The 144,179-nt window shown below is 35.0% G+C and overlaps 8 protein-coding genes across 8 annotated transcripts; 5 read left to right on the top strand and 3 right to left on the bottom strand.

The window, feature by feature from the left end:
* The first annotated feature begins 58,347 nt into the window (after nucleotides 1-58,347).
* Nucleotides 58,348-62,575, top strand: LOC133321827 (myb-like protein K). Its single transcript, XM_061530897.1, has 5 exons — nucleotides 58,348-58,971; nucleotides 59,044-60,055; nucleotides 60,155-60,468; nucleotides 62,014-62,242; nucleotides 62,525-62,575. The coding sequence occupies exons 1-5, from the start codon at nucleotides 58,348-58,350 to the stop codon at nucleotides 62,563-62,565; spliced, it is 2,220 nt and encodes a 739-aa protein (XP_061386881.1). The 3' UTR covers nucleotides 62,566-62,575.
* Nucleotides 62,576-65,367: 2,792 nt separating this feature from the next.
* On the top strand, nucleotides 65,368-67,148 carry LOC133321826 (esterase-5B-like). The gene is made up of 3 exons (XM_061530896.1): nucleotides 65,368-66,766; nucleotides 66,835-66,958; nucleotides 67,034-67,148. The coding sequence occupies exons 1-3, from the start codon at nucleotides 65,368-65,370 to the stop codon at nucleotides 67,146-67,148; spliced, it is 1,638 nt and encodes a 545-aa protein (XP_061386880.1).
* Nucleotides 67,149-69,291: 2,143 nt separating this feature from the next.
* On the top strand, nucleotides 69,292-71,140 carry LOC133321823 (esterase P-like). The gene is made up of 3 exons (XM_061530895.1): nucleotides 69,292-70,543; nucleotides 70,833-70,956; nucleotides 71,026-71,140. The coding sequence occupies exons 1-3, from the start codon at nucleotides 69,292-69,294 to the stop codon at nucleotides 71,138-71,140; spliced, it is 1,491 nt and encodes a 496-aa protein (XP_061386879.1).
* Nucleotides 71,141-79,989: 8,849 nt separating this feature from the next.
* On the top strand, nucleotides 79,990-82,188 carry LOC133321822 (esterase-5A). The gene is made up of 3 exons (XM_061530894.1): nucleotides 79,990-81,373; nucleotides 81,884-82,007; nucleotides 82,083-82,188. Exons 1-3 carry the CDS (start codon nucleotides 79,990-79,992, stop codon nucleotides 82,186-82,188), a joined length of 1,614 nt encoding a protein of 537 aa, XP_061386878.1.
* A 2,612-nt stretch (nucleotides 82,189-84,800) lies between these two features.
* On the bottom strand, nucleotides 84,801-85,935 carry LOC133321821 (THO complex subunit 6). Its single transcript, XM_061530893.1, has 2 exons — nucleotides 85,793-85,935; nucleotides 84,801-85,728 (listed from the first exon to the last, which is right to left on the bottom strand). Exons 1-2 carry the CDS (start codon nucleotides 85,933-85,935, stop codon nucleotides 84,801-84,803), a joined length of 1,071 nt encoding a protein of 356 aa, XP_061386877.1.
* Nucleotides 85,936-87,149: 1,214 nt separating this feature from the next.
* LOC133321820 (probable serine/threonine-protein kinase DDB_G0282963) lies at nucleotides 87,150-92,268 on the top strand. The gene is made up of 9 exons (XM_061530892.1): nucleotides 87,150-87,161; nucleotides 87,228-87,350; nucleotides 87,411-87,611; nucleotides 87,679-88,894; nucleotides 88,957-90,333; nucleotides 90,654-90,916; nucleotides 91,250-91,373; nucleotides 91,441-91,767; nucleotides 92,017-92,268. The coding sequence occupies exons 1-9, from the start codon at nucleotides 87,150-87,152 to the stop codon at nucleotides 92,232-92,234; spliced, it is 3,861 nt and encodes a 1,286-aa protein (XP_061386876.1). The 3' UTR covers nucleotides 92,235-92,268.
* Nucleotides 92,269-95,237: 2,969 nt separating this feature from the next.
* Nucleotides 95,238-97,315, bottom strand: LOC133321819 (mitochondrial import receptor subunit TOM22 homolog; the record flags this gene model as incomplete). The annotated part of the gene is made up of 3 exons (XM_061530891.1): nucleotides 95,238-95,574; nucleotides 97,009-97,047; nucleotides 97,148-97,315. Coding segments are annotated over 3 exons (516 nt in total), but the record flags the coding sequence as incomplete, so codon positions are not given.
* An 11,030-nt stretch (nucleotides 97,316-108,345) lies between these two features.
* Nucleotides 108,346-125,893, bottom strand: LOC133321818 (calcium-binding protein E63-1-like). The gene is made up of 3 exons (XM_061530890.1): nucleotides 125,697-125,893; nucleotides 122,628-122,776; nucleotides 108,346-108,375 (listed from the first exon to the last, which is right to left on the bottom strand). The coding sequence occupies exons 1-3, from the start codon at nucleotides 125,891-125,893 to the stop codon at nucleotides 108,353-108,355; spliced, it is 369 nt and encodes a 122-aa protein (XP_061386874.1). The 3' UTR covers nucleotides 108,346-108,352.
* Between the last annotated feature and the right edge of the window lie 18,286 nt (nucleotides 125,894-144,179).

The following is a 144,179-nucleotide window of genomic DNA, read 5'->3' as shown; positions in this document are numbered from 1 at the left end:
TTTTTCGAGTCGATGTATAGGCCACAATTATAAGCCGAACATCACAACACAACCCACGGTGAAGGGACAACGCCTATAATTTTCGGTGATGATCAAATAATAATTTTGGGATGAAATGGACTGAAAACACAATTTTTGTGTTTGTTTTTTTCTAGTCGATCTATAGGCCACAATTATAAGCCGAGCATCACAACACATCACACGGTGAAGGGAATATGGACATGTAGTTAGAAGGACCGTAATGAATATTAGTAATATTCGGAAAATATAAGTGTAAGGAAGAGGTGCTGTTGGCCTCTTATCGGGAAGGAGGGTGCAACTACGTCTTGGCTTCACCTAAACAAATATTTAACCCTTGAAAATATTCTTTAAAATATTCACGCCTTGGCTAGACCCTTGACCCCAGGCTCGGAATAAAACTTCGCAGAAAGTTAGAGTTCCGTGGTAGTTGTGTAGGGGTTTGTGTGGTCGTCCCCGTCCGGCTATACTGCTCCGCTCAGTGGTTTAAAGAATGTTTTTCTATGGTCTAGCCAAGGTGTGCATTTTTAAGCATGTTTTTCTACGGTCTACTCAAAACAATATTTTTTTAGGGACAATCTATGGTCTAACCAAGGCCTGTATTTTTTAAAGAATATTTTTCTAGGGTCTAGCCAAGGCGTGGATTTTTTAAAGAATATTTTTCTAGGGTCTAGCCAAGGCGTGGATTTTTTAAAGAATATTTTTAAGGGTCTAGCCAAGGCGTGGATATTTTAAAGAATATTTTCAAGGGTCTAGCCAAGGCATGGATTTTTTAAAGAATATTTTCAAGGGTCTTGCCAAGGCGTGGATATTTTAAAGTATATTTTCAAGGGTCTAGCCAAGGCGTGGATATTTTAAAGAATTTTTTCAAGGGTCTAGCCAAGGCGTGGATAATTTAAAGAATATTTTTTGCAAGGGTCTAGCCAAGGAGTGGATATTTTAAAGATATATTTTTTCTTACATAAAACTTGGTCAAATAATTTTCCTAACTAAATTCAAACATGTTCTCCATCTTTTGTTATTTCAGTTTTATTTAACAACATAACGAGATTCCTACTTGTTCTATAACATTTTTGCAGCAAAACTTTTTACAACACACAAAATCTAATTATTTTTTTTTTAAATAACACTGTGCAGCACTAAAATCTTGAACCAATCGAGACCCCCAAAATCTTGAAGCTTGTGATGGTGGAAGAAAATCCCTAGCTGGGTTTTGCATTATTAGCTAAGGTTTTCTTTGAAATTAATTTTTAAAATATTCGACTGGAGGTGGATTTTAACACAATTTTCGAATAATACGTACTTTCTATTGAGTCTATATCTCGTGAACTATTCGAAATATAGCTCTTCTCTCTTAAGCAAAATTCTTCATCTTAATTAGAACTAAAAATTTGTTCGTGAGATTAAATCAATAAAACATCACCATCATACTGAAAATAGCACAAATGCAAAAAAAAAATTAAAATTTCGACATACTTTTTCCATGTTTTTTCACACTTATTTCAGAATCTGCTACTGACTCGACCAAACAATATATGACAAGAAGATAGCCAATAGCAAATCAAACAACTCTTCTTAAAACCCCGATTTCATTGGTTGACTCCTTCACATAGTTATAGCCTCACAAAATCATCAAAATGAACAAAAAAACTCACTCCCAATTGTATGTTTATAGAAATAAAAATGCTATGCTTTTTTAATAAATAGGTACACAATTAAAGTAAAAATTAAAATGTTTGGGACCTTTGCTTTTTTCGAAGACATGACGCTGCCATATATGCACAGGGTAATATGCAGCGGTGGCAACAATATGTCACTTATATTTATACCCTTCACCACACTATGGTACAGGGTATTATGTCTTTGTGCATATGTTTGTAACAGGCAAAAGGAAACGAGATAGACACATGGTTCCTTTTTAGAATATGCATAGAATCACTTTCTAAGTCGATTTATGCATGTCCGTCCGTCTGTCGGTCTGTCTGTCCATGTTAAATTGTAAACAAAGTACAGGTCGCATCTATGATCCGAATTGGATGAAATTTGGCACTGCTAGTCTATTTGGCGCAAGGACGAACCCTATGAAATTGGGAAAACACGGTTCCGATTTAGACATAGCTACCATATATATTTTCGTCCGATTTCATGTAAATGGTGTACCAAAATCCCTATATATCTTCCAATTTACACGAAATTTGGCACAGCGTACTGAATTGGATCTAGAATGATGTGTGCCAAGTTTGGTGAAAATCGGTTCAGATTTGGATATAGCTCCCATATATATTTTCGTCCGATTTAAGGTAAATGGTGCACCAGAGTCTGTATTTATCTTTCGATTTGCTCGAAATTTGGCACAGCACAATGGATTAGGTCTAGAATGATGTGTGTTAATTTTCCTGAATTCGGATCAGATTTAGATATAGCTTCTATATCCGACCAAATGAAAAATTTAGTATCGGTTGCAGAACGACATGTTTATGGATCCAATTAAATTTTACTGGTCCTTCAAAAACGTCTGTTAGGGTTCATCTGTTGAATATACCCAAAGTGGTGAAGGGTATCATGTCATGTATTGTTTGGTCGAGTCAGTAGCAGTTTCTGAAATAAGTGTGAAAAAAACATGGAAAAAGTATGTCGAAATTTTAATTTTTTTGCAGTTGTGCTATTTTCAGTATGATGGTGATGTTTTATTGATTTTATCTCAAGAAAAAATTGTTAGATCTAATTAAGAGGAAGAATTTTGCTTAAGAGAGAAAAGCTATATTTCGAATAGTTCACGAGATATAGACTCAATAATAAGTACGTATTATTCGAAAATTGTGTTAAAATCCACATCCAGTCGAATATTTTAAAAATTAATTTAAAAGAAAACCTTAGTTAATAATGCAAAACCCAGCTAGGGATTTTCTTCCACCATCACAAGCTTCAAGATTTTGGGGGTCTCGATTGGTTCAAGATTTTAAAGTTGAAAAATGTGTCACTGTGTAATGGCTAAGATGTAGTTCTACTTGTGGTTTTGGTTAACAATAGCTAAAGCTCATGAATAACCATGGCAATAATATTGTTTATTACAAGTTGTTACAGGATATTCGATAAAAAAAAACACAGCAACATATGCAGGTGGAATAATACACCTACCCACACACACACACACACACAAGGGCTCACATGTATAGATTCATATTGTATTAATTGTTATGTATGCAGGTTACCGTGTGATATGAATATCAAATGTCATTGTGAGTGGGGTAAGGAAATACCTTTGACATATTCATTTAATACGTGATTACATGCCGGTATCCTTAAGGTGAATATTTGTGGTGGATATAAAGGTCAGAGGAGAAAAATATCTTGAAAATTTTTTCTTTTAAAATATTCTCACATAAATTATCTAGCTTCGACCCTGAAAAAATATTATTTAAAAAATCTACGCCTTGGCTAGACCCTGAAAAAATATTATTTGAAAAATCTACGCCTTGGCTAGAAAAATATTATTTGGCTAGAAAAATATTATTTGAAAAATCTACGCCTTGGCTAGACCCTGAAAAAATATTATTTGAAAAATCTACGCCTTGGCTAGAAAAATATTATTTGAAAAATCTACGCCTTGGCTAGAAAAATATTATTTGAAAAATCTACGCCTTGGCTAGAAAAATATTATTTGAAAAATCTACGCCTTGGCTAGAAAAATATTATTTGAAAAATCTACGCCTTGGCTAGAAAAATATTATTTGAAAAATCTACGCCTTGGCTAGAAAAATATTATTTGAAAAATCTACGCCTTGGCTAGAAAAATATTATTTGAAAAATCTACGCCTTGGCTAGAAAAATATTATTTAAAAAATCTACGCCTTGGCTAGAAAAATATTATTTGAAAAATTCACGCCTTGTATCGACCCTGAAAATATATTCTTGTATAAATGCCCGTCTCTTGTAGTCTACTTTGAACAAAAATAATCTCTAGATACTCCACACCTTTTATAGTCCCTGAAAGTGTTTTCTTTCAATGAATCTACATATTGTATAACCCTGAAAAATATTCTATAAAAAATCAACGTTTGTGGTTGTTATGATCCTTGTAGGACTTCCTTAGACTCACAACCTTACGTCTTTTCTAATTTATTTCCAAAAATACACAATCTTTAATTAATATGTCATTTAATTGGCAATTATTTTTTTGAACTTATACCGTCCGGAAATTAAAATCAATTATTGAATTTTCAAGAATTTTCAATAATTGATTAAATTCCATTTAATTTGACATTTTTCTTGAAACTCAACAAATATTGGCAATCCAATCAATTGGTCAAATTGGCATTTCTTAATAACTGTATTTATATTTGTGAAATGAAGAGTAAGAAACCATTAAATCTCAGTTGCTTTAAAATCGTTTATTCAGGGAGGGGTTTATTGTTAACAATTTTACTTTTCCTTTTTCTCTACAAAAAAATATAAAATTTTCAACTTGTTCGGCAACAACAATATTTTGTAATAAATTTTTCCTCCGATCTCTGTGTTATTATTTAAATGCTAATTAACGCAATGAAGACCAACAGTTTTGCAGGTTTTTTTGTTATGCCTGTTGTTATTATTCAGTTATGACTGGTCCCTGGTCCACATTATACCTTTAATTGGCTTCTTTTGTTTCGCCACAATAATTACATTTCTTTGCGAACAATGCAAAAAATGAGGTTAACCAAATAATATTTAGTTTTGTTTTTTTCCTTCATTCCTTCCTTTTTTCGTTTCTCCTCCTTTTCCATCCATAGACAGTGGAAGGAAAAACAACTGTTAAGGATAACAAAAGGACACAACCGCAAAGTTTACCAGGACTTAAAGTTATTGCACTCTATAGATGGAGCTTCCTTTTGCTTGCCTTGATTTTTAAACAATATTTTTTTCAGCGGGGTCTAGCCAAGGCATGAATTTTTAAAGAATATTTTTTTCAGGGTATATCCAAGGCGCGGGGCTAGCCATGGCGTGGATTTTTTTTAAGAATATTTTTCAGGGTCTAGCCAAGGCGTGGATTTGTTAAAGAATATTTTTTAGGGTCTAGCCACAGCTTGGATTTTTTAAAGAATATTTGTTTAGGGTCTAGAAAAGGCGTGGATTTTTTAAAGAACAAAAAAAATAAAAACCAGTAAGGAAAGTAGTAAAGTCGGACTGGGCCGACTATATGATACCCTTCACCACTGTGGGTATATTCTACATATGTATCCTCACAATTGCATGTCAATGTTCCTCGAAGGAACTTGCTCATGTCTTTCTGCTAACTATGATAAATTTAATTTCATTCGGACAGATTTAGAGTAGTCTGCGTACCATGGGACCAATTTATGGCAAACGATTTATAGCAAAATTAATACACGCTATTCAGAACGCCGCACTGTTAAATCAGACACCCGTTCGAAATACATATGAAAGCTTTGGCTGCCTCGGCGCCAATTTCAACGAAACCAATAACGTCATTCAAGTCTCAATTTGATACATTGTGCAAAATTTCGTGTTAATCGAACAAACATTTTTTATACCCTTCACCACACTGTACCACAGTGTGGTGAAGGGTATAAAAAAATATTTTTGTTAGGTCCCATGGCGTGAGATTTTTTACATAATTTTATTTTTATTTTTATTTTTTTTTTTTGTAGACAACGCGTTGAAGCTAGAATCTTGAAATTTTGGGTGAGGGTCACTCTTGGTCCAAATGTGGCAGATAAGGCTGGGTTTTTGGAAATTCATACCAGAATGATACGAAAAGTACTAAAAAGTACTAAATGTAATACCATTTGTATTTGACGAACCGGTGGAGCTAGAACTCTGAAATTTGGTTTGGTGGTCGCTGATGGAGTGTAGGATAGATGTAGCAAAGGATTTTTGGAAATTCGAACTATAACTATCTGAAAAGTACGAAAAAGTACCAAATTTGGTACAATTCTGTAGCATGTGAACGGATAGCGTTAAAAACTTGAAATTTGGAGTGTGAATTAAGGTTGAGAAGTAGGGTCCATTTAAGGAGATTGTTTTGAAAGCGTGTACTCATGTGTATGAAAAGTACTATATGGTACTATATTTGGTACAAATTTAATCTATACTAATAAAAGAATAAAGTGACTGATTTAACGATTCATCAACGCCCAGACCAAACGGCTGAAGCTAGAATCTTGAAATTTTGGGTGAGTGTCACTCTTGGTCCAAAGGTGACAGATAAGGCTGGTTTTTGGAAATTCTTACTAGAACCGTACGAAAAGTACTAAATGTGGTATCATTTGTATTTGGGGAACCAGTAGAGCTAGAAATCTGGATTGAGGGTCACTGATGGAGTGTAGAATAGATGTTTTGGAAATTCGAACTATAAGTATCGCAAACGTACTGAAATGTACTAAATTTGGTACAATTTCGTAGCATGTGAATGGATTGAGCTTAAAACTTGAAATCTGGAATGCAAATTAAGTTTGAGAATTAGGGTCGATATGAGGAGAGTTTGGAAAGCGTGAACTCATGTGTACGAAAAGTACTATATGGTACTATATTTGGTACACATTCAATTTGGAGATACAAATCGAGCTGGAATCCTCGAATTTGAAATTAAAATTACCGTCGGAGTGTAGGATTGGGATATGAACGTTTAGTTTTGGAAATGTGTTTCTTATGTATACGAAAAGTACTAAATCGTACTATAATCGATACAGTTTGGATTTAGGTGAACCGATAGAGCGGGAACATTGAAAGTTTGGAGTCCGGATCACTGTAGGGGTTTGGGATTGCGGTCAGGATTCAGTTGAAGAAAATAATACGTATGGGTACTAAATGGTACTATATTTGGTACAAATTGAATTTTAGGTGAACCAATAAAGCTAGAATCATGAAATTTGGAGTCAGTATCACTGTTGAGGTATAAGTTTGAGATATGTAGAAAGTTTTAGAAATTCGTACTACTGTGTAGTAAATTTGGTACAATTTGAATTGTGGGTGAACCGATAGGGTGAACCTGAAACTTGGATTAAGGATTACTGTGAGGGTGTAGGTTTGAGTTAAGTATGAAGTTTTGGAAATTCGTACTACTGTGTACTATATTTAGTACAATTTGAATCCTGTAATTAGGAATTAAGATTGGGGTATGTGGGAAGTGTTGGAAATCCCTACTTATGTTTATTAAAGTACGTAGTTGTGGAAATTTATATTAATGGGAACTAACTGATACTCAATTTGGATTTGGGTGAAGCTATATTTGATTTTTTTGTTTTTTCTAAATAAGTATTACAAGAGTACAAAACGTAAAAATGAAACCAAATTTAGTATAGAGGTAGATTTCTGTTGCGGTTGGAATGGGTGTGTAGGGTTGAGATATTCAGGTAGATTTGAAAAACGTATTATAGGAGAACAGATGTACTAAATGATTTTTAAAATTTTAATAATGATTGATATAGGGTTTTAAATACATCCCACATTCGCTAACGAAGTAGCGGGTATATGTTAGTTTAAAGAATATTTTTCAAAAGCTATGGATTACTTAAAGAATATGTTGTTCAACTACTTTACCGTATTATTTTTTTCTCTCTATCCTTTCATTCATAGTTCTGTGTAAACAAAACCATGACTGACACTTACTGATTGTAACTTAATATAACTTCTATTGTTTATAATTTTTTTCTCTGTGGTCGATTTGTTGTTGTAGTTTTATTTATGCTACTGTAGCAGTCCAAATCAAAACACAATTGAAATGCAATTCAATGGTCGTTTCCAAAGTCCTAATAACAACTGACTGGAGCAGAGCATTGAACAATGCCGACACATGTCCTGCAGTTGTTGTTGTTGTTAAATGTAGCCAATTGTTTCAAGAAATTTCCAGAGCTCCATGTTATTCTTTGGTTATCTTTAATCCTTGATAGTTTCGGTTGATTGGGGGACATGATGAGGAAAGCGAGACAAAACGGGGAAGTTCTACTTTACACTTTTGCCATAGTAAGTTGTTATATCCTGGAATATGTGTGCATGTATTGTTTTTTTGTTTTAGTTTTAGTTCTTTCATGTCTTGTATTCTCTTCATTCATTGCCAACAATTTCAGTTCAGTGGCTACAACCAAGTTCTGAAGTAGGAAGACTTTATGTATTGTTATTCCATGTGTGGTGTTTTTTCCAGTTTGCATTCAGTAACCAGATATGTGGTGTAAATAAATGTTCACTGCACAGACATAGAGACATAACACATCATGAATGACATGTTTTACACAATGTGGGAAAAACAACTCCATTGCAAAGTGTATTGTCGGATTTTGTTTCTGTTGTTTTCGGCTTCCATTTATCATTCGGTTGGTTATGATGCACTTTCTGTTTTCAAAGTTTCAATACCCTACATAAAGCTAGGACACACGGTTCTAATTGACAAAAATATATATATTTAAAGAAATTCAAGCCTTTCTGAGACACCAAAAATAATTTTTTTTAAAACACCAACCCCTTGGCTAGACCTGAAAAAAATCTTTAAAAAACTCCAAAACTTTTTGGAACCCCAAAAAATATTCTTTGAAAATACAGGCCTTTTTGGGAGCCCCACAAAATGTTCTTTAAATAATCCAAACCTTATTAAGTACTCGGTTGGCGTAGGGGATGATAGATACCAAGCAACGGCTTTGATTGGCTTTATCATGGCAAAGTCCTGGCTTATCTTAGTCCCACGTTCATCTCAATTGTGGACACTGACCTCCCCGAGGTATCAAGCAACGGCTTTGATTGGCTTTAACATGACAAAAATCCAGGCTTATCTTGGTCCCTCTTTCATCTCAATTGTGGACACTGACCTCCCCGAGGTATCACCTGTGGACCTATTTTCATCACCCGATGAAATAGTGAGCTAATATGTGCCGCGAGCTCGCCCATAAAAACTATAAAAAGTGGGTTGAGGCGTCCGATTAGTTGCCCACTCTCGGAAAACCCAACCTACTATGAAAAAAACAAAGAAAATATTCTTTAAAAAATCTACGCCTTGGCTAGACCTTAAAAAATATTCTTTAAAAAATCCAGGCATTGACTAGACCTTAAAAAATATTCTTTAAAAAATCCACGCCTTGGCTAGACCTTAAAGAAATATTCTTTAAAAAATCCACGCCTTGGCTAGACCTTAAAAAAATATTCTTTAAAAAAATCAACGCCTTGGCTAGACCCAGAAAAAGATTTTTTTGACCATGAAAAAATATATATCACTAAACCATGAAAAAATATTCATTAAAAAATTAAGGTTATTATGGGATATGAAAAGTTTTTTTTTAAATCTACTTGTAAAAATATTCTTTATAAAATCGACCCATTGGCTAGACCCTGAAAAAAAATTTCCTTAAAAAGTCAACACCCACACCTCTTGTGGGCCCTGTTAAAAGTAGGGTATCCAATATTCACTCCGCCACTTATATTTTGTAGTTTTCTCCCCGAATGAAAAAAATCCTTTTTTTCCATGTGGCTGAGTTTAGTTAGCACTTTGTGGTGTAGATTTTTGGTTTCTTCATTATGTTCCGATTGTTTACAGAAGTTTTTCTTGTTCGTCTTGCTGGGTTGTGCTTTTTCCCATTCATATTTGTTTTCCATTTTCTAACAAAGATCTTGTTAAGTTTCCAAGAAAAGTAGTTGGAAAACAAACTATGAATGGGAGGATATTTTTGTGCTGTTATTTTGAATGCTATGGATTTTGAACCACACATACACACACACACACACTTAGACATTTGCTGGCCAATTTAAAAATGGTTATTTAAAAACCAGACTTTATTTGCTTTTATGCATACGTTTGTGTGTGTGCGTATTGGGAAAATATTAAAAAAAAATGATAGGAAGATTTGATTTTAAATAGGATTATTTAAAAAAATAATGACAAACAATTTACAATTGATTTTTTTTAAATTGGATCTGATAATCAAATTTTTGAAAGGGATACTTTTAATTGGTCTCAACAAAATCAAATGACTCTTTGATTTCTAGGAACACAGCTGTATGAAAGTGAGTGCAAAATTTTGCAATTACGTTTATCAGAAAAAAAAATAATAATTCTAATATTAAATTACTCCCTACATGAAATTACTAAATACACGTGTTTACCTCTAAAATTATCCTCAAGGTTTTTCCCCAACATATTGACATTGTAGCACATATACCTACATATGCATTTTAAAATGACTGGAATATAACCCAGCCCGGCAACCTCTGCTTAAAAACAAAATGCCACATTCACTTCCCTTACACACAAAAAATAATGTTATGCCTAAAAGTATGCTCTAATAATAAAAATAAAATCACAACATCACTTTTTAACAACTCATACACGCATACATAATTATGCTTAGAAATTAATTTTTATGACCTCCGATTTATTTTCCATTTTTTTTAATGACATTAGAAAAGTCAATATTTGTCTGACATTAGCATATTTTAGTCTACCTCCATTATCCGCTCGTTTTTTCTCCCTTTCACTTCGAATCAACATTCATGACAATGACGACATTTTGTTGGCATACCTTGACGCCAAAGCTTTTAAACGGATAACCATTAGCCATGAATAGATGGATATTGGTTGGTAAAAATTGTTCAAACACAGAGATCCATACATAGCTAGGAAAACACACTCACACACGTATATATATGGGTGAAACATACGTGTGGTATTTACATAGGGGAACTTCAAATTAAAAAAATATAGTCTTTAAAAATCCACGCCTTGGCTAGACCCAGAAAAATATAGTCTTTAAAAATCCACGCCTTGGCTAGACCCAGAAAAATATAGTCTTTAAAAATCCACGCCTTGGCTAGACCCAGAAAAATATAGTCTTTAAAAATCCACGCCTTGGCTAGACCCAGAAAAATATAGTCTTTAAAAATCCACGCCTTGGCTAGACCCAGAAAAATATAGTCTTTAAAAATCCACGCCTTGGCTAGACCCAGAAAAATATAGTCTTTAAAAATCCATAATCTTTAAAAAATCCACGCCTTTTATAGACCCTGAACAAATATTCTTTAAACCAGTGAACGAAGCAGTATAGTCAGACGGGGCCGAACATACGATACCCTACACAACTATCACGGAACTCTAACTTTCTGCGGATGTTTCTTACTAGCCTGGGAAATTTTTCCTGATATTTCCATCCTCTTGCCTGATTAGAGGTCAACTGACATATATTCCGAATATTACTAATATTCAGTATAGCTCTCCTAATTACTTGTCCAGATTCCCTTCACCATGAGTTGTGTTGTGATGTTCGGCTTATAATTGTGGCCTATAGATAGACCCAAAAAAATGCACAAGAAATTAGGTTTTCGATCCACTTCATCCCAAAATTATTACCTGATCATCACCGAAAATTATAGGCATTGTCCTTGACCATAAGTGGGATCTCATGGAAAATGTCAAAGCGATCAGCGTTATATTTCCGCCATCTAGTGTGGTCATGGACTACTAAATAATATCTGAGTACGTAAGCACCTGTAATTGTAAGTCCCACATCTGAATACATACGACCGTATAATTGGTATCAATTTAAAGGCCAACCGCTCCTCTTGGATATACTATCAACTTCCCGGGTCTATTTCCTTCGGGGGAAAATATCTACGTCATAGAATACACATTTTTTAATTTTTCACACAAAACTCAGATTCCATTCGACCCGCTAAATGTTGACCGATCTTTATCAAAACAGCCATGATTATTCTTTAGCCCGATCCTGTTCTCCATGTAAAATTTCGCGATGTTCGAGCCATAATTGCGGCCTGTGGAGCGACCACAAAAATCGACAAAAAGTTAGTATTTGTTTCATTTCATCCCCTAAATATTACCCGATCTTTGCCAAAAACAAAAGGAGTTAACCGATCAAATTTCGTAAAGATTGGTCCATAAACGTGGCCTGTATCGTGTTTACAAATTATAATGGACAGACGGACGGACGAACACACATGTCTAGATCGACTCAGCTAGTCGAGATATGACGATTGGTATACTTAAAGGTGGGTCCAGGACCAATATTTCTCAGCGTTACAAACTCTTGGGTTTGCACAAAGGTATAATACCCTGAGTTGTGTAGGGTATAAAAATCCAGTCAAAGCGTGGATTTTTATACCCTACACAGTGAAAAAATATACCTTAAAATGAATATACCTTACACCTGACTAAATACCAAAAAAAAAGATTCTTTAAAAATCCACGCCTTGGCTAGACCCTAAACAAAATTCTTTAAAAATCCACGCCTTGGCTAGACCCTAAAAAAAATTCTTTAAAAATCCACGCCTTGGCTAGACCCTAAAAAAAATTCTTTAAAAATCCACGCCTTGGCTAGACCCTAAAAAAAATCTTTATAGAATCCACGCCTCGTATGGACCCTGAAAAAATATATTTTTTAAAAAATCCACGCCTTGGCTAGACCCTGAAAAATATATTCTTTAAGAAGAACCCACACCCCCACATCGCCATAGTCATGCATAACATAATTCACGTCCTTTTGTTTGTTTGTTGTAGATAGAAATATCAACGACAACAACAAAAACAAACGATGTTAGGAATTCCTGACATTGTCATGTTCGTGAACGAAAAAGAAAAAAAACCGAATATCTACATCCACGATGTGGGACAGACACACACATTCATCCATCTTCAATATGTATGTTGTTTTGTTTTGAGATAAACATTTCCCAAATGAAAACAATTCCGCATGGCAAAAGTTCGGAGGGAGGGAGTATATTGCAGCATTCTGCTGCAGTTTACAATTCTATTTAGAGATTTTCTTGTTAATTGAATGTTAGTATTTTTTTTTAAATCCTTGTTCGAGAGGTCTTAAATTAAATTATGCTATGCTATCGAGAACTGGCGTAATTTCGTAATAGAAGAGAGAATAACAATAATCAGCTTTAAATAGTAGAGCTATCATCAATCATTTATTGGCAATATTGTCAAATAGCTATAAATAATAATCATAAAAATAACAAAGGTATTGTTCGGCAGTGTGGCAGAATGCGTGGGCCTCTACTGTATTTATTGATGCAATATTAAACCAGTAAGGAAAGTAGTAAAGTCGGACGGGGCCGACTATATGATACCCTTCACCACTTTGGGTATATTGAACAGATGGAATCCTAAGAGACGTCGCATTTTTGAAGGACCATTAACATGAAATTCAAAACATGTCATTCTGAAATGCCAATATTTTGAGGCCATATTTTGAGTTCTTCATTTACCGATAAATCCAAATTTCGTGCAAAATATCGAAATATATACCGATTTCATCCACCATTTACATAAAATCGGACGAAAATATATATGGGAGCTATATCTAAATCTGAACCGATTTTCATGAAATTTAACACACATCGTTCTAGATTTTATTCAGTACGCTGTGCCAAATTTCGTGCAAATCGAAGGATATATAGGGGATTTGGTGCACCATGTACCTAAAATCGGACGAAACAATATATATGGGAGCTACATTTAGATCTGAACCGATTTTCACAAAATTTAACACACACCTTTCTAGACTTCACTACGCTGTGCCAAATTTCGTGCAAATGAAGGATATATAGAGGCTTTAACACACGCACCATGTACCTAAAAATATATATGGGACGAAAATATATATGGGAGCTATATATAAATCTGAACCGATTTTCTCAAAACTTGGCACACGTCATTCTAGACTCAATTCAGTACACTATGCAAAATTTCGTGCAAATCGAAAGGTATATAAGGACTTTGGTGCACCATTTACATAATATCGGAAAAAAGTATATATGAGAGCTATTTCTAAATCTGAACCGATTTTCCAGAAACTTAGCACACAACACTCTGGATCTAATACAGTACTCTATGCCAAATTTCGTGCAAATGGAATGATATATTGGGGCTTTGGTGCACCATTCACCTTTAATCGGACGAAAATATATATGGGAGCTATATCTAAATCTGAACCGATTTTCTTGAAACTTAGCACACAACATGTTGGACATAATTCAGTAATCTTTGCAATATTTCGTGCAAATCGAAAGATATATAGGGACTTTGGTGCACCATTTACCTTAAATCGGACGAAAATATATATGGGAGCTATATCTAAATCTGAACCGATTTTCTTGAAACTTAGCACACATTATTCGGGACCTAATTCAGTTGTCTACGCCAAATTTCGTGCAAATCAAAAGATATATAGGGACTTTGGTGCCCCTTTTACCTTATATCGGACGAAAATATATATGGGAGCTATATCTAAATCTGAACCGATTTTCTCGAAACTGAGCACACAACTTACTGGACCAAATTCAGTACTCTATGCGAAATTTCGTGCAAATCGAATGAAATATAGGGAGTTTGGTGTCCCATTTACCTTAAATCGGACGAAAATATATATGGGAGCTATATCTAAATCTGAACCGATTTTTCCCAATTTCAATAGGGCTCGTCCTTGGGCCAAATAAGTGACCTATGCCAATGTTCATTCAATTCGGATTATAAATGCGACCTGTACTTTGTTTACAATTTAACATAAACAGACGGACGGACGGATGGACTCAGAATGTAATCCTATGCATATTTTCAAAAGGAACCATTGTCTATCTCGTTTCCTTTTGCCTGTTCCAAACATATGCACAAAGACATAATACCCTGTACCACAGTATGGTGAAGGGTATTAAAATATTGAAAAATATTTTAAAGAAATCTACGGCTGTGTTGAGACCTTGGAAAATGTTTTTATACCCTACACAACTATGTTGTCAGGGTATTATAGCTTTGTGCAGCCCCAAATGTTTGTAACGCCTCGAAATATTGGTCCTAGACCCACCTTTAATTATACCGATCGTCATATCTCGACTAGCTGAGTCGATCTACACATGTGTGTCCGTCCGTCCGTCTGTCTGTCCGTCCATTATAATTTGTAAACACGATACAGGCCACAGTTATGGACCAATCTTCACGAAATTGTGCATGTAGAATGGGTTCCGGCCAATGAAGACCCCTATTGTTTTTGGAAAATATCGGTTAATATTTAAGGGATGAAATGGACCAAAAACTTTATTTTTGACGGTTTTTCTGGTCGCTCCTGAGGCCGCAATTATGGCCCAAACACCGCGAATTTTTGCATAGAGAAGGGGATCGGGTCAAAGAATAAGCATGCCTGTTTTGATTAAGATCGGTCAATATTTAGCCGGTCAAATGAACCCTGACTTTTGTGTGAAAAATGAAAAAATTTGTATTCTATAGCGTATATATTTGCCCTGAAGGGGCCTTGGTCCTTCAAAGACAAGAAGTTTATAGTGTTTTCAAGAGGAGTGGTTGACCTTTAAATTGATACCAATTATATGGTCGTATGTACTCAGATGTGGGAGTTACACGTAAATATTTACAGGTGCTTGCGTATTCAGACATTATTTAGTAACCCAATACCACACTAGAGGGCGGACATATAGCGGTGATCGCTTTGAAAATTTCCATGAGATTCCAGTTATGGCCTGTTCCAAACATATGTACAAAGATATAATACCCTGTACCACAATGTAGTGAAGGGTATAAAAATATTAAAATTTTTTTTGAAGAAATCCACGCCTGTGTTGAGACCTTGAAAATTTTTTTCTAAAAAATTCACGACTTCAAAAAATTGCTCCAATGAAATTTACCGGCATATTGTTATTGGAAATTGGTTCTCTTTTTGTATAACAATTGGTTCTCTTTTTGTATAACAGTTTGATAAAACATTTTAAAGAGAACTTTTCTCTTCGATTTTTGGTAGCCACAATTTCCCTCATAAAGCCGGCATGCGCCTAACAAGTGTTTTCTTAACAACAATTTTGGCGCCAATTGTTTACCATCCACAATGAGAAAAAATAAACAAAGAAAAGTCCTGTCGGAAGGAAACCCATTGTTGGGTATTTGTTTACGTTTCGTTTTTTTTTCATTTCTTGGTTCAAATTTAAAAAGAGAGCATATTGTTGGGTAGTTTGAATGCGGAAAGGTGGCAAGGAAAAAAATGTTAATAAGGATACAATTACATACAAATATGCTGTGTGTGAGTATGTAAAATTGTATGTATGAGTTGATGTGTGTGACTCATTTGCATTGACATTGGCCTTCAATAATAAATACAAAAGGTAATAAAGGTCTGTAAACGGAAATGGATAATGTAATTGGAATTCGCAAAAAAATATAAAAAAAATCAAGTTCATAATCCCGATTTTTTTAATATCAGAAAAACGTCACGTTGAATATTTTTTTTAAAAATTAGTTTTAAAGGCCAATCATGGCATGATTTTTTTCAATTTTTTTTCAGCATCAGAAATAAAGAATTACAAAAAATAATGATGGACCTACTACAGGTGTAAAGTTTATTTCTACAAAAAATATTTTTATTTTCTAAAAATATTTCACCATTTTCTAAAAATATTTCTAAATATTTTCTAAAAATATTTCTAAATATTTTCTAAAAATATTTCTAAATATTTTCTAAAAATATTTTTTAGGGAACCCCTACAAACTTGGATCAATGATCAACCTCCATTAAAAGATAATTATCATTATAACTCAAATCAAATTCTAGTCTACCCTCCCCCCATCAAAGTTTGGAAAAATAAGTTTTTGGCATCATCAGTCAATTATTTTCCCTCATAAAATGAAATAAGTTTTTGCACAAACATTCACCAAAAAAATATATATTTATTTCATTCTCTCATCAACATGTTGCCGCCGAATGATGTTTGGCGAAATTTACCAGACACATGCTGTGGAAGATATTCAATTAACTGGCCCCCGCTCCAGCATTCAACACGACCAAATGCCACCAGTATTATTATGGCATTTATTTGCCATCACTCAACAGTCAAATCATCATCATTTTCGATGTCGTGTGGCAGTATCAATCATGATGGACCCAAGAAAAAACTAACTTACTTCTTTGTGGGAGGGAGTGATATGGAAAGAACCAGAAAAAAAACGAACTTAACAAACAACAGCTGACTAAATTCGAAATGTGTCGCACAGTGCCAGCCATGCATTCAGTAGCAGTGTCACGTGGAAAACATTTATTATGGAAATAAAACAAACTTGGAGAAAAAATATTATTTCAAGGTCTCGATACAGGCATGGTTTTTTTGAATATTTTTTAGGTTTTAACCAGTAAGGAAATTGGTAAGGTCTGTGCCGTCTATATGATACCCTTCCCCACTTTGGGTATATTCTACATGTATACACTAACAGACGTCGCCTTTTTGAAGGAACATTGACACGAAATTGAAAGAACTTAAATATGTGATCTTTATGTATATCTAAACCGACTAAACATCAATCACTGCACATGTCATTCTGCAACCTATGCTAAATTTTGTATATCGATTTAATGCAAACTTGACACACGCTATTATTTGCTATGCTGCAGAGTTTAAAATTTAATCTCCATCAGACATGCATTGATTACTTGGTGTACAATTAACATGAATAGGTTGAAATTATATATGGAAGCTATGCTATGTCTATATCTGAACCGATTTCAAGGAAACTTGTCAGAGATTAGTTTATATTAACTTCGGTACGTATTATCATTAGGCCTAGCTATGGATCTTTAGTGCACCATTTACTTAAAATCGGACGGAAATATATATGGGAGCTATATCTAAATCTGAACCCATTTTCATGAAACTTCGCTCACATAACTATAGGCACACTTCAATAAGCTATGCCAAATTTCGTGCAAATTGAAAGATACATAGGGACTTTAGTGCTCCATTTATATAAAATCGGACGAAAATATATATAAGAGCTATATTTAAATCTGAATCGATTTTAAAGAAAATTTGCACACATTATTCTAGACCTAATTTAGTATGCTATGCCAAAATTCGTGCAAATCAAAATATTTGTAGGGACTTTAGGGCACCATTTACCTAAAATCGAGAGAAACTATATATGGGAGCTATATCTAAATCTGGACCGATTTTCAAGAAACTTAGCACACATCATTCTAGATTTAATTCAGTAGGCTATAACAAAATTCGTGCAAATCTAATGATTCTTAGGGGCGTTGGTGTATCATTTATCTACAATCGGGCGAAAATATATATTGAAGCTATATATAAATCTCCACCGATCTTTACGAAACTTAGCACAAATCATTCTAGACTTAATTGAGTAGGCTATACCAAAATTCGCATAAATCCGACGAAAATATATATGGGAGCTTTATATATAAATCTGAACCGATTTTTCCCCAATTCAATAGGGTTCGTCCTTGGTCCAAATGAATGAGCTGTGCCAAATTACACCCGATTCGGATTATAAATGCGACCTGTACTTTGTTTGCAATTTAACATAAACAGACGGACGGACATGCATAAATCAGCTCAGAATATGATTCTATGCATATTCTCAAAAGTAACCATGGGTCTATATCGATTCCTTTGGCCTGTTACAAACATATACACAAAAACATAATACCCTGTACAACAGTGTGTTGAAGGATATACACATATTTTTTAAGGTCTCAACACTGGCGTTGATTTTTATACCCTACACAACTATGTTGTCAGGGTATTATAGCTTTGTGCAGCCTCAAGAGCTTGTAAGGCCGCGATATATTGGTTCTAGACCCACCTTTAAGTATTCCGAACGTCATATCTCGACTAGCTGAGTCGATCTAGACAGGTGTGTCCGTCTGTCCGGCTGCCCATTATAATTTGTAAACACGATACAAGCCACAGTTATGGATCAATCTTCATGAAATTTTGCATGTAGGACGGGTTGTGGCCAATGAAGACCCCTATTGTTTTTGGTAAAATTCGGTTAATATTTAGGGGATGAAATGAACCAAAACCTTTATTTTTGTTATTTGTTAATATGATCCAAACATCGCGAATTTCTACATGGAGAAGGGGATCGGGCCAAAAAATAACCATGTCTTTGTTGATAAAGATCGGCCAATATTTAGCGGGTCAAATGTACCCTGACTTTTGTGTGAAAAATGACAAAATTTGTATTCTATAGCATATATAATTAATCCTGTAGGACATAGACCCAAGAAGTTGATAGTATATCCAAAATAAGTGGTTGGCCTTTAAATTTATAGCAATAATATTGTTGTATGTACTCGGATGCGGAAGTTATACTTAAATATTCACAGGTGCTTACGTATTCATATATTATGTATTTAGTAACCCATTACCACACTGGAGTTTGTAACGCCGCAAAATATTGGTCCTAGACCCACCTTTAAGTATACCGATAGTCATATACAGGCCACAGTTATGGACCAATCTTCACGAAATTTTGCATGTAGGGTGGGTTCTGAACAATGAAGACCCATATTGTTTTTGGTAAAGTTCGGGGATGATAGTTTTTGGTCCATTAGGGGATGAAATGGACCAAATACTTAATTTTTGTCAGATTTTCTGGTGGCTCCAGAGGCCGCAAACTTCGCGATTTTTAACATTGAAAACGGGATTGGGCCAAAGAATAAGCATACCTATTTTGATAAAGATTGGTCAATATTTAGCGGGTAAAATGACACTGACCGCTTTGAAATTTGCCATGAGGATCCAGGTATGGTCAAGGACAACTCCTTTAATTTTCGGTGATGATCAGATAATAATATTGGGATGAGGTGGACCGTGAACATAATTTTTTGTTTTTTTTTTCTAATCGATCTATAGGCCACAGTTGAAAGCCGAACATCACAACACGACCCATGCTGAAGGGAATCTGGAAAAGGGCTGTACTGAATATTAATAAGAGGGTGCAAATATCGCAAAATATTGCCCAAGCTCAGAATATAGAACTACAGAAAGTTATATTTTCGTGGAAGTTGGGTAGGGTATCATATGGTCGGCCCCGTCCGACTATTCTGCTACGCTCACTGGTTTAAAAATATTTTTCAAGGCCTGTATTTTTAAAATATTTTTTCAATGCCTGGATTTTTTTTAAATATTTTTTCAAGGCCTGGATTTTTTAAAATACTGTTTTAGGCGTGATTTTTTATTACGACAATGTCGGTATTTTATTTCTTTAATTATTCTTCCCCTCCCTGCCATAAAAGTCACATATCACACATGTGTTTATGGCAAAGTGCAAGGCAGTGATACTGGCGAACGATGTTATTTATCAAGTTAAGGACTATTTAAACCGTTCGCCCTCAGTTTGTGGCAGTGGGTGCCGGTTAAACACACACATACCCACATCGCATATCTCTGAAATTACCCATTTGGGGATTGTTGGGATGGAGTACAAAGTGGAAGTTTTTATTTTTTGTTATCTACAATCATCGACTCGTTATGGCAAATTTTCTTTACAAGATTATTGTTGGCGATTACATTTTGTCATTTATAATGGGTGGGTGGTGGTGCAGGAGGTTTGATACTCCAAATACTCTGGATAACATTTATGGGCTATAATGTTATGCCCCATCCCCAAACAATTCTCCCCAGGGAGAAAAGGGATACAATTTTTGGAGTTGATAAATAAAAATAAATTGCTTTCTTGTTGACACCAGAGATGACAACGAAGATGATTATGATGATCCCGACGACGACGAAGGGCTGTTTTTGAAGTTGTAGTTTTTTTTTTTTTTTTTTGGAAAGTTTTGCTTAATTCTTCTTTTGACAATTACAAATTATTGTCAATCATTTTATGAACATCAGTTAGACAAGGATATACAGCAGACGTTTAGTAAGTAAAGTTGGTAATTATTTATAGCCAGGAAACTATCAGGAACTATTTATGTTCCTCGTAGAAAGTTAATTATTAGCATGTCAGATATTTAGCAAAGAAGATAAAATCAGTTTCGTAATTTTCTAAGAGTTTCCAGTGAATAGTGGAAACTTAAAGTTTCTCAAAGATTCCAGTGAATTGTGGAACACTACCATCATGAAGAAATTTTAGTTATTGAAATGACATCCACACACTTTTTCCTGCCTCACCCTCCCAATACAGTCTTTAAACTACGAAGAAATTTCCCTACCTCTCCAATAATCTATACTAATAAAAGAGTAAAGTGATTGACTGACTGACTGATTGACTGACTGACTGACTGATTTAACGATTCATCAACGCCCAGACGAAACGGCTGAAGCTAGAATCTTGAAATTTTGGGTGAGGGTCACTCTTGGCCCAAATGTGACAGATAAGGCTGGGTTTTTGGAAATTCGTACTAGAAGGGTACGAAAAGTACTAAAAAGTACTAAATATGATATCATTTGTATTTGGCGAACCAGTAGAGCTAGAACTCTGAAATTTGGATTGAGGGTCACTGATGGAGTGTAGGATAGATGTACCAAAGGGTTTTTGGAAATTCGAACTACAACTATCCGAAATGTACGAAAATGTACTAAATTTGGTACAATTCTGTAGCATGAGAACGGATAGAGCTAAAAACTTGAAATTTGGAATGCGAATTAGGGTTGGGAAGTAGGGTCGATATAAGGAGATGGTTTTGAAACCGTGTACTCATGTGTACGAAAAGTACTATATGGTACTATATTTGGTACAAATTTGATTTGGAGGTACAAATGGAGCTAGAATCCTGAAAATTGAAAGTAACATTACCGTCGGAGTATAGGATTGTGATATGTACGTAGTTTTGGAAATTTGTTACTTATGTGTACGAAAAGTACTAAATCGTACTATAATTGGTACAATTTGGATTTGGGTGAACCGATAGAGCGGGAACAATAAAATTTGGAGTCAGGATCACTGTAGGGGTGTAGGATTGGGGCCAGGACTCAGTTTAAGACATTATTACTTATGGGTACTAAATGGTACTAAATTTGGTACAATTTGAATTTTAGGTGAACAAATTGAGCTAGAATTATGAAATTTGGAGACAGGATCATTGTTGAGGTGTAAGATTGAGATATGTAGGGAGTTCTAAAAATGTGTACTAATGTGTACTAAATTTGGTACAATTTTAATTGTGGGTGAACCGATGGAATTGGAATCCTGAAACTTGGATTTAGGATCACTGTGGGGGTGTTGGTTTGAGTTAAGGAAGTTTTGGAAATTCGTACCACTGTGTACTAAATTTGGTACAATTTGAATTGGTGGTTAACCGATAGAGTTGGAATCCTGAAATTTAGATTTTAGAGCACTGTGGGGGTGTTGGTTTCGGTTAAGTTGGAAGTTTTTGAAATTCGTACTAAATGGTACTAAATTTGGTACAATTTGATTTTAGGTGAACCAATTGAGCTAGAATCATGAAATTTGGAGTCAGGATCATTGTTGAGGTTTAAAATTGAAATATGTAGGGAGCTTTAAAAATTTGTACTAATGTGTACTAAATTTGGTACAATTTGAATTGTGAGTGAACTGATAGAGTTTGAATCCTAAAACATGGATTTAGCATCACTGTGGGGGTGTAGGACCGGGGTATGTAGGAAGTGTTGAAATTTTGTATTACTTTGTACTAAATTTTGTACAGTTTGAATTGTGGGCGAACCGATAGAATTGGTATCTTGAAACTTGGATCATTGTGGGGGTGAAGGATTGGGATATGTAGGAAGTTTTAAAAATTCGTACAAATGTGTACTAAATTTTGTACAATTAAAATTTTTGGTGCACCAATACAGCTGGAATCCTGAAATTTGGAGTTAGGGTTACAGTTTCAAAATAGTACCAAATGTGGATTTGAGTAAACCGATAGAGCTAGAATCTTGAAATTTGAAGTTAGGATCACTGTCGGGGTGTAGTATTGGGCTATGTAGAAAGTTTTGGACATTCGTTATAATGTTTACTAAATGGTACCAAATGGTGGTTAGGATCACTGTTTGGAGGTTCGAATGGGGTATGTAGGAATTTTTGGAAATGTCTACTAATGTGTACTAAATGGCACTAGATTTGGCACAGTTTGGATTAAAAGTTAACCGATAGAGCTGAAATCTTGAAATTGAGTAATAAGATTTTCATTGGGTTGCATGATGTAGGTAGTAATGCAAATTTGTACCTATGTGTATTAAATGGCACAAAATTTGAAACAAATTGGATTTAGGTGAACCGATAGAATCCTGAAATTTGAAATTAAGATTGGGGTATGTGGGAAGTGTTGGAAATTCGTATGTTAATGTAGGAAGTTATGACAATTTATATATTTATGTTTACTAACTGGTACTTAATTTGGATTTGGGTGAAGCTATATTTGAAATTTGGAAATTTAACTAAATGACACCAAATTTTGTATAGTGCTTGATTTATGTTGCGGTCAGAATTTGTGTGTAGGGTTGAGTACTTTAAGAGAACATTGGTACTAAACGGCTTTAAAGGTGTTAATATTGGTTGGTAATGGGGTTTATATACTTCCCACATTCGCTGACGAAGTAGCGGGTATATGCTAGTAATACAATAACAAAATAAAAATCTGAAAAAATATAATTGAACTTTCTTTCCATTAAGTATGACTATTACTAGATAAATGTTTTCTAATAATAATTTATTATTATCTAAAATTATGCATACTGCCAAAATAAAGCGATTATCTCCACACTTTACGAACTGCATCATAATGATCCCTGGGTTCAACTCAAAGGTCATTTAGAAAAAAAAAAACAAATTTATAAACCAAATCTATGTATCTTTGGCAATGACGAACTTTTTCTACCCTACAACACAAAGGTGAATTTTTATACCCGGATGTTGTCAGGATGCCCACTATAATTTTTCATCACGGCACAGGCCACAGTTATGGGCCAATCGTCACCACATTTTTCGTGCAGATATGATTCTGGTCAGGGACGACCCATATGATCAGTAAATGTTTAGGGGATCAAATGGACCAAAACCTTTACTTTTGTCTGTTTTTCTAGCCGAATACCACTAATTATACCCTTCACCACTCTGTGCTACAGGGTATTATGTCCTTGTGCATATGTTTGAAACGGACCAAAAGAAACGAGATAGACCCATGGTTCCTTTTGAGAATATGCATAGAATCACCTTCTGAGTCGATTTATGCATGCGTCCGTCCGTCCATGTATTTTTGTGAGCAAAGTACAGATCGCATTTATGACCCGATTTGAGCGAAATTTAGCTCAAGGATGCACTCTATTGAAATTGGACAAAGTAGGTTCAGATTTACATATAGCTCCCATATATAGTTACGTCCGATTTTATTAAAATGGGACAAATTGAGACAAAATTTTGCACATCCTAGTGAATTATGTCCACATTGAAGTATAGAAATTTTTTGTTGAAATCGGTTTAGACTTAGATATAGCTCCCATATATAGATTCGTCCGATTTTTTTTAAAAATGGTGCACCAAACTTCCAATTTTTACCCGATTGAGACAAAATTTTGCACAGCGTACTGAATTAAGTCCAGTCTGATGTCTATGACGTTTTCTTGTAACCGGTGCAGATTTAGATATGGCTCCCATATATAGTTACGTCCGATATTATTTAAATAGTGCACCAAACTGCCAACTTTTGTCCGATTGAGACAAAATTTAGCACAGCGTAATAAATTATGGCCAGATAGAAGTATACAAACATTTTTGTTGAAATCGGTTCAGATTTAGATATAGCTCCCATATATACTTACGTCCGATTTTATGTAAATTGTGCACCAAAGTTTGTCCGATTGACACAAAATTTTGCATAGCGTACTAAATTTTAGCTATATTGAAGTATATACATTTTTGTTGAAATCGGTTCAGATTTAGATATAGCTTCCATATATAGTTTCGTCCGATTTTATGTAAATGGTTCACCAAACTGCCAAGGTTTGTCCGATTGAGACAAAATTTTTCACAGCGGACTGAATTAAGTCTAGTTTGATGTCTGCGACGTTTTCTTGTAATCGGTTCAGATTTAGATATAGCTTCCATATATAGTTTCGTCCGATTTTATAGGAATGATGCACCAAACTTCCAATATTTACCCGATTTTGACAAAATTATGATGTCTGATAAGTTTTGTTGAAATCGTTTCAGATTTAGATATACTGATGTCTAAGTTTCTGCGGATCTATATTTCGAGCCACTTTCTAACCCTGGCATATTTATACCCTACACAACTATGTTGTCAGGGTATTATAGCTTTGTGCAGCCCCAAAAGTATGTAACGCCGCGAAATATTGGTCCTAGACCCACCTTTAAGTATACCGATCGTCATATCTCGATTAGCCGAGTTGATATAGACATGTGTGTGTGTGTCCGTCTGTCCATTATAATTTGTAAACACAATACAGGAGACAGTTATGAACCAATCTTCACGAAATTTTGCATGTATAATGGGTTCTGGCCAATGAAGAGCCCTATTGTTTTTGGAAAAGATCGGTTAATATTTAGGGAATGAAATGGACCAAAAACTTTATTTTTGTCTGATTTTCTGGTCGCTCCAGAGGCCGCAATTATGACCCAGACGCCGCGAATTTTTGCATGGAGAAGGGGATCGGGCCAAAGAATAAGCATGCCTGTTTTGATAAAGATCGGTCAATATTTAGCGGGTCAAATGGACCCTGACTTTTGTGTGAAAAATGACAAAATTTGTATTCTATGGGGCGGGGAGATGGGGTCGATCTATAGGCCACAATTGAAAGACCAACATCACAACATAACCCGCGGCAAAGAGAATTTGGACAAGTACAGCCCTCGTCTACTGAATATTAGTAATATTTGTTGACCTTTATTCGGGTTTCAGGAGGGTGCAAATAAATTATTTAGATTTTCGTGGAAGTTGTATAGGGTATTATATGGTCGGCCCGTCCGACTATACTGCTCCGCTCACTGGTTTTCAAATATTGTTTCCCCGACGTAAATATTTACGCCATAAAATAAAAATTTGGTCACTTTAGTTTTTGGTTAATTTAACCCTCCGAATATTGACCGATCATCATCTAAACAGCCGTACTCCCTATTTGGTCATATCCCCTTCACCCTGTAAAATATGTGATGTTCTGCATATAATAATGAGCCTCTAATGTGACTTAAAAATCTGACAAAATAACGTTTTCGGTTGACTGCACCCCCTCAATATCATCTCAACACCACCGAATATTATAGGCGTCGTCCTTGGCCATAACCCTAAATTAATTTAAAATTTCAAAGTGATCAACGTAAAATTTTCGCACCCTAGTGGGGTAATAGTAATACTAAACAATATCAAATTACGTAGACCCCTGTAAATATTTAAGTATAACTCCTACATCTGAGTACATACAGCAATATAATTCGTAGCCATTTAAAGGTCAACCACTCCTCTTAGATATAGTATCAACTTATCGGGTCAATGTCCTTCAGCAATAAATATATAGGCCCCAGATTGCAAATTTTGTAATTTTTTCACACACAAAAGTCTGGTTGCATATGACCCACTAAATATTGACCGATCTTCATCAAAACTGTCAGACTTATTCTATGGCCAGTGCCTTCTCTCGGGTCATAATTGTGGCTTCTAGAGCCACCAGAAAAAAAAAGACAAAAAATAAAGTTTTTTGGTCCATTTCGGATGATTACCAAAAACAATAGGGGTCTTCTTTGACCCCAACCCAACCTACATGCAAAATTTCGTGACAATCGGTCTATAACTGTGGCCTGTATCGGGTTTACAAATTATAATGGACAGACGGACGGACAGACACACATGTCTAGATCGACTCAGCAAGTCGAGATATCACGATCGATATTCTTAAGAGTGGGTCTAGGACCAATATTTCGCAGCGTTACAAACTCTTGGAACTGCAAAAGGCTATAATACCCTGACAACATAGTTGTGTAGGGTATACAAATTTACTAATATTTTTGAAAATCATTATGAAGGTCATACAAGGTCATCACTAATATTGTCTAAACATACATAATTACATGGTGATGGTGGCCAGACAAAGCACACTGTTGCACTTCAAGTTCAATATCTTGAATGAGGTAGACACAAAGACGAGCAGGTATGCTGCAATAGCTTAAGAGAATCCAGACGTAAGTGTGTGAGTGTGGCGGAGTTATCACTTTCATTTGGCATTAAAACTGCAACTGACATGCCCAAGAAGGCTTATTGAACATTTGTGTGGAAGTGGCGGAACATTGTTATCTACACTGAGAGAAAGGCCCATGGGAAGAGAGACTAGTCAATTGGCAATTCCCACTGATAATCAGGAATGGTGATGTAGCTAAGCTATTATAAAATATTTATTTTTAACGTTCTTAATTTAATTTTTATTTAAATTCGTATATTTTATATATATATATATATATATATATATAATTTATAATTTATATATATATATATATAACATTTTTTCCACATGTATTGTGCATTACATTATCAACACTCTGACGCTAATCGTATTTGTTTTATTACAAAAAAAATAATAACAACAACCACAACAACAACGATAATAATAACATTTGCCAAGCATGTTCGTATGTCTGTCGTTTAAGGCATTAAATTTGGCGTTGATTACATTTTGTGGCAAGTGGCCAAAAATTGTTGACTGCGATTTAAACCGCCAGGTCCCTTGAAACGGATCTCCACAGTTATTTGTTGTCGGCGAACTTTGCCGGCGCACGCTGCTCAAAACACTGAATAAGAGAATTAAAAACGTGTTTGCGTTTTTTTTGTCTGCTGACGTTAATCGCTCCCAGCTGGTGGTGCCAAATTCTGCAACACATGCCACAAAAACGTGCATGCACCTGAATAGCAAAAAATACTTTGGCATATTTAAATATGATTTTTTAAATTGAATTTTAATATGGAAATTATTTTCAAAAGGGTAATAGATAATAAATTGGAAAAAATATATATTCTTGAAAAAATATCCAGTCCTTTCGTTGTTGATTTTTAGAAAAATATTAGTTTTAAAAATCGACACTCTCAAAATACTTATAAAACTTATAAAAAAATATGCATCGATACTTATAAGAATAGCCATTCTAATTAATTGGTCAGATTGCCTTCAACGTGGCAATTTTAGCCTCCAGAGAAAAAATATTTCAAAACAATTACGCCTGTTTTAAGTCCATAAAAAATATGTAAGTCCATATTTGGAAAAAATTTTTTTTTTAAATGACGCCTATTGATGGTCTTTGAGAAAATATTTTTATACCCTTCACCACACTGTGGTACAGGGTATTATGTCGTTGTGCATATGTTTGTAACAGGCAAAAGGAATCGAGATAGATCCATGGTTCCTTTTGAGAATATGTATAGAATCACTTTCTGAGTCGATTTACGCATGTCCGTCTGTCCATGTATTTTTGTTAAAAAAATACAGGTCGCAATTGTGATCCGATTTGGATGAAATTTGGCACAGTTCACTTATTTCGCCCAAGAACGAACCCTATTGAAATTGGAGAAATTCTGTGCAGATTTAGATATAGCTCCCATATATAGTTTCGTCCGATTTTTTGTGAATGATGCACCATACTGCCAATATTTGTCCGATTGAGACAATATTTTGTACAGCGCACTGAATCAGGCCCATACCTATGTATGCGAAGTTTTGTTGGAATCGGTTCAGATTTAGATATAGCTCCTATATATAGTTTCTCCCGATTTTTGTAAATAGAGTACCATACTGCCAATATTGGTCCGATTGAGACAAAATTTTGCACAGAATAATGAAATAGGTTCAGATCGATGTAAGCAAAGTTTTGTTGGTTTAGATTTAGATATAGCTCCCATATATAGTTTCCTCCGATGTTTTGTGAATGATGCACCAAACTGCCAATATTTGTTCGATTGGGACACAATTTTGTACAGAGCACTGAATCAGGTCCAGACTGATGTGTGCAAAGTTTTCTTGGAATCGGTTCAGATTTAGATATAGCTTTCGTCCGATTTTATGTGAATATTTGTTCGATTGGGACAAAATTTTGTACAGAGCACTGAATCAGGTCCATACTTATGAATGCAAAATTTTGTTCGAATCGGTTCAGATTTAGATATAGCTCCCATATAGTTTCATCCGATTTTATGTAAATGGGGCACCATACTGCCAATATTGGTCCGATTGAGACAAAATTTTGTACACAGTACAGATTTTCCATATATAGTTTCGTCCGATTTTTTGTGAATGATACAAAAAAACTCTCAATATTTGTCCGATTGGGACAAAATTCTGCACAGAGTACAGAATTAGGTCCAGACTGATGTCTGTGAAGTTTTGTTAAATGAACTTTTGTACATTATTTACATTAAATCGGACGAATATATGTATATATATATATATATATATACTTTTGTTGAAGGGTATAAAAATCCACGACTTGTGCGGTTTCTTAAAAATAGTTTTAAAAAATCCATATCTTGTCTGGTAAAAAACATTTATTCGAAAAATGCACAACTTAGATTTGTTTTTGAAAATACATTTTTAAAAATTCACATCTTTTGGAATAATATTTTTTAATCCCAACTTAAAAAACAAAACTGTTATAAAAATATCGGAATAATCTGCAGTTTTATTCATTTATCCAAAGAGATTTCAATAACATGCAAAAGAGACAAAGCTAAAACAATTAACATACAATTTATCCAAATGATGGCTTTAGAAAAGAAAACAAAAGAAGAAACAAATATGAGTTTTTATGACAAAGTGAAAATGTTGTTATAGTTTTTGACACCATTGTTTGTTCGGCGAATCGAATCGTAAAATCGAATTTCGTTTTTATTCAAAGAATGTTTTAATTGGAGGAGAATTAATAAAAAACAAAAACTGTTATGAAAGTTATAGTCCAACATATTAGATAACAATTATGTGGTATTATTTAATCATAAAATCAATCAAACAAATTAAATATTGATGATCACCGTTAGAAATAACGCAAAAGAATGGCGATACTTTACAATACGACCATGCAATATCAAACAATGTCAGACTTATAAGGGTGGATTTTTTTAAGTACTATATTTTTTAATTAATTTAAATTATAAAAAACTAAAAAAAAATCGTTTTGTTGACGTCTCTTGATTAACGTCTCTTATTAAAATTTCTTTTAAATTAACCCTCACTTCATTTGTAAATTACTCTTGTAATAAATTTAATGAGGGTTTGATGTTATTGCCCAACTATGTGTGGTATTGCCAAAAAATAATAACAATAAAACAAAAAATACAATTTCCCCTTCATGTCTTTCTTCGTGCAGTAAAAAATTTCATTTTTTATTCACACGTTTTTTTCTTTGGCGGCGTCAAATAAATAATTCCGTTTGCTGACCCCTCTCACACAATGATGACAGTGACGGTTCGGCTTGTCCGGCTTCTGACTTGGCTGTCAAAGCGTGAATATTTTTTTGTTTATTTATTTAGTTGTGATAATCGTTCAAATTCATGTGGTCATTAAAATGAATGTCTTCTTCTTCGCACATCATCAGCTTTGCTGAAGTTATAGCTATGGTTGTAATTATTATTTGTTGTTGTTGTTGGTATTTTATTTTAAATAATTACACATGATTGCTGGGCAATTGTTTAAGTACAAAAACAATAACAATATCATAGTTATTTGTTGGATTAACTCTATCATAATATTGGGCAGTGAAAGTGTTTTTATACCCAACACAAATATGTTGTCAGGGTATTATAGCTTTGTGCAGCCCCAAGAGTTTGTAACGCCGCGAAGTATTGATCCTAGACCTACCTTTACCGATCGTCATATTTCGACTAGCTGAGTCGATCTAGACATGTGTGTTCATCCGTCCGTCTGTCCATTATAATTTGTAAACACGATAGAGGCCACAGTTATGGACCAATTTTCAGCACTATTGTTTTATGGACCAAAAACTTAAAATATTCGGCGAATATCAGATTATAATTTTGGGATGAAGTGGACCGAAAACTTTTTTTAATCGATTTATAGGCCACAATAAAAAGCCGAACATCACAACACAACCCACGGTGAAGGGAATATGGACATGTTATTAGAAGGACCGTATTGAATATTAGTAATATTTGTTGCCCTCTAGTCGCGTCAAGAGAGTGTAAATATTGCGGAATATTGTCCAAGCTCAGAATATAAAACCGCAGAAAGTTATATTTTCGTGGAAGTTGTGTAGGGTATCATATGGTCGGCCCCGTCAGACTGTACTGCTCCGCTCACTGGTTAGATATTTGTTTTTAAGTCGTTGAATTTTTAAGAAAAACCACAAGGCGGGGATTTTTAAATTTTTTTTTATGGAACCACACAAAGCGAGGATTTTTTACCCTACACAACTATGTTGTCAGGGTATTATAGTTTTGTGCAGCCCCAAGAGTTTGTAACGCCGCGAAATATTGGTCCTAGACTCACCTTTAAGTATACTGATCGTGATATCTCGACTAGCTGAGTCGATCTAGACATGTGTGTCCGTCCGTCCGTCTGTCCATTATAATTTGTTAACACGATACAGGCCACAGTTATGGACCGATCTTCATGAAATTTTGCATGGAGGATAGGTTCGGCCCAATGTTTTGGTAAAGATTGGTTGGATGAAATGGACCAAATACTTAATTTTTGTCGGTTTTTCTGGTCGTACCAGAGGCCGCAGTTATGGTCCGAACATCCTGAAATTTTACATGGAGAAGAGGATCGTGCCAAAGAATAAGCATGCCTGTTTTGTTAAAGATCGGTCAATATTTAGCGGGTCAAATGGACCCTGACTTTTGTGTGAAAAATTACAAAATTTTCTGGAGCGTATATACTTGCTCCTGAAGGACATATACCCGAGAAGTTGATTGTATATCCAAAATGAGTTGTTGACCTTCAAATTAATACCAAACTTATGGAAAATATGCCAGGGTTAGAAAGTGAAGTTGTTTATCTATAATCGGTAAAAAGGGTGCAAATATCTCGAAATATTGCCCAGACTCAGAATATAGAACCGCAGTAAGATTGATTTTCGTGTTAGTTGTGTAGGGTATCATATGGTCGGCCCCGTGCGACTATACTGCTCCGACTGTCCATTATAATTTGTTAACACGATACTGGCCACAGTTATGGACCAATCTTTACGAAATTTTGCATGTAGGATGGGTTCTGGCCAATTGCTTTTGGTAGAGATCGGTTAATATTTCGGAGATGAAATGGACTAAATACATAACTTTTGTTTTCTAGTCGCTCCAGAGACCACAATTATAGCCCGAACATCACGAAATTTTGCATGGCGAAACGGACCGGGCCGGAAGATAAGCCAGATTTGATAAATGGCGTATATATTTACAACTGAAGGATATAGACTCGAGAAGTTGATAGCATATCCAAGGGGAGTGGTTGTCCTTTAAATTGATATCTATTATATTTTCATATGTACTCACACTTAAATATTTACAGGTGCTTACGTATTCATATATTATTTAGTAACATATTACCACACTAGAGGGCGGAAATGTAGCGCTGATCTATTCGAAATGTTCCGCATTGATGACTCATTCATAGCCTTATCTTCCAACTGTAATGACACTAATGATCTCGATTTTTCATATGCTAATTTTGTTGTAAACCCCTCATAATAGAATATCGCGCACAAAATATAAAACAAGATAAAAAACGAAAGTTACAACTTGTTGACAGCATAGAAGAAGAAGAAGCAGAAAACATAAATACAAATAGTTTCAAAAAAAAAAAAGATGAATCAACATTAATTTTCAAAAAAAAAATGTACCATTTCTTTCACAAATAATTTCCCGTTGACATTCCGCTCTGGCTCATTGAGTTCGTGCTGTGCTATCCAACCAAACACAACAACAACAAAAAAGCTGAAAAAAAACTCTAAAAATTGCCCGACGACAATATTTTGAAATTTCACTTTTTTTTGCATTATAATTAATTTACCGTAATTTTTGGCGGAGGCAACAAATGACTAAATCGAGTCTACTTACCAAATGACTGCTGGAAGAATTTGTGAACGATTTTTTTCCGGTTCACTCAAAACCACTTTCAACACTCATTTCCACAACATGTTTGCATAGAAATTGAAATTATTTATGAAATTTAAATCTTTGGAATTTCTATGGAGCGGTGATAGCCGTTTTGTATTTTGGCGTGGTGGCTAGTTTTTGATAGAACGTTATAATTTCCCGAAAATGACGTTAAAAAATCCACACCTAAAGCTTCCTGCCAGAATTGTCATTAATGGCAATTAAGTTGGTCATCTCTCTCTCCCTCTCTCTCAGTGTCTTTCTTCATTGTTTCCTTCAAACGCTGAACCAGTAATACCATTCGAACAAGAAATTCAATTCAGAACATAAAAACGCCACCATGGAGGCAACAACTGTGGGAGCGCCAACATTCCCACCAAGTGTGCGCAATGCGACAACCAGATTATCGGTCAAATAACTTTCTTTTTTCTATGCCCATGCAAATGCAGTGTTCCAATTAAAGTAGCCGCTCGTTTATTGCAGCAGAGCTATAGCCGACCGCATATCACCAAATAAATCAAGAATATTCATGTTAAAGATGTTTAAAAACCACGAACTTTATGGACTGTTGAGCATATTGTTTGAGTGTATGTGAGTGTGTCTGACGTGGGGGCATTCATTAATAAATCTTCGCGAGATGTCTAATTTTTTTTTTGTGGGCACAATGCCCACAGCATCTACCAAATGTCTTACGCTATTTTTATGAATGGTCAAGGAAATGCAGAATTAACTTAAACTCAACTATAAAATGTGGTTGTTGCAACATTTGCATTTTTTGTGGTGGTTTGAAATTTTATGGGAGTTGTTGGAAAAAATGTTTGAAGAAATAGAAGTGTATGATTTTTATACCCTACACAGCTTTGTGCAGCCCCAAAATTTGTAACACCGCGAAATATTGGTCCTAGTCCCACCTTTAAGTATACCGATCGTCATATCTCGACTAGCTGAGTCGATCTAGACATGTGTGTCCGTCCGTCCGTCTGTCCATTGTAATTTGTAAACACGATACAGGCCACAGTTATGGACCAATCTTCACGAAATTTTGCATATAGGATGGGTTCTGGCCAATAAAGACCCCTATTGTTTTTGGTAAAGATCCTTTACTATTTAGGGGATGAAAGTGACAAAATACTGAATAATTTCGGCTTTTCTGGTTGCTCCAGAGGCCGCAATAATGGCCCGAACATCGTGAAAATCGGTCAATATTTAGCGGGTCAAATGAACTCTGACTTTTGTGTGAAAAATGACAAAATTTGTATTCTATAGCGTATATATTTACTCCTAAAGGACATAGACCCAAGAAGTTGATAGTATATCCAAGAGGAGTGGTTCACCTTTAAACTGATACCAATTATATGGTCGTATGTACTCGGATGTGGGAGTTACATGTAAATATTTACAGGTGGTTACGTATTCATATATTATTTAGTAACATATTACCACAATAGAGGAGGGAAATATAGCGCTCATCGCTTTGAAATTTTCCTAGAGAATCCAGGTATGGTCAAGACAACAGAATATTGAGATATTCGGAAAATATGTATTTGTAAGGAAGATGTGCTGTTAATCTCTAATCGGTCAAGAGGGTGCAAAAATCACGAAATATTGATCAGGCTCGAAATAAACATACGCAAAAGTTAGAGTTCCGTGGTAGTTGTGTAGGGTATAATATGGTCGGCCCCGTCCGACTATACTGCTCCGCTCACTGGTTTTTATTAAAAATATTTAATTTAATTATACCCTACACAACTATGTTGTCAGGTTATTATAGCTTTGTGCAGCCCCAAATGTTTGTAACGCCGCGAAATATTGGTCCTAGACCCAGCTTTAAGTATACCGATCATATCTCGACTAGCTGAGTCGATCTAGACATGTGTGTCCGTCCGTCCGTCCGTCTGTCCATTATAATTTGTAAACACGATACAGGCCACAGTTATGGACCAATCTTCACGAAATTTTGCATATAGGATGGGTTCTGGCCAATAAAGACCCCTGTTGTTTTTGGAAAAGATCGGTTAATATTTAGGGGATGAAATGGACTAAAAACATTATTTTTGTCGGTTTTTCTAGTCGCTCCAGAGGCCGCAATTATGGTCCAAACACCGCGAAATTTTGCATGGAGAAGGGGATCAGGCCAGAGAATTAGAATGCATGTTTTGATAAAGATCGGTCAATATTTAGCGGGTCAAATGGACCCGCTCCCACATTAGAGGGAGAAATATCGCGCTGATGGCTTTGACATTTTTCATGAAGTTCCAGTTATGGTCAAGAACAACGCCTACAATTTTCGGTGAAGATCAGGTTAAAATTTTGGGATGAAATGGACCGAAAACATAATTTTTTGTGTGTTTTCGAGTAGAGTATAATCCGAAAATCACAACACAAACCACCGTGAAGGTAATCTGGACAATTAATTAGAAGGACTGTACTGAATATTCGAAAAAAGTAAGGAAGAAATATTACTCAGACTCGGAATAAACATCCTCAGAAAGTTAGAGTTCGTAGTAGTTGTGTAGGGTATCGTATGGTCGGCCCCGTCCGACTATACTGCTCCGCTCACTGGTTTTTTTATTAAAAGTAAATAAGTATTTATAAAAATATTTTTAAAAAAATTCACGACTAATGAATATTTATACTCTTCACTACACTGTGGTACAGGGTATTATGTCTTTGTGCATATGTTTGTAACAGACATAAGGGAACGAGATATACACATGGTTCCTTTTGCGAATATGCATAGAATCACTTTATAAGTCGATTTATGCATGACCGTCCGTACGTCTGTCTGTACATGTTAAATTGTAAACAAAGCACAGGTCGCATTTATGATCCAAATCGGATGGAATTTGGCACAGCTCATTTATTTAGCTAAAGGACGAACTCTATTAAAATTGAGAAAAATCGGTTCAGATTTAGAAATAGCTCCCATATATATTTTCGTCCGATTTAAGGTAAATGATGCACCAAAGTCCCTATACATCCTTAGATTTGCACGAAATTTGGCATAGTGTACTGAATTAGCTCCAGAATGATTTGTGTAGCATTTCGTAAAAATCGATTCAGATTTAGATATAGCTCCCATATATATTTTCGTCCGATTTTATGTAAATGGTACACTAAATTCCCTATATATTTTTCAATGTGCACGAAATTGATGTAAATTGTTTACCAAAGTCCCTATATATCATTCGATTTGCACGAAATTTGGCATAGCGTACTGAATTAAGTCTAGAATGATGTGTGCAAAGTTTCGTGAAAATCGGTTGAGATTTAGATATAACTCCCATATATATCTTCTTCCGAAATTTGACATTCATCCAGTGTTTTAGACGTCCGATCGATCCGAGGAGCGTCTTAATGTTGCAGCAAAGGTGCGATCTAATACAACACGGAAACTCGACGTCGAAAAGCTGCAAACACAACAGGTAGCCGAGGCCTATTCCGCTCAACTTATCCATTTGCTTGAAGAAAGCACTTCTTGTCCCGATAATAGTATAGAAGCACAATGGCAAAGAATTGCCCACTCCCTACAAACTGCAGCAAAAGCAACACTTGGGTAGCAAAAACCACCACCAAGAAACCCATGGTACGATCAGGAGTGTCGTAATGCTACTAATGTGAAAAACGCAGCGTATAGGGCAACCCTGCAGACAGTAGCAACACGTAACGTGATGGAGAATTATCGGGAAAAAAAGGAGAGAGGAGAAACGTGTTTTCAGAAAATAGAAGAAAGAACAAGAAAAACGTGAGCGTGAGCAAATCGAGATGTACAGAAGTCAGAATGAAATCCGGAAATTTTACCAACGAGTAAACCACCAAACCGAAGGCTTTGGTGCAGGCACATCCTCCTGTAGAGATGAAGAAGGAAACCTGGTGATAGATACAGACAGCGTATTAAGGATCTGGAAGGAGCATTTCGAAAAGCTTCTAGTATCAAATAGTGGCGATGAAGAAGATACCCCAGAACCAATAAGAGATGATGGTATAGAGTGTATACCACCTAGCCAAGACGAGGTCATAAAAACAATTAATCGGCTCAAGAACAACAAAGCAGCATGAGCCGATGGGTTACCAGCCGAACTATTCAAGACTGGTGGCCAGATGCTGGTCAGGAGCATGCGCCAGCTGATTAGCACAATTTGGCTAGATTAATGCATGCCCAATGATTGGAACCTCAGCACAAAAAAGGAGACAAGACGATATGTGCCAACTATAGAGGAATAAGTATCCTTCCCATCGCATATAAAGTGCCATCCAGTTTGCTGTGTGAACGATTGAATCCAATGGTCAATGACATCATCGGACACCACCAATGCGGCTTCAGAACTGGCAAATCCACCATTGACCAGATTTTCACTCTGCGCCAAATCCTGGAAAAGACTCACGAAAAACACATCGACACATACCACCTATTCGTCAACTATTAAACCGCATTCGACAGCCCTATCCGTTCAGAGGTGTTTAAAGCCGTGTCTGCGTTCGGCATTCCTGCAAAATTAATACGGCTATGGAGGATAACTTTAAGTGGCACAAGATCAGCAGTTATAGTAGGAAAGGACCTATCGGAGCCCTTCAATACAGAACGAGGATTCAGACAAGGTGACAGTTTGTCGTGTGATCTTTTTAACATCCTACTGGAAAAGATCATACGAGACGCAAAGGTGAAAAGAAATGGCACTCTGTACACCAAACAACACATGTTACTCGCCTACGCCGATGACATCGATATAATGGGTCGAACATTGCGAGCGGTAACAGTCACCTTTGAACAAATTGAAAGGAGTCTGCCAAAGGGGGTCTGGCAGTGAACGGCGAGAAGACCAAGCTGATGGTTTCAACGCGCAAGACGTCCAGTAGACTCGGACCAACTGTGGAACTTGAGAACTACAGTTTCGAGGTAGTTAAAGACTTTATATACCTTTGTACCGCCATAAATAAATCGATTGACATCAGTTTTGAAATTCGGAGAAGGATTGTGATGGCCAACAGATGATACTATGGTCTAAGTAAGCAGTTTAGAAACATGGCCACCTCCCGCCAGACCAAACTCACACTTTACTAGACGCTGATACTATTACCCGTGCTATTATATGGATCAGAAGCATGGGTACTTGCGCAAGCAAATGAGACAGCTCTTGGGAGTTTCAGAGAAAAATTCTACGGGCCGATCTGCGTCGACCGTAAATATCGGTGTCGAATGAACCACGAGCTTTACAATTTATACGGGGACATCGACATAGTCAGTCGTATTGAGCTGCAGCGACTACGGTGGCTAGGCCATGTTGTGCGGATGAATGAAAATGCCCCAGCTCAAAAGGCATTTAAAAATGAGAAGGGGAAGGCCTCGAATTAGATGGAAAGACCAAGTAGAAAATAACATCTTGGAACGAGGTCTTCCAAATTGGTGGACTTGCGCACAAGACCGACGCGATTGGAAATCTTTTTTAAGCTCGGCTTATGGAACAACCGTTCTGTAACAAGCCAGCTAAGTAACTAAGTATTACCACACTAGAGGGCGAAGATATAGGCAACAATTGAAAGTCGAACATCACAACAAAACCCACGGTGAAGGGAATCTGCACATGCAATTAGAAGAGCTGTACTGAATGTTAGTAATAATATTATTGCCCCAGCTCAGAATATGGAACCACACAAAGTAAGATTTTTGTGGAAGTTGTGTGGGGTATCATATGGTCGGCCTCGTCCGACTATACTGCTCCGCTCACTGGTTTAATTTTATATCTATACAAAACATTTAGAAAAAATATTTTTTTTAATTCCATGAAAATTAAATAAAATTTTTTTTTAAAAATGTTCACATTTTTAAAAATTTTCAAACGCATATACCAACCACCCTCGTTACTGCATGGAATAAAACTATTTAAAAATTTCTAGACCCCATTGTATATCTGCGCATATAAAAATAAATTCACCGCCAAAACTTAGCAGCAGTAGCGATGAATATCGCCGCAGCTTGATGACTAATTATAAATGTTGTTCATTTGCATGTACGGAGCTGATACGGGCGTAATAGGCCCAGCTAGCTGGCGGGCTTCCTTGCCACAGAGACAAGCAAAAGCAAACATGCAAACAAAACAACAACAAAAAACCAACAACAAACACAATGAAAACACCTCTTGGGTAATTGCCACTTATGCGGTGATTTGTAGGCATCGGCGGCATCGGAAAGTAACGCCTTGATTGTGGATATGGTTCAGATGTTAGTTATTTCTGCTGTTGCTGCTGCTGCTGTTGTTTTTAATTTGAACAGAGTTCACAACAACAACAATAACCAAGTGAGCATCTAATTTTAAGATATTGTTGTTTGAATTTTTTCAGAAGATAAGGTCGAAGAAGAATGCCTCCATCCCAAACTCTAGCAACAAAAAAAAAAACGGTATAACTAACGGGTTTTTGTTCTCTTCGTTATTTTTTATTTAAGTTTGAGGTTATTTATGATCTGAAGATGGTTGTTGTAGCGTTTTTTGTATTTTTTTTCTTCTCACTTCCAAAGCGCCACACGAAAAATAAAACATTTTCAAGATTTCTTTAGGGAATTACAAAGCAATCGTCCATCCATCCATTCGGCCGAACAAGTGCCTAAATTATGATGTTGTATACAATGTCTGTGTGTGTGCATGTCTACTTCTGTTGCTGTTTGTTGCTGATGATATTGCCCAACAATAGAAGTTCGAAGATTAAGAAAACGAAAGTGAAACTGGAACCACTTTTAAAAAAAGTTCATCTCTCAAACTATTTGATAAATAGGCCTGGTTAATTATTTAAATGTTCGTGTTATATTTAAATTAAAAACCATTGAGTGGAGCAGTATAGTCGGACAGGGCTGAGCATACAACTTTCACGGAAATCTAACTGTGTGTGGGTTTATATTCTGAACTTGGATAATATTTCGCGGTACTTGCACCCTCTTGACCGACTAGAGGTCAACAAATATTACGAATATTCATTACAGCCCTTCTAATTACTTGTCCAGATTCTCTTCACCGCGGGTTGTATGTTCGGCTTATAATTGCGGCCTATAGATCGATTCAAAAAAAAACACAAAAAAACAGTGAGCGGAGCAGTATAGTCAGACGGGACCGACCATACGATACCCTACACAACTACCATGGAACTCTAACTTTCTGTGGATATTTATTTCCAGCCTTGGCAATATTTCGTGATATTTGCACCCGCTTGCCCGATTAGAGGTCAACAGCAGCTCTTCCTAACACTGACATATATTCCGAATATAAGTTTTTAAAAATAAGTTTTCGGTCCACTTCATCCTAAAATTATTATCGGATCATCACCAAAAATTATAGATGTTGTCCTTGACCATAACTGGAAAATCATGGAAAATTTCATAGCGATCAGCGCTATATTTCCGCCCTCAAGTGTGGAAATGGGTTACTAAATAATATCTCAGTACATAAGCACCTGTAAATATTTACGTGTAACTTCCACATCCGAGTACATACGACAATATAATTGGTATCAATTTAAAGGTCAACCACTCCTCTTGGGTAAACTACCAACTTCTCGGGTCTATATTCTTCGTAGGTAAATAAATACGCTATAGAATGCAAATTTTGTCATTTTTTCAGACAAAAATCAGGGTCCATTTGATCCGATTGACCGATCTTTATAAAAAAAGACATGCTTTTTCTTTGGCCCGATCCCCTTTTTCCTTGTAAAAATTCGCGATGTTTGGGGCATAATTGAGGCCACTGGAGCGACCAGAAAAACCGACAAAAATTTAGTATTTGGTCCATTTTATCCTGTAAATATTAACGCATATTTACCAAAAACAAAAGGGGCCTTCCTTGGTCAGAACCCAACCTTCATGGAAAATTTCGTAAAGATTGGTCTTACTGTGGCCTGTATCGTGTATTATAATGGGCAGACGGACGGACACGCATGTCTAGATCCACTCAGCTAGCTAGGGGCTGCACAAAGCTATAATACCTTACAAACATGGTTGTGTAGGGTATGAAAAATCCACGCCTTGTGTGGTTCGATGAAAAATTATTTTTAAACCAGTGAGCGGAGCAGTATAGCCGGACGGGGCCGAACATACGATACCCTACACAACAACTACTGAACTCTATCTTTCTACAGGTTTTTATTCCGAGCCTGGGTAATATTTCGTCATATTTGCAGCCTCTTGCCCGATTAGAGGTCAACAGCACCTCTTCCATAGACTGACATATTTTCCGAATATAACTATTATTCAGTACAGCGCTTCCTATTACTTTTCCAGATTCCCTTCTCCGTGGGATGTGATGTTCGGCTTATAATTGTGGCCTATAGATCGAAAACACACAAAACTTTAAGTTTTTTGTCCACTTCATCCCAAAATTACTATCTGATCATCACCGAAAATCATAGACGTTCTCCTTGACCATAACTGGAACCTCATGGAAAATTTCAAACCGATCAGCGCTATATTTCCGCCCTCTAGTGTGATAACGGGTTACTAAATAATATCTGAATACGTTATCACCTGTAAATATTTGAGTGTAACTCCCATATCCGAAAACATACGAAAATACAATTGGTATTATTTTAAAGGTCACTCACTCCTCCTGGATATACAATCAACTTCTCGGGTCTATGTCCTTCAGGAGTACATATATATGCCATAGAATACAATTTTTTTCATTTTTTCACACAAAAGTCAGGGTCCATTTGACCCGTTAAATATTGACCGATATTTATCAAAAGAAGGAGTTAGGGCCTAAGAATAAGCATGCATTTTGCTTATTCTTAGGCCCTAACTCCTTCTCTTCGATGTTTGGGCCACAATTGCGGCCTCTGGAGCAACCACGACAAAAATGTATTATTTGGTCCTTTTCATCCCCTAAATATTAACCGATATTTACCAAAAAACAATAGGGGTCTTCATTGGGCAGAACCCATCCTACATGCAAAATGTCGTGAAGATTGGTCCATAACTGTGGCCTGTATTGTGTTTACAAATTATAATGGACAGACGGACGGACGGACACACATGTCTAGATCGACTCAGCTAGTCGAGATATGACGATCGATATACTTAAAGGTGGGTCTAGCAGCAATATTTCACGGCGTTACAAACTCCTGGGGCTGCACAAAGCTATAATACCCTGACAACATAGGTGTGTAGGGTATAAAAATCCACGACATGTGTAGTTCGATGAAAAAATATTTTTAAAAAATCCACGCCTTCGATAAATGTTGCAATGCTATTAACTTCCATGTCATCGTCTTCCTTAATTGCTATCCTTCTCCGACACTAATGCCCTAGTCCATCCATTTCACACAACATTGATGAATTGGTTCTATTCGAATATCTAAACAAAATAGAACTTTTGTGAAGGTCAATATTCTTTGCGTCTGACCAGTGATGACATCTGAATCATCGACATTGTAGCCAATATTCAACACTTTCTTTAAGTACTTTCGTCTTCGTCTTTCTGAAGTTTTGCGGGAAGAAAAAATTTGTTTTTTTTTTTCTTTCGACAACTGACAAGTAAAACATTTGTGTCTGCAGAGCAAAAGCAAAAAAAAAATCCTGTAGGTCAAAAACTTTTTCAATTTCCAAAGCAAATGAAAGAAAGAAGGGTAAGGAACAAAGTGCATCGGAGTGTCGTTGTTGTCTAAGAAAGAAAAAATAAATAAGAAGAAGAAAAACGAGTAGACAAATCGTTTTTCTTCTTCTTATTTATTTTCATCTTGGAGAATGTCTTTGTTTTTGGCGAGGCATGCCATGGACATAGGGTTATCAAATATTTAAACATATCCATGCATAATGAAAAAAAAATATTTCAAAAAAATCCACGGCTTGAAAAAAATATTTTTAAGAAGTCCAGGCCATGAAAAAATATTTACTAAAATCCATGTCTTGAAATAATATTTTCTAAAAAATACAACTTTTATAAAATTTTTTTTTCAGTAAATCCACGTCAATTTAAAAAAAAATATATATATTTTTAAAAAAATCCACACCAATTGCTGCAGCTTGAAGAAATATATTAAAACCAGTGAGCGGAGCAGTATAGTCGGAAGGGGCCGACAATACGATACCCTACACAACTACCACGGAACTCTAACTTTCTGCGGATGTTTATTCCGAGCCTGGGCAATATTTCGTCCCTCTAGCCTGATTAGAGGTCAACAGCAACTCTTTCTTACACTGACATATTTTCCGAATATTACTATTCATATTCAGTACAGCCCTTCTAATTACATGTCCATATTCCATTCACCGTGGAAAAATTAAGTATTCGGTCCACTTCATCCCATATTATAATCTGATCATCACCGAAAGTTATAGGCGTTGTCTTTAACCATAACTGCAACCTCATGAAACTTTTTAAAGCGATCTGCGCTATATTTCCGCCCTCTAGTGTGGTAATGGTTTAGTAAATAATATCTGAGTGTGTAAGCACCTGTAAATATTTAAGTGTAACTCCACATCCGAGTACAAACGATAATATAATTAGTATCAATTTAAAGGTCAACAAATCCTCTTGGATATTCTACCAACTTCTCCGGTCTATGTCCTTCAGGGGTAAATATATACGCCATAGTATACAAAATTTTTAATTTTTCACACAAAATTCAGGGTCCATTGGATTCGCTAAATATTGACCGATCCTTATCAAAACAGGCATGCTTATTCGTTGGCCCTATCCCCTTCTCCATGCAAAAATTCGCGGTGTTTGGGCCATAATTGCGGCCTCTGGAGCGACCAGAAAAACTGACAAAAATAAAGTTTTTGGTTAATTTCATTCCCTAAATATTAACCGACCTTTTCCAAAAACAATAGGGGTCTTCATTGGCCAGAACCCATCCTACACGCAAAATTTCGTGAAGATTGGTCCATAACTGTGGCCTGTACCGTGTTTACAAATTATAATGGCAGATGGACAGACGGACGGACATACATGTCTAGATCGACTCAGCTAGTCGAGATATGACGATCGGTATAGTTAAAGGTGGGTCTTGGACCAATATTTCTCCTTAAAATAGTATTAAAAAACCAGTGAGCGAAGCAGTATAGTCGATACTCTACACAACTACCACGGAACACTAACTTTCTGTGGATGTTTATTCCGAGCCAGGGCAATATTTCATGATATTTCCACCCTCTTGCCCAATTAGAGATCAACAGCACCTCATCCTTACAGTGACATATATTTCGAATATTACTAATATTCTGTACAGCCCTTCAACTTACTTGTCCAGATTCCCTTCACCTTGAGTTGTGTTGTGATCTTCCCCTTATAATTGTGGCATATAGATCGACTCGAAAACCAAAAAAAAAAAATTTCGGTCCATTTCATCCTCTAAATATTAACCCATCTTTACCAAAAACAATAGGGGTCTTCATTGCTCAGAACCCATCCTACATGCAAAATTTTGTGAAGATTGGCCCATAACTATTTCCTGTATCGTGTTTACAAATTATAATGGACAGACGGACGGACATGCATGTCTAGATCGACACAGCTAGCGGAGATATGACAGAGCAGTATACTGCCGACTATACTGCTCCCTACACAACTACCACGGAACTCTAACTTTATTCTTTATTATTCTGTGCCTACGCAATATTTCCTGTTAGCTCCAACCTCTTGCCATATTCAAGGTCAACAGCACCTCTTCCTTACTTTCGGATTTCAATTGTGGCCTATATATCAATTCGAAAAAAAAACACAAAAAATTTAGTTTTCGGTCCACTTCATCCCAAAATTATTATCTGATCATCACCGAAAATTATAGGCGTTGTTCTTGACCACACCTGGGATCTCATGGAAAATTTCAAAGCGATCAGCGTATTTGCGCTTTTGAAAATGCAGTTTCAATGTGAAGACCCATTTAACCACGATTATTCTTCCATTCCATGTCATGACAACGATGAAGATGCTACGGCATGCCCATTTTGTAGTCGATGGTACTACAACTTTCGATTTCTTTTTTGGCTACGAACTTGGGATGTGTCTGAGCGATACTTTGTGCAGCTGCTGAAACGCTTGTTGAGGTTAGATTTTGAGTGGCTGGGTAATGATGTGGCTGGCGGTGGTAGTGGCAGGTGTTTCCCTCTTGATGTTGTTGTTGTGGTTTTTGAGCCACTGTAACATTTTGATGATATCTTAAGTGAGTAGATAATGAGATGTTTACACTTGTAAAAGTGTGTGTGCGTGTACGTATGTACGAATGTTCACTTGTTTATTGGCATGGCAGCACCTAAACTATACTCAACTTCGATGATTGGTAGTTCACGCACTGCGATATGGTATAAGGGTTGGGACAAAATTTAATTTTTGCAATGCTTTGAGACTAATTTGAAGGACTTTAATTGCAACAGTCTGGAACCCAAGGCTGTGAAACATTTTTTTTTTTTGATTCTTTGATTCCCAAATTAAAAATAATTTTGCAAAATTTCCAAAAACAAATGTCAAATAAAGGTCAAACCTTCTAATTGTGTATAACAAATCATGCACATAATTATTTTTAATTTTAACATTGCCTCTGGATAGATGCAATATTTACATCCGGTCATTGGTCTCTTGTCGTTGTTGTTACCAACATCACCGCCATTGGCCATGTAGCCAGGCAGGCAGGCAGCCAGCCTGCCAGCCAATCAGTCAGTCATCGCCTTAATGTCAATTGTAGTTTAATGACAGGCGTTGTAATTGTTTGACGGACAGCCGTGGTTGGCACACGCAATCATCAACAGAGCCATCACCACATCCATGACCACCACACCACCACCAACAACAAAAAAATGATGAGACGTTGGCAGGTAATCACAACTACTCCAGGCATCCAAAATTATGGTAAATTAAAATTACATTATTAACATTGAAAACTTAATTAGCAGATGAATTACAAATGACGCATTTAGAGGGGGAATAACATAGAGGCAATAACAAAGGAATTTTTAAAATAAATTTTACGGACCAGCAAACGGCGTGGATATTGGCTTGTTTTTATACCCTACACAACTATGTTGTCAGGGTATTATAGCTTTGTGCAGCCCCAAGAGTTTGTAACGCCGCGAAATATTTGTCTTAGACCCACCTTTAAGTATACCGATTGTCATATCTCGACTAGCTGAGTCGATCCAGACATATGTGTCCGTCCGTCCGTCCATTATAATTTGTAAACACAATACAGGCCACAGTTATGGACCAATCTTCACGAAATTGTGCATGTAGGATGGGTTCTGGCCAATGAAGACCCCTATTGTTTTTGGGAAAGATCGGTTAATATTTAGGAAATGAAATGGACCATATACTAAATTTTTGAAGTTTTTTCTGGTCGCTGCAGAGGCCGCAATAATGGCCCGAACATGGTGAAATTTTGCATGGAGAAGGGGATCGGGCCAAAGAATAAGCATGTCCTTTTCGATAAAGATCGGTCAATATTTAGCGGGTCAAATGGACCCTGACTTTTGTGTGAAAAATGACAAAACTTGTATTCTATAGCGTATAGATTTACCCCTGAAGGACATAGGCCCGAGAAGTTGATATTATATCCAAGAGGAGTGGCTGACCTTTAAATTAAGACCAATTATATTGTTGTATGTGCTCGGATGTGGGAGTTACACCTACATATTTACAGGTATCTCCGTATTCGTATATTATTTAGTAACCCATCATCACTCTAGAGAGCGGAACTACAGCGCTTATCGCTTTGAAATGTTCCATAAGGTTCCAGTTATGGTCAACGCCTATAATTTTCGGTGATGATCAGATAATAATTTTGGAATGAAGTGGATCGAAAACTTAATTTTTTGTGTTATTTCACAAATGAAAGCCGAACATCACAACACAACCCACGGTGAAGGGAATCTGGACAATAGCTGTACTGAAAACTCGTAACATTCGTAAACTATGTCAGTGTGATGAAGAGGTGCTGTTTACCTCTAATCGGGCAAGAGGGTGCAAATATCACGAAATATTGCCCAGGCTGGGAATAAATATCCGCAGAAAATTTGAGTTCCGTGGTAGTTGTGTAGGGTATTGTATGGTCGGCCCGTCCGACTATACTGCTCCTGGTTTTTTAATATTTTTGAAGGTGCAATAATAGACGGGAATTTTTTTAAAACATTTTTTCAAAATTTTCCAAGGTGTGGGAAAAAATTGGTTCAGATTTAGATATAGCTCCCATATATATTGTACTCCGATTTAAGGTAAATGGTGCACCAAAGTCCCTAAATATCTTTCGATTTACCCGAAATTTAGTACAGCGTACTGAATTAAGCCTAGAATGGTGTGTGCCAAGTTTCGTTAAAATCGGTTGAGATTTATATATAGCTCCCATATATAGTTTCGTCCGATTTAAGGTAAATGGTGTACCAAAGTCCCTAAATATCTTTCGATTTGCCCGAAATTTGGCACAGCGTAACGAATTGGGTCTAGAATGACGTGTGTAAGGTTTCGTTAAAATCGGTTCAGATTTAGATATAACTCCCATATATATCTTCGTCCGATTTAAGGCAAATGTTGCACCAAAGTCCCCAAATATCTTTCGACTTGTCCGAAATTTAGTACAGCGTACTGAATTGAGTCTAGAATCATGTGTGCTTAGTTTCGTGAAAATCGGGTAAGATTTAAATATAGCTCCCATATATATTTTCGTCCGATATAAGGTAAATGGTGTACCAAAGTCCCTAAATATCTTTCAATTTGCACGAAATTTGGCACAGCGTACTAAATTAAGCCTAGAATGATGTGTGCTAAGTTTTCTGAAAATCGGTTGAGATTTATATATAGCTCCCATATATAGTTTCGTCCGATTTAAGGTAAATGGTGCACCAAAGACCCTTTATATTCTTAGATTTGCACGAAATTTGGCATAGCGTACTAAATTGAGTCTAGAATGATGTGTGTTAAATTTCGCGAAAATCGGTTCAGATTAAGATATAGCTCCTAAATATATTTTTGTCCGATTTAAGGTAAATAATGCACCAAAGTCTCCATATATCTTTCGATTTATCCGAAATTTAGTACAACGTACTGAATTGAGTCTAGAATGACGTGTGTTAAATTTTGTAAAACGTATCAAATTAAGTTGATACGTTGTTGAAATTGGTGCAGATGCAACCATGGCTTCCATATGCGTTACGAACGGGTGTCTGGATGAGCGTACCGAATAGCGTGTATGAATTTTGCTATAAATCGATTTCCATAAATTTGTCCCATGGTACGTCGACGACTCTAAATCTGCCCAAATGAAATTAAATTTATCATAGGTTGCGGAAAGACATGAGGGAACATTGACATACAATTGTCGGGATACATATGTACAATATACCCAAGTGGTCGGCCCAGTCCGACTTTGCTACATTCCTTACTGGTTCTGGTCGCAAAAGAGGCCGCAATTATGGCCCATGGAGAATAAGTATGCCTGTTTTTATAAAAATCGTCCAATGTTTAGCGGGTCAAATGGACCCTGATTTTTATGTGAAAAATTACAAAAAATGTATTCAATAACGCATAGATTTACCCATGAAGGGCATAGACCCGAGAATATGATAATATATTCAAGAGGAGAAGTTGGCCTTTAAATTGATACATTGTCGTATGTATTCGGACGTGGGAGTTACACTTAAATATTTACAAGTGCTTACGTATTCAGATATTATTTAGTAACCCATTACTACACTAGAGGGCGGAAATATAACACTGATCTCTTTGAAATTTTCCATGACGTTCCAGTTATGGTCAAGGATAATGCCTATAATTTTCTGTGATAATCAGATAATGATTTTGGGATGAAGTGGACCGAAAATTTATTTTTTTTTTGTGTATTTTTCGATTCAATCTATAGGCTACAATTATATGCCGAAAATCACAACACAACCCACGGTGAAGGGATTATGGACAAGTAATTAGAAGGGCTGTACTGAATATTGGTAATATTCGAAAAATATGTCAGTGTATGGAAGAGGTGCTGTTCACCTCTAATCGGGCAAGAGGGTGCAACTATCACGAAATATTACCCTGGCTCGGAATAAAAATCCGCAGACTATATCCGACTATACTGCTCCGCTCACTGATTTTAAATATTTCAGCTTCATAACCAATTTTTTAAACAATTAGTTTTAACAGATCTGACCCCCATTCTATTCGTAAAAAAAATAATTTCAACTTTCAAAATAATCTTGAACATTAAAATCTATTTAAATTTTTGCGGTCATTTGCAAATATCTCAAATGGTCATCATGAAAGTTATTTATTTTTTAATTTATTTTATTTATTTTTGAAATTCTTTTACGATTCTAAAAAAAAAATAATTTCTCCATCTAACCCAAATAGATTTGACATTTAATCTGAGGCACGAAAATCTCCTTTAAATTGGCTAATTTGACTGCCACAATTATCAACATCGGCCGTTAGCATGGCGATACCATGATCTGGTCAATGATTTACGGTTATATGTTTCGATTTGTTGGGGAGAGGGTTCGGAACATAAATTAATTTTCAGTTTCGCTTTCAGTTTCTCAATTTGCTGTTGTTGTTGTTGGTGGGTTTTTTTTTTCTTTTTTTCTTTTGAATGATGCTGGTAATAGTTGCTGATTGTAGATGATTAGAAGAAATCCAGCCATTCATTGATGATCTTGGCCTGCAAAATACCTCACAAGATTTACTGGTTCTAGTGGTGTCGGCTCAGATCGCAGATGGTGTTTGTTGTTAGACGCCATTTCACTAATTATACGACTCTTGTCGTTTTCTAGACAAATGGAGAATTAAAACGCAGCACATCAAGAAAAATCTGAAATATCGCAAAAAAAATCTCCACACATTTCTCCGACATTTATAGATGTTAGACACTGAACTTGATTTCAATCACCAAAGAGGAAAACCCCCCGACCCGAGATTCAGATTCAATCTCATTAATAAATACTTAAAAGCCGATCATTATTTTTCACAACGAACGGTGAGAAAACGTTGCAACCGAAGAACAGCAGAACTGGAGAAATGATCAGGGGGCACGAAAATCTCACATGTCAAGAAAACTGCCTGGCACCAGCTGTCCACCTGAATGGTTGCTTGGTGTTCGAAAAATTATAGTTCTTTAGCAATTCCAGTTTAATTTCTATTATTTCTTGCTGTTGTTGTTATTTTTTGTCTTCCTGTCCACACAAGAATCATTGGAGAAATGTGACTAGACAGACGGACTATAATCCGAGGATCGTTTTGTTGCAATCTAGATTCAGCCGCAGATCGATGTGCCACACCACATGAATTATTGTCCATGATATGTAAACGGTGCAAAAAAAACTATTTTGTGATCATTGCAAGAAGTGGTACAGGGTGTGGCAAAATAATTGAAACTATTCGTAGAAATTGCTAAATTGTGTGACGCTTTTTTCAGAATATTGTCATCTAAACAAAAAAGATTTTAAAACAATAAAAAAGTTGATCACATTTGGCGGACCGAACATGTACCTCCACCGAACCCCCAAAATTTCTCAGAATGGTCGGGAAGTTAATGTGGAGACGATTTTACTGTAAATTCTCTGCAAGTAATTTTTGTACTGCTCTGAGGAAATGTAATACAAAATAATTAGGAGTCAGGTTGGGTTCGAAACTTTAAAGTACAGAAAATAAAGCGGAACTATTGTACGGATGCAATTTAAAACCAGTAAGGAAACCAGACTGGGCCGACTATATGATACCCTTCACCACTATGGGTATATTCTACATATGTATACTAACAGACTTCGCGTTTTTGTTTGTCTATATCTGAACCGATTTCAGGGAAACTTGCCAGAGACTAATTTATATTACTTCAGTACGTTGTGACAATCGGCCTAGCTATGGATCTTTTCACGAAACTTAGCAACATCATTCTAGACATAATTCAGTACTCTATACCAAAATTTGTTCAAATCGAAAGATATATGGACTTTGGTGTACCAATTACATAAAATCGGACGAAAATATATATGGGAGCTATATCTAAATCTGAACCACTTTGCGCGAATCTTAGTATACGTCATTCTAGGCTTAATTCAGTACGCTGTGACAAATTTCGTGGAAATCGAAAGATTTTTATGGACTTTGGTGCACCATTTACCTTATATCGGACGAAAATATATGTGGGAGCTGTATCTAAATCTGTACCAATTTCCACAAAACTTCGCACACATCATTCTAGACTTAATTCAGTACGCTATGCCAAAATTCGTGTAAATCAGAAGATTTCCAGGGACTTTAGTGGACTATTTACCTAAAATCGGGCAAAACTATATATGGGAGTTATATCTAAATCTGAACCGATTTTCACGAAACTTAACACACATCCTTCTAGACCTAATTCATAACGTTGTGCCAAATTTCGTGCAAATATATAGGGACTTTGGTACACCATTTACCTTAAATCGGACGAAAATATATGTGGGAGCTATATCTAAATCTGAAGCGATTTTTCCCAATTTCAATAGGGTTCGTCCTTAGGCCAAACAAACGAGCTGTGCCAAATTTCATCCAATTCGGATCATAAATGCGTGTGGAAATCGCAACTAATACCTTTAAAAGAACAAAAATGGGGTCTATATTTTTAAAAATATTTTTTTAGGAGCTGTCTAAAGTTTCAAGGTCTTTTTGAACTTTAGGCAAGATTTGTTAAAAATAACTTTTAAGGCCTGTTCGAACCCTAACCCAGGACTTTTAAATAATATTTTCTATTTTCTTCAAAGCGTGGTTTTTTTAAAGCATACATTTTTGAAGAATAGATTTTCAGGATCTGTCAGAGATCTAGAAGTTTTTTTTTAAAGAATATTTTCTAAGGTCTGTTCGAGCCCTAACCGAGGACTTTTAAAAAATATTTTCTATTTTCTTCAAAGCGTGGATTTTTCAAATCGTGAATTTTTTAAGAATAGATTTTCAGGATCTGTCAGAGCTCTATGAGTGGATTTCTTAAAGAATATTTTCTAGGGTCTGTTCGGGCACTTAGCGGGGATTTTTTGATTTGATTTGAGCTCTAAACTAGGATTTTTTAAAGAATAGTTTATCGAGGTATGTCAGAGCTCTAAGTGAGAATTTTTAAAAGAATGCATTTTCTAAGGCCTATTCGAGATCTAAGCGTGGATTTTTAAAGCATATTTTATAAGGTCTTTTCGAGCTCTAAACGTGGATTTTAAACGAATATTTTGTAAGGTCTGTTTGAGCTCTAAGCGTGATTTTTTTTTTTTTTTTAATTAGATTTTCAGGGTCTGTCAATGATCTAAGAGTGGATTTAAAAAAAATATTGTCCAAGATCTGTTCCTACTCTAGGCGAAATTTTTCAAAGAATATTTTCGATGGTATGTCAGAGCTCGAAGCATGAATTTCTTAAATAATAGTTTTTCAAGGTCTGTCAAGGTCTAAGGTTTGTTCGGGCTCTAAGCCTGCATTTAAAACAAATATGTTTCAAGGTCTGTCAGAGCTTTTACCGTGGATTTTTGAAAAATATTTTCTTAAGTCCGTTCGAGATTTAAGAGGGGATTTTAAAGTATATTTTCTAACATCTGTTCTGTCGAGCTCTAAGCTTGAATTTTGAAAAAAAATATAAGGTCTGTTCCAGCTCTAGGCGAAATTTTTAAAAGAATATTATTGGTGGTCAGTCAGAGCTTTTACCGTGGATTTTTAAAGAATATTTCCTTAGGTCTGTTCGAGATTTAAGCGGGAATTTTTTTTTTTCAAGTATATTTTCTAAGATCTGTTCTGTCGATCTGGAATTTTTAGAATAAAGCATATTTTATAAGGTGTGTTTGAGCTCTAAACGTGGATTTTTAAGGAATATTTTAGATCTGTTCGAGCTCTAAGCGTGAACTCTGAACTCTAAGAGTGGATTAAAAAAAATATATTTTCCAAGATCTGTTCTTTCTCCAGGCGAAAATGTTTAGGGAATATTAGAAAATATATTTCAATTATATTTTCTAAGATCTGTTCTGTCGATCTCTCGGGCTCTAGCTTAAATTTTTAGAATATATTTCAAGGTCTATCAGAGTTCTTAGTGTGGATTTTTTTAAAGAATATTTTCTAAGGTGTGTTTTGCGCTCTAAGCGTGGATTTTAAAAAATATTTTTAAAAATACATCAGAGCTCTAAGAGTAGATTTTTAAAGAATAAATTTTCAAGGTTTGTCAGAGTTCTAGGCAAGGATTTTTTAAAAAATATTTTTCTATGATCTGTTCGAGCTCTAAAATTGGATTTTTAAAGAATATTTTTTTTTGTCAGAACTCTTTGCCAGACAACAAGACCCTGTCTAGCATTTTCTCTATAAGAGGACCCTCTCTTCTATAAGACGATCCTCTGAACTTCTTATATCAGAGAACCTCTTGACTTATACCATAAGGAGACTTTCGAAGCTTATGTAAGAGGTCTATAAAAAGATTCGAAGTTTTACTTATCACATACCAACTGTTCCGCTTGAGCAACATAGGATGATCCACTCTGAGTTGTACGCCTCAATTTATTTGCCTGAGGTCTTTACAGAAATTCGAAAATAAAACGAAAAATAAGAAACGAATCCTTATGCACCATGACAATGCAAGCTCTCATACACTGACCCAAACCAGGGCCTTTTGAACCGATCAAATTGTGTCATGCCCAGTCCTGACTTGAAAAACAAGCTCGGTCGAAGATGTTCGTGAAGTTTTGGATCGATCTCCCAATCGAAGTGAAAAATATTAATTCCACCATGGTAGCTCTCCTAGAAAAAAGCCGTTATTTCTGGCACACTCTGTAACTCCATTGATCTTCGATTACAACCAGAGAGAGAAAAAAAGAAAATAACAGCAAATAAACTATAAATTATATCAAATATGACCCCCCGCAACTCCGACCACCACCTCACTTTATATCCGAGAGTGTTTTGAATTGGCTATTTTATGACCAACATGCACAAACACATTTAAACATGCTGTTACCAGTTTTAAATATTTTTATGTTTTGTTTTTTTTTCTTTCCGTAGCAACGTCATGAAATCCATGTTGTTGTTTTTATTTTTCTTCTTCTTGTTTTTATTTTCTTTGAATGGTCTTTTGTTGGTTGGTCTTCAACAGACACAGAAATGGTCCGAGTAGCAAAAGAATCTAAACAACTACCCGCAAAGACCCCAAAAACAACAACAACAACGACAGCTTCAACAACACTCTTTTGTAATGCCACAAAACGACATCGACAACAGCAACAACACCACCAATAATAATAACAATGGTAACAACAAAAACAACATGAAACCATTTGGAAAACAAGAAATGCAACAACAACAAAGCCCCAAATCTATTTGTCGATGGTTTAGCCAGCAACAAAATGCCTGAAGACTAAGAAATGAAACAAAGCAAAGAAGCCAACAACAACTACGACAAAAACAACAGTTACAACTAACAAACAAAACAAGAAAAGAAAAGTTTAAACCGTCTTTTGTTGTCATGGCCATGGTCGGTCGAAACGTGGCCAACATCAACAGCATTGACTGAGGCAATGTTAGGAGATATGGGGACATGCGTACAATGGGTTGTTGTGATATGGTTTGAAATAAAATGAATTTAAACATGTAAAGGCCCCCCATTAAAATCGGCCGAACTTTTTATACCATCCACCTGTATCGAATAAATATCAAGGCCTAGATTTTTATACCCTACACAACTATGTTGTCAGGGTATTATAGCTTTGTGCAGTCCCAAAGAGTTTGTAACACCGCGAAATATTGGTCTTAGGCCCACCTTTAAATATACTGATCGTCATATCTCGACTAGCTTAGTCGATCTAGACATGTGTGTCCGTCTGTCCATTATAATTTATAAACACGATACAGGCCACAGTTATGGACCAATCTTCACGAAATTTTGCATGTAGGATGGGTTCTGGCCTGAAGACCCCTATTGTTTTTTGGTAAAGATCGGTTAATATTTAGGGGATGAAATGGACCAAATATATAATTTTTGTCCGTTTTTCTGGTCGCTCAAGAGGCCGCAATTATGGAGAAGGGGATAGGGCCACAGAATAAGCATGCCTTTTTAGACCCTGCACCACACTGTGGCACAGGGTATTATGTCTTTGTGCATATGTTTGTAACAGGCAAAAGGAATCGAGATACACCCAGGGTTCCTTTTGAGAATATGCGTCTGTCCGTCCGTCCGTCCATGTATTTTTTTGAACAAAGTACAGGTCGCATTTATGAACCGATTTGGATGAAATTTGGCATAGGTCACTTATTTGGCCCAAGGACGAACCCTATTGAAATTGGGAAAAATCGGTTCCCATTTAGATATAGCTCCCATATATATTTTCGTCCGATTAAATGTAAATGGTGCACCAAAGCCCCTATATCTCTCTCTATTTGCACGAAATTTGGCACAACGTACTGAATTGAGCCTAGAGTGATGTCTGCTAAGTTTCCTGAAAATCGGTTCAGATTTAGATGTAGCTCACATATATATCTTCGTCCGATTTAATGTAAATGGTGCACCAAAGTCCCTATATATCTTTCGATTTGCACAAAATTTGGCACAGCGTTCTGAATTAGGTCTAGAATGATGTGTGTTAAGTTTCCTGATAATCGGTTCAGATTTAGATATATTTTCTCCCATATATATTATCTCTCGATTTGCACGAAATTTGGCACAACGTAATGAATGGTGTAGAAAGTGTGTTATTATATTTCGGTTTGCATATATATTTTTGGCACAGCGTAATGTCTAAAATGATGTGTGTTAAGTTTCCTGAAATCGGTTCAGATTTAGATATAGCTTCTATATCTGAACAAATGAAAAATTTAGTATCGGTTGCAGAATGACATGTTTATGGATGAAATTTCATTTTACTGGTCCTTTAAAAATGCGATGTCTGTTAGGGTTCATCTGTTGAATATACCCAAAGTTGTGGAGGGTATCATACAGTCGGCCCCGTCTGACTTTTCTTACTGGTTTGATAAGGATCGGTCAATATTTAGGGAGTCAAATGGATCCCGACTTTTGTGTGAAAAATTACAAAATTTATATTCTCCCATGAAGGACAAGGGCCCGAGAAGTTGATAGCATATCCAAAAGGAGTTGCTGGCCTTTAAATTGATACCGATTATATTATTGTTCGTATGTACTCGGATGTGGGAGTTACAAGATATTATTTAGCAACTCATTACCACACTAGAGGGCGGAAATATAGCGCTGATCGCTTTGAAATTTTCCATGAGGAACCAGATATGGTCAAGGACAACGCCTATAATTTTCGGTGATGATCAGATAACAATATTGGGATGAAGTGGACCGAAAACTTAATTTTTGTGTTTTTTAGCGTCGATATATATGCCACAATAATAAGCCCAACATCACAACACAACCCACGGTGAGGGGAATCTGGACAAGTATATATATTCGGAAAATATGTCAATGTGAGGAAGAAGTGCTGTTGGCCTCTTTAGTGGGGCAATAGGGTGCAAATATCAGAAATATTCCCCAGGCTCGGAATAAACATCAGCAAAAAGTTAGAGTTCCATGATAGCTGTGTAGGGTATCGTATGGAAATTTTCCATGAGGTTCCAGTTATGGTCCAGGACAACGCCTATAATTTTCCGTAATGATCAAGTAATAATTTTGGGATGAAGTGGACCGAAAACTTAATTTTTGTGTTTTTGGAGTCGATATATATGCCACAATAATAAGCCGAACATAACAACATAACCCACGGTGAGGGGAATCTGGACACGTATATATATTCGGAAAATATGTCAGTTTGAGGAAGAAGTGCTGTTGACCTCTTTAGTGGGGCAATAGGGTGCAAATATCAGAAATATTTCCCAGGCTCGAAATAAACATCAGCAAAAAGTTAGAGTTCCGTGATAGTTGTGTGGGGTATCGTATGATCGGCCCCGTCCGACTATACTGGTCCGCTCACTGGTTTAAAATTTATTTTTCAAATAATTATCAAGGCGTGCATTTTTTAAAATTTATTTTTCGAATAAATATTAGAAATATGTTTTTTTAAAGTAAAACTCTCTGGCCATTTATATCAGGACCTTGTGTCCTTCTATAAGCAGACACTTTGGCCATGTACATAAGGCTCTCTTCTATAAGAAAACCATCTGACTTTTTACAAAAAGATCTTCTGACCTCCTATAAGGACACTGTAACCTTCTATAAGGACCTTGTAACCTTCTATAAGAAGATTATCTGACCTTCTACAAAAAATACACTGTGGTCAAGACCCTCTTATCAGATTATCCCTATTCCTTTTATAAGACGACTTCTAGTATTATCTTCTAACCAAAAACAGTGGTGCTTCAGTTTCAACTTTCTCTTAACTATTAGGAAATTTATTTGGCCATGACACCAATATTATTTATTCAAACATTAAAGTTTACTTCGATTGCCAATAAAAACATATTTCCATTATGTAATTATTTAATATGCCTCTAAGTATTCAATTTCAAATTGAGATATCCTGAATCGCCCAAGACAGGGAACTAACTAATGGAAACAATGACGCAATTCGTATCTTAAGTCACTTAACGAAATAAACATGAGTCAAATCCCCCCATTCATAAGAAAAATGGCGCCCAACATACTAACACTAATTGGAAATCAAATTTTAATTCAAAATTCAATTACTTCCTGGGCAAACAAACAGAGACTCACAAATAATATTCTTGGAGTAGATTTAATTAGGCATTCCGATGACAATTTTTTGTGTGTATAGTCGTGGTCATTAAAATAAAAACAGAAACTAAGAAAACAAAACCAAAAAATCATTACTATGCCAGAATATACATAAAAAGGAAAATTATGGAATTTTTTTTTTTGAGTTGGGAAAATTTCAAACAAATAACTGCTTACTTACCAGGTTCTGTAGAGGAAAATCTGAAAAGAAAGAAAATTGAATTGAAATTATTTTAAGGTAAACTTTTTTATTTATTTTTTTTTAGAAATGTTTTTTTTTTTTAATTATTTTTCAAATAAATATCAAGGTGTCAATTTAATTTTTTTTTTTTTTTGTTGAATATTAATGCGGTAATTTTTAATTTTTTTCGTAGTGTGTGGATTTTTTAAAAATTATTTTTTTTTTTTCGAAGTTACTTTTCGAATACAAATTTGATCAGCACCAACCCATTGTGCCTGAACGTTGTACGTACGTTTTGGCACAGGTAAAAGTTTAAAGAAGTGGCAAGCTTATAGCGGCGGCCTGGATAGCTGGCTGGTTGGCTAGCTTACCAGCAGCGCAACTCAAGAGGCTAAGAGCTCAGCTAAAAGCCGTAACATCAACGGTACATTAAATGTAAGTCAGACGTTCGACTAAGAAGACGTTCAAACGAAAACGAAGCGGATTTCGAATTCAAGAAAAAAAAAAATAAAACAAAAACCGAAACTAATTTAATACAGAAAAAACTAAGCCAAGCAAATGAAATTGAATTAAGAAAGAAAAATCGGAAAACAATTAGAACGAAAGTGTTTTTTATTAGAAGAAAGAAATTTTGAACGAAAGAAAAAGTGCAAAAATATTGGAAAAACAATGTGGAAATTTAAAATAATTTATTTATTAATGATATTAAGCATTTTCCAATTAACGAATGCCAATGGCAGTGATTTGAATAAAAGTGATGATGACGATGAAAACCCTAAACATGAAATTCAAAATCTAACAGAACACGCAAGGACGGGCAGAGTTTTGAAATATGCCCGTCCCATGTTTACCCTGAGGAGAAGACAACCAATACAAAAAATACGCTCTAGGGCAGATCATTTCCCATTGCGACCTCAACTGAGAAGGGTCCACAATGGGGTTTTGCCCGCTAGCCAACAACCACAACAACAACTGAGATATGGCTATGATTCGCTGAAATCTTCGAAATATATTAATTCTAAGGGAGCCTTGCCCTATGGAGCAAACATAAAAGGTAGCTCCTCTCCGTCACTGAAACAACAGCTATTGGGTATACATCCAAATGGTTTGCAGGTTCCGGCTCTATCACATCAATATGTGCAAAATTTCAAGGCCTCTCCAGCATATAATGGCCAGGTGGCAATACATCCACCGCCAGTTCCGGTAGCTCAGCAGGCAACAGGAAATAAGCCGCAGAAGCAACAATCGCCACCATCACCCCAACAGCAGCAGCAGTTGCAGAAACAACAGCAACAAAATCTAGACAATTCATATCCCAAATACGTTAAGCCACCACAACAGCAGCAGCAACAACAACAAAAATTGTCACCAAAACACCAACAACAACAACAACAGCTGCAGTCTATAAAATCCAGCCAATCAGATCCCGCAATGCCATATCCTGATTTCAAACAGTATCCCATACCCGACCAACAACAAATGCAAAAATACAACGAACAGCATGACAAATATTTACAACAACAAAAATATCTAACACCCAGAGACCCGGTGGCCTACTATCAGCAGCAATACCAGCAGCTACAGCAACAGCCTCAGTCCCAACATTTCTATCAGCAGCATCAACAGGCTGCACAGCCATCATATTCCGGTCAACAACCTGCCTATTCTGCCCCGCATCTCAAACCAGTTCAACAGGCAACAACTTTGCTACAGCCGCAACCACAACAACAACCATCCATACCCATACATGAAGTTTCCGAGGTGGCACAGCCAGGCTTTAGCTCCGCAGCCAACAACAACAAACAACAGCAGCTGCAGCCACAGGCACCAACAGTTGCCTCCTATGGCCCCAGCAGTCATGCTGCACCAGGAAAAATGTATTCCGTCTATGAGGAGAGTGATATGACCGAGCTGCACAATAATGACTATCAGACAGCCCAATTGGATAGCTTGGAAAAAGAGGCCCAGGAATATTTGAGATTCATGAACACGAATGAATATTTTTTGCCCAAACGGGATCCGAACTACAAGCAAATCGATGAGGAAAATGATCGCAGGCAACAATTGAATTTACAGCAGCAGCAACAACATCAAAGTGCCCTCAACAACTATGGCAGCTCTCAAGCATCCTCAGTATCCTCCTCCGCTACACAATACCAATCCTCCCCACCAGCCTCACAATATTACCCACAGCAACAGCAACAAATCTATTATGGCCATCATCCCGACTCTTCGGTGGCAGCATCTGGATCTGCACCTTCCTCTTCACTATTCAAGGAACCCATACAAGTTTCCAAATTATTCTATCAAGATGAAAGCAACTCCAATGGTGCTGGTCCCTCAACTGTGGTTCGGACCAGCTATCAAACTGCCTACAATTCGAAACATTTTGGTTCCCAAGACAATAGTAACAACAACAACAACAAAGTTCCAAAATATTTACAACAACAATCTACTCTGACTTCCCCACCGCCACCCGTCAGTGTCAACAATGTTTACAGTCAAGTTCGACAATCCTCGGCATCATCATCATCGTCGTCACAGAGTAATCGCACTCCCGAACCCTTACGTTTTGAATTTACGGAACGTGATGCCATGGTGGGTGGTATTGCCTATACGCATGCTCCAAAGTCGCAATATAAATATAAGGCAGTCGAAGCCCCAGTTACACCCAGGATAACGATCCAGAGTAACTTCCAAACATCGGCAACAGCAACAACGGTACTGCCAACCTCAGCATATGTGGGTAGCAGTATTAAGCCCATAACTGAGGTGGAGGATGACCCAGAGGATGGTGATGATATGCAAGAGGCGGGATCGGTAAGTCTGGGGGAAATTGTATTAAAAACATATAATTAAAAAGTCCACAGCTCTATTAAAATATAATTTTACAAATATTTCAAATTTTGAAAAATCCACTCAATATTTATTCGAAAAACAATTTTTGAAAAATCCACATCTCGATATTTATTCGAAAAATAATTGTTGAAAAAAATGGAAAAAAAAACATATATATATCTGAACCGATTTCAAGGAAACTTTCCAGAGATTAATTTATATTAACTTCAGTTCGTTATGTCAATCGGCCAAGCTATGGATCTTAAGTGCACCATTTACATAAAATCGGACGAAACTATATAAGGGAGCTATATATAAATCTGAACCGATTTTCACGAAACTCAGTGCACATCATTCTAGACTTAATTGAGTACGCTATGCCAAATTTCGTGCAAATCGAAAGATATATAGGGACTTTGGTGCACCATTTACATAAAATCGGACGAAACTATATACGGGAGCTATATCTAAATCTGAACCGATTTTCAGGAAATGCAATACCCTATGCCAAATTTTGTGCAAATCGAAAAATATATAGGGACTTTGGAGCCCCATTTACCTTAAATCGGACGATAATATATATGGGAGCTATATCTAAATCTGAACCGATTTTCACGAAACTTAGGGCACATCATTCTAGACTTAATTGAATACGATATGCTAAATTTCGTGCAAATCGAAAGATATAAAGGGACTTTGGTGGACCATTTACATAAAATCGGACGAAACTATATATGGGAGCTATATCTAAATCTGAACCGAGTTTAATGAAACTCATCACACATCATTCTAGGCCTAATTCATTACGATGTGCCAAATTTCGTGCAAATCGAATCATATAAAGGGACTTTGGTGCACCATTTACATTAAATCGGACGGAAATATATATGGGAGCTATATCTAAATCTGAACCGATTTTTCCCAATTTCAATAGGGTTCGTCCTTGGGCCAAATAAGTAACTTATGCCAAATTTCATCCAAATCGGATCATAAATGCGACCTGTACTTTGTTCACAAAATACATGGACGGACGGACGGACGGACAGACGGACATGCGTAAATCGACTCAGAAAGTGATTCTATGCATATTCTCAAAAGGAACCATGTGTCTATCTCGTTTCCTTTTGCCTGTTACAAAAATATGCACAAAGACATAATACCCTGTACCACAGTGTGGTGAAGGTCAAGAGCGTGCAAATATTGTTGTGACGGCCACGAGGGTGCAAATATTGTGAAATATTGGCGAAGCTCAGAATAAAGCACCACAGAAAGTTAGAGTTCCCTGGTAGTTGTGTAGGGTATCTTATGGTCGGCACCGTCCGTCTTTACTGCTCCGCTCACTGGCTTTAAAAATATTTTTTATGAGGGCGTGGATTTTTTAAAAAATATTTTTTATCTGAGTGCAGATTAAAAAAATATGAGGGCGTGAATTTTTTAATATTAAATATTTTTTTAATGAAAATCAGGGCTTGAAAATTTTACTTAAAAAAAGTTAATATCCTAAAAATTTTTTATTTTTGTTTTCAGCATATTTATGGACGTCAGCCGCTGCTGAACAAAAACAAAGACAGCAAAGTTGGCAGCAGTACCACCACAACGGAGGAACCACCCAGCGAACAAAAAGACACTGAGGAATATTGCGAACGAATTTGTGCCATTGTCGAAGATGAAAACGAAGAAATTGTGTGCGGCTCCGATGGCTATATGTACACCAGTGAGGCCCAAATGGAATGCTATGCCTCGTGTTTACGAATTGGTAAGTCACAAATTTTTATTGTTTGTTTTGACAAAACAAAACGAAACGAAACGCAAAAAACACTTCAAAATGACACTGACCTCAGGGTGGGCTGCCTGCCATGCAAATAAATGCATTGGGTGAAAAGTGTGTAAATTATGGTCAGCAAACTGGGTGTGTAAATACGTGTGTGTACATTGTTTTGAGAAAGTGTTGAATTTTTATTTTTTTTTAATTATGCATTTTGTATTTAACTGAAATTAATTTGTGAACTTTTTTGTTTTTGTTTTGCCTTTTTTGCAGATATTACGATACAGGGGAAAGGTTCATGCTCAGCGAGATAAATGTGGCAGAATGTGAGGCATTCTTCTAAATGTTGCATTAATGTTGCAACAAAAGAGATCAGAGCATCTATGTTTAACTCAATTAGTGAAATAATTTTAATTTATTTTAGTTTGTAATGTTTGATAATTTAAGTTTAGATTTATATTAAAAAAAAAACAAACAATTATTTATTCGATAAATATATAGATAAATAAAAAAATATTTAAGATATTATATTTAATTGAAATAAAAAATATTGTTTAATTTTTAGTTATGAAAACAAAATTATTATTACAGGAAAAAAATCGAAACGCCAAAAATAATATTGGCTTCGAATTGACTTTTCATAGACTCAGATTTTTGTATAATGGTCTGAATGTCCCATACTACCATTTTATTGGAACGTGATTATTAAAGAAATTCCAAGTTTCAATTCGATTTCAGATACGAGAATTTAAATGCCAAAAACGTTCACTCGCTTATCGTTTGTCATTGAACCATTGACCTCAGTACAGTATTTAAATTTGTATACAGAGGAGGTTAACTGAGGATTTTTATACCCATCACCACACTGTGGTACAGGGTATTATGTCTTTGTGCATATGTTTGTAACAGGCAAAAATAATCGATATAGACCCATGGTTCCTTTTGAGAATATGCATAGAATAACTTTCTGAGTCGATTTATGCATGTCCGTCTGTTCATTTTAAATTGTAAACAAAGTACAGATCACATTTATGATCCGAATTGGATGAAATTTGGCATAGCTCATTTGTTTGGCCCAAGGACGAACCCTATTGAAATTGGGAAACATCGGTTCAGATTTAGATATAGCTCCCATATATATTTTCGCCCGATTTAAGGTAAATGATGTACCAAAGTCCCTGTATATCATTAGATTTGCGCGAAATTTCGCACAGCGTAATGAATAAGGTCTAGAATAATGTGTGTTAAGTTTCGTGAAAATCGGTTCATATTTAGATATAGCTCCGATATATATCTTCCTCCGATATAAGGTAAATGTTGTACCAAAGTCCCTATATATCTTTCAATTTGCACGAAATTTGGCATAGCGTACTGAATTGTGTCTATATTAATGTGTGCTAAGTTTCAAGAAAATCGGTTCAGATTTAGATATAGCTCCCATATATAGTTTTGCCCGATTTTAGTTAAATGGAGCACCAAAGTCCCTGGAAATCTTTTCATTTGCACGAAATTTGGCATAGCGTACTGAATTAAGTCTAGAATGATGTGTGCAAAGTTTCGTGAAAATCGGTTCAGATTTAGATATAGCTCCCATGTATATTTTCATCCGATTTTAGGTAATTGGTGCACCAAAGACCCTATATATCTTTCGATTTGCACGAAATTTGGCATAGCGTACTGAATTGTGTCTATATTAATGTGTGCTAAGTTTCATGAAAATCGGTTAAGATTTAGATATAGCTCCCATATAAAATTTTGCCCGATTTTAGTTCAATGGTGCACCAAAGTCCCTGGAAATCTTTTCATTTGCACGAAATTTGGCATAGCGTACTGAATTAAGTCTAGAATGATGTGTGCAAAGTTTCGTGAAAATCGGTTCAGATTTAGATATAGCTCCCATGTATATTTTCATCCGATTTTAGGTAAATAGTCCACTAAAGTCCCTGGAAATCTTTTGATTTGCACGAATTTTGGCATAGCGTACTGAGTTAAGACTAGAATGATGTGTGCAAAGTTTCGTGAAAATCGATTCAGATTTAGATATGGCTTACATATATATTTTCATCCCATTTAAGGTAATTGGTGCACCAAAGACCCTATATATCTTTCGATTTGCACGAAATTTGGCATAGCGTACTGAATTGTGTCTATATTAATGTGTGCAAAGTTTCATGAAAATCGGTTCAGATTTAGATATAGCTCCCATATATAGTTTCGCCCGATTTTAGTTAAATGGTGCACCAAAGTCCCTGGAAATCTTTTCATTTGCACGAAACTTTGCATAGCGTACTGAATTAAGTCTAGAATGATGTGTTTAAAGTTTCGTGAAAATCGGTTCAGATTTAGATATAGCTACCATGTATATTTTCATCCGATCTTAGGTAATTGGTGCACCGAAGTCTCTGAAAATCATTAGATTTGCACGAAATTTGTCATAACTTTCTGAATTGTGTCTAGAATGACGTGTGCTAAGTTTCGTGAAAATCAGTTCCGATTTAGATATAGCTCCCATGTATATTTTCTCCGACTTTATGTAATATATCTTTCGGAAAGTTTTCCTGGAATCGGTTCAAATATACATAGATATATAACAAAAACGCGACGTCTGTTAGGATACATATACCCAAAGTGGTGAAGGGTATCATATAGTCCGCCCAGTCCGACTTTACTACTTTCCTTACTGGTTTTTTATAAAAAATAAAAAAACGATTTTTTATGAAATGTCAAAGCTTGGATTTTTTAAAAATTATTTTTCAAGAATTATAATGGCGTGGATTAAAAAAAGTATTTTTAAAGAATTATCAATACGTCAATTTTTTAAAAATTATTTTTTGTACAATTAACAAGGCGTGGATTTGTTAAAATTACTTTTCCGGAAACAAAATGTATTTGCTTATATCATTAAAAACGCATTATTTATCTATTATACCGGATGATAACATGTGCAGAACTTATACTTAGGTTATTGTCCCTCAATTTCGTAAGAGCGTCATAAAAAATTCTGCGACAATGGATTATCTGGGGTTCGCTACAAAAACAAAAAATACATTTTTTGTAGGTAGCAGAGTAGCTTGAACTGTAGAGGTATTTCAAAACAGCATTCAGTTCAGAACGAAATGGTGACTAAGACGGTTATAACTGGTGGTTGGATTTTGCTGACGTTTATCATCAGCGCTGCTCTAAGTGAAGTGCCAAAGAATTCAAAATTATTTGTTGAAATTGCCAATGGAGTGCTGAAGGGCAAGGATAATAATGGTCGTTTTATAAGTTGGGAATCGGTGCCATATGCTGAAGCCCCCGTGGGAGAATTACGCTATGAATTGCCACAACCATACGGGCAAAAATGGAATGTCACGTTCGATGCCAGCCAAAAGGCTCCAGCCTGCATGCAATGGGATCAATTTGTTGAGGGTAAGAATAAAGTTCATGGCTCGGAGGATTGCCTCAAGCTTAATATCTACAAACCCCTTGTGAAGGATGAGAAAAAATTACCCGTTATGGTCTTTATACATGGTGGCTGTTTTATGTTTGGTGGTGTTAATGTCAATCAACCGGATGTCCTGATGGCTAGTGGTAAAATAATGTTGGTCACCATTGCCTATCGTGTGGGTGCCTTGGGTTTTTTGAGTATGCAAGATGAAGGTTTACCGGGTAATTTGGGTTTGAAAGATCAGCGCTTGGCTTTGCAATGGATTAAGGAAAATATTGTCCACTTTGGTGGCGACCCTAAGAAGATCCTGCTCACCGGATTTTCAGCCGGAGGAGCCTCAACACATTTCCACATTTTACAAAGGCCAGAGGAAAATGTGGCCAAGGCTGCTGTATCCTTTAGTGGTGTGGCCTTGAATCCCTGGGTAATTATACGCAATCCACGGGGAAGAGCTTTGAAACTGGCACAACATTTAAATTGTCCTCAGCGGAACAATGGAGGGGAAATCAAAAATTGCCTCAAACAAAGACGGGCCGAAGATATTGTGGGCGGTACAAAACTATTTCAAAATTTTGCCTATAATCCATTCACCGTGTTTGGACCGGTAATAGAACCCCAACACATCCCGGGGGCATTTCTGACGCATCATCCCATTGATATTGTTAAATCGGGAAATTTTACACACATACCCTGGTTGGCTTCGTATGTCTCCGAGGATGGTGGTTACAATGCAGCCGAGTTGATGTTGATAAATCCTCAAACTGGCAGGGAGTTGATGTACGAACTCAATGAAAATTGGGCTGAATTGTTGGCCACAAATCTTTTCCTCGACAATATAAGTGAACATCCCGTCGAATATGCTCGCCAATTGAAGGAGAAATATTTAGGCCATCTTCCATTTTATCCGGAAAATTATGCACGTGTTTCGGAATTGTATACGGCGGTATTGTTTAGTGACGGCATTTTAGATTCCCTAAAATTACATCGCCAGTATTCCCATGCACCAGTTTATGGTTATGTTTACAATAATCCAGCAGATTTCAATGTTGGCCAGGGTTTATCCAAACGTACAGATGTGAATTTTGGTAAGATCTCACATGGGATGTTCATTACCTAGAACAAAAAAATTAAAATTAGTTCTCTTCATTTATAGGTACTGTACACATGGATGATTTATCATTAATCTTACCCACTAGCTCTCGCAGTCCGCCAAGGTCAGATGAGAAACGTGTTAGCCAGAATTTCATAGAAATGTTGGTCAATTTTGTGGAGAGCGGGTAAGTCTTAAAATTTTTTTTTCATATTCTCATAAATTATTTAATGGCCCTCTCTCTCTCGTCATTTATTTTCAGAAATCTCTGCTATGACCATTGCGATTTTGCCGACAATAGTATTCAAAATTCACCGTATTTATTCCTTACATCCATCACCGGAGATAATTGTGAAAGTGTGGCCTTGAAAGTGTGACACTTAAAAAAACAGCTAAAAATAAAGACTGATTAGAAAAATGTAAATTTTTTTGTAACTATTTCTGAGGGTCTTATAATTTTTATACCCTTCACCACACTGTGGTACAGGGCATTATGTCTTTGTGTATATGTTTGTAATAGGGAAAAGGAAACGAGATAGACACATGGTTCCTTTTGAGAATATACATAGAATCACTTTATAAGTCGATTTATGCATGTCCGTCCGTCTGTCCATGTTAAATTGTAAACAAAGTACAGGTCGCATTTTTGATTCGAATTGGATGAAATTTAGCACAGCTCATTTATTTGGCCCAAGGACGAACCCTATTGAAATTGGAAAAATCGGTTAAGTTTTTGTCCGATTTAAGGTAAATTGTGCACCAAAGTACGATTTGCACGAAATTTGACATAGCGTACTAAATTAATTCTAGAGTGATGTGTGTTAAGTTCCGTGAAAATCGGTTCAGATTCAGATATAGCTCCCATATATATTTTCGGCCGGTTTTATGTAAATGGTGCATCAAAGTCCCTATATATCCTTCGATTTGCACGAAATTTGACATAGCGTATTAAATTAAGTGTAGAATAATATGCGCTTAGTTCCGTGAAAATCGGTTCAGATTTAGATATAGCTCCCATATATATTTTAGTCCGATTTGCACGTCTCTGAAATTTGGCATTTGGCATAGCGTACTGAATTAAGTGTACAGTTATGTGTGTAAAGTTTCATTAAAATCGGTTCAAATTTAGATATAGCTCCCATATATATTCGTCCGATTTTATGTAAATGGTGCACCAAAGTCCCTATATATCCTTCGATTTGCATGAAATTCGGCATAGCGTACTGAATTAAGTCTAGAACGATATGTGTAAAGTTTCGTAAACATCGGTTCAGATTTAGATACAGCTCCCATATATATTTTCGTCCGATTTTAGGTAAATAGTGCACCAAAGTATTTTTATATCCTTCGATTGGCATGAAATTTGGCATAGCGTACTGAATTGAGTATAGAATGATGAGTGGTAAGTTTCGGCAAAATCAGTTCAGATTTCGATATAGCTCCCATATATATTTTCGTCCGATTTCGATGCAGCCATAGCTTCTATATGTATTTCGAACGGCTACCTGATTGAGATTACATTTTTAACAGTACGACGTACCGAATAGTCTGTATCAATTTTGCTATAAATCGTTTTCCATAAATTTGTGTACGCAGACGACTCTAAATCTGCCGGAATGAAATTAAATTTAGCATAGGTTGCAGAAAGGCTTGAGTATGTTCCTTCGAGGGAACATTGACATGCAATTGTAAGGATACATGTGTATGTACAATATACCCAAAGTGGTGAAAGGTACCATATCTTTGGCCCAGTCCGACTTTATTACTTTCCATACTGGTTTAAGCATACTTTTCAACATCCAAAAGGTTTACATTTCTTAAATTGTTTTTCAACATCCTTTAATGGGGTATTTTAAGTGAAAGTGAAACACATGAATCTTCATAAATTAGACAATTATTTTTAAGTTTCACACATATACAAACACCAAAATCTAGATCTGTCAATGCCCGTAAGAATATATTTTGGATATTGAATTTCCAAAAAAAAACCAGAATAATTTATACGCATCAACGACCCCATAATCGACACAGTGACTTACAGCTTCAAAGCAAACGGTGGGAACTGTCGAATGAATGAGCTTTAATAGCTGTTATATATATGTCAATCGTTCGATAATTAATGCCCATGGAACCTGTTAGGCTTAGGCTTAGGTGTGGAAATTAATTAATAAATATAAATAAATACAAGCGTGTCTTCCGTGTATCAATTAGTCAGTGCTTAGCATTCAAGGGGAGATCATCAGAATGGAATTACGTTGTAGTGTCGTGTCGATTGTCAGTTTGACTTGTCTTCTTCTGTGTATGGGTGTCAAAAGTCAATTCCTATTTGATGATCTTCTACCACCATTGGCACCAGCGGCTGGTGGTCTACAAGCAACAAGTTTCGCAGTGGGTAAACCTCCCAGAACACCCAATACGGAAGATCGTAACAGTATCCGGCAAACCGTTGCAGATGGAGCTGGCAGTGGTAGTGTGGTTGTGCAGACCCCTTATGGCCCCGTGAGAGGCAAAGAATGGGGTATGTACTTCAGTTGGGAATCCATACCATATGCCAAACCTCCTGTGGGAGATTTACGTTTTGAAGATCCCCAACCGTATGATCAAATATGGACGTCGGAATTCAACGCTACTGTCTTTCCACAATACTGTATGCAATGGTATCGGGATCATGGTGTCAATAAACTTCGTGGTCAAGAGGATTGTTTGACCCTGAGTATATACACCCCCAAACCGAGAGGAGTTCAATATCCCGTTGTGGTATTTCTGCATGGGGGCCAATTTATGATGGGTGGTGGTCCAGAATTTGATCCAGAACCCTCAATGATGGGTGGTCGTTTTGTTATGATCAAAGTCAATTATCGTCTGGGGCCATTGGGTTTCCTGAGTACCGCTGACCCCACACTACCCGGTAATTATGGCCTAAAGGATCAACTTCTTGCTCTGCAATGGGTTAAAGAAAATATTGCTGCCTTTGATGGAGATCCAAATAAAATTGTTCTCTTGGGTCATGGGGCTGGGGCGGCTAGTGCCCACTTACATATGCTGAGACCATCATTGGCGAATATTGCCAAGGCGGCAATATCAATGAGTGGTGTGGCCTTGAATCCCTGGGCCATCATTGCCAATCCACGGGAAAATGCCAATCGCTTGGCCAACGCGGTGAATTGCCCCACCACCAAGGGTAGCCAGGCACTGAAAACTTGTCTAAAAAGTCGCAATGCCACAGATGTAGTAAATGCCGTACAAACCCTCCTGAATTTCGGCTACAATCCTATGGTACCCTTTGGCCCAGTCGTGGAACCTGCCAACGCACGAAATGCTTTCTTGACCCAACAGCCAGAGGCCATAATAAAATCTGGACGTTTCAGCCACATCCCTTGGCTGGCATCGTATACCAGTCATGATGGCAACTTCAATGCTGCCGAACTTTTAAGAATTAATCCCCAAACTGGAACGGAATATATCAATGAATTGAATCAAAATTGGTTAGATTTGGCACCCCAAAATCTCTTTCTACGGCACATCAGTAGTGATCCCCGTAGCTATGCTAAAGGACTAAAGGATGCCTATTTGGGGGATGATGAATTTTCGACAAAAACCTATAATGAAGTGGAGGCAATGTACACAGATGTATTGATGAAAATTGGTGTCCATAAGGCGATGCAGCTGCATAGTCGCTACTCCAAGGCTCCCGTTTATGGTTATATTTATGATATACCATCGAATTATGCCATCGGTTATGATTTAGCCTTGAGAACGGATATACCTTTTGGTGAGTTGAGAGATATTTGAAAATTTGTATTAGGAAAAATTAAACAAGATGCAAAAAATCGACCTTGCGGCTTTTTCAAATCCAATCCAAACAAGGATTTTTAAAAATATTATTTCCACAAAAAATATTTTTTTGACATTCCATACAAATTAAATTTTTTTTCGTTATCCCAAACATTTAAAATTAAAAAAAAAATATTTTTCAAAAACCAAAAATGGCATGGACTTTTTAAAAATATTTTTCAACATCCTATAATTTTAAATAATTTGTTTCATCAACTAAATTTCAGGCGCCAGTCATTTGGATGACATAACACTGCTGCTGAGACCCGTTTTCCGCAGCACCGCCAGACCAGATGAGGTTGTGGTATCCCAGAGACTGGTGAACTTGTTGGGTGATTTTGCTGATTTTGGGTAAGCTAGCAGACCACAATTAAATTTTATTACTTTTTTAATTTAATTTTATTTTGTTATTCCCCTCAGTGGCCTCTCCTACGGAACATGTAATTTTGAGAGAAACACTGCAGCCAATGCGAATAGCTTGAGATTGTTACGGATTAGAAAGGATTCGTGTGAAACTGTTATACAGGATGTCTAATGCAGGATTAATAAAATACAAAAAAAAACTTAACGATCTATTTTGTATTTCTCCTAGACTGAGAGGCTGCTAGACTTTCGAATTTGTAAAAAAAAGAATTCTGATAATAAATTATGTACGAACAAGAAAAAAACATGAAACCCGTCTGGCATTTGAATAAATTATTAAAGATATTGTTGTTATACTTAAATAAATGAAACTAATCATAAAAAACAATGTTGTAAACAAATTTGAAGATTATTTTAAATGATCTTTTAACATTTGATTTGATCAAAGTAATGGGTTCGAAGCGATTCATATTGAAACTTTAATTTTCATGTTTTCGTAATATCCGGTTATTTGATTGTGCTTTAAAATTTGTCACTGTGTAACGAACTAAATATGAATAGTGTTGACAATTTGTCACGTTCTGAATAATATGTATCTCTAAAAACTCGTTCTTAATACAACAGGTGTAAAGTTGTCTCACGACTAATTAATAAACATCGTTAATATGGCATAATTTTATTTAATCTCTTAGCATAACTTAACTTATGTCGATCTTGCCATTGAATATTTAAAGGTCATGAGCTCGGAGTATCGACAAAAACTGGAAAGTGTAATAAGAAAAGAAAAAACAAGAGCGTTTCTGGCTTAGCACATATCGACAAAACTGTGAGATACATAAAGGCATCTCACATTAATAAATTCCGATCAAAAAAGGAATTAATTCCGTCTTTAGTTTATACAGAATGAAAATAATACAACCACTTTAAATATTTTAAGTACAATTGAAAAAAATATTCTTTAAAAAAACCACGCCTTGTATTAGTCCCTGAAAAAATATTCTTTAAAAAATCCACGCCTTGTAATCGTCCATGAAAAAAATATTCTTTAAAAAAACCACGCCTTGTACTGGTCCTTGAAAAAATATTCTTTAAAAAATCCACGCCTTGTATAAGCCTTGAAAAAATATTCTTTAAAAAAACCACGCCTTGTATAAGCCTTGAAAAAATATTCTTTAAAAAATCCACGCCTTGTATAAGCCTTGAAAAAATATTCTTTAAAAAAACCACGCCTTGTATAAGCCTTGAAAAAATATTCTTTAAAAAATCCACGCCTTGTATAAGCCTTGAAAAAATATTCTTTAAAAAAACCACGCCTTGTATAAGCCTTGAAAAAATATTCTTTAAGAAAACCACGCCTTGTATAAGCCTTGAAAAAATATTCTTTAAGAAAACCACGCCTTGTATAAGCCTTGAAAAAATATTCTTTAAGAAAACCACGCCTTGTATAAGCCTTGAAAAAATATTCTTTAAAAAATCCACGCCTTGTATAAGCCTTGAAAAAATATTCTTTAAAAAATCCACGCCTTGTATAAGCCTTGAAAAAATATTCTTTAAAAAATCCACGCCTTGTATAAGCCTTGAAAAAATATTCTTTAAAAAATCCACGCCTTGTATAAGCCTTGAAAAAATATTCTTTAAAAAATCCACGCCTTGTATAAGCCTTGAAAAAATATTCTTTAAAAAATCCACGCCTTGTATAAGCCTTGAAAAAATATTCTTTAAAAAATCCACGCCTTGTATAAGCCTTGAAAAAATATTCTTTAAAAAATCCACGCCTTGTATAAGCCTTGAAAAAATATTCTTTAAAAAATCCACGCCTTGTATAAGCCTTGAAAAAATATTCTTTAAAAAATCCACGCCTTGTATAAGCCTTGAAAAAATATTCTTTAAAAAATCCACGCCTTGTATAAGCCTTGAAAAAATATTCTTTAAAAAATCCACGCCTTGTATAAGCCTTGAAAAAATATTCTTTAAAAAATCCACGCCTTGTATAAGCCTTGAAAAAATATTCTTTAAAAAATCCACGCCTTGTATAAGCCTTGAAAAAATATTCTTTAAAAAATCCACGCCTTGTATAAGCCTTGAAAAAATATTCTTTAAAAAATCCACGCCTTGTATAAGCCTTGAAAAAATATTCTTTAAAAAATCCACGCCTTGTATAAGCCTTGAAAAAATATTCTTTAAAAAATCCACGCCTTGTATAAGCCTTGAAAAAATATTCTTTAAAAAATCCACGCCTTGTATAAGCCTTGAAAAAATATTCTTTAAAAAATCCACGCCTTGTATAAGCCTTGAAAAAATATTCTTTAAAAAATCCACGCCTTGTATAAGCCTTGAAAAAATATTCTTTAAAAAATCCACGCCTTGTATAAGCCTTGAAAAAATATTCTTTAAAAAATCCACGCCTTGTATAAGCCTTGAAAAAATATTCTTTAAAAAATCCACGCCTTGTATAAGCCTTGAAAAAATATTCTTTAAAAAATCCACGCCTTGTATAAGCCTTGAAAAAATATTCTTTAAAAAATCCACGCCTTGTATAAGCCTTGAAAAAATATTCTTTAAAAAATCCACGCCTTGTATAAGCCTTGAAAAAATATTCTTTAAAAAATCCACGCCTTGTATAAGCCTTGAAAAAATATTCTTTAAAAAATCCACGCCTTGTATAAGCCTTGAAAAAATATTCTTTAAAAAATCCACGCCTTGTATAAGCCTTGAAAAAATATTCTTTAAAAAATCCACGCCTTGTATAAGCCTTGAAAAAATATTCTTTAAAAAATCCACGCCTTGTATAAGCCTTGAAAAAATATTCTTTAAAAAATCCACGCCTTGTATAAGCCTTGAAAAAATATTCTTTAAAAAATCCACGCCTTGTATAAGCCTTGAAAAAATATTCTTTAAAAAATCCACGCCTTGTATAAGCCTTGAAAAAATATTCTTTAAAAAATCCACGCCTTGTATAAGCCTTGAAAAAATATTCTTTAAAAAATCCACGCCTTGTATAAGCCTTGAAAAAATATTCTTTAAAAAATCCACGCCTTGTATAAGCCTTGAAAAAATATTCTTTAAAAAATCCACGCCTTGTATAAGCCTTGAAAAAATATTCTTTAAAAAATCCACGCCTTGTATAAGCCTTGAAAAAATATTCTTTAAAAAATCCACGCCTTGTATAAGCCTTGAAAAAATATTCTTTAAAAAATCCACGCCTTGTATAAGCCTTGAAAAAATATTCTTTAAAAAATCCACGCCTTGTATAAGCCTTGAAAAAATATTCTTTAAAAAATCCACGCCTTGTATAAGCCTTGAAAAAATATTCTTTAAAAAATCCACGCCTTGTATAAGCCTTGAAAAAATATTCTTTAAAAAAACCACGCCTTGTATAAGCCTTGAAAAAATATTCTTTAAAAAATCCACGCCTTGTATAAGCCTTGAAAAAATATTCTTTAAAAAATCCACGCCTTGTATAAGCCTTGAAAAAATATTCTTTAAAAAATCCACGCCTTGTATAAGCCTTGAAAAAATATTCTTTAAAAAATCCACGCCTTGTATAAGCCTTGAAAAAATATTCTTTAAAAAATCCACGCCTTGTATAAGCCTTGAAAAAATATTCTTTAAAAAATCCACGCCTTGTATAAGCCTTGAAAAAATATTCTTTAAAAAATCCACGCCTTGTATAAGCCTTGAAAAAATATTCTTTAAAAAATCCACGCCTTGTATAAGCCTTGAAAAAATATTCTTTAAAAAATCCACGCCTTGTATAAGCCTTGAAAAAATATTCTTTAAAAAATCCACGCCTTTTATAAGCCTTGAAAAAATATTCTTTAAAAAATCCACGCCTTGTATAAGCCTTGAAAAAATATTCTTTAAAAAATCCACGCCTTGTATAAGCCTTGAAAAAATATTCTTTAAAAAATCCACGCCTTGTATAAGCCTTGAAAAAATATTCTTTAAAAAATCCACGCCTTGTATAAGCCTTGAAAAAATATTCTTTAAAAAATCCACGCCTTGTACAAGCCTTGAAAAAATATTCTTTAAAAAATCCACGCCTTGTACAAGCCTTGAAAAAATATTCTTTAAAAAATCCACGCCTTGTACAAGCCTTGAAAAAATATTCTTTAAAAAATCCACGCCTTTTATAAGCCTTGAAAAAATATTCTTTAAAAAATCCACGCCTTGTATAAGCCTTGAAAAAATATTCTTTAAAAAATCCACGCCTTGTATAAGCCTTGAAAAAATATTCTTTAAAAAATCCACGCCTTGTATAAGCCTTGAAAAAATATTCTTTAAAAAATCCACGCCTTGTATAAGCCTTGAAAAAATATTCTTTAAAAAATCCACGCCTTGTATAAGCCTTGTATAAGAAAAAATATTCTTTAAAAAATCCACGCCTTGTATAAGCCTTGAAAAAATATTCTTTAAAAAATCCACGCCTTGTATAAGCCTTGAAAAAATATTCTTTAAAAAATCCACGCCTTGTATAAGCCTTGAAAAAATATTCTTTAAAAAATCCACGCCTTGTATAAGCCTTGAAAAAATATTCTTTAAAAAATCCACGCCTTGTATAAGCCTTGAAAAAATATTCTTTAAAAAATCCACGCCTTGTATAAGCCTTGAAAAAATATTCTTTAAAAAATCCACGCCTTGTATAAGCCTTGAAAAAATATTCTTTAAAAAATCCACGCCTTGTATAAGCCTTGAAAAAATATTCTTTAAAAAATCCACGCCTTGTATAAGCCTTGAAAAAATATTCTTTAAAAAATCCACGCCTTGTATAAGCCTTGAAAAAATATTCTTTAAAAAATCCACGCCTTGTATAAGCCTTGAAAAAATATTCTTTAAAAAATCCACGCCTTGTATAAGCCTTGAAAAAATATTCTTTAAAAAATCCACGCCTTGTATAAGCCTTGAAAAAATATTCTTTAAAAAATCCACGCCTTGTATAAGCCTTGAAAAAATATTCTTTAAAAAATCCACGCCTTGTATAAGCCTTGAAAAAATATTCTTTAAAAAATCCACGCCTTGTATAAGCCTTGAAAAAATATTCTTTAAAAAATCCACGCCTTGTATAAGCCTTGAAAAAATATTCTTTAAAAAATCCACGCCTTGTATAAGCCTTGAAAAAATATTCTTTAAAAAATCCACGCCTTGTATAAGCCTTGAAAAAATATTCTTTAAAAAATCCACGCCTTGTATAAGCCTTGAAAAAATATTCTTTAAAAAATCCACGCCTTGTATAAGCCTTGAAAAAATATTCTTTAAAAAATCCACGCCTTGTATAAGCCTTGAAAAAATATTCTTTAAAAAATCCACGCCTTGTATAAGCCTTGAAAAAATATTCTTTAAAAAATCCACGCCTTGTATAAGCCTTGAAAAAATATTCTTTAAAAAATCCACGCCTTGTATAAGCCTTGAAAAAATATTCTTTAAAAAATCCACGCCTTGTATAAGCCTTGAAAAAATATTCTTTAAAAAATCCACGCCTTGTATAAGCCTTGAAAAAATATTCTTTAAAAAATCCACGCCTTGTATAAGCCTTGAAAAAATATTCTTTAAAAAATCCACGCCTTGTATAAGCCTTGAAAAAATATTCTTTAAAAAATCCACGCCTTGTATAAGCCTTGAAAAAATATTCTTTAAAAAATCCACGCCTTGTATAAGCCTTGAAAAAATATTCTTTAAAAAATCCACGCCTTGTATAAGCCTTGAAAAAATATTCTTTAAAAAATCCACGCCTTGTATAAGCCTTGAAAAAATATTCTTTAAAAAATCCACGCCTTGTATAAGCCTTGAAAAAATATTCTTTAAAAAATCCACGCCTTGTATAAGCCTTGAAAAAATATTCTTTAAAAAATCCACGCCTTGTATAAGCCTTGAAAAAATATTCTTTAAAAAATCCACGCCTTGTATAAGCCTTGAAAAAATATTCTTTAAAAAATCCACGCCTTGTATAAGCCTTGAAAAAATATTCTTTAAAAAATCCACGCCTTGTATAAGCCTTGAAAAAATATTCTTTAAAAAATCCACGCCTTGTATAAGCCTTGAAAAAATATTCTTTAAAAAATCCACGCCTTGTATAAGCCTTGAAAAAATATTCTTTAAAAAATCCACGCCTTGTATAAGCCTTGAAAAAATATTCTTTAAAAAATCCACGCCTTGTATAAGCCTTGAAAAAATATTCTTTAAAAAATCCACGCCTTGTATAAGCCTTGAAAAAATATTCTTTAAAAAATCCACGCCTTGTATAAGCCTTGAAAAAATATTCTTTAAAAAATCCACGCCTTGTATAAGCCTTGAAAAAATATTCTTTAAAAAATCCACGCCTTGTATAAGCCTTGAAAAAATATTCTTTAAAAAATCCACGCCTTGTATAAGCCTTGAAAAAATATTCTTTAAAAAATCCACGCCTTGTATAAGCCTTGAAAAAATATTCTTTAAAAAATCCACGCCTTGTATAAGCCTTGAAAAAATATTCTTTAAAAAATCCACGCCTTGTATAAGCCTTGAAAAAATATTCTTTAAAAAATCCACGCCTTGTATAAGCCTTGAAAAAATATTCTTTAAAAAATCCACGCCTTGTATAAGCCTTGAAAAAATATTCTTTAAAAAATCCACGCCTTGTATAAGCCTTGAAAAAATATTCTTTAAAAAATCCACGCCTTGTATAAGCCTTGAAAAAATATTCTTTAAAAAATCCACGCCTTGTATAAGCCTTGAAAAAATATTCTTTAAAAAATCCACGCCTTGTATAAGCCTTGAAAAAATATTCTTTAAAAAATCCACGCCTTGTATAAGCCTTGAAAAAATATTCTTTAAAAAATCCACGCCTTGTATAAGCCTTGAAAAAATATTCTTTAAAAAATCCACGCCTTGTATAAGCCTTGAAAAAATATTCTTTAAAAAATCCACGCCTTGTATAAGCCTTGAAAAAATATTCTTTAAAAAATCCACGCCTTGTATAAGCCTTGAAAAAATATTCTTTAAAAAATCCACGCCTTGTATAAGCCTTGAAAAAATATTCTTTAAAAAATCCACGCCTTGTATAAGCCTTGAAAAAATATTCTTTAAAAAATCCACGCCTTGTATAAGCCTTGAAAAAATATTCTTTAAAAAATCCACGCCTTGTATAAGCCTTGAAAAAATATTCTTTAAAAAATCCACGCCTTGTATAAGCCTTGAAAAAATATTCTTTAAAAAATCCACGCCTTGTATAAGCCTTGAAAAAATATTCTTTAAAAAATCCACGCCTTGTATAAGCCTTGAAAAAATATTCTTTAAAAAATCCACGCCTTGTATAAGCCTTGAAAAAATATTCTTTAAAAAATCCACGCCTTGTATAAGCCTTGAAAAAATATTCTTTAAAAAATCCACGCCTTGTATAAGCCTTGAAAAAATATTCTTTAAAAAATCCACGCCTTGTATAAGCCTTGAAAAAATATTCTTTAAAAAATCCACGCCTTGTATAAGCCTTGAAAAAATATTCTTTAAAAAATCCACGCCTTGTATAAGCCTTGAAAAAATATTCTTTAAAAAATCCACGCCTTGTATAAGCCTTGAAAAAATATTCTTTAAAAAATCCACGCCTTGTATAAGCCTTGAAAAAATATTCTTTAAAAAATCCACGCCTTGTATAAGCCTTGAAAAAATATTCTTTAAAAAATCCACGCCTTGTATAAGCCTTGAAAAAATATTCTTTAAAAAATCCACGCCTTGTATAAGCCTTGAAAAAATATTCTTTAAAAAATCCACGCCTTGTATAAGCCTTGAAAAAATATTCTTTAAAAAATCCACGCCTTGTATAAGCCTTGAAAAAATATTCTTTAAAAAATCCACGCCTTGTATAAGCCTTGAAAAAATATTCTTTAAAAAATCCACGCCTTGTATAAGCCTTGAAAAAATATTCTTTAAAAAATCCACGCCTTGTATAAGCCTTGAAAAAATATTCTTTAAAAAATCCACGCCTTGTATAAGCCTTGAAAAAATATTCTTTAAAAAATCCACGCCTTGTATAAGCCTTGAAAAAATATTCTTTAAAAAATCCACGCCTTGTATAAGCCTTGAAAAAATATTCTTTAAAAAATCCACGCCTTGTATAAGCCTTGAAAAAATATTCTTTAAAAAATCCACGCCTTGTATAAGCCTTGAAAAAATATTCTTTAAAAAATCCACGCCTTGTATAAGCCTTGAAAAAATATTCTTTAAAAAATCCACGCCTTGTATAAGCCTTGAAAAAATATTCTTTAAAAAATCCACGCCTTGTATAAGCCTTGAAAAAATATTCTTTAAGAAAACCACGCCTTGTATAAGCCTTAAAAAAATATTCTTTAAAAAATCCACGCCTTGTATAAGCCTTGAAAAAATATTCTTTAAGAAATCCACGCCTTGTATAAGCCTTAAAAAAATATTCTTTAAAAAATCCACGCCTTGTATAAGCTTTGAAAAAATATTCTTTAAAAAAATCCACGCATTGTATAGGTCTTGAAAAAATATTAGTTAAAAATCCACTCCTTGTAAAGGTCTTGTGAAAATATTCTTTAAAAAATCCACACTTTGGGTTATTTCTCCTGGGATTTCATTCAGATTAGACCCGTACGGATATAGAAAACAAAAAAATCACAAAAACTATTACCGAAAGAATCGGAAGGTAGAGGTTGTAAGTCGTGGAAAACACAACAAATTATGATTGTTATTAATTATTTTTTACTACTTGAGTAAACAAATGATAAGCTAACAGTTAATTTTTATCGATTTTTTTTAATTCAACAAAAAATCGGTATGTACATCTCAGACTTTCTAAACAAAGCGATAGTCCGTCCGTCCATCCATACAATCGGATAATAAAATCTTGTTTGATAAGATCCGTTTCTAGAGCTCTCTTCTCGAAGTGTGGTGAGTGACCCATAAACATTTGCCGGCAATCTTATTATCGCAATTTTTGTAATTCGTTCAATTCAATATTGTACTTGAATTGAACGAGAAGCCAGTCATTCAATTCAGTCGTTAGTGAATAGCCGACCGAATCGCAAGATGAAATACAAACTTTTTATTTTGGGTTCAATTTTATTTGTACTGCTGAGTACTTGGTGTGGAAAAAATGAAGACGATTCGCTGGTCGTTGAAATTGAAAATGGCCGTTTGAGAGGTAAAGACAAGGGCTTCTACTACAGCTATGAATCCATACCATATGCTGAGGCACCTACAGGGGCTTTGAGATTTGAGGCACCACAACCATATGGACAGAAGTGGCAAGAAGAGTTTGATGCTACGGTACCACCCAAACCCTGTTTACAATGGAATCAATTTGAAGAGGGTGAATCCAAGTTGGATGGCGTCGAAGACTGCCTGACGGTAAATGTTTACAAACCCAAGACGGGCAAGAAACAATATCCGGTAATGGTTTATATTCATGGTGGCTGCTTCATGTTTGGGGATGTCAATTTCTACGAACAAGACAACATTATGCGTGATGGTAATATGATTTTGGTAAAGGTTGTCTACCGCCTGGGCCCCTTGGGTTTCTTGAGTACCGAAGATGAGGCCATAGCTGGGAACTTTGGTTTGAAAGATCAACAATTGGCCCTCAAATGGATACAGAAAAATATTGCCAGTTTTGGTGGTGATCCCAGTAAGGTCCTGCTAACAGGCTTCTCAGCTGGTGGTGCCTCAACCCACTACCACATTCTCAATTCAGAGAGTAAGGATTTAATCAAAACCGCCGTCTCCTTCAGCGGAGTGGCCTTGAATCCCTGGGCCATTAGCAAAACTGCCCGCAAAAATGCCCTGAAAGTTGCCAAGCTATTGAAATGCCCCAATCTGGAAAATACCCAAGAAATTAAGAAATGTCTACAAAAGAAACCTGCCCGTGATATTGTCTCAACCGTTAAAGAATTCCTCAATTTTGGTTATAATCCATTTACCACCTTCGGTCCCGTAGTAGAACATCCCAAAGTCGCCCAACCTTTCCTCACAAAACAACCCCGAGATATTATTAAATCTGGTGAATATACAAAGGTACCCTATTTGGTCACCTATACCTCAGAGGATGGTGGCTACAATGCCGCCGAGCTGTTGCAAGTGAATCCGAAAACTGGCAAAGAATTTATTTACGATCTTAATGAACATTGGCAGGAATTGGCTCCACAAAATCTATTTTTGAGTAGTATGTCCGATCGGCCAGAGGAATATGCAAGAGAATTGCGCCAAAAATATCTAGGAGATTTAGAATTTTCCGTCGAAAATTATTGGCAGGTACAAAAATTATATACGGATGTTCTGTTTAGACTTGGCTTGTTGGAAACAATGAAATTGCATAGTGCCAAATCGGATATTCCAATTTATGGTTATGTCTACGATAATCCGGCTGATTATTGTGCCGGTGCTGCTCTAGCGGAAAGGAATGATGTTAAATTTGGTAAGTTGGAAAATTTGATTTAAAATGTTTCAAAAGAAAATATCCACTGAGGTCCCCATTTTTCAAAATGAAGCAAATATATAAAATATTCTTTAAGAATCCACGCTTATTGGTATAAAGGATCGTAAAAAATGGTATTAAAAATCCACCATTGTGATATAAAGGTGCTTAAAAAGTTTTCTTTAGAAATCCACGCTTACCTTAAAAATCCACTTTATTAATATAAAGGTCCTTAAAAAGTTTTCTTTAAAAATCCACGCTTATTGGTCGGCTGGTCACTAAACAAAACATTCCTCAAAAATTCAGCTTATTGGTCGGCTGGTCCTTAAAAAATATTATTTAAGAATCCACGCTTATTGGTAGGCTGGTTCTTGGAAAAATATATATATTTTTTAAATCCATCTCTTAGCGGAGAGTATAAAAGATCAACATTACTTGGGGATTACGCTTTGTTTGGATGTATCTATAATACGATAAGTTTATTGATTATATGCCCTCTTTTTCTTTTAGGTACAAATCATTTAGATGATATATCCTTAATCCTCAACTATCCCATACGCAGCCCACCACGTCCCGATGAAGTAATCATCTCTCAAAAATTCATCAAAATGTTGGTGAATTTTGTGGAAACAGAGTGAGTATATAATATACAGTATTTTCATAAGATCAAAATAATAACCCACCCCCTTCTCTTTCTCATTTTTATTAGACAACTTACATTTGGTGATTGTGAATTTGTGAAAAACACCAAGGAGAGCAAACAACTGAAACTGATGTCCATAACCAAGGATGATTGTAAGCCTATTGTTCCCTAGAAGTGGAGAAGAGACAGCAGATCTCATTGATTTTATAGTCTAAATTATAGAGAAATGCATTTTTTGTACATTTTTTTTTTATAAAATTAAAAATTGAAAACCAAGATCTTGTGTTCTATTTTTTTCTTAGTTTAATTTTGACTTACTTATTATCAAAAGACGTATTATTAAACATTTGTTTGTCATTGCAAGATGTGAATTGGGTTCACCAATGTTGACCCCAATAAATAAAAATCGCATAATATTTTTCATTTTGTATTTATAATATATTTTCTGATTATTTTGTAGTTTTAGTTTGATAACAAATGAACATGACTTTCAAAAACAATAGTAATTCAAAGTCAAGTTAAAAATGTCAAACTGTGGTAGAGTATTTAGCGCTATACCCGGCTTAGGGAGAATATTTTGGGATTACTTGCGGTCAGCTTATAGTTCGCAATATTTAAAAAATCGTCGTTATGTTCCGCACCCACCAAGGTAGACATTTAAAATAACTGGAATCGTTCGGGATTTGTATATATGGCTAACTGTCATGGTAAATTTTTGATAGAAATATTGGACATCTAATGAGAGCCATTTCGATTAATAAACAAAATAAAATATGTTACAATTTCGATAATACTTGCCAGGAATATGTGATATAATAATGAAAATTCAAAATGCCGTACTACAGCCAATTCTGTACTTGTACTTTCTTATTATTTTTAAAATTCACTAAGGCAGTATGGGTATTAATTGAAATAGTTTGAAGTCCTTATTACAAAAATTTTGTTTCATTATCGAAATCCATACTTCCTGAGATATGGGTCACCATTGTCATATTAAAGGATAAGGACAGAAACTAAATGTACTGGGACACAATGTTTATACAGAGGAGATCCGTTTGCGTAGCCGGAGTGGCAATCTTTCCCATAGGAGAATGTCGCTAATTACCTAATTACTGAAATACTATACGAATTAAAAGGAGATCCTGTCCGGAGGCCGGAGTTACAATCATTCCATAGCATAAAGCTTTAAATTGTCTGCCGAAGTCCGGCCAAATTTAAATACTATTCTAATTAAAATGAGATTCCGTTGCATAGCCGCAGTTGCCACCTGTCTCAGAACTATTTCTAATTAAAATGATAAAGTCTCAGAAAATACAGTATTTTTCGGTTAATTGCACATCAAAATTTGCACAAATTTTCGTTCAATTAACCAATTATCCGAACCCGCTTAATTGAATAGTTTGTTCAATTACAGTAATCAAGTATAATTGGAACTACTGATTTAAAAAAAAAATCCAATGTCAAATACAAATTACGCTTTCTCGAAGTTTTTCCTTAGCAATAAACATATGTTTTGAATTAGTAGAGATGCCACCTAGTCTTTTTCACAAATTATGTCAAATATGTATGTAAAAAAATGGCAGATTATTTTTCAATTATTATTGTGCAATTAACCGGTGAAAAGTAAAAGGAAATTTATTTTTGATGACATGAATTTTGAACCAATTAAGCGGGAAAATCAATTAACAGGGTTTAATTATCCGAGAAAATTTACATGTGTTTTCCTATGAAATATTTTTTGCCCTATCATGTGGTTCAATTAAGCGTGGAAACCAATTAACCGTGGGGTCAATTAACCGAAAAATACTGTATTGACTTTTTGGATACGATAATTACATTTTAGCAACTTGCATTTCTACTGCTTTTAACTAATACCCATATTGTTATTAAGAATTTTAAAAGTGTTCCTGCGAAATTTTTGAGGACCATATGGACTTCTTCGATAAGTAATTAAATTTTTGTAATCAGAACTTGAAACACATTAAGATGACACCAATATTCGCTTAATGAATTTTAAAAATCAGGGAAAATATAAGTTTCCAAACAGACTTTTAGATTCCCATATCTGCGGAAAAACGGTTTCTGTACGAACAAATTTATATGATTGTCATCAGGGCTAAAAGAATAACCTATGGTAAAAACGGATCCGTTACCGGGTACTAAGCTAGACTTGGTCCGCATTTTCCAGCAGAAATGAATGTTATTCAGTATTTCAGATTTTTTGTTTGATAAACTTTCTAGGTGCCTTTCCAGGTTCTTATTGAGTAAACAACTTCTTTACAGAAAATTTTAAATAATTTTATTTTTTTGACATAACATCCACATAAGGTTACGTATTATTTTAATACGTTAAAATTCTAGTCACATTTCCCCACTTATAATTTCTAATATCAGTATTGTGTCCCTGTTTTGGCATAATCCTCTAAAAAGGTTTCTGACCTGAGTAGGAATTTAATTTTAACTTATGTTTTACCTGATGCATAGATTTCTTTTAATTTTTTAAGCGTTAAATTTTTGAATATAAATTTTCGAGATTTATTTAAAGTGATTTTTGTTGTCATTGAACTTACCTTCGTTAAGTTTTGCTTAGTTTATATAACAGTGTTTTTATTGAGAGAAAAATTGATTGTTTTTTTTTTTAATTTAGTTATCAGTGCTTCGTTCTGTAAATTCAATAGAAAATAATTAAATTACAAAATATTTTCATTACAAAACTAAATAAATGAATTACCAATTCTAATTTGTAAATTCCGTTCTTCATTAAAATAACCTTCTTTATTCTTCTTACTCTCCCATCATATTTTCACACTTAATTGTACTGGTTGTTGTATTGTCATTGTTGTTATTTTTACTTTCATACAATTCAATTTTGCTGTCCAAAAACCGAAAATCATTTAATATCGACAGCCAATTACTATAGCCAGCTATGGACATAAAACGTTCCGGCTCCGTTTTCCATACAGCCGAATATACTGCCGTGTTTTCTGTTTTTATGTCAGCCCGTAATTTACCATTCATGGCGTAGAATTGGGCATTGGTGTGTTCCCCACCAACAAATACCATATCTTCGACAAAATCACAAACGTGAACCTTGCCGGGAAATGGAAAATCACTTGTACACTCCATGGAACGTAAATGCCAGAGAGATAATTTGGGTCCACCACCACACAGTAGCCAATCATCGTTGGTCGCCAATGCACCTTGCCATTTTCCCATTTCAGGCCGGGCCAATGTATCCTTTTTGTATGGTTCAATGAGGCCGGTGGAATCTTTTTGATTTGTCACCCACATACGAATCGTGCCATCTTCAGAGGCAGAATATAATCGATCAGCACCCGAACCGCATACACCATGTATGTAATCTTCGTGGCCCTTAAAACTGCGCGATATACGGCCATCTTCTAAGTTTAGTTCATAAATGATATTATCACCGCAACCAACATAAAGGAAATCTGTTTCGGGACGCAACCACATAAAATTGACATCTGGAACCTCAATGGCCTCCACATCAATGGGAATCTTAATTTCCCATGCCCGACCAGTGGCCAATTCAGCCTTATCTTCAACCCATTTCAAACCATACACCACACCAATCGAACCCACAATCAGGAACTCTCGATGAAAACTTAAACAATTGATTTCACATTCCTCCCCCTGGGGGTATATTTTTAAAGATGGTCGCAATTCTTCGGAATTTTGGAAATTGGTAATGCTGTGAAATATTATTTAAATTAATAACAAATATTAATTTTGTTTTGTATACAAATCATGCTTACTTTTGTACAAAAATATCTCCTGCCCGATTACCGGCAAACAGAAACCTGCCCGATGTTGATATGGTCTGGGCACAAACACAATTATAAAAACGTTTTATATTGTAATCCTCGAAGGGATCTCTCAGGGGCAGCAATGGGGACATCTTTTGTGTATTATTAAATTCTTGGTTCTTCCGTAAAAGCCCAACTTGTTTCTTCTAAATATACACCAAACGATCAAGGAGTTCACAAAGTAAATGCCGCTGCTGTTGTTTACGCTGCCACTCACTGTGAATTGATAACACAGCTGTTATGAGATTAACATTCTTAATCAAGGTAACAAGGCAATACATCAATTTCGAACAAAATTTTAATTATTTCATACCCATGATACAATTATACAAGGTAGGGTATCTCTTGTCAACAAATATTTTTCAAAACATTACACACATAGTCACACATTTGGTCTGTTCCCGTACTGCAAGAATCTACTCGATTTTACTATTTTCTTCGATATCATAAAGGAAAAAAGTGTTATCGGAGTAAAAAGTAGTAGATTCTTACAGTACGGGAACAGACCATTGATATAACAAGCCATAATATGAAAAAATTGTAATCCGATTATACGTTTCTAATATACCCTTTAAAAAGTAGAATAATAAATAAAAATTTTTTATACAATTTCGGGGTCAAATTTGCTGTAATTTGTTTGTTTCTGTACACATGTCAAATTTAAATAAATCGATTAGAATTACATTTTTGCAGGTTCTGATACTGATCAAATAATATATGGTAAAGTTACTCCATCGGTAGCCCTATGATGCTTGACTAAAATCCTTGTATATGTTTCCCCCTTAAAGGGCTAAATAGAATGGCTGCGTTGTGTTATTCTACGCGTTGCAGTTTCACATTTTTTAACTTTTGAAGCGTAAACGCACGACTTGAACCAACGCTCAACGGATGCAATCTGCTTAAGGCTTTGTCAGACGAGCCATCAATGTCATATTTGCTGTTAGTTTTTCTGTATATACGACATTCTGTATGTATGTCAAAATTGTTTTGTATGTATGTCAAAAATTGGAATATAAAAATTCGCTGTTTTGGCAAGAAGAATCGATATAGTAGCAACACTGCTTTAATTTGCGACATCAACTTGATATGTCAAGAATCGATCTATAAATCCCTAATATCAAGCCTGGCAAAGACAGAAAAGTCTACGTCTTTGAGCCGAGTGCTTCATTTATTGACATTTTTAATTCATACAGAAGACGCGCAAAAAGCGGGAAATAGATGAATTGAAAGGACTTTTACAACAAATTATAAAATTTAAATCAAATAAAATATAATAAATAAGTTATCAAAATCAAAAGTTTCAACAATGGATGAAAATGTAAGTTGCTTTTATTTAAATTTGTACGAGAGAAGATATAATCATGCTGTTTCCTGTCTCCACCAGATAACAATGTTTATGGATATAAATGGACAGCGTCATTTTCTTGAAGTGGGCCAGTTGTATTTGTTTGGTAAGCTTTTGCCACCCAATGACAGCCACAATAATGTCTTCCATATTGAGCATGAAGTAAGATCTTAAATAAATAATTTTTGGTAAAGTTATTAATTTGTTTTCGTTTGTAAACAGGATGTGGACGAGAAACACTGTTGTGTCGAAGTCTCTTCGCCAGAAGATGTTAAACTTTATGATCTATTTAGCTCTAAGGGAACTTACCTAAATGGTAAACGCTTAATGCCCCTTACAAAGTTGGCTGTAAAATCGGGTGATGTCATAAAATTGGGCCAATATCAATGTCTACGATTTTATAACGATGAACAGCTGGAAGTTGTGAGCTTTATAAATTTCACTTATTAATGTAAAGTATATATGTAATGGTTTTCTTTTTGATTTACAGTCCCATGACAGCAGTGGTTTTGGTGACAATAATAAAAACACGTCCGACATAATTGCCTCAAGTCCTGAGACATCAGCGCATAGATTAAAACGAGTAAACAATAATAATTCTGATAATTTCCTGGTGCCAGCAATACCATCCAACACTACAAAATCATCAGTCTCTGCAGTAACAAAGTCACAATCTTCCAGATTAAGTAATAGTTTTGTTGTACCAGAAACAGAAGCAGTTCTCTCAAATAGTCGTCGTAGTTCACTGGGATTCAATACATCAAATAATAAAAGTCGAAACAGTGATAGTTTCATTATACCCGAAACACAATATTGCAGTGGTGGTGGACGGGCATCATTGGCTTCAAATCTTTCCATTGCTGAGAGTACAACCTCGGAAGGTGATAAAACCCGTATGGAAGGAAACTTTAATAATTCCACGGGTGATGATGATTTTTGTATACCAGAAACCCAGGAATTTGTATGTTCACAAAGGCCACGTCCATTTAAGGAAAAAATGACCACCCTTGAAGAGAAATCAGTGGACTTGAATGATTCCGATGATGAGGGTATAAATGGCATAAATGGCAGTGACAGTCAAATACGAATTTGCACCCAAGATTACAATGATGGTTTTGGCGAAGAAGACAATTCACTGATGCAGTCACAAGTTATACCCCTTATTAAACACAATACAGTATTATTGAATACAACTGCAGCCAATCCGCCTAGACAGGAATTAAGTCCTGACAAAGAGCACACTACAGAGGAAGATAATGAGGTGGCCAATATTAATTCGGATGTGGTTGAAAATGAAGTCAATCCCCAAATCAACGATGATTTAAATTGTTCAACACCTGATCTCTTTGATTGTCAAGCTTTAGAAGCCATTGTCAATGAGAATAATCAAGCTGTTACTGCTTTAATGAATGATGGGGTAAATATTTTTGAAAACGATCCTCCAACCACATCGGCTGCTGGTGGTGGTATGGAGGATGAAGAAGACTATTTGGCGACTCAAATGTTTCCAGCTTCAAGCAATTCCTCGAACAAGTCTAGCAACAATGCCATGGTAGATAAAACCGATAAAAAGTCAAAGGAAAAGAATATTTTTGATGGTAACGATGATGAAGCGTTAACACTTAGTGACAAGGAGAACATGCAACCGGACAAATTAGATCCCATATCTGATTTACCACCCACTCAGCTATTTGCCAGTAATGGTGGTAAGGAAATATGTGAAATATAATTATTTTCAAATAAAAATTAAATGTTCATGTTTTTGCAGCTTCTTCGGAACATTCCTCAACTTCTACGTCATCGTCACGTAAAAGTAATACACATAAAATAGAGGATAAACAAACAAAACAAGTCCCAATTGGAGTTGTTAAACCCTCATCAAATGTTAGTCAAAAACAAATAGATGAGGATGTATTAGCAGAACCACCAGCAGACAATGTTATGGGTGATGATGAAGATGATATACTAACCCAAGCGTTTGTACCACCACCCAGAATAACAAAATGTACAACAACTTCAATTGGATCAAGCATAAAAGCCACAAATAATTGTTTCAATTCCACCTTATTGGAAGATAAAAACTTGGATAGAAATCCGGCTGCTTTCTTCGCCGAAGTTGAAACAAGTCCAAAGGGATTAGAAAAATCCATTAGCAATACAAAAGCCTTCAAAATGCCCGAGCGAAATGTGTCCACGGTTAAGAAAACATCTTCGGCTGTCAGTACCGCATCCACAGAATCGGATATGGATTTATTAATGTGTACACCACAATTCATTAAAGAACACATACCATTTTCTAAATCCGATGATTTAAGGAAAAGTATTTTGGCTGTTAAAAACAAAAATCTATTTGGTGATGATGATGAAGATGACGATAAGGAAGATTCTGATAAGGATGTATGTTTAGTACAATTAATAAATGTGCCTAAAAATACCAATGATTTTGATAAACTATTGCCACATTTGAAACAAGGGACTGACAATGAAAAGAAATCTCAGCTGACAAAGGAACAAAAGGCGGCCTTGGAAGCCCGAAAAGAGTACAAATTTAATGCATCCTTTGGTGAGGAACAAAATTCCAAAAAAGATGGGAAAACAAGTTCGTCTACTCTGAGCCGTGATGAAAGACATGCGGCCAGAGATCGTGAAAAAGAGGATAAGCGAAAATCCCATAATGGGGAAAAGGCTAAAGGATCTACTCGCCACAAGAAAAAAGATGAAGCTTCTTCTGGCATTTCCAAAAAGGAGAGAGAAAATGCCATTGACAATAAGAAAACCACAAATGAAAAAGATGAAAAAACTTCAGCGGAAGAATTGCCATCGACTTCAAAGAAAACGGAAACGAAACGCAGTAGTCGTAAAACCAAGGATGAAAAAGAAGAAAATAAACCCATAGCGAAGAGACAAACACGATCAGCACAGCAGGATACAGCATCGTCGAAAGATGAAGAAATTACTGTTGTCAATCAGGCCAACTCCCGGCCATCACGACGCAATACAAGACTCCAGTCGTCAGAAATGCTAGTCGAAAAGGAAACAAAAGTGCCAGCTAGACGCAATACTAGACTTAAGTCGAAAGAAACACAGTCAAGTAAAGATAGCGTTATGACAACAGACGATTTGGATTCGGTATCTACCCAGCCATGTAAGTAATTACATTTCTACACATCAAGATAAAATTTAATCATTTAAAAAAAAAATGACTAGAACAGGTGTTGATATTTGAAAACGAAACTTTACACATTTCATATTAAAAAAAATCTAAAAATATTTGTTCAAAATATGTTTTTTTTTTTAATTTTTAATATTTTTTCGAAGAAATACTCAGTGATGGTTTTATAAAAATATATTTTCGTAACGTTGACATAAATATATGGCGATTTAAAAAGTGAATCGTGAATATTTTGATTTTACATTTGTTTTTCAAACTCATCAAATTTTATGTTTTTGTTTTCATTCTTTTAGTCATACGCCACACGCGTGCCCGAACACGTTCACGTTCTCAGCAGAAAGATTCAAATGAAGCTATGGAAAAATCTTCAAATTCATCAACTTCTACAGTGCCTCGCGTAAATCTAAATTCGAGCAGAACGCTAAATCATAGCAATAGCAGAATGAATACATCCTCTTTAAATAATATTGAAAATAACATTTCAGCTGGTCGTAAGCGTAAATCCGAATTAACGGCACCGCAACAAATTGACGAAAAGAAACGATTGAAACGAGTCGTAAGTATTGAACGAAATCAATAAAATTAAGATAGATTTAAGAAGTTTTGTTTTTCTTTCTCTCTTTTATTTTGGTTTATTTCGTTTAGAATTACGATTGAATACAATTGGTGTTGGTGTTTTCAAAATAACCGTTATCATTATAATGAATTATTTTTTGTTTTGGTTATTTTATTTTTTTGTTGAAATATTTTTTGTTTTATTTTTGTTTTTTTTCGCAATAAATTAGAGACATACTGTATAAACATGTATTTTATATGTTAAACCAAAGCATGGGATGAATTATTATTATTATTTGCAAATATTAATAATTACGATTTTGGCCTTTTATAGAACTCTCAAGATTCCACAACATCCTCAGCTACCTCTACGTCGTTAAGTGTTTCCCCAAGACCGTTAATTTCCATAACAATGGTTGATCCTGAGCGTTTCGAGAAATTACAATCTAAATCAAATGGTTTGTAAAAGGAGATAAACAATTTGAAAAAAAAAACCTTTAAAAATTTTCGTGTTTTCCTTTGCAGGTTTATGGGCTGTGGCCAAAGATCCCAAAGAAAGTCAAATTTTAGTAATGGACAAAACATTCCGTACCTTTAAATTCCTATTGGCTATGGCGCGCGGAATACCCATTGTAACATCACAATGGCTCAACGACATAAATACAGCCAAATCAATTAAAAAAGTTCCTCCCTTGAATAAATATTTACTAAATGATCCTGGCTTTGAGAAAAAACACAAATTCACACTGGAAACGTCACTTCAATTGGCCAGAGAAAATAAACAGGGCCTATTTCATGGTTATGAATTTGTAATGACTACAAATATTAAACCAACACCAGCTGAATTGAAAGGTGAGTACATTATTTTATTGAATTTAGAATATTTTAGAATATGTTTTAAAGACAACTCAAGAATGAATATTTTAAAAATTGTGTAAGTAAAAATATGTACATACTATTAACTTCTCATCTTGAAAGGTCTTTCTTGTAAGAGTTGCTAGATCATATAATTCATTGTCTTTATATTTGAGATATTGCCATTTACTTCTCAAGACATACAGATGTAAACATATTAAAATAATTATTTTCATCTACTTTTAGCCATTATTGAAATTTCCGGTGGTATTGTCCACACCAAGAGTCCACCACCTGCTAAAGAAAATCAAAAAATTTATTTAATTTCTTGTAATGATGATCGCAAGGATTGGCATAAATTTAGACGGATAAATAAGAATATTACTATAATTACCACAGAGGCTATAATGTCGTCTATAATGCGTCAAAATTGTACACCATTGTCAAATCATGTATTGGTTTAAAAATTCTAATGTATTTTTTCGATATACAGTCGATTTCAGACATGGAAGTCAAATGTAATCGATTTGTCATTAACGGCATTTTATAAATTGTTTTATAATTCATATTTAATTACTGCTAAAATATCTGCTCACGTTTCCATCACTAAAATTTCTATAAAGTGTTGTGTTCTGTGAACGCTCGCTGGTGTAAATAATTATTTTTGTTTTATATTTCCATTCGAAAATTAAATATGGGAAATGTAATGAAATAAATACTATTATAAATGCTTACTTGATGAGCTATAATAATAATATTCTATCCTAATTATCCGATTTCGACTGTATACGCATATATAAATAATACTCTTTGATATATTTTTTTTCTTTATTTTTGTTGCAATCGAATATTGTTATTGAACCAGGAGTTCCGGTCTACGTTTTCTTTTTTGTTTTTGTACGTTTTTTGTCTATGTATCTCTATTAATTTTTGTAATTATATTCGAAATATCAAACATTTCGTATATCTGTAAAATATACAATTGATTAATAAAAACAAATAAATGATTTATATTTCGTGTTTTTTTTGTTGCTATAGGCATGTTGGTATAATTAAAAAAAAAAAACTTTTCTGAAAATATAAAAAACATAAAAAGTTAAAGTGTTTTAAGTCCATTTTAGGTTCTGATACAAATCATGGTTTTCTAGAAAAGTTTACTGTGTCCCGTGCACAAAAAAGGAAACAAAACGATATGTGCCAACTATAGAGGAATTAGTCAGGTGCATGCATCAGCTGATTAGTACAACTATAGAGGAATAAGTGTTCTCCCCATCGCATATAAAGTGCTATCCAGCGTGTAAACGATTGAAGCCAATGGTCAATGACATTATTGGACCACACCAATGCGGTTTCAGATCTAGCAAATCCACCATTGACCAGATTTTCACTCTGCGCCAAATCCTGAAAGAGACCCACGAAAAACACATCGACACATACAAACCTATTCGTCGACTATAAAGCCGCATTCGACAGCCATATACTTTCGGCATTCCTGCAAAATTAATACGGCTATGCAGGATAACTTTAAATGGCACAAGGTCAGCAGTTAAAGTCGGAAAGGACCTATCGGAGCCCTTCAATACCGAACCAGGATTCAGACAAGGTGACAGTTTGTCGTGTGATCTGTTTTAACATCCTGCTGGAAAAGTTCATACGAGACGCAAAGGTGAACAGAAATGGCACTCTGTACACCAAACCACGCATGTTACTTGCCTACGCCGATGACATCGATATAATGGGTCGAACATTTGGAGGGGTAACAGCCAACAAATTGAGAAGTTGTCTGCCAAAGTGGGTCTGGCAGTAAACGGCGAGAAGACCAAGCTGATGGTATCAACGCGCAAGACGCCCAGTTGGCTCGGACCAACTGTGGAACAGCTTCGATGTAGATAAAGATTTTATATTCCTTGGTACCGCCATAAATAAAACGAATGGCATCAGTTTTTAAATTCGGAGAAGGATTGTGCGAATGAATGAGAATGCCCCAACTCAAAAGGCATATAAAAGCGAGCCTACTGATGGTTCCCGCAGAAGGGGAAGGCCACGAATAAGATGGAAAGTCCAAATGGAAAACATCTTGAAAGGTGGTCTTTCAAATTGGAGGAGATGCGCACAAGACCGATGCGTTTAAAGATCTATTGCGGGCTATTTCATGATACATTTTTCTAAGATTTAACACCCCATGAGTACCAAATAAGAGGCCATTCGGCTAAAAAACGTTATATGGGACTATTCAAAAGATTTTTTTTATCAAATAGATGGAAAAAATCGCTGTTGCAAAAATAAATTTTCTGTAAAAAAAACATTTTGGCTACGTCGGTGTGCCCTATCATAGTATATATATCCTCATTACCATAACGCTGATACTATTGAAATCCATGTCTCTTTTGCTTAGTACACAATAATATGTGTCGAATAACTTTTAGTGCAAATACGCCAATTGTCTGCGGTTAAATACTTCTCAATGGCAACTTTGACAAAAAGTAATTAAAATTTGCAACAAAAATGTTTATGATGTTCAAAACTTTATTAAAGATTTATTTTTGTTATTGAAGACATAGGTTGTTGTAATACGCTAAATCACATTTCCAATGAACCATGGCTCAAGTAAAACTTGGAATTAGAATTTTTCTCGTAAATTATGGTATCCGAAATGTTTATTACAATAACATGATATTTGGTGATTTGCCAATGTGTGTAATTCCAAATAAATAGACCCATAGATTTGTGCATATTTTTCATTATTCTGTCAATTGAATGTATGAAGTTTTTAAATACATTTTTATTATTGTAATATAAGAAATTTGAAAAAATATGAGAAACTTCAGTTGCTCAAAATATTTGTATTTTGATTTTACAAAACTATGCCAAATCAGAGGTCTACAAATAATAATACTCTATGTATCGTATATTTACTTCATTTCGTCTGGACTCGCCTTAATTTCGTTTCGTTAAAATAATTTTTATTTTCTTTTACACCTTCAGTGTAATAATTTATTTATTTCCTTTATTGACTTGACTACGCAATTTGGATTTTTTTGTTCTATTATTTATTTGTATGTTATTTAAATTTAACAAACTAAGTTTATAGGTGTACTACTATAAACATTAATAATATGTATTTATTAAAATAGAAAAGAAAAAAACAAATGCTGCCATTTTTGGTTGTTAAATTTTAACAGAAATGACAAATAAAAAAAATTAATGCAAAGTTTTAAACAATGTTTAAAAAAAAGGTACAATCCTCTAAAAGGAAAGAAAGACATCAGCAACATCCCTAGAGGGTAAGGAAAGAGAGGGACATGTTGTTGTGATGGTCCATTCTTCAAAAATATAGCACACTTGTTTTTATGCATTTAATATTTTAATTTTTTTTTTTTTTTGGTTTTGGTTGTTTGCTTTGTTTAGTTGTTGTTGTGAAGTATTTATTATTCATTGCTATTGAAAACTTGTCTTAATTTAATTTCTTTAAGTATTTTTTTATTCTGTATAAATTTATCGTATTAATGGCAATGCTGGCGCTTCTCCAACGGCTGACATCGCAGATCCAGGTCCCAGCAGCACCTGTTTCTGTTGTGTCTTTTGCATTTCTTCCATTTGGGCACGTTCTGTCTCGAATATGACTGGAGCAAAGAGTATTACCGAACTGGTAAAGAATATCCATGAGGCATTACACGAGAACTTGTACAGGCCCTTAATGCTGCTGGTTGTGAAATTGACAAGGCCACCAGTGAAATCCCTCAGAGGTTGTGGGAACATTTCGGCAAGACCCATGATGCGTTCGCCCAATGTCTCATCAGGTTCCTGTGTGTTAAAAAAGGTATAGATACAGTTGTTAATGGAAAATTGAAAATGTTTTGTTTTTCTTATTTAATAAACAATAAGAGTGTAATTAATAAACAATAAGAGTGTAATGGTAAAGGGTATGAAATTGTTCAACAGCAAAATAATTTGATCTGTTCCCGTACTGCAAGAATTGAACATGTTCTGCCAATTGGTATTTTATACTCCTAAACTTCGAAATGAACAAATAAAAAAGGGTTAGTGTTGCCGACAGATATATACCCCAGCCTATGATTTGTGGTCTATGGAATTACTTAACACTGGTTTTTATAAGGTATATGATTTTATCAAATAGCTGATCATCTGCTGTGGAGAGGTATGAGAAGAGGTTGCTCTACACAAATATATGTTTGAATCTTTGTGGAGGAGGCAACAGGATTGGATCAATGTGTCTCATCTTTTAAAAAAATATGATTGGTAATAGTGTAATAATTTGTAAAAATTGTATAAAACAGATTTTCCATACGCTTCGCATTGAATAAAAAATTTTCAAAACATTGACATTTTGTGGGAGAGGCACTGGAAGGAGTAGACCGATGGATCCCACCTTCGGACTTGATCTAGCCAAGGTAAAAAAATTGGGTCAAATAGGATAGATATTTGATAAACAAATTATTAAGATTTTGATTTGTGGAGGAAGGAGTGGACTGACGGATGCCATCTTCGGGCATGATCTAGATATTGTGAAAAAATTGCGATGTGTAATCAGACATTCCATTCGATTGATGGTTTAACTAATTATCAAAATGCTGACATTTGTAAGGGAGGTACCAGAAGAAGTGGACCGATTGGATCTCATCTTACGATGTGTAAAGTGTGGGATAAATCGGGCATTCCCATTGTTTGACATTAAATTTTAGACACTTTGTAAGGGAGGTACCGGAAGGTGGGGACCGATATTCCCCATCTTCGAACATGATTTAAGTTTGGAAGAAATATTAGGATTAAAAATTGAATACCTCTTCTAACGCTCTGGTACACCTAAAGAAAATTTTGAGCGTTTTATCCAACAAAGCGTTATTGGTTTTTCAGTCCTGAACTCCTGAATTTTGTATAGATTTTACATTAATAATTCTAATAATTCATTTTAAAAGCAATCTCGGTAGAAATCAAACCCAATGTTACCAATTAAAAACAAAATGTTCAAAAAAATAAATAAATTATAAGTTCCCTCACTATCTCTAACATTACACAGATATAAACAATGTTGTTGGGACAAAAAATACTAACATAGCGCCGCGACACAGAGAATGCTGCAGCTGGCTATTACGCAAAATGAGGTTATGTACAAGCAATATATTAAAACAAAAAAAAAATACAAATAAAAAAAAATATTTAAAATAATTTATGAAACTTCTTAAAATATAACAAAATTATTGATTGTCATTAACTTACATCATCATAATTTTCCTCTGTTACAGCTGGATCATTAGTCTGGAATAGGCAAAAGAAATAAATATTGTAAATTATCGAAAGAAAAACACAGAAAAGTGTGGGGTGAGTGATTAAGGTCGACATTCGAAATTATTCTTACAGTGGCCACTGTTTTTCTTTCGGGAGTTTCATCTTTGCTACCGCCTAACGACGACATGCCGCTGTCCTTTTCAATAAACTCGATATCGGGATCGGAGTCCACTAAATCTTCAATCTTTACGTTATCCACTTTGGCTGTTTGTATTGTGTCACAAAGACACCCGGAAAATCAATAAAAAAAACACTTTTCTTTTCGTCGCCTTCGAAGAGCTCACAAAGTGTCAGCTTTGGTGAGCACAAATTCGTTTCGAATGACACAAACACGCACGCACACACACAACTATGTCCAATTGGATATGTTTTTCTTTTATTATTCTTTGTTCTTTCAATAAGTCCAATTAAAAAATATTCCTTTTTTTCTTTTTTCTACGGAATATTTTATTTTTTGCGCAACACGCACACTACAACTTTTTCTCTATAGTATTCCTACAAAAAGAAGCTGACAGCTGTGAAACACTCGAGAGTGGAAAAACAATCACATGCGATTGCAAATGACAGATGCTAAATTATGAGAGCGTAACTAAACATGGGCGCGTGGACGCGTATGGCGTAATGGGTGAATTGGACATTATTGTCGTTAATATTGGAATTTGTTGTCGTTGTCATCATGGTTGTAATGTGTCTCTGACGTTTTTCTGTGAGAGGTGGCGTTGAGGTAAACAAGCGTGTGCTTTTTTCAGTGGACATTATTGTGATATATATATTTTTTTGGACTAGAATTTTTTTATTAATTTGACCGGCAAAGGTATTGCAGATAAAGATATTGATGTGTTTGCAATATTTCTCTTGAAAAATGAATAGGTTTACGACAGATAACTGTTCAGTTATGATTGAAATTACAAACATTTAATTAATTTATCAGTTCCAATCTTTTTTAACCGGATAAGTTTGTCATATATTCAATTTGGCATACTCTGTGCTATCTCCTGAGGTAGGTAAATTGATTACATTCACTTTGGAACTGAAATTCATGTTATTTTGGGGTATATTGGCTTTCGAGAAAGAGGTAGTGAAATTAAAATCAGAATTCTCATATTATTACCATCAGAAAGATAGATTAAGTGATGATATCCTGAAAATCGATCTTTATGAAACTGAATAAAATGTTTGTTTTTTTATTTTCTTGAAAAAAGTACTCTTTTCTTAAAAAAGTACTCTTTTGGTACCTTTTCACATTTTAAATTTTCCATCCCTGTGTCTATTGCCCTGTGTTTTATGTTTGAGATATATACAAAAGATAAATACTGTGAAATTTTAGATAAATATACAGAGCTGCATTTTGTTACGCGGATTATAAAAAAACTTTAAGGTCATTTAGCAGTTCGTCTACGGACGGCTCACAGGAAGGACGCAACTAAAAAGTTAAAAAATAACATTTTACAAAATGGCTATTCATTAAGCCTTCGCTTAACTAACACGTGTTTATAAAATTAGACGAAATTCTTCGCATACGGATAACCTATCAAGTCACAAAACATCAACTAATTGAAGCTGAACTCGTTTTTTAAAGATTTTTAGGCATTGTCTACGAATGATATATGGTCCTATACCTCCTATACTAAATAGGAAGTTGACTAGTTGGAGGAGAAGTAAAGACCTTTTTAGATATAGCTTTTTATGGAATTTACATTTGAAATAGAGCGGATTTAGTAGTCTAAGTAGATTTAATAATATTTGGAAGGTTTTGAATTTTTGTCTTATAATTCCAATAACAAATATGCTCATTCAAATAAAAAAATGTATTTAATTAATTAAAACAGTTGATACGAACCTCATCACCAGCAAGTTTTCTTGGCATTTCTTGGAAATTGTGGACTTTTTGTAACAATTCCACTTCACTTTCTGGGCGGTACATAATCCCGCTTTTCTGCACAACTATGTATTTATTTTCCTTGGCTATTGGTATTTATGGATTCAATTTTTGAAAAATGAAATTTGGAAAAATTATGTAGGTATTTATTTTTCTATTATTTATTAATAAATGTAATTTCTTTTGACATTATGAAAATGTACATTAGGGTGGCTTAAATTACTAAACAAACAATGTTTTAATAAATTGGACATTCAAAGTACCAAAAATGTTATATGGAGGCTATGCCAAGGCTGTTCGAAGAAAACAAACACTCAGGTTGAAAAATTAAATTTGTTCCATGACCATACAGATTTTTGTACCTGGTAGAAAAAGTAATTTTAATAAAATACATTATTTCAATTCGTCTGGGAGGGATGTAGTTGCTGCTAAAAGTTTAGATAATTATTTTTCAAATTTTGGCTAAAAATAGTCAGGAGAAAAAAAATTATATCGCATGTGATTTATGAAAAAATTTCAACGGGCATATAAAAATATATATTTTGGGTTTATATGGTTACAAACAATTTATAAAAATAGTACATACTGACATATACATTAACAGTCCGGTATTTGAAATCAGATTATAAAAGAATGTCTAATATTGAAGGAAAAGAATAGATTATTGAAAAAAAATATGATGATACCATGCCATGAAAAATATATAAAAAATGTCATAGCGATCACCGCGAAATGTATGTCATTTAGTGTGGTAATGCAATTTTTCACACAAAAACCATTTTATTGCATTGGTATACATTTTAAATTATTTTTTTTTCAGAGTAAAAGTGGCGATTATAAAACTAGACAAATATAAAGTTTTGGTCCTCCCCCTTTCCTAAATATCCTCTGAATTCCATTGAGAACTATCGGTGTCGTCTTTGACCATAATCGGAATATTCATGTAAAATTTCATAGCTACCACCTCGAAATGAATGCCCGATAAATATTGACCGATTATCATGCAAAGGACCATGCTTATTCCATGGACAGATCCCTTTCTCCGTGTACAATTTAAAACCAGAACGGGGTTGCGCTAGAAGAGTGTTCCATTTTTGGGGCATTTTCGCGATTTCGTGTATTATTTGATCGTAGTTCCCAAATGTTGGCCATAATTCAATTCATACGCTATAAGCAATAATGGCGCCCAACGTAGGGCACTGTCTATCTTTAGCCTTTAGTGCGGGGTTCATTTTTAAAGAAATTACCTAATTGTTGGAAAAATTCCATTTATGTAGATCTGAATAGTCGTATAATGACGTGCAACTTGGAACACTTCTAGTTAATTTGCTACATTAGAATAGCGCCTAACTTGGGGCACTACCTTTTTGATTTAGGTTATTTTGTTGGAAAACAATCATTTTAAATAATGACAAATTTCAGAGCATATCGGATAAGCAAATCAGTTAGAAATTGCTGCATTTTCAATAGTGGCGGCCAACGCAGGATGAAAATAACTAAACATTATATTTAAGGTTGTCCGATTTCCGTCGAAGACAAATTAAGAAGTTTACATGGTCGGTCGGTTTAATTCATGATTAATTGGAAAATTTCATTGGGTTCTCAATGAGCCTTTGTATATTGAGATATACTTTTTGGAACATCCATCAATATCCTACGAGATTTTGTTGTCGGTATTTAAATTTGAAAAACAGACAAAAATGAAGTTTTTGATCCATTTCATTACCTAAAAATTATCGAGATGAATGGTCCATAACGGTGACCTTTATTGTGTTTATAAATTATAATATACAGACGGACGGACACACATGTCTAGATCGTCTCATTGTCAGATATGACAATGTTATTGGTGGGGTCTTGGACCAAAATTTCGTGGCATTACAAACTCTTGAAGGCCACACAAAGCTATAATACCTTTATAACACAGTTGGGAAGGGTCTAAATATGACAATTCGATTTAAAGTAGACGCATGAGTGGTGTCGTTAATTATACGCTCACCCTATTTTAAAAGTTTTCATTAAGTTAAGTTTTTATACCCTACACAACTTTGTTGTCAGGGTATTATAGCTTTGTGCAGCCCCAAAAGTTTGCAACGCCGCGAAATATATCCTAGAACCTTTAACTTATCGTCATACAAAAAAAACTGTGTGTCCGTCCGTCTGTCCATTATAATTTGTAAACACGATACAGGCATATCCATAACTGTACTAATCTTCACGAAATTTTGCATGTAGGGTGGGTTCTGGCCAATGAAAACCCCTATTGTTTTTGGGAAAGATCGGTTAATATTTAGTATGAAATTTCGACTTTCTAAATTTTTGTCTTTTTCTGGTCTCCAGAGGTCGCAATGTTGGCCCGTAAAACCTAAATTTTGCAAAATTATGGCCAAAGAATAAGCATGCCTGTTTTGATAAAGATTGGTCAATATTTAGCGGGTCAAATGGACCCTGACTTTTGTGTGAAAAATGACAAAATTTGTATTCTATAGCGTATATAGTTACCCCTGAAGGACATAGACCCGAGAAGTTTATATTATATCCAAGAGGAGTGGTTGACCTTTAAATTAACACCAATTATATTGTTGTATGTGCTCGGATGTGGGAGTTACACCTAAATATTTACAGGTATCTCCGTATTCGTATATTATGTAACCCATTATCATTATACGGTATATAAAATGTTCCATGAGGTTCCAGTTATGGTCAAGGACAACACCTATAATTTTCTGTGATGATCAGAAATAATTTTGGAAAAACTTATTTTTTTGTGTTATTTTCGAGTCGATCTATAGACCACAAGGGAATCTGGACAATAGCTGTACTGAATACTCGTAATATTCGGAAAATATGTCAGTGTGAGGAAGAGGTGCTGTTTACCTCTAATCGGGCAAGAGGATGCCATATCACGTGTGGCCCAGGCTTGAATATTTTTGAGTTCCGTGGTAGTTGTGTAGGGTAAGGTCTCCAACTTACCTTTTTATAATTTTTGTTTTTTTTTCAATTCGTTACAAAGAAATAAATGCAAATAAAACGCACGATAGTTTTTGTTTATTTTTATTATAAACATAATTTGTGGTTGCATTTTGTTGTTGTTGTTCTCAAAATATTTTTTTTGGTTACTAAAATAGGTTTTTGTTGTTGCTGTTATTCGTTATATATTTCTATTGTTGTTTCAATAAGTAGATTTTTTTAGTAGTTGTTCTGGATGTTTTTTTTTTTTTGCTGTCGTGGTTGGTTGCATGTCTATTTTTCTGATTATGTTGTTGTATAATTTTTCTTTTCTATTTGTTGTTGTTGTTTAATTGTAAATGTAACACCAAAGCAAATAAAATTATTTATGTTTTTTTTTGTTGGTTGGTAGATAACACAAATACTGTAGATATTTTATTGATTTTTTTTTGTTTTGCGATCAATTTGTGTGTCTGTGTTTATGTATGATTTTGTAGTGTGTGTGTGTGTTTTATATATGTATATATAATTATGTGTGTATTTGTATGTGGTTTATTGTAAGTGACATTCTTATGCTTGATGTTTACTTTTTTTTTTGCAAAATGTGTATATATGCGTGTGTGAGTGTTTTTAAATTGTATTGGTTAGACTTGAGTTATTTGCCTTGCTGTCCTCCATATTGATTTTTTTGATTTTCAAACATTTTGTGTTGCGTTTTTTCTTTGATTTTTCCACTGCTCGATTTTTTTTTATTTCTTATGGTTGTTTTCTCTTTTTAAGTTGTTGTGTGTGGTTTATTTTTTTTAATTTTTCTTGTTTGTTTTGTTTTTGTTCTCTAGTATTATTGCTGCACTCTTAACACAAATATCACTCTCACGTTCAGACTTATCCGAAAAATAATGTTTTTTTTTTGGTTTTTATTTCTTTAGTTTGACAAAATATTTGTTGTATACAAGAGAAACATTGAAGGCAACACTTAAAAGAATGAGGAATGATTACCTTGCATGTTTGACAATATTAATTTAATTGTTAAAAAATAAATAAAGCAATATTAACATGTGGCCCAGTAGGCGTATGAGTGGTGTCGTCAATTATACGCTCATTAATATTTCTTTATTTTATATTGCTCTCATGAAAGAAGTACAGATTTTTTGTTGGTAGTAGTAATAATGAATTAATAGGGAATTATTTTAGGAGATTTAATATAAAAATGTTTTTTATTTGATGCGTTTAATTAAAATTTCTGAAAAAGGACAGCCGTTGATATTGGAATAAATTATATGATTGAACTGGCTGGGCTTTTGAAAACGGTTGCCAAAATGTTCAGAAAAAAACGTATTTAAGGAAAAGTAATGCAATATTAAAGCATGTGTCCCAGTGGGCGTATGAGCGACGACGTTACAAATACGCTCATTATTATTTTTTTATGATTTCACCATTTTTAATTACAATAAAAATGATTACTTAAAAAAAGAATATTGAATGAAAGAAACGTTTTCAATTTTTTTGGGAAATGTGCAGAATGGGAAATAACAATCAAAATGGTTCGACCTTCGAAAACTATCCTCAAAATGTCCAGGAAAATTATTTTCCATAATTATGGCTTTAATTAATTATACGTTCATATTTTTTCGATTTTTCCTTTATAAATTTGGCTTCGACTTTCGAAAACTGTCCTCAAAATGTTCAGAAAATGAAGGTACTACGAATTCAAGAAGGCGTATAAGTGATTTCATTATTTATACGCTTATATGGCACCACGAATTCAAGTAGACGTATGAGTAATGTTGTTAATTATACGCTCATATTTTTTAAATTTTTTTTGTTTATACATTTGGGTTCGACTTTCGAAAACTATCCTCAAAACGTCTTTACAAAATGATGACACTACGAATTCAAGTAAGCGCATGAGTGATGTCGTAAATTACACGCTCATTGTTTTTTTCCTTTATGAATTTGAAGATGAATTTCTTACAACTTGTTCGTCAGAGGAAAAAAAATAATTAAATAATTTTTAAACTGTATATTTTTTGGGGGAAATGTGTTCGACTGGGCAATAACAATCAAAAAGTTTTGACTTTCGAAAACTGTTCTCAAAATGTTCAGAAAAAAGGTCTTTACAAAATTATGACACTACGAATTTAAATAGCCGTATGAGTTAATTATACGCCCATATATTTTTGCGATTTTTTTTGTTTATAAATTTGGGTTCGACTTTCGAAAACTGTCCTGAAAATGTAAAAAAACGTGTTTACAAAAGTATGGCACTACGAATTCAAGTAGGCGTATGAGTGGTGTCGTTAATTATACGCTCATAATTTTTTTCGATGTTTCCTTTATAAATTTATTAAAATTGTACCGGTTTTTGTTGCGGAAGCAGACATATTTTGAACAATTTCTTTGTCATGAAATCAGACGAAAATAAATATTAAATAGTTTTTAATTTTATTTCGATATATAACCTGTGAGCGGAGAAGTTTAGTCGAACGGGGCCGATACCCTACACAACTCCCACGAAAATCTAACTTTCTGTGATATTTGTAACATTAATCGACTAGAGGTCAACAAATATTACTAATATTCACTACATCCCTTCCAATTACTTGCTTTCACCTTGGGCTGTGTTGTGAAAAAACACAAAAATTTAAGTTTTCGGCCCACTTCATCCCAATATGATTATCTGATCATCACCGAAAATCATAGGCATTGTCCTTGACCATAATTCGGACCTCACGGAACATTTCAAAGCGATCAGCGCTATATTTCCGCCCACCTGTAAATATGTTAGTCTAACTCCCACATCCGGATACATACTACAATATAATTGGTATCGATTTAAAGGTCAACAACTCCTTTTCGATATATTATCAACATTTTGGGTCTATGTCCTTCAAGAGTAAATATATACGCCATAGAAAACAAATTTTGTAATTTTTCACACAAAAGTCAGGGTCCATTTGACACGCTAAATATTGACCGATCTTTATCAAAACAGGCATGCTTATTCTTTGGCTCGATCCCCTTCTCTATGTAAAAATGCTCGATGTTTGGGCCATAATTGCGGCCTATGGAGCAACCAGAAAATCAGACAAAAATAAAGTTATTGGTCCATTTCATCCCCTAAATGTTAACCGAACTTTACCAAAAACAATAGGGGTCTTCATTGGCTTAAAGATGGGTCTAGAACCAATAATTTACGGCGTTACAAACTCTTGGGGCTGTACAAAGCTATAATAACCTGACAACATAGTTGTGTAGGGTATAAAAACCGAAAGAGCCAGTATATAGACATCTGTAGGCGTATGAGTGGTGTCGTTAATTATACGCCCTAATTTTTATTTTTCATTGAAAGAGTTAAGGGTTTTTTCTTTTGCATTTTAAAGGTGGTATCCATTTTATATTGCCTGCGATTTATGGAAAATATTTCAAATGGATGATAAAAATATTTTGTTTTCCATTAATATGGTGTCAAAAAATTAAAACCATTTCCACCATTTAAAACAATAGCTAAAAAAACTAAATAGGTCGGAAAAAGGTAATTTTAGAACGATGCCAATCCGATATTATATAGGCGAATAAATGTTGTTGTTAATTATACGCCATTAGTTAAGAAAAGAAAAATATTCAGGACTAAACTACTATTCTAAAAATATTCCATGGGCTGATAAAGATAACTTTTTTTGGAAATATGGTTATACAAAATGTCGTTTCAAAAACAAGTTCGTTTCAAAAACCATATATATATATATATATTTTAAATGAAAGAGTAGTCCGACGGATCTACCATATCATACCCTACACATCTACCATTGAACTGTAACTTTTTGCGGATCAGAATTCCGAGACGAAGACGAAGATTGGCGTATAAACGAGGCCGATAGAGATCATTTCATCTCTTAAATATCAACAAATATGTACCAAAATATATAGGGGTCTTCTTTGACTAGAATCGACTAAGCTAGTCGAGATATGAGATATATTGATTATGAGATATATTAATCATGAGATATATGATGAACATACTAAAAGGTGGTTCTAGGATCAATATTACGCGGCGTTACAAACTCTGTGTAGGGTATAAAAATCCTAGTGTTTATACACTACACAACTATGTTGCCAGGGTGTTTAGCTTTGTGTAGCCCCAAGAGTATACCGATCGTCATATCTCGACTAGCTGAGTCGATCTGTGTCCGCCCGTCCGTTTGTCCATTATAATTTTTAAACATATACAGGCCACAGTTATGGACCAATCTTCACGAAATTTTGCATGTAGAATGGGTTCTGGCCAATGAACCCCTCTATTTTTGGTAAAGATCGGTTAATATTTAGGGGACGAAATGGACCAAATACTTAATTTTTGTCAGTTTTTCTGGACGGTACAGAGGCCGCCATTATGGCACGAACATCGCGAGAAGAAGATCGGGCCAAAGAATAAGCATACCTGTTTTGGTAAAGATCGGTCAATATTTAGTGTGTCAAATGGACCCTGAGTTTTGTGTGAAAAATTATAAAATTTTTGTTCTGGGGCGTATATATGTACTCCTGAAGGATATAGACCCGAGTAGTTGATAGCATATGCAAGAGGAGTGGTTTGCCTTTAAAGTTATACCAAATATAGTGATGTATCTACTCAGATGTGGGAGTTACAGTCAAATATTTACAGGTGCTTACGTATTCAGATATTATTTAGTAACCCATTACCACATTAGAGGGCGGACATATTGCGCTGATGGCTTTAAAATTGTCCATGAAGTTCCAGTTATGGTCAAGGACAACGCCTACAATTTTCGGTGATGATCGGATTAAAATTTTGGGTTGAAATGGACCGAAAACTTAATTTTTTGTGTGTTTTCGAGCCGAGTATAATTCGAACATCACAACACAACCCACCGTGAAGTGAATCTGGACAAGTAATTAGAAGGGCTGTACTGAATATTCGAAAAAGTAAGGAAGAGGTGCTATTGACCTCTAATCGGGCAAGAAATATTACCCACACTCGGAATAAACATCCGCAGATAATTAGAGTTCCGTGGTAGTTGTATAGGGTATCGTATGATCGGTCCCGTCCGAGTATACTGCTCCGCTCACTGGTTTTAATATGATTAAACAAATATTTTTTGAAGTACATAAAAAATATCTTGCTCTATTTTTTGGACTCCTAATTTTATATCTGGCTTTATCACCTGATTTCCTTTAAAAATCTAAATTGTTTCTGAACAATTCCTAAAACGAAATCACATTTGGTAACTGGAGCGTATACGTGGCGACGTTACTCATACGCGCCAACACACCTTCCTTTTTCTCTTGCCTATTTTTGTTCGCTCTTGTGATTTGAAAATTATGTCAAACGTTTTTTTTTTTATCATTTGTTATTATTTTATCAATAACTAAACAATTTATTGATTTGTTTCTTATTATTATTTAAACAATTTTCAGTTGTTTATTTAGTTTTTTATTATATTTTGTTTTGTATTATTTAAAAATATAATAATTAAGTTTAATTTGGTTTTATAACATTATAAATTAACTTAAAATTAATAACAGAAACAAAAAACAAATTAAGTATATTTTTTCTTCTTTCAGCATTTTTGTTTTGTTTTTTTTGTTTGTTTCACTTTTCACATAATAATCTAAATTATTTTTTTTTAAACATTTATATTTGATATTTAATAATAATAGTAATAATAGTATGCATTGTAAAAATAAAAACTTAGACTATGTTTTTGTTGTTTTTTTGTTTGTTTTGTTTTTATGTTGCTCATATTTTGTTGCACTTTGTTTTGTTGAAAGTGTTTTGTTTTTTCATTTGTTTTTTTATTCTTCTTCCTCTTCAATATAAGTATATAATAACATTAAGCTTAACAAAAATATATTTATTCTTTATTTTCATTATAATTTCAATTTCTTTTATAGAAATTTGTATATTTATTATTGTTTTTTTTGTTGTTGTAATAGTAAAGTTATTTTTCATATATAATAATTTTCCTTTAATAAGGTGGTGTTTCTTGTTTATCTCAAAAAATATTTTTAATAATATTTTTTTATATTTTTGTATATAATATTTAGTTTTTTATTTTGAAAAAAATTTATATAGAAGACTTCTTTTAAAGAAAAGTCTTCCGGTTGTAATAATTCCCATAATTTGTTGCTGGTATCAACATTGTTTTCATCATATAAATATAAAACAAAATTTTGATTATAATTGTTGTTGTTGTTTGCCGTATTCATAATTTTATATATATTTTTAATAAAAATGTTTTTATATATTTTTTAAGTTAAAAATTTGAGTATAATTATCATTATTATTTTTTTGTTATCTATAAATTTTTTATTTTGTTGTTTTTTTGTTGCAAAGAATAAAATGTTACATAGTTTTGTTGTTGCTGTTACTATTTTGAAATGAGGTTCATACATCAAAGCTGCCACACGCTCATACACACACACACTTTAGAGTAATAATTTTGTAAATTCTGAAAAGAGAGAAAAATGAAGAGTTGGATAAGCATAGATAAATATTTTTTTTAGTGTAAATTTTTTGAAAAAAAAAAATCATTTTTATAGCAGAATTATAAGCATGATTCTATGTTAATAAAAAATAAATGTTTATATAAATATTGAAAAAAAATGATTTTTTTGGAAATATTTAATAAAAATATTTCTAAACCTAAAAATGGTTCGCCTCAACCTGTTTGTACACATTTTTATACCCTCCACCATAGTATGGAGGGTATATTAATTTTGTCATTCCGTTTGTAACTCATCGAAATATTAATTTCCGATCCTATAAAGTATATATATTCTTGATCAGGGTAAAATTCTAAGACGATCTAGCCGTGTCCGTCCGTCCGTCCGTCTGTCCGTCCGTCCGTCTGTTGTAATCACGCTATCTTCTGAAGGAATTGAGATAGGGTGCTGAAATTTTGCATACGGTTGTCTTTTGTCTGCAGGCAGGTCAAGTTTGAATATGGGATATATCGATCCACGTTTAGGCATAGCTCCCATATAACAGTACCTCCCAATTTTCGGTATTTTAGGGTTCTTGAGCACGTTTTTCAACCGAATACGCTGAAATTTGGTACATTGAGTTCTTATTGGGTATTAAATGTCTCCACAAAAAAATATAAATATAGGTCCACTTTTTCTGGAAGCCCCCATATAACGGTACCTACGGATTTTCAGTATTTTGGGGGATTTTGATCGTATTTTTTCCACAGAATTGTCAGTAATTTAGTATTTTAAGTTCTTAATAGGTTCCAAATATTTCCACAAAAAATTATTAACATCGGCCCATTTTTTCGGGTAGCCCCCATATAAGGGTACCCCCAATTTCGGCATTTAGGCTTAGCCGTAGCCCCTGTGTGGGAGGTACCTTCTGGTAGAAATAATAAGATGGGATGAAATCAAATTTTTCTGAAACGGATTTGATCCAAAGAAACGTGGGGTCTAGAACCAATATTTCGATGAGGCACATTTTCACCGTGTGAACGTGTATACACACTAATTAGCCATAAGGCTGAGGGTATAATTTTCTATTACAAAGTTATTTACGTAATCAGTTTGTAGAAATGTCGGTATAGGTCCATTTTTTTGTATGTTCCCTATATTTTCATTTCAAGTACCTGGTGGAGGGTATCCAAAGTTCGGCCCGGCCGAACTTAACGCTTTTTCACTTGTTTACATTAAAGTAAACACAGCTTCCACCCAAATAGGGTTTGGAGGTCAATATCTTGAAAAGTTTGCGACGACAGATCAATTAACCCAAAACTACTATACTATATATTTGCCATATATATTTGAATAAAAAATATTTTTTTATATTAATGAAAAATGTTTTTTAGGTTTCTGAAAATATATTTAAATGCAAAAAATATATTTTGAAGTTTTCGAAAAAATGACTATCTGATACCCTTCACCACTTTGAGTATATTGTACATATGTGTCCTTACAATTGCATGTCAATGTTCCCTCGAAGGAACGTAATAATTTCTTTCCGCAACCAATGATAAATTTAAATTCATTTGGGCAGATTTGGAGTCGACTGCGTACCATGGGACAAATTTATGAAAAACGATTTACAGCAACATTGATACACGCTATTCGGTCGCCGCACTGTTAAAAATGTAATTTCAATCAGACACCCGTTCGAAATACATATGGAAGCTATGGCAGCATCTACATTAATATCAACAAAACGCGATAACGTTATTCAAGTCTCAATTTGATACGTTGTGTAGAAATTCGTGTTAATCGTACAAACATTGGTGCATCATTTATGTGAAATCGAAAATTTCGTGCAAATTGAAGTATATATAGGGACTTTAGTGCACTGTGTACCTAAAATCAGACGAAACTATATATGCGAGCTATATTTAAATCTGAACCGATTTTCACGAAGCTTACCACTCATCATTCTAAGTCTAGAATCCAGTACGCTATGCCAAATTTCGTGCAAATTAAAGGATATAAAGGGATTTTTGTGCACCATTTACCTAAAATCGGACGAAAATATATGGTAGTTATATCTAAATCTGAACCGATTTTTACTAAATTTAACACACGTCATTCTAGACTTAATTCAATACGCTGTGCCAAACATTGTGCAAATCGATGGATATATAGGTACTTTGGTGCACCATTTATCTTAAAACGGACGAAAATATATATGGTAGTTATATCTAAATCTGAACCGATTTTTACTAAATTTAACACACGTCATTCTAGACTTAATTCAGTACGCTATGCCAAATTTCGTACAAATCCGAAGATATGTAGGTACTTTGGTGCACCATTTGCCTAAAATCGGACGAAAATATATATGGGAGCTATATTTAAATCTGAACCGATTTTTCCCAATTTCAATAGGGTTTGTCCTTGGGCCAAATAAGTGATCTGTACCCTGTATCACAGTGTAGTGAAGGGTATACAAATATATGTTTTAATTAAAAACCAGTGAGCGGGGCCGTCCATACGATACCCTTCACAACTACCAGGGAACTCAAACATTCTGCTAATGTTTATTCCGAGCCTCTTCAATATTTCTGATATTAGAGGCCATATTTTGCGAAAATTACTAATATTCAGTACAGTGTTTCTAATGACATGTTCACTTTCCCTTGTGTTGTGATGTTCGGCTTATAATTGTTGCCTATGCACAAAAAATTATGTTTTCGGTCCACTTCATCCCAAAATTATTATCTGAACATCACCGAAAATTATAGGTGTTGTCCTTGACCATAACTGGAACCTCATGGTACATTTCAAAGCGATCCGCGCTATATTTCCGCCTTCAAGTGTGGTAATGGTTTATTAAATAATATCTGAATACGTAAGTACCTGTAAATATTTAAGTGTAACTACCTCATCCGAGTACATACGACAATATAATTAGTAGCAATTTAAAGGTCAACCACTCCTCTTGGATATGCTATCAACTTTTCGGGCCTATGTTCTTCAGGGGTAAATATATACGCCATAGAATACAAATTTTGTAATTTTTCACACAAAAATCAGGGTCCATTTGACCCGCTAAATATTGACCAATCTTTATCAAAACAGGCATGCTTTTTCCTTGGCCCAATCCCCTTCTCCATGTAAAATTTTGCGATGTTTGAGTGATAAGTCTTCATTCGCCAGAACCCATCCTACATGCAAAATTTCGTGAAGATTGGTCCATAACTGTGGCCTGTATCGTGTTTACCAATTATAATGGACAGACGGACGAACGGACGAACACACATGTCTAGATCGACTCAGCTAGTGGAGATATGACGATCGGTATACTTAAAGATGGGTCTAGGACTAATATTTCGCGGCGTTACAAACTCTTGCGGCTGCACAAAGTTATAATACCCTGACAACATAGTTGTGTTGGGTATACAAATTGAAAACGTTTACGACATACCTGAAAAAAAATTTTTAATTTACACTTATTTTTTCAAATACACACACACCAACACTAAGGTTAGAAACATAAATTGTTCTTAGCCATCCACATTGCCATAAATCAACGCCTACCCCGTAACAGTAACAACAATAATAATTCAACTTTAATGAACAATGTTACCAAAGTCTGGTACTTAGCACCATTTGTAGTATCGCGTGCCAAAATGCGTTCTCAAAAACAAAAAAAAAAAAAAAAAAATGAAAAAAAAACAAATAGAAACAAGTAAGAAAAAACAAAACGGTTAGGCAGAATAGAATTCCCATACCGTCTAAGCTTTTTTATGAAAATTAACTTTTTTGTTCACTTTGGAAGTAAAGGCAACTGGAAAAGAGAAAAAACTTCGTGGAAATATTATTTAATGCTAGATTTTCCTTAGTTAAATATTATGCTGAAACGTTTTAACAGCTTGCCTCAAGCTGTTCTTTGTCAATTGCCATCTCTGTCCTGCTGTTTTGTTTTATTTTTTTTTGGGTTTCTTTTGAAGTAACATTACCTTGGGTTGGTCATTATCCCCTTAAAGCATAAATTATGAAATGAGGTTATGTTGCTTGTCGTCCGTCGTCTTTGGTTACCAAGAAAAAGTAATTAACTCCATTAATTAGTTCTATTTCGTTTATTGTGGTTATGGTTTTCGACATCGTTAATTTGTTTCTTTTGGAATTTATTAACAGATAATTATATTCAAACTAAAAATGTTTTCTTTTCATTTTTTTTTGTTTTTGATTTTTATTAAAAAAATATTTTTGATGCCCAGAATTAATCGTAGATTAAAAAAATGTTCAGTCAAGAAAGAAAAGTAGTAAAGTCGGACTGGGCCGACTATATGATACCCTTCACCACTTTGGGCATATTCTACATATGTATCCTAACAGACGTCACCTTTTCGAAGGAATATTGACATGAAATTGAACGAACTTAAGGGAACCCCACCCATTCTCGATTTTAATTTTTCAAGATTTTCAATGGGCTGGTAAATCAATACCAATGCTTGTTAAGGTTTGTAACTTTGCACATATATATTTGAAGATTTAAAAAGGAGGAAAAATAATTTACAAAAAAAATTGTTGTTGTTTTTTGTTGTTTATTGTGATCAAAGAAAAGTCCTTATTTTTGATGGCGGTCATGATAACTCCTTACTGGAACATCGGAATCCGAAAATTCCAACGGTGTTAGAAAGAGTACATGTCTGGCTCTCGTATGAACTAGGATTATTGACTTCGCTCTAAAATTAACAAAATAGCAAACCTTTGAAAAAATATTTTTGGAAAATCGACGATTTTTTACTAAAAACCAATTTAAAAAATAAGGAAGATCTTCACCGATTGGTTTTATCCTAGTTCATACGATAGCTATACACTCACAGAGAAACGTGTAAAAATTTGAAATCGATTGGGTTATTAGTTTTGGAGTTATCGTGCCCGTCATTCGCAAAAAAATGTTTAGAGAAAAACGCGTTTAAAGTTTGAGAAGCCCTTCAGCCGTAACTTGATGCTGACACAATAAATCGGCAATATCTTCAAGAGTTCTTGAGATTTTTACTTGAAATTTTGTAGGGACATTCTTGAATTAGTGTAGATTGGAATTAAGTCAACAAAAATTTTGACCCCGAGAATGGGGGGGGGTCCCCTTAAATCTAAATCTAACCCATGCCGAACAACATCAAGTATAAATACAATTACAGAAAAAACACAAAATTGGGCGAAAATATATATAGGTGCTATATATAAATCTGACCCGATTTTATCAAAATTTGGCACACATCATTCTAGACACAGTTCAGTAAAATATGCAAAATTTCGTGCAAATCTAAATATATATACTGGCTTCGGTGCACCATTTACATAAAATCGGACAAATCTATATATGGGAGCTATATCTAAAGCTGAGCCGATTTTCACGAAACTTAGCACACATCATTCTGGACCTAATTCAGTACCCTATGCCAAATTTCGTGCAAATCGAAAGATATATAGGGACTTTGGTGCCCCATTTATCTTAAATCGGACGAAAATACATATAGGAGTTATATCTAAATCTGAACCGATCTTCTCGAAACTTGACACACATCATTCTAGACAGAGTTCAGTATAATATGCAAAATTTCGTGGAAATCGAAATATATATACTGGCTTCGGTGCACCATTTACATAAAATCGGACAAAACTATATATGGGAGCTATATCTAAAGCTGAACCGATTTTCACGAAACTTAGCACAAATCATTCTGAACCAAATTCAGTACTATATGCCAGATTTCATGCATATCGAAAGATATGTAGGGACGTTGGTAGCCCATTGACCTTAAATCGGACAAAACTATATACGGGAGCTATATCTAAATCTGAACCGATTTTCCCTAATTTCAATAGGGTTCGTCCTTGGACCAAATAAGTGAGCTGTGCCAAATTTCATTCAAATCGGATCATAAATGCGACCTGTACTTTGTTTACAATTTAACATCTACAGACGGGCGGACGGACGGACATGCATAAATCGACTCAGAAAGTGATTCTATGCATATTTGCAAAAGGAATCATGGGTCTATCTCGTTTCTATTTGTCTGTTACAAACATGTGCACAAAGACATAATACCCTGTACAACAGTGTAGTGAAGGGTATAAAAATTTAAAAATATTTGTTTAAAAATCATGGCACACGTTTAACTTATTTTCATATTTCAACTACCTTGTGGTCATTACCGTGCTGGCAATTATTCTTTATTAGATTATCTATGATAATAACAATTTTGTATTTAGGTATTCAGTACAGTGTTCTCAAATAACTTAATATCCATAAAATTACATAATCTGTCTACCACCTACCTAACCAGCTAAGTCAACCATCCACCTAGCCACTTAGTAAATAATCCAGACAATAATCGTCTGGGGGGGATGAAATATTTTTATTTGAATATTTGTGTGGTGAATATTTTTTTGAATATTTTCATAATCACTCAGGGTTACAACAGGGGTAACATACAATAGAGGGATTTTTAATATATATATATTTTTGGAATATTAAGGTGTTTGCTGTATACAAAATTCCTTTAAAAATTCAAGCCAAAAAGTCCCCTGACATATCTCCATAAAAAACAACTGTTGATTGTTAATAAAGTAATGATTAAATAACGCCCTCTTCTGTGGGCATACAATTAACCAATACCCTTTCTACCATGAAATGGTCTCGTGGGTGTATCTCTGAGTGTGTGTGTGTGTCAATAATATGAAAATAAATAGTAGTGTTTGTAGGTCTACTCGTTCAACACAAATTGTATTGAATAATGAATGGATAAACAAAACAGAGAAGAAATAATCCACACTCACGCATTTACAAATGTGTCAGGATATTAGGATATTCCACTTCGAATCGGGAACTAATATCAACGATTCCATATGAGTGTTTTTTTTTTTTCAAGAATAGAGCAAAAACGAGGATAATTTTAAACATATTTTATCGAGGGAGATAAAAGTTTTACATTTTTTTCAATGATAATCCATGACAATTGTGGACACTGACCTCCCCGCGGTGCCACCTGGGGAGCTATTTTCCCAACCTAATATGAAAAAGCAACGAAAAAGAAAACCAAACTCCCCTAATGTTGACGACCACCGCAAATGTATAAACGACCACGATCTGCGAATCTGCACTTGGAATGTGCGTACGTTGTACAGAACAGGCGAAGTGTTCGCTTTGGCGGATGTACTCAAGAAGTACAACGTCGATATTATTGCCTTACAGGAAATGCGATGGAAAGGGACTGACGTAAGTAAATCCAAACCGAAGGCTTTGGTGCAGGCACATCCTCCTGTAGAGATAAAGAAGGAAACCTGGTGACAGATACAGACAGCGTGCTGAGGACCTGGAAGGAGCATTTTGAAAAACTTCTGGTATCAAATAGTAGCGGTGAAGAGGATACCCCAGAACCTATAAGTCAGAATAGCAATCAATCGGCTGATGAATAATAAAGCAGCAGGTGCCGAAGGGTTACAAGCCGAACTATTGAAGACTGGTGGTCCGATGCTGGTAAGGAGCATGTACCAATTGATTAGTACAATTTGGCTAGAAAAATGCATGCCTAATGATTGGAACCTTAGCATCATGTATCCCGTGCTCAAAAATGGAGACAAGACGATATGTGCCAACTATAGAGGAATAAGTCTCCTTCCCATCGCATATAAAGTGCTATCCAGTGTGCTGTGTGAACAACTGAAACCAATGGTCAGTGACATTATTGGACCATACCAATGTGGCTTCAGACCTGGCAAATCCACCATTGACTAGATTTTCATTCTGCGCCAAATCCTGAAAAAAACACGAAAAACACATCGACTCATTACACCTATTTGTCGACTATAAAGGCGCATTCGACAGCCCTATCCGTTCAGAGATGTATAAAACCATGTCTGCGCTTGGAATTCCTGCAAAATTAATTCGGCTATGCAGGATAACTTTAACAGGCACAAGATCAGCAGTTAAATTCGGAAAGGACCTCTCGGAGCCCTTTAATACCGAACGAGGATTCAGACAATGTGATAGTAGTTTGTCGTGTGACCTTTTTAACATCCTGCTGGAAAAGTTCATACGGGAGGCTAAAGTGAACAGAACAACACATGTTACTCGCCTACGTCGGATGACATCGACATAATGGGTCGAACATTGAGAGCGGTAACAGCCACCTTTGAACAGATTGAGAAGGAGTCGGCCAAAGTGAGTCTGGCAGTAAACGGCGAGAAGACCAAGCTGATGGTATCAACGCGCAAGATGTCCAGCAGACTCGGACCAACTGTGGAACTTGAGAACTACAGCTTCAAGGTAGTCAAAGATTTTATATACCTTGGTACCGTCATAAACAAAACGAATGACATGACAGTTTTGAAATTCGGAGAAGGATAGTGATGGCCAACAGATGATACTATGGTCTGAGCAAACAACTCACACTCTACAAGACGCTGATACTACCCGTGCTGTTATATGGATCTGAAGCATGGGTACTTACGCAAACAGATAAGGCAGCTCTAGGATTGTTTGAGAGAAAAATTCTCCGAAAGATCTAAGGAGCCGATCTGCGTTGATGGTGTGAATATTACCGTCGAATGAACCATGAGTTGTCCCAGCTATTCTCGGATATCGACATTGTTAGACGTATTGAGCTACAGCGACTACGTTGACTAGGTCATGTTGTGAGAATGGATGAAAATGGCCCAGCCCAGAAGGCATATAAAAGCGAACCAGCTGATGGTTCACGCAGAAGGGGAAGGCCACGAATACGATGGAAAGATCAAGTCGAAGACAACATTGCCGAAAATGGTCTTTCAAATTGGAAAAACTGCGCAAAAGACCGACGCGCCTGGAAATCTTTTCTAAGCTCGGCTAATGGAACGAATGTTCTGTCACAAGCCAGCTAAGTAAGTAAGCAAGTAATCCATGACAAACATAAACAATTTTGTCAAGACCCACACAAGGCGACAAACGGTTTAGTTGCTGAGATAATATTCTTTTTTTAAATCCACGCCTTGAAAAAATATTAAAAAATGTACGCCTTAAAAATGTTTTTGAAAAAATCCAGGCCTTAATTTTTTTTTAAATCCAGGCCTTAAAAAAATATTTTTAAAAAATCCACATCTTGAAAAAATATTTCTAATAACATCCACGTCTTGAACAAATATTTTTAAAAAATCCACGTCTTGAAAAAATATTTCTAAAACCATCCACGCCTTGAAAAAATATTTTAAAAAATTTACGCCTTCAAAAAATATTTTTAAACCAGTGAGCGGAGCAGTATAGTCGGACGGGGCCGACCATACGATACCCTACACAACTACCATGGAACTCTAACTTTCTGCGGATGTTTATTCCGAGTCTGGGCAGTATTTCGTGATATTTGCTCCCTCTTACCTGATTAGAGGTCAACAGCACCTCTTCCTTACACCGACATATTTTCCGAATATACAAATATTCAGTATAGCGCTTCTAATTACTTTTCCAGATTCCCTTCGACGGAGGTTGTATTGTGATGTTCGGCTTTTAACTGTGGCTTATAGATCAAAAAACACAAAAATTTAAGTTTTTGGTCCATTTCATCCCAAAATTTCTATCTGATCATCACCGAAAATGATAGGCGTTCTCCTTGACTACAACTGGAACCTTATGGAAAATTTTAAAGCGATCAGAGCTATATTTCCGCCCTCTAGTGTGGTAATGGGCAACTAAATCATACCTGAATACATAAGCACCTGTAAATACTTAAGTGTAACTCTCACACCCGAGTACATACGACAATACAATTGGTATCAATTTAAAGGTCACCCACTCCTCTTTGAGATACTACCAACTTCTCGGGTCTTTGATCTTCAGGAGTAAATATATACGCTATAGAATACAAATTTTCTAATTTTTCACACAAAAGTCAGGGTCCATTTGACCCGCTAATTATTGGCCGATCTTCATCAAAACAGGCATGCTTATTCTCTGGCCCGATCCCCTTCTCCATGCGGTGTTTGGGCCATAATTGCGGCCTTTGGAACGACCATAAAAACCGACAAAAATAAAGTTTTTTGTCCATTTCATCCCCTAAATATTAACCGATCTTTTTCAAAAACAATAGGAGTCTTCACTGTGGCCTGTATCGTGTTTACAAATTATAATGGACAGACGGACGGACGGACACACATGTCTAGATCGACTCAGCTAGTCGAGATATGACGATCGGTATACTTAAAGGTGGGTCTAGGACCAATATTTCGCGGCGTTACAAACTTTTGGAGCTGCACAAAGCTATAATACCCTGACAACATAGTTGTGTAGGGTATAAAAATCCACGCCTTAAAAAAATTTCGACTTAAGTCTAGTTTAGGGGCTCCACTCGGATCGCTTTGTCCTCGTTTCAAGGCCCATATCTCGGGAAGTATGCATTTCCCCCACATAAAATATATATCACTGTAATCAGCTCAGCGAGGACTACTTACGGTAAAAATTTCAAAGCGATCCGAGTGGAGCCCCTAAACTAGACTTGTTCCATATTCTTCAAAACATTATTTTTTATCTACACCTTTTTATTGATTGTTGAAGAACTATAGTTTAAACAAATAGTGTTTCAGTTAGTACCATGCCGATAATAGTCACTTTCATTCAAGCCACATTCCTGTGTTTTGTTTTTGCGTTGGAGTAAGTAAATAATAAAAATAAAATGAATTGAATCGTTTCGAATTGAATGAAATCGAATGAAAGTCATCGAAATGTAATGAACTAACTGGGAATGACAAATTGAATGATTGATTGAAAAAATGATGAACATTAATGTTAGTTATAGACAAGGTACTATTCGTACACCCAACATTTTTCCAATGAAGATAGGTTAGAACTTCCCTTCCCCCCTACCAATTTCGTTTATCCTGTTGCTTTACATAGTTAGTTGTTTTGTTTTTGTCTTCCATTATTTATAATTCAAATTTGCCCTAAGCGTTACAACAATGAATATTTATTTGGTATGCAAATAAGAATTTAGGTAAGTGCGACGGGAAATTTGCTGGCAGACGGCAAACGTGCCGACCATTGAAAGTGATATCCGAATGTGGCAACTAAGCAAATTCCCAGTTATTACTATTCAAGTGTCGTTTAAAAAACAGAATAGAAAATGCCTGAAGGGCATTGTTAGCCAAAAAATATGCAGGACAAATTTGGCAAGGAGTCTTAGTAAAGGTGGACACAGATATTTGAAACGTATAACTTCTTTGTCTAATATCGATTATGGTTTTTGGATAAAACCGAATCTTTGTTGACCGAAGGACCTCTATTGAAGAAATTGCATAAGGAATCGATTCGAAAAAAATCTCCTACAAAATGTCGACAACACTATGGTGCCGCATAAACACAAGTAGCTCCAAATAAAATTCATACACACACAGTCTTGTCAGCAGTCTTGTTATTTCATACGTGAGCAGTTTCCTTGGGAAGATTTGTCAAGTGGTCTAAGGTTAATAAACTCGTCAGGGACGACCCGAAAGCAACAGCTTGTTGCTTAGGTCCCCACAAAAAATGCATGGTAAGCAAAAATACTTAGACAAAATAGCACAAAAATAAAATATTGTCCTCATTTCATTTATTTAGAGAGGGAGGAGGGGGGTCATAAATAAAATCCTAAGCATTTTGCTGACGATGATGGACTAGAAAATGTGCGACACTTGCTGGCACGAGGATTGTAACGATGAAACCTTTATAAAAACAAAACAATGAAACTGAGATGGCAAATTTGAGATCTCATTTAAGGAAATTTTTTTTAAATACCAATAAAAAAGTTAAATCTTAAAAAAAATCCGGGTCTTGAGCAAATATTTTAAAAAAAGTCCAGGTCTTGAAAAAATATTTTTAAACCAGTAAGGAAAGTAGTAAAGTCGGACGGCCATATGATACCCTTCATCGCGGTTATATTCAACAGATGCATTATAACAGACGTCGCATTTTCGAAGAACCACTGACATGAAATTGGATGAACTAGATAGAGAATGAGACAAATTTTGAGCAAATCGAAGGATGTATAGGCACTTTGGTGCACCATTTACATAAAATCGGACGAAAATATAAATGGGAGATATATCTAAATCTGAACCGATTTTCAAGAAACTTAATACATATCATTCTGGACTTAATTACCCTGCACCAAATTTCGTGCCAATCAAAAGATATACAGGGACTTTGGTGCACCATATATATTAAATCGGACGAAAATATATATATGGGAGCTATATCTAAATCTGAACCGATTTTCATGAAACTTAACACACATCATTCTGGACTTAATTCAGTACGCTATGCCAAATTTCGTGCAAATCGAAAGAAATATAGGGACTTTGGTGTACCATATACATTAAATCGGACGAAAATATAAATGGGAGCTATATCTAAATCTGAACCGATTTTCAATAAACTTAACACACATCATTCTAGACTTAATTCAGTACGCTATGCCAAATTTCGTGCAAATCGAAAGATATATAGGGACTTTGGTGCACCATTTGCATTAAATTGGACGAAAATATATATGGAATCCACATCTAAATTTGAACTGATTTTCAATAAACTTAACACACATCATTCTAGGCATAATTCATTACGCTGAGGCAAATTTCGTGCAAATCAAAAGATATTAAGGGACTTTGGTGCACCATATACATTAAATCGGACGAAAATATAAATATGGGAGCTATATCTAAATCTGAACCGATTTTTCCCAATTTCATTAGGGTTCGTCCTTGGACCGAACAAGTTACGTATGACAAATTTCATCCAATTCGGATCATAAATGCGACCTGTACTTTGTTTACAATTTAACACCAACAAATTTTATCTGCGACTATTGTTAGGCCTTGAATAATTATTTAAAAAATTCTACCCCTTTAAAAAAAATTAAAGCCAGTGAGCGAAGCAGTATAGTCGGACGGGCCGACCATATGTACATAGTACAGCCGTTTTAATTAATTGTCCAGATTCCCTTCACCGTTGGTTGTGTACTGATGTTCGGCCTATGATTAGCATCGACTCAAAAACACCCACTTCAACCAATTTTATAATCTGATCATCACCGAAAATTATAGGCGTTGTCCGTGAACATAACTGGAGCCTGAAAATAGTATTCTGGATACTACTTAATTTTCACATTCCCATCTCTGCATTGAACTGCTTGTGTCGTCTATCAAATATGTACGTATGTGTGTTTGTGTGACAAACAGTTGAAACACTTGTCGGTTTATTTTTTTTCTGTTTTTATGTAATCGAGACGTGTACTACAACAAATGACACAACTGAGCAGACAATGTGTGTGGGTGGTAAGGACAAGTAAATATTTACAAAATGATAAAAAGAAGAAAAAAAGCCGTACATGTACGAACATGCATGAAAAAAATATAATTAAAGAGAAATTTATAGTGTGAATATTATACATTGAGGCTGAATAAGTAATCCTAATTAAATAAATAATCCTAATTAAAGAATTAAGGAATTAAGCAAATAGGATTTGAGCTCCTCTCACTACAAAGAGACCTTTGTTTGGAGGAATAACTATAAGGCTCTCACATTACTTATTGCTCTCTTAATGTAAACAGAAATCTCTATTAACTTTATAATCTCGTTATGATCCCCTCATCGCAGTTACTTAGCACCTACATTCACAGCATAATGAAGCCAGTCCTCTCAGAGTCTACTAAGACTCCCTTCTAAGAAAGCTCTTAATATAAACATAACCCTCTCTCTCTCACCCCATTATATTTGCATTGTGATCATCCCTTCACAGTTACTTCTTATAATGGACTATGTTTTCTCCTAGTTTCTCTTGGTAGATGTAATGTAAACAAAGCTTTCTCTGTATATTTTACGACTCTCTTCTCAGATGTTGAACTCTTAACATAAACCAAACTCTCTCCCAATCGACTTTGTGTGTGCTTGGGACATTGGTGGGCAAAATGTCTCATAAAAAATGTTTAAGGGAAAATTACAACAAGAATTATTTTGCGGAATTTATTTAATTTAATATTTTTAAAACGTAAATAACATCCCAGGAAGTTAAAATAATTAATTTATTAAAAAATTGTAGAAAAATTTTCATTATGTGTTATTTTTGTTTTAACATAAAAATTTGTTAAGAGAATGCATCAACGCTGGTGTGCAAGTCTGCCCAACTATGGCTTGGGATCATCCATTAATGTTTTTTTTCTTACTAACAGCAGATTTCTCTTTAAAGGTAGATATTTTCTCTTAAATGTAAATATAGCCTTCTCTTTGACTTACCTTCATAATCGATTCGCCCATCCTGATCTAGATCCGCTATGGCCAATAGCTGTGTCAACTGTGTTTCTGTCAGGGGTTCACCAATCATTTCCATGGCGGTTTGTAATTCATCACGGGTAATAAAACCATTGCCATCTCGATCAAATACTCTGCAAAAATAGGAAAGAAAAAATATAAATAACAACAAAAAATATAAACAAATAAATAACGCTAAATAAACAATGACATTTTAAAGTGTTGTTGAAAAAATAATTTGGAGAGGAGGGATGGGAAATAAAAAAAAAAACAAAAAAAATCTGTTAAACATTGTGGTGGCTTTCGAGCCAACATTGACGATGATGCCATCACCACAGATATCGACCACAATTCACACCCAGTTTTTTTTTCAATTGTTGTTGCTGCTGCTGCTTGTGAAAAGATTTGGTTTTTTTGTTCGTCGGATTTATATAACACCACACTTAATGGCCTTTCACGCTCAATGACAGACTAGGCAAATCAGAAAAACCACAGAGAGGATGAACGGAGAAAAAAGTACCGTTGTAAAACGCATTTTGCTACTGACATTGCCAGGCTTTGTGGTGAAGGATGTTTGTACGGGGATGCTTAACTTGGTTGACTGTCTGGCTGGCAACCTAACTGTTGGGTTGTAAAAGCTGACTCAAATGCTGGGTAATTTAAATAATGGGAAATTTTACACCAAACATAGACAGTTGATGAACAAACTGGCTGGATAAAATATAAGAAGAAATTTCAACTGATTTTTATTTTCAAGGGGTGGTAGGGGTGAATGGAAAGTTGAACTCCACAAAAGAACGTCAAAGATTAGCGCGGAACTGTAATATGACAAGGAGAACACCACAATGTTACGGAAAATGTTTGGTCCAATAAAACTATTTAAAAAAACTCCACGCCTTAGATAGATTTTGAAAAAATATTAAAAAAAAATCCAGGCCTTAGATAGGGTTGTTTTGTTATGTTCGGCTTAAAATATTTCAAAACCAAAAAGCGGTCCACTTCATCCTATATTATTAGCGCGGTCATCACTGTAAATATGACATTGTCCTTGACAATAACTGGACACAACATGGTGCTATGGATAATGTCTAGTGTGGTAATGGTTTAAAAACAACTATTAAAAAAAAAACCACAAAAATTAAATAGATTTCATCTCCTAAAAAATATTAAAAAAATCCAGGCCTTAACCCATCCTACATGCAAAAAATATTTCAAAACTGTGGCAGTATCGTGTTTACAAAATAAAATGGACAGACGGACGGCCGGCCGGACACACATGTCTAGATACTCAGCTAGTCAGATATACCACGAAACTCTTAAAGGTTCTGGATTTTTCGCGGCGTTACAAACTCTTGGGGCTGCACAAAGCTATAATACCCTGACAACATAGTTGTGTAGGATATAAATATGCCTAAACATATTTTTAAAACCAGTGAGCAGTATAGTCGGACGGGGCCGACCATATGATACCCTACACAACTTCTATAAAAATCTAACTTTCTGCGGTTCTATACGTTGGCATATGTTCCGAATATTACTAATGTTTAATATTGTCCTTCTAATTACTTTTTCATTTTCCATTCACCGTGGGATGTTTCGTGATGTTCGGCTTATAATTATGGCAAATAGATCGACTCGAAGAAACCGCAAAAAAAAGTTTTCGGTCCACTTCATCCTAATATTATTATCTGATCATTACCGAAAATTATGGGCATTGTCCTTGATCATAACTGGAACCTCATGGAACAGTTCAAAGCGATCAGCGCTATATTTCCGCCCTCTAGTGTGGGAATGGTTTATTAAATAATATCTGAATACGTAAGCACCTTAAATATATACGTGTAACTCCCACATTCGAGTACATACGACAATATAATTGGTATCAATTTAAAGGTCAGCCACTCCTCTTCGATATACTATCAACCTCTCGGGTCTATGTCCTTCAGTATAAAAAATATATATGCCATAGAATACAAATTTTGTCATTTTTCACACAAGAGTTAGGGTCAATTTGACCCGCTAAATATTGACCGATCTTTATTAAAATAGGCAAGATTATTCTTTGACCCGATCCCCTTCTCCATGTAAAAATTCGAGATGTTCGGTACATAATTGCGACCTGTTGAGCGACCTGAAAAACTGATAAAAATAAGTATTTGGCCCATTTCATGCTCTAGATATTAACAGATCTTTACCAAAAACAATAGGGGTCTTCATTGGGCCGAACCCTTCCTACATGCAAAGTTTCGTGAAGATTGGTTCACAAATGTGGCCTGTATCGTGTTTACAAAATATAATGGTCAGACGGACGGCCGGACGGACACACATGTCTAGATCGACTCAGCTAGTCGAGATATGACGATCGGTGTACTTAAAGGTGGGTCTAGGACAAATATTTCGCGGCGTTACAAACTCTTGGGGCTGCACAAAGCAATACTACCCTGACAACATAGTTGTGTAGGATAAAAATATGCCTAAAAATATTTTTAAAATAAAAATCCATGGCTTAATTTTCATTTTAAATACAGTTCAGTTATCTATCCTAATTTTTTTTTTCAAAAATGAATGTTTATAGCCAGTCCTTTTCTCATACATTATATTTCCTTCATTCCCTATCCACGTCTATGAAACCCTTTAAACATAGCCTTTTTTAAAGTCTAAATTCTGCTGTGACATTTAAATGTTTAGCCGGAACAAACACAGCACAAGTGTTTGCCATATGTTACCATACGCAACCACTTGTCACAGACAAATGCTTCAGGATGCAACAACAAAAACCACACGAACAAAAATTCAAAAAATTCTCCGCAAAAAAAAATGTGCATCCGTTTTGTGGCTTGTGTCATTATCAGATGCAGCAACTCTCAAATATTGGGGGGCAGAGAGCTAAACCACTGTGCCGCTATTCATTTCAAGTGGTTTCAATGGTCCAACGAACAATAGGGCCCCCCACACACACAGAAACTCACACATCCTACACACAGGATGATGACACACAACCACACACACATCTACTCAAACAGTTTACAAACTATTCAATTGGCGGATACATACCTAAATGCTGCAATTAAATCCTGGGTGACATCATCCAATTCATCGGGTTTGCTGGCATTTTCCTCTTGCTGTTGTTGCTGCTGGTGTTGTTCGTCGCGCAGGGCCTGTATGCGACCCACCCATTGCAGGAATTCCGCTTCATTTATTAAACCATTACCTATTATATCGAGGAGCAGCAGCAACATCAGGACATTCATCGGAGCAAAATTTTGCAATAACGTGTCGGCAAACATCCACGGCAGAGAGGGGGGATTATAAAAAAGGAAGAAAGAGAGATAGAAAACAAATGCAATTAAAACAATGAAATCGAAGCAAATAACTAAAATAGTTGTTGTCCCCTCATTACAAAAATGAAGTTATTTCCTATAACTTAATTAGAAAAAAGGGTGGAAAAAGTAATACAATGTGAAGGGGCAATGGAATTTTTGTGTGAGCGTGAAGGGAGCAAGAGTTTTTAATGAATTTCTTTTTAATTAAATTTCAATTAAATTTAATTTAAAAAATAAATATTTAACATTTTGTAGTACTTTGGACCATTAAGTGGAGCATTCTTAATTATGTTTAAAAAATCCATGCCTATAAGTGGAGCATTCTAAATTATGTTTAAAAAATCCACGCCTATAGGTGTAGTATTCTAAATTATTTTAAAAAAAAATCCACGCCTATAGGTGAAGCATTCTAAATTATTTTTAAAAAATCCACGCCTATAGGTGGAGCATTCTAAATTATTTTTAAAAAATCTATGCCTCTATTTGGCCCATAAAAAATATTTTAAAAATATTAATAAAACGTTTCCTACAACATTTTCTACTGTGTCCGAAATGGGTATATTTTTCCAACTACAACTGTGGCGTATGCTTTATGACAGCAGTTATACGCACCCAGGTCACTTGGATTTAAAAATAGGAAGTTATATTATATTAACAAAAAATAGGAATTTTAAAATTTGATTTCTAGCAGTATAGTCGGACGGTACGATACCCTACACAACTACCACGGAACTTTAACTTTCTGCGGATGTTAATTCCTAGCCTGGCAATATTTCGTGATATTTGCAACCTCTTGCCCGATTAAAGTGCTCTTCCTTACACTGACATATGTATATTACGAATATTCAGTACATGTCTTCTAATTACTTGTCTAGATTCCCTTCATCGTGAGTTGTGTTGTGATAATTCGACTCATCACCGAAAATTATAGGCATTGTCCTTGACCATACCTGGATTCTCATGGAAAATGTCAAAGCGACCAGCGCTATATTTCGCACTCTAGTGTGGTAATGAGTTACTAAATAATATATGAATACGTAAGTACCTGTAAATATTTAAGTGTAACTCCCACATCCGAGTACATACGACAATAAAATTGGTATCAATTTAAAGGTCAACCACTCCTCTTAAATATACTATCAACATCTCGGCTTCATGTCCTTCAGGAGTAAATATATACGCCATAGAATGCAAATTTGGTAATTTTTCACACAAAAGTCCGTATGTCCATTATAATTTGTAAACACGATACAGGCCACAGTTAGGGACAAATCTTCACGAAATTTTGCATGTAGGATGGGTTCTGGCCAATAAAGACCCCTATTGTTTTTGGTAAAGATGGGTTCATATTTAGGGAAATTTTACATGGAGAAGGCAATCGAACCAAAGAATAAGCATGTCTGTTTTGATAAAGATCGTCCAATATTTAGTGGACCCTGACTTTTGTGTGAAAAGTTACAAAATTTGTATTCTATAGCGTATATATTTACTCCTGAAGAACTTATACCCGAGAATTTGATAGTATATTCAAGAGGAGTGGTTGGCCTTTAAATTGATACCAATGACATAGTCATATGCACGTAGGTGTGTGTAAATACACATAAATATTTACAGGTGCTTAAGTATTCAGATATTATTTAATAACCCATTACCACACTAGAGGTGGCCCTGATCGCTTTGAAATTTCCCATGGGGAACCAGGTATGGTCAAGAGGACAACGCCCATAATTTTCGGTGATGATCAGATACAAATTTTGGGATGAAGTGGACTGAAAACTTATTTGTTTAGTGTTTTTTCGAGTCGATCTATAGGCCACAATTATAAGCCGAACGTCACAACCACGGTGATGGAAATATGGACAAGTAATTATAAGGACTGTACTTAATATTAATAATATTCGGAAAATGTGTCAGTATAAGGGAGAGGTGACCTCTAATCGGGCAAGAGGGTGTAAATATCACGAAATATTGCACATACTCGGAATAAACATCAACAGAAAGTTAGAGTTTCGTTGTAGCTGTGTAGGATATTGTATGGTCGGCTCCGTCCGACTATGCTGTTCCGCTCACTGGTTAGAAATGTGAAAAATGCCCTTAATTGGTAAATAATTTAATGCCACCATCCCCCCCCCCCCTAATTTTCGACGGTGGTCTTCTATACCTAGTAGGCTATCCCTTCCCTGAATAATAAGCTGTCTTTAAAAACTGTTAAGCAGTCCTTCTGTGGGTAGAAGGACAAATTCGCAGAAAGAAAAATTCAAATGATTATTTTTTTTTCGGCCGACTCTAACATACATGATGAAATACCTCAATATTGTGATTTGTGGCCATTGTAGTATTTTAAAGGTTAAATTTCTTCAGTTTTATCGAATAAGGTATTTGTTTGTAGAATATTTCGTCCTTTTAACTCAATATCTTGTATATCCTTTTCCTCCCTAATACATTAAAACGATCTCCAATTGTCAGAATATGTGATTTTTCTCGCAATCATCATAAAATTTTATGTGGGGTCCTCGGATTCGTCCGAAATATTTACTAAAAACGTATTTAGTTAGACCAAACAAGAAAGAACAGGGTTTCTAATTTTTTGAACGGGATATTCGGCTGATCTTCTATAGCAAATAGGTTGGTCTTCTATACCTAGTAGACTACGTTTCTGTGGATAATATGCTGGTTTTCTATACCTGGTAGGCTGCTCTTCTGGGGGTAGTAGGCTGTCCTTATATATCTAGAATTCTAGAAGTGTGATCTTTGTTAACTAGAAAACTGTCCTTCTATATGCTGGATAGACTGAGCTTCTGTGGATAACAATCTGGCCTTCTGTTGATAGTAGGCTGTCTTCATTTAGCCAGATTGCTGACCTCCTGTAGCTGGAAGTTTGGCCTTCTATAATTAGAAGTCTGATCTCTTATGCCCTTCTGTGGATGTAAGCTGGAACGATGGTCTCAGGTAGCTAGGAGGCTAGCAACCTACACTTAATAGAACTGACATAGCTAGAGGAACACATCAGGCCTCCGAAATGATTTTATTACATTAAAAAATATTTTAAACAAATCCATGCCTATTGGCGGACCATTAGAAATTATTTTTAAAAAATCCACGCCTTATGTGGATTATCACAACCTTTATTACTGTGTCCGAAATGGTTAATTTGCCAATTGTGACGTATACTTTATGACAGCAGTTATACGCACCCAGGTCCATTGAATTTAAAAATAGGAATTTATTTTATATTAAAAAAAAAATAGGAATTTGTAATTTGTCTTCTATTTAAAATTTGAATTCTATTAGAAAATATTTTAAAGAGAAAATAAAATATTCCGCATAACAGAACAAAGAAAATATTCTTTGCCAAAACAAGTATAACCAATGACATTTAACAAAGGGAAGAAAAAAAATATAAATTACAAAAAATGTTGCTGCTTTTCACTGTGACACAATCCTTCACAGTTGGTGGCATTTAAGTTTATTGTTTGTTTGTTTGGCTTGCCAGTTATTTTCTTTTCATTTTTTTTTATTTTGGCGCCATTAGGCTTTTCGGTGTTAAATGTAAAAAACACAAGAAGGAAACTTTTACAACAGCAACAAAAGCTATCAAGGTAATGCTCATGATACACATAAAAATTGTTTTTGTTGTAGTAGTTCTTGATGATGATTATGGCATGAAGAGAAAGCAACAACTATTACCCACTCAAATCTCAAATCTCGATGACATTGCCTTGGCTGCCTGCCGTTAGGATTTCTTTATGTGTATGTGTGTATGATATTCGAGACGCCAGATATCCAAAATGCAATATCAAGGACATTGCATTGAAAACCGGCATATGTATACATATATATTTGAGTACTCACAATTGTAGGAGGGGCGACTTAAGGATAAGTGTCCTTTATAAAAAAAAAATACAATATAAATAGCAAAAACCAGAAAAAAATACAAAAACATTTACCTTTGTTGGCAACTGTTGATGCGATTTTAAGAGATGATGAAATGTGATAGTTGGGCCAGATTATAGGCACTATGATAAAGGATACAGTGGGCATTTTTAAAAAGATTGGAAGAGACAGCAACACTTGGGTACCAAAAACCACCATCAAGAAATCCATGGTACGATCAGGAGTGTCGTAATTCAACTGATGCGAAAAACGCATGGTATAGGGCAGCCCTGCAGACAGTAGCAACACGTAATGTAATGGAGAATTGTCGAGAGCAAATGGGAGAGGAGAAACGTGTTTTCAGAAAAAAAGAAGAAAGAACAAGAAAAACGTGAGCGTGAGCAAATTGAGATGTATAGGAGTCAGAATGAGGTCCGGAAATTTTACCAACGAGTAAAACACCAAACTGAAGATTTTGGTGCAGGCACATCCTCCTGTAGAGATGAAGTAGGAAACCTGGAGACAGATACAGACATCTTGTTGAGGATCTGGAAGGAGCATTTTGAAAAGCTTCTGGTATCAAATAGTGGCGGTGAAGAGGATACCCCATAACCAATAAGAGATGATGGTGTAGAGAGTATGCCACCTAGCCAAGATGAGGTCATAAAATCAATTAATCGGCTCAAGAACAATAAAGCAGCAGGAGCCGAAGGGTTACCAGCCGAACTATTCAAGACTGATGGTCAGATGCTGGTCAGGAGCATGCACCAGCTGATTAGTACAATTTGGCTAGAGGAATGCATGCCCAATGATTGCAAACTCAAGGAGTCTGCGCCAAAGTGGGTCTGGCGAGAAGACCAAGCTGATGGTATCAACGCCCAAGACGTCCAGCAGACTCGGACCAACTGCGGAACCGGAGAACTACAGCTTCGAGGTAGTTAAAGATTTTATATACCTTGATACCGCCATAAATAAAACGAATGACATCAGTTTTGAAATTCGGAGAAGGATTGTGATGGCCAACAGATGCTACTATGGTCTATGTAAGCAGTTTAGAAACAAGGCCACCTCCCGCCAGACCAAATTCACACTTTACAAGACGCTGTTATATGGATCTGAAGCAAGGGTGCTTGCGCAAGCAGATGAGGAAGCTCTTCGGGTTTTTGAATGAAAAATTCTTCGAAAGATCTACGGGCCGATCTGAGTCGACGGTGGATATCGGCGTCGAATGAACCACGAGCTCAACAATTTATACGCGGACATCGACTTAGTCAGTGGTATTGAGCTGCAGCGACTACGGTGGCTAGGCCATGTTGTGCGAATGAATGCTCCAGCTCAAAAGGCATATAATATCGAGCCTACTGATGATTCCCGTAGAAGAGGAAGGCCACGAAGTAAATAAAAAGAACAAATAGAAAACATCTTGTAATGTGGTCTTTCAAATTGGTGGAGATGCGCACAAGGCCGACGCCCTTAAAAAATATTATTAAAACGTAACAATCGGACGAAAATATATAGATCTGAACCGATTTTCACGAACCTTAGCACAAATCATTCCAGGTTTAATTCAGTACGCTATGCCAAATTTCGCGCAAATCGAAAGATATATAGAGACTTTGGTGCACCATTTACATAAAATCGGATGAAACTATATATGGGAGATATATCTAAATCTGGACCGATTATCACTAAACTTGGCATACATCACTCTAGGCTCAAGTCAGTACGATATGCCAAATTTCGTGCAAATCGAAAGATATATAAGGACTTTGGTGCATCATTTACATTAAATCGGACGAAACTATATATGGGAGCTATATCTAAATCTGGACCGATTTTTTTTGGCAGACATCACTCTAGGCTCAATTCAGTACGATATGCTAATTTTCGTGCAAATCGAAAGATATATATAGGGGCTTTGGTGCTCCATTTACCTTAAATCGGACGAAAATATATATGGGAGCTATATCTAAATCTGGACTGATTTTCACGAAACTTGGCAGACATCAATCTAGCCTCAATTCATTACGTTATACCAAATTTAGTGCAAATCGAAATATATATAGGGACTTTGGTGCACCATTTACATAAAATCGGACGAAACTATATATGGGAGATATATCTAAATCAGGACCGCTTTTCACGAAACACAGCACACATCATTCTGGGCTTAATTCAGTAGGCTATGCCGATTTTCGTATATATCGAAAGATATATATATGGACTTTGGTGCACCATTTACATTGAATCGTACGAAACTATATATGGGAGCTATATCGAAATCTGGACCGATTTTCACGAAACTTAAAAGACATCACTCTAGGCTCAATTCAGTACGTTATGTCAAATTTCTTGCAAATCGAAATATATATAGGGTCTTTGGTGCACCATTTACCTTAAATCGGAAGAAAATATATTTAGATATAGCTCCCATATATCTAAATCTGGACCGTTTATCACTAAACTTGGCAGACATCACTCTAGGCTCAATTCAATACGTTATACCAAATTTCGTGCAAATCGAAACATATATAGGGTCTTTGGTGCACCATTTACATAAAATCGGACGAAAATATATATGGGAGCTGTATCAAAATCTGGACCGATTATCACTAAACTTGGCAGACATCACTCTAGGCTCAATTCAGTACGTGCAAATCGAAAGATATATAGGGACTTTGGTAAACCAGTTACATAAAATCGGACGAAAATATATATGGGAGCTATATCTAAATCTGGACCGATTTTCAAAAAACTTGGCATACATCACACTAGGCTCAATTCATTACGGTATACCATATTTCGTGTAAATTGAAAGATATATAGGGACTTTGGTGCACCATTTACCTTGAATCGGACGAAAATATATATGGAACCTATATCTAAATCTGGACCGATTATCACTAAACTTGGCAGACATCCCTCTACGCTCAATTCAATACGTTAGGCCAAATTTCGTGCAAATCTAAAGCTATATAGGGACTTTGGTGCATCATTTACCTTGAATCGGAAGAAAATATATATGGGAGCTATATCTAAATCTGGACCGATTTTCATATATGGGAGCTATATTTAAATCTGACCCGTTTTTACGAAACTTGGCAGACAATTTAACACCAACAGACGGACAAACGGACGGACGAACATATATAAATCGACTCAGAAAGTGATTTTATGCATATTCTCAATAGGAACTATGGGTCTACCTCTTTTACTTTTGCCTGTTACAAACATATGCACAAAGGGTATAAAAATGCACGTTTATAATACCTAATTTAAAGATCAGTGGAACGTATACATCATGACAATACGCATACGCTCAGAGGTTTCCAGATGTATACGTTATGTCATATATCATACGCCCTCATGTACCATGTTTTAAATTCTCATTTCACCACTGTCTCTATAATTCCGTTCACAAGATTTCTAATGACGTTTCTAAACACTATGCCACATTTTTGTTGTTGTTGTTGTACATTCAAAAAACCTGCCGGTAGCTGTACATTTTTGTTGCTTTCCATTAATAAACTGCTAACCTTGGATAGATATGTTGCATGCATTTAGGCACTAGACGAAAAATGCAATGCATTTATATAAAAACAATAACAAAAAATAAGTATTATAACAATACAATAACAATTCAAGAAGCCGAGCATTGTTCCTATAAAATAAATAATAAAACAATAACAACAATGACAAATCATAAAAGTGACATTAAAATAATAATCGCTCGCTTTTGTTGTGTAACCAAACAATGGCAATTTTCGTATTAGGTAATGCTATAACCTCTAGGGGAGAATTTGTTTTGGGTATTTATTTTAATCACTATAATTCGATTTTGAATGAATTTCAATTATAAATTTTGTCGTAATTTTTTAAGCTCATTAAATTAGGCTATGGATAGCAGATTAATAGAATAGAATATTAAAGGTTTTACAAATTCGAATAAAGGAGATGATAATTTAATTTATTGAATTTAAATAAAATATGATGAAAAACTAATTTTAAAAATTCCATTCCTTTCTTATAACACAAAAAATATTTAAAAAGTCTTTTGGTCTTTTAGATTTTGCTTTTTTATAATATCCACATAATCTTCCTCTAGAAAATATTTTGGAAAAATCAACTGCATACCTTTTCATCAAAATTCTCCTTATTGGCAAACTGGTGCGTATACATGACGGCGCAACGTATACGTCTAGAGTACCATGTGATGAATTTGATACTTTCAATGTAAAACTTTCGTCCAATCACATGGAACAAACACTTGACATCATTTCAATAGAAATATAAGTCTTCAAGTATGGGAGGCAGACATGGGTGGGCAAATAACACACTCTCTTACCTATTATAAAAGTTTCCTAAAGAAATAACCTTTCCCAATAAATTATAATTCTTGGTAAACAAAAAGAAGAAAAAAAAATATTACCACCAAGAAAAAATGAGAAAAAAACACAAATTTTCTTGGGAAATTATATGGAGCAAAAAAAGTAATGGCCTCCCACATTTTTTCTTTTTATTTTCCCCATAGCAAAAAAAACAAAAAAAAAACATTCTCGCCAACTCTCATTTCTTAAGAACGAAGCGTAGATTTTCCACTAAAAAGAACATTTAATTTCCGGTCTTATAGTAATTTTTTCTTTAACATATTAGTGTGTGTGTGTGTGTGAGGAGAGAGAGTTTCTGAGGTTTTTTGCATTTATGACCCCGTTTGACATTAACTTCCTGTGAAAAAAAGGCGAAAAGTTAAACGAACATCATTGCGTCTTACTAACATGGTGGTGAGCCACAAATAATAATATGCAACATACGCCCACGTCACCTTACTTAGTTGCCGGGTGAGTACCAAGTTGGGTGCAAACAAAACACCCACATATTTGAGGTATTTATTCAGGATGATATTTAAAAAAAAATATTTTTTAACGTTTTCACAAGCAAGGACGCTTTTGACATCGATTAAAACCAGTGACCGGAGCAGTACAGTCGGACGGGGCCGACCATACGATACGGGGCCGACCATACGATGCAAACAAAACACCCACATATTTGAGGTATTTATTCAGGATGATATTTAAAAAAAAATATTTTTTAACGTTTTCACAAGCAAGGACGCTTTTGACATCGATTAAAACCAGTGACCGGAGCAGTACAGTCGGACGGGGCCGACCATACGATACCCTACACAACTACCACAAAACTCTTACTTTCTGCGGATTTTTATTATTACAAATATTCAGTACAGCCCTTCTAATTACTTGTTCAGATTCCCTTCACCATGGGTTGTGATGTTCGACTTTTAATTAGGGCCTATAGATAGACTCGAAAAAATACAAAAAACAAAAAAAAAAAAAAAAATTATAAGTTTTCGGTCCACTTCATCCCAAATTTATAATCTGACCATCATCGAAAATTATAGACGTCGTCCTTGACCATAACTGGATCCTCATGGAAAATTTGAAAGTGATCAGCACTATACTTCAGCCCTCTAGTGTGGTAATGGGTTGCTAAATACTATCTGGGTACGTAAGCACCTGTAAATATTTAAGTGTAGCTCTCATATCGAACCACATACGACAATATAATTGGTGTCAATTTAAGGGTCAACCACTCCTCTTGGATATACTATCAATTTCTCGGGTCTATGTCCTTCAGGAGTAAATATATATGCCATAGAATACAAATTTTGTCAGGGTCCATTTGACTCGCTAAATATTGACCGATCTTTATCAAAACAGACATGCTTATTCTTTGGCCCGATCCCCTTCTCCATGTAAGAATTCGCGATGTTTGGGCCATAATTGCGGCCTTTGGAGCAAACAGAAAAGCAGAAAAAAAATTAAGTTTGTGGTCCATTTTATCCCCTAAATATTAAACGAGCTTTACCAAAAACAATAGGGGTCTTCATTGGCTAGCACTTTAAGTAGTATACCGATCGTCATATCTCGACTAGCTGATTCGATCCAGACATGTTGTCCGTCCGTCCGTCTGTCCATTATAATCTACACGAAATTTTGCATGTAGGTAGATTGGTCCATAACTGTGGCCTGTATCGTGTTTACAAATTATAATGGACAGACGGACGGACACACAAGTCTAGATCGAATCAGCTAGTCGAGATATGACGATAGGTATTTTAAAGGTGGGTCTAGGACCAATATTTCGCGGCGTTATAAACTCTTGGGGCTGCACAAAGTTATAAAACCCTGACAACATAGTTGTGTAGGGTATGTATTCAGATATTATTTAGTAACCCATTACCAAATATAGCGCTGATCGGTTTGAAAATTTCCATGAGGATCCTGGTATGGTCAAGGACAACGCCTATAATTTTCGGTGATGATCAGATAATAATATTGGGATGAAGTGGACGGAAAACTTAATTTTTTTGTTATTTTCGAGTCGATTTATAGACCACAAATGACAGCCGAATATCACAACACAACTCACGATGAAGGGAATAGCTGTACTGAATACTCGTAATATTCGGAAAATATGTCAGTGTGAGGAAGAGGTGCTGTTTACCTCTAATCGGGCAAAAGGTTGCAATTATCACGAAATATTGCCCAGGCTCGGAATAAACATCCGCAAAAAATTTGAGTTGCGTGGTAGTTGTAGGGTATCGTATGGTCGGCCCTGTCCGACTATACTGTTCCGCTCACTGGTTTTTTAATATTTTTATATCCTTCACGCCACCATGTCCAATGGTAAACAAAGTACAGGTCGCATTTATTATCCGATTTGGATAAAATTTGGCATATGTCACTTATTTGGCCCAAGGACGAACCCTATTGAAATTGGGAAAAATCGGTTCAGATTTAGATATAGCTCCCATATATATTTTCGTTCGATTTCAGGTAAATGGTGCACCAAAGTAGCTATATATCTTTCGATTTGCACGAAATTTGGCACAGCGTACTGAATTAAACATAGAATGATGTGTGTTAAGTTTCGTGAAAATCGGTTCAGATTTAGATATAGGTCCCATATATATTTTCGTCCGATTTCACGTAAATGGTGCACCAAAGTCCCTATGTATATTTCGATTTGCACGAAATTTGGCACAGCGTAATAAATTAGGTCTAGAATGATGTGTGTTAAGTTTCCAGAAAATCGGTACAGATTTAGATATAGCTCCCATATATAGTTTCGTCCGATTTAATGTAAATGGTGCACCAAAGTCCACATATATCTTTCGATTTGCACGAAATTTGGCATACCGTACTGAATTGAGCCTAGAGTGATGTCTGCCGAGTTTCGTGAAAATTGGTTCAGATTTAGATATAGGTCCCATATATATTTTCGTCCGATTTCAGGTAAATGATGTTCCAAAGTACCAATATATATTTCGATTTGCAAGAAACTTGGCACAGCGTACTGAATTTAACATAGAATGATGTGTGCTAAGTTTCGTGGATATCGGTTCAGATTTAGATATAGGTCCCATATATATTTTCGTCCGATTTCAGGTAAATGGTGCACCAAAGTACCTATGTATGTTTCGATTTGAACGATATTTGGCACAGCGTACTGAATTAAGGCTAGAATGATGTGTGCTGAGTTTCGTGAAAATCGGTTTAGATTTATATATATTTTTAGCAATTATATATAGCCCTACATATATTTTGTCAAATTTAATGTAAATGTAATTTTGTCTGAATGAAATAAAACATAGCATAGGTGTTGGAATATATGTACGCAGATTGATGTTAGTCGGTTCACATATAGATAAAAGTCACATACTTGAGTTCGTTCAATTTCAATTTTCCTTTAAAAAGAACGACGTTTATTAGGATATATATGTGAATATACCAAAGTGGTAAAGGGTGTTATATAGTCGGCCCAGTCCGACTTTACTACTTTCCTTACTGCTTTTATATAAATTGTTATTGCTATCCACACGACATATGATTGGAAATTCAATTCTACAATAAATGAAATCATTATACAACATATACAGTGTTATGTAATTCTTCAAAATGTTTCCATATCGAATACGAATACGTCATTGGAATTATTATTTCATCAAAATTACTGCTGGAGATTTTTAAATCAATAACATTGAAATATGTCACCAATTGGGAGTATTTACGGTGGTTGCGTATGAATGTTGTCGTTAAGTATACGCCATTGCATTGAATTTCTACAAAGACTACAAATAAATGTTAAATCAACTGCAATTATATAAGTTGAAGTCGAGGGAATAATTTCATATCGAAAAGATGATCAATTTATTTTTTTCTTATTTACATATTGGTACATTGGGACGTATAAGTGTTGTCATAATGTATACGCCATATTTCCTTGGGAATATATTTTATAAGGGTGTTATTTTCAACTATCAATAAACATTTAATTCAACCAATTCATTGGAGTACCTGGATACGTATACGTGTTGTCGAAACGTATACGCTCCATTGTACCATATAAGCAATACAAAAAGTTGCCAAATACGTATTTTTCCCCTATATGATTTGAATCATTTAAAACATATTATGTCTTTATCTATTTCAACTATTTGAATTTGTCTTGGCAACTTTACAAAAGTTATTTTATTTCGGGTTTTTTTTTTGCATTCCAAGTAAACGAACCATTTTTCTTGTTACTATCTTATTTTATTTTGACCTTGCTGCCATCAAAACGAAATGAAATTGTTGCCAATTTCTTGAACAGCTCATCTTTGCCCTATTGCCCACGATGTTATTGCAACTTTTTTTTTTTTGAATTGCCAAAACCGATTATGGTGTGTGTGTTAATAATACCATAGGGAAATTAAGTTTACTGAGTACGTTTCCTTACATATTTTTGAGTATCTTATCTGGAAGGAAGAAAGGAGGAAGACAAAAGTTTATAATCGAAAATCGACTAATGGACTTATTTTCATTACCGTTATGACCATTTGCTTGATAAGCAGCAACAGCAATTGGGATAAATTTTTGCAAAATATAACTTTTGGAGAAAAAAATCAAAATAACGAACGGGGCCGACCATATTATACCCTACACAACTTCTACGAAAATCTAACTTTCTGAGCTTGGTCAATACTTCGCGATATTTGCACCCTTTGACCCATTAGAGGTCAACAAATATTATTATTATTACTAATTACTTGTCCAGATTTCCTTCACCGTGGGTTGTGTTGTAATGTTCGGCTTTCAATTGTGGACTATAGATCGACTCAAAAAAACACAACAAAATAAGTTTTCGGTCCACTTTATCCCAATACTATTATTTGATCATCACCGAAAATTATAAGCGTTGCCCTTGACCATACCTGGATCGTCATGGAAAATTTCAAAGCGATCAGAGATATATTTCCGCCTTCTAGTGTAGTAATGGGTTACTAAATAATATCTCAGTACGTAAGCACCTGTAAATATTTAAGTGTAACTCCAAAATCTGAGTACATAGGACCATATAAATGGTATCAGTTTATAGGTCAACCACTCCTCTTGGGTATGCTATCAACTTCTCGGGTCTTTGTTCTTCAAGACTCGAATATAATACAAATTTGGTAATTTTTCACACAAAAGTCAAGGTCCATTTGACCCGCTAAGTATTGACCGATCTTTATCAAAACATGCATGCTTATTCTCTGGTCCGATCCCCTCTGGAGCTACCAGAAAAACCGACAAAAATAAAATTTTTGGTCCATTTCATCCCCTAAATATTAACTGATCTTTTCCAAAAACAATAGGGGTCTTTATTGGCCAGAACCCATCCTACGTGCAAAATTGTGTGAAGAATGGCCCATAACTGTGTGTATCGTGTTTACAAATTATAATGGACAGACGGACCAATGGACGGACACACATGTCTAGATCGACTCAGCTAGTCAAGATATGATATGATCGGTATGCTTAAAGATGGGTCTAGGACCAATATTTCGCGGCGTTACAAACTTTTGGGGAGCACAAAGCCATGTCTCTGGGGTAAAGTACCCGGAAAAAAGTGTTAAAATGAAGGGTAAATAACAGAATACATGTGTGCGTACAAGTATTGTCACAGAGTATACGCCCCATTGCAATATGGTCTATGGAATGTCAAGGTTCAAACCCGTTATTAAAATTCAATTTGTAAAATAAAAAAAAAATAAAATTTTAAAAGCGTGAATATTAAAATTTTGTTTGAAATTCCTTTGCAAATATAATTTAGATTTTTTTAATATATATATATGGGCAATATTGCCAATTTTTTACCATAGCTGAAGCGGAGGTTCACCCCTTTATAACTCGGGAACTACTTAAGTATATGAAAAAAAGTGAATAGTTTTGGGTTAATTGATCTGTCGTTGCAAACTGTTCATGATATTGACCTCCAAACTTTATTTTGGTGGAAGCTGTGTCTACTTTAATGTAAAAAAATGTGTAAAAACACGTTGAGGCGAACCAGTTTTTTCATGTTCTCTATCGATTTGTGACTAAGCCACTCATTGCACGGTCTTCGTGTCAAAATAAAACTGAAAGCCAACAAAATGGGGACTATGCCCCTTATGTATCATTTTTCAAAATTTTCACTGCATCTACCTTTAAATGATGCTGACATTTTGAAGCTCGATTTTGTGTGTTTTTTTAATTTTATTTCTAGCTTTAATACGCAAACAGGAATTTCTAAAAAATCGATTATAAACTTATTGTAGTCGCGAATCTGCGTAATTTGATATGTATTTTGTGTATGTAGTATGCACAGCTTCAGAGTAATACTCATCCGAAGGTGCGAATTTTGTGCGATCAAATTTCTAAAAAACCTATTTTTCGGGCCAAATTTTTAGATCTGTCAACTTAATGATATGGGTACCCGCGATCAATAAGGTTTTTTACGTTTCGGATGATATAAAATCTTCTTCGTGAAAATCCATCTACTAGAACGGCGGGAACTGACCTTCCAAAAACACGAAATTTGGCAAAAAGTGTTTTTGAAAATATCGCTGATTTATTTGCGTTTTCTGTGTATCATTTCCGCTTCAATAAATGACCTCATACGGATTTTGATCTTTTTCGAAAAGAGAACTTTAAAAACTTCAGCCGAAAGAGAGATGCACGCAATTTATCTCAAAAATAGATTGTGCTGGCACATCCATGGTTCTTAATGGACCACATTGAAATGGTATAGATCGATGTATTTTTTTAGGGTGCACACCGAAATCGGATGCGCGTTAATGGCATATGGAGTTTTCTGAAATTATTCGCGTTTTACGATTTTTTGGGTACTTCAATGTAACGTGCGGCACATCATAGCCGTCAAATGAAATTTCGCAAAATATATATGGATTTGAAGATAAACTTCAGTACTTCCTGGAAACCGCATGCGCATCAAATGATTTTGAGAATTACGCGATTTACACGCAATTTAAAATGTATATTTCATAATATTATTTTATTTTAAGATTTATTCCTATTTATAGAACCCCAAGATTTATCGGAAGTGTCTTGATATAATCCGCAAGGCGTATACTTATACACAAAAAGTGATTATTATTATATATGTAAATTTTTCAGCGATATTCGGGTAAAAGAGCAGAATAACCCCAACATTTCTTTCTGAAATTTCTTGTATAAAATTAAAAAATAAATATGATGACATTATTTTTTCGAACCAAAAACAAATATTTTTCCTCAATATCTTGTTTTGTTGTCGCTGCGATTTAGAAACCGCTACACGGACTTGTGTGATTTTGATGTCATTTGATTCATCATGGTGTTTAGATTATGTAGATATTTTTAAGTTAATTTTTAGGTGTGTGTATGTCATTAATATAATGAAAATATTGATGTAATCTGCTATATGTTTTTATTTTTCTCATATTTCGCGAATATGTGCAACTTTATTGTGATTATTATAATATATTCATATTCTTATTTTACGGAGGAAGATATATATCAACGTTTTTGGTCAATATAATAAACGGCGTAATTTTAAGATTTTTTTCTTATGCCTAAAATTAAAACCTCGATAACTTTTGCGCGCATCAACCAAAAATTTGATCGCGAACGGTTTCGGAGTCGGAACATTTTTCTCTATATGTGTACCAAAAATCATTGATGTGCCACAAAAACAAAAAAGCTGATTTTTTGAAAATGGAATATTAAACCAGTGAGCGGAGCAGTATAGTCGGACGGGGCCGACCATGCGATACCCTACACAACTACCACGAACTCTAACTTTCTGAGGATGTTTATTCCGAGTCTGAGTAATATTTCGTGATATTTGCCCCCTCTTGTCCGATTAGAGGTTAACAACACTTCTTCCTTACTTTTTTCGAATATTCAGTACAGTCCTTCTAATTACTTGCCCAGATTACCTTCACGGTGGGTTGTGTTGTGATTTTCGGATTATACTCTACTCGAAAACACACAAAAAATTATGTTTTCGGTCCATTTCATCCCAAACTTTTAATCTGATCATCACCGAAAATTGTAGGCGTTGTTCTTGACCATAACTGGAACTTCATGAAAAATTTCAAAGCCATCAGCGCGATATTTCTCCCTCTAATGTGGTAATGGGTTACTAAATAATATCTGAATACGTAAGCACCTGTAAATATTTGACTGTAACTCCCACATCTGAGTAAATACATCACTATATTTGGTATCAATTTAAAGGCCAACCACTCCTCTTGGATATGCTATCAACTCCTGGGGTCTACATCCTCCAGGAGTAAATATATATGCCATAGAATACAAAATTTGTCATTTTTCACACAAAAGTCAGGGTCCATTTGACCCGCTAAATATTGACCGATCTTTATCAAAACATGCATGCTTATTCTCTGGCCCGATCCCCTTCTCCATACAAAAATTCGCGGTGTTTGGGCCATAATTGCGGCCTCTGGAGCGACCAGAAAAACCGACAAAAATTTAGTATTTGGTCCATTTCATCCCATAAATATTAACCGATCTTTTCCAAAAACAATAGGGGTCTTCATTGGCCAGAACCCATCCTACATGCAAAATTTCGTGAAGATTGGTCCATAACTGTGGCCTGTATCGTGTTTACAAATTATAATGGACAGACGGACGGACACACATGTCTAGATCGACTCAGCTAGTCGAGATATGACGATCGGTATACTTAAAGGTGGGTCTAGGACCAATATTTCGCGGCGTTACAAACATTTGGGGCTGCACAAAGCTATAATACCCTGACAACATAGTTGTGTAGGGTATAAAAATTGGCAATATTGCCCATATATATATTTGTACCACTGTTCTTGGTGTGGATTTATGATGAAAATTATTTTGTCAAGGATTAAATAACTATGAGGATTTTTTAAATATTTTTTAATTCAGTTTTTAACACATTTTCTCAGTAGTGATTTTTTTTTAATTTTTGGTAAACAAGCTGGGATTTGTTTTAATGAAGGGCACATGAGAGTATACATGTAGCGTATAAGTGTTGTCATAAAGTATACGCCACTTGCAACATGGTTTCGAAAGGCCAAGATGAAGAATTAATATTAATAAAAATCTGCTCTGAAAAGGACTGTTCTGGTGTGATGCCAAATGTCCGAACCTTGACACGGTTGAATTTAAATCGTAGATGCAATTTCGCAATAATAGTCGACACAAATACAACTTATCAAGTAAAGACATTTGTAAGCCACATTGCCCAATATGAGCCTGATGAACCGCTTAACCAACGGTGAAACGCGTCGCATATTGGTGGGAATGTAGTATCTCTCTGGCTTTACTTTTCATTGCAACTCCGATCATGTAGCTCATCTCGAAAGAGAAATTAATAAAAAAAATTAATAATATTAAAATTGTCTGTAAATTTTTCAACAATGCATTTTTTAAGACGATGCAGGCCACAGTTATGAACCAATATTCACGAAATTTTGCATGTAGGATGGGTTCTGCGCACTGAAGACCCCATCACAACACAACCCATAATTAGAAGGACTGTACTGAATATTAGTAATATTCGGAAAATATGTGAGTGTAAGAAAAAAGATGCTGTTGACTTCTACTCGAACAAGAGGGGGCAACTATCACGAAATATTGCCCAGGCTCGGAATAAAAATCGGCAAAATCCCCGCCCGCTCACTGGTTTAAATATTTCATTTTTTATACCCTACACAACTATGTTGTCAGAGTATTATAGCTTTGTGCAGCCCCAACAGTTTGTAACGCCGCGAAATATTGGTCCTAGTCCCACCTTTAAGAATACCGATCATCATATCTCGACTAGCTGAGTCGATCTAGACATGTGTGTCCCTCCGTCCGTCTGTCCATTATAATTTGTAAACACGATACAGGACACAGTTATGGATCAATCTGCACGAAATTTTGCATGTAGGATGGGTTCTGGCCAATGAAGACCCCTATTGTTTTTGGTAAAGATC

Source organism: Musca vetustissima, unplaced genomic scaffold (genome assembly GCF_032173495.1).
Source record: "Musca vetustissima isolate MV318-11 ecotype Yass unplaced genomic scaffold, APGP_CSIRO_Mvet_v1 utg10506, whole genome shotgun sequence".
Lineage (NCBI taxonomy): Eukaryota > Metazoa > Arthropoda > Insecta > Diptera > Muscidae > Musca > Musca vetustissima.
This window is presented reverse-complemented; position numbering and strand designations above follow the sequence as displayed.

Coding starts and splice junctions, on each gene's coding strand:
- LOC133321827 (XM_061530897.1), top strand. CDS start 58,348: ATGATATTAAGCATTTTCCAATTAACGAATGCCAATGGCAGTGATTTG. Junction 60,056..60,154: donor TTTTGGTTCCCAAGACAATA/GTAACAACAACA, acceptor TTTACAGTCAAG/TTCGACAATCCTCGGCATCA. Junction 62,243..62,524: donor TGCCTCGTGTTTACGAATTG/GTAAGTCACAAA, acceptor CCTTTTTTGCAG/ATATTACGATACAGGGGAAA.
- LOC133321818 (XM_061530890.1), bottom strand. CDS start 125,893: ATGAATGTCCTGATGTTGCTGCTGCTCCTCGATATAATAGGTAATGGT. Junction 122,777..125,696: donor GATTTAATTGCAGCATTTAG/GTATGTATCCGC, acceptor CTATTTTTGCAG/AGTATTTGATCGAGATGGCA. Junction 108,376..122,627: donor TGGGCGAATCGATTATGAAG/GTAAGTCAAAGA, acceptor CTCTCTTTTCAG/AATTTACAAAATTATTACTC.
- LOC133321821 (XM_061530893.1), bottom strand. CDS start 85,935: ATGTCCCCATTGCTGCCCCTGAGAGATCCCTTCGAGGATTACAATATA. Junction 85,729..85,792: donor GGAGATATTTTTGTACAAAA/GTAAGCATGATT, acceptor AATATTTCACAG/CATTACCAATTTCCAAAATT.
- LOC133321822 (XM_061530894.1), top strand. CDS start 79,990: ATGAAATACAAACTTTTTATTTTGGGTTCAATTTTATTTGTACTGCTG. Junction 81,374..81,883: donor AAGGAATGATGTTAAATTTG/GTAAGTTGGAAA, acceptor TTTTTCTTTTAG/GTACAAATCATTTAGATGAT. Junction 82,008..82,082: donor GTGAATTTTGTGGAAACAGA/GTGAGTATATAA, acceptor CATTTTTATTAG/ACAACTTACATTTGGTGATT.
- LOC133321826 (XM_061530896.1), top strand. CDS start 65,368: ATGGTGACTAAGACGGTTATAACTGGTGGTTGGATTTTGCTGACGTTT. Junction 66,767..66,834: donor ACGTACAGATGTGAATTTTG/GTAAGATCTCAC, acceptor CTTCATTTATAG/GTACTGTACACATGGATGAT. Junction 66,959..67,033: donor GTCAATTTTGTGGAGAGCGG/GTAAGTCTTAAA, acceptor ATTTATTTTCAG/AAATCTCTGCTATGACCATT.
- LOC133321823 (XM_061530895.1), top strand. CDS start 69,292: ATGTACTTCAGTTGGGAATCCATACCATATGCCAAACCTCCTGTGGGA. Junction 70,544..70,832: donor GAGAACGGATATACCTTTTG/GTGAGTTGAGAG, acceptor ACTAAATTTCAG/GCGCCAGTCATTTGGATGAC. Junction 70,957..71,025: donor GGTGATTTTGCTGATTTTGG/GTAAGCTAGCAG, acceptor TATTCCCCTCAG/TGGCCTCTCCTACGGAACAT.
- LOC133321820 (XM_061530892.1), top strand. Junction 88,895..88,956: donor GCTATTTGCCAGTAATGGTG/GTAAGGAAATAT, acceptor ATGTTTTTGCAG/CTTCTTCGGAACATTCCTCA. Junction 90,917..91,249: donor AGAAACGATTGAAACGAGTC/GTAAGTATTGAA, acceptor GGCCTTTTATAG/AACTCTCAAGATTCCACAAC.